This window comes from Miniopterus natalensis, chromosome 22 (genome assembly GCF_054644295.1).
Source record: "Miniopterus natalensis isolate mMinNat1 chromosome 22, mMinNat1.hap1, whole genome shotgun sequence".
NCBI lineage: Eukaryota > Metazoa > Chordata > Mammalia > Chiroptera > Miniopteridae > Miniopterus > Miniopterus natalensis.
This window is the reverse complement of record NC_142102.1, coordinates 12,133,689-12,270,810: the sequence shown is the minus strand read 5'-3', so window position 1 is coordinate 12,270,810 and position 137,122 is coordinate 12,133,689. Positions and strand designations below refer to the sequence as shown.

At 55.0% G+C, this 137,122-nt stretch overlaps 6 protein-coding genes and 1 long non-coding RNA gene across 12 annotated transcripts in view; 5 read left to right on the top strand and 2 right to left on the bottom strand.

The window, feature by feature from the left end:
- Nucleotides 1-12,364, top strand: part of IDH2 (isocitrate dehydrogenase (NADP(+)) 2) — a 12,698-nt gene extending 334 nt beyond the window's left edge. The window contains exons 2-11 of the mRNA XM_087829142.1: nucleotides 6,295-6,386; nucleotides 6,778-6,943; nucleotides 7,821-7,981; nucleotides 8,072-8,215; nucleotides 8,912-9,048; nucleotides 9,209-9,360; nucleotides 11,087-11,199; nucleotides 11,302-11,399; nucleotides 11,493-11,585; nucleotides 11,997-12,364. Of these exons, the coding sequence (XP_087685268.1) occupies nucleotides 6,295-6,386; nucleotides 6,778-6,943; nucleotides 7,821-7,981; nucleotides 8,072-8,215; nucleotides 8,912-9,048; nucleotides 9,209-9,360; nucleotides 11,087-11,199; nucleotides 11,302-11,399; nucleotides 11,493-11,585; nucleotides 11,997-12,084 (1,244 nt within the window). The 3' untranslated portion in view covers nucleotides 12,085-12,364. The remainder of the gene's footprint in view (nucleotides 1-6,294; nucleotides 6,387-6,777; nucleotides 6,944-7,820; nucleotides 7,982-8,071; nucleotides 8,216-8,911; nucleotides 9,049-9,208; nucleotides 9,361-11,086; nucleotides 11,200-11,301; nucleotides 11,400-11,492; nucleotides 11,586-11,996) is intronic.
- Nucleotides 12,365-15,785: 3,421 nt separating this feature from the next.
- Nucleotides 15,786-57,694, bottom strand: ZNF710 (zinc finger protein 710). 5 transcript variants are annotated; one of them, XM_087829138.1, is made up of 5 exons: nucleotides 55,980-56,526; nucleotides 21,938-23,420; nucleotides 19,707-19,898; nucleotides 18,582-18,756; nucleotides 15,786-16,223 (listed from the first exon to the last, which is right to left on the bottom strand). In XM_087829138.1, the coding sequence occupies exons 1-5, from the start codon at nucleotides 56,084-56,086 to the stop codon at nucleotides 16,054-16,056; spliced, it is 2,127 nt and encodes a 708-aa protein (XP_087685264.1). In that variant the 5' UTR covers nucleotides 56,087-56,526; the 3' UTR covers nucleotides 15,786-16,053. The 5 variants fall into 5 exon arrangements, with proteins under 5 accessions (XP_087685264.1, XP_087685267.1, XP_087685265.1 ...); XM_087829141.1 differs by lacking the exon at nucleotides 15,786-16,223 and adding an exon at nucleotides 57,655-57,694 and having other exon boundaries at nucleotides 18,157-18,756; nucleotides 55,980-56,065; XM_087829139.1 differs by lacking the exon at nucleotides 15,786-16,223 and having other exon boundaries at nucleotides 18,157-18,756; nucleotides 55,980-56,065; nucleotides 56,506-56,528.
- A 17,853-nt stretch (nucleotides 57,695-75,547) lies between these two features.
- On the top strand, nucleotides 75,548-82,574 carry ARPIN (actin related protein 2/3 complex inhibitor). The gene is made up of 6 exons (XM_087829195.1): nucleotides 75,548-75,667; nucleotides 77,315-77,390; nucleotides 78,669-78,801; nucleotides 79,638-79,844; nucleotides 80,260-80,423; nucleotides 81,510-82,574. Exons 1-6 carry the CDS (start codon nucleotides 75,576-75,578, stop codon nucleotides 81,516-81,518), a joined length of 681 nt encoding a protein of 226 aa, XP_087685321.1. The 5' UTR covers nucleotides 75,548-75,575; the 3' UTR covers nucleotides 81,519-82,574.
- Nucleotides 82,575-84,532: 1,958 nt separating this feature from the next.
- AP3S2 (adaptor related protein complex 3 subunit sigma 2) lies at nucleotides 84,533-101,091 on the top strand. The gene is made up of 6 exons (XM_016217168.2): nucleotides 84,533-84,614; nucleotides 86,697-86,788; nucleotides 87,190-87,301; nucleotides 88,059-88,130; nucleotides 97,244-97,351; nucleotides 98,946-101,091. The coding sequence occupies exons 1-6, from the start codon at nucleotides 84,546-84,548 to the stop codon at nucleotides 99,072-99,074; spliced, it is 582 nt and encodes a 193-aa protein (XP_016072654.1). The 5' UTR covers nucleotides 84,533-84,545; the 3' UTR covers nucleotides 99,075-101,091.
- Nucleotides 101,092-112,293: 11,202 nt separating this feature from the next.
- Nucleotides 112,294-124,763, top strand: ANPEP (alanyl aminopeptidase, membrane). The gene is made up of 20 exons (XM_016217165.2): nucleotides 112,294-113,033; nucleotides 113,762-113,904; nucleotides 114,023-114,159; nucleotides 114,575-114,701; nucleotides 114,792-114,946; nucleotides 115,278-115,391; nucleotides 115,483-115,626; nucleotides 115,771-115,836; nucleotides 115,989-116,054; nucleotides 117,923-118,098; nucleotides 118,302-118,381; nucleotides 118,909-119,039; nucleotides 119,129-119,184; nucleotides 119,856-120,003; nucleotides 121,154-121,245; nucleotides 121,557-121,667; nucleotides 121,783-121,950; nucleotides 122,869-123,009; nucleotides 123,266-123,347; nucleotides 124,180-124,763. Exons 1-20 carry the CDS (start codon nucleotides 112,411-112,413, stop codon nucleotides 124,327-124,329), a joined length of 2,910 nt encoding a protein of 969 aa, XP_016072651.2. The 5' UTR covers nucleotides 112,294-112,410; the 3' UTR covers nucleotides 124,330-124,763.
- Nucleotides 124,764-126,475: 1,712 nt separating this feature from the next.
- On the bottom strand, nucleotides 126,476-128,784 carry MESP2 (mesoderm posterior bHLH transcription factor 2). The gene is made up of 2 exons (XM_087829099.1): nucleotides 127,945-128,784; nucleotides 126,476-126,869 (listed from the first exon to the last, which is right to left on the bottom strand). The coding sequence occupies exons 1-2, from the start codon at nucleotides 128,782-128,784 to the stop codon at nucleotides 126,603-126,605; spliced, it is 1,107 nt and encodes a 368-aa protein (XP_087685225.1). The 3' UTR covers nucleotides 126,476-126,602.
- Nucleotides 128,650-136,620, top strand: LOC107540403 (uncharacterized). Of its 2 annotated transcripts, XR_015716352.1 has the most exons (6): nucleotides 128,650-128,735; nucleotides 132,538-132,698; nucleotides 133,024-133,231; nucleotides 133,358-133,598; nucleotides 134,584-135,127; nucleotides 136,390-136,620. It is a non-coding gene; the product is annotated as an uncharacterized LOC107540403 (long non-coding RNA). The 2 variants fall into 2 exon arrangements; XR_015716353.1 differs by lacking the exon at nucleotides 134,584-135,127 and having other exon boundaries at nucleotides 136,390-136,616.
- Nucleotides 136,621-137,122: the final 502 nt, after the last annotated feature.

Sequence of the window (137,122 nt, the reverse complement as noted above, 5' to 3'; positions counted from 1 at the left end):
CCAGCGTCCAGGCGCCGTGGTGGGGACTTGAAGGACTGTGGCAACTGGTGGCTCCGGGCGATGCCAGCCCTGCGGCCCTGTGCGCGCGCGCAGGAGGGGGGGCGCGCAGAGCCGGGGGGGTGGAAAGGGGGCGCTCCAGGCTGCCTCGCGCTCCGGATGAGGCCCTATGGGGTGCAGGGGGTGGTACCCCGCCCACCCTGGATGGAGACGAGCAGCCGAGCGGGGGCCGCGAGCTGTTTCTCGCTCAGACAAAGGCAAGGGGGGGGGGCGCATCCACTTCCCCTTCCTTTCCAGCCGTGCGCGCTGGAACCCCTCGTGGCTGCCAGGCCCCCGCCGGCTATTTTTGGAGCCTTTTACGCGACAGCTGGAGGAGCGTGCTGTTCGTCTTGCCCCCTTTGTTCCGACTGCCCCCTTTCTCCTTGCCGCCGCGCTTGAGGCTCCCTCCTGGGCCCTCTCCGTTGGCCCGCGCGCCGGCCCCTTGCGCTTTGTTCCCAGTGCCTGGGGGGGACCCTGAGCTCCTTAGCTCCTTAGCAGAGGTCGGGGTCCTGAGAAGCAGGGCGCAGCCGGGGCCTCCATGACCGATGTAGGCCGCTGGCCCTGCTGCTCTGCGGGCACTGCCTGCGCCCTGGCTCTCCATCGCCAGCCACGCGTGGCCGGGGAACCGTGTGGGTCCCTTGGCCCTGCCTGCCTGATGCCTGTTGTCACGGAAACCCCTCTCCTGACCTGGCCGGGAGCCCCTAGGGGTTGAGCCAGGAGAGTGAGGGGGGGCGGTGGGGCCCGGGTGGCCTGGCTTTCCTGCCAGTGTAGGTAATCTTTAACCCAGTGTGGGAGCAGCTGACTAGAGCTTGGGCCCCAGCACAGCACCCCCCCCCCCCACACACACACACACATCGCCCCCAACCTGCCAAGGAGAAAGGGCATTTCTGCTTTGGAACTTCTAGGATTTGTCTCTAAAGGGTCAGACCTGCGATCCCAAGGCTCCAAGTGCCCCCAGACTCCAAGTTTCCCAGAGGGCTCCCCCTTCAGCAACATAGGGGGCAAGTTAGATACAGTCTCCAATTCTCCCTTTTATTCTGCATGGATGATAAATAAAATTAAAGAAGGGCCCCGGCCTGCATGGGGCAGTTGGTCGGATGTCCCCCTGGCCTGGAAAGGTTGCAGGTTCGATTCCCGGTCAGGGCACATGCTCAGGTTGCTGGCTGGATCCCCAGTAGGGGGCGGGCCTGAGGCAGCCAGTTGGTGTTTCACTCTCACATTGATATTTCTCTCTCTCTCCCTCTCCTGTCTTCTCTCTCTAAAAATCAATAAAAAAAAATATTTTTAAAAAGGAAGAGACACCCCGCCCCTCCACACACACACACACACACACACACACACACACATATGCACACAAACAAGAAAACAAAAAGCGTTTGGGGGCCTGAATTTGGGTGACACATAAAAAGAGCAAGCAGTTGCAGGTCCTTCCGGGAGGCCTTCCGAGTACATTGGTTACTGATCAGAAGAATGCCTGCTGTTTGAGTTGGACGTGCAACTATTCAGTGGTGACATCTGCTGGCTTGGTACCTGGCCACGCTGCCAGGGAGCGACAGACTAGTTGGCATTCCCCTTGATGACAAGGAAAGAGTATTTTTGGGCTAAAACACCGTGTCTTTGCTGCCTGGTAATCCCCACGTGCGTCTCTTTGTAGTCATAAGCCTCCAGCGACTGCTCGTGTGGTTCTGATAAGCTGGAGTTTGGGGATGCGAGTGAGGGTGGGCTCTGCCTGCCACTCCGTGGGAGAGTTATTTATCTAGCCTTCCTTTGCTCCACTCCTGGCGTGGGAACTTCTTAATTTTCTCAGCTGCCCTTGAGTGCTTCAGATCCTGGTGACTTGCCCGCTGTCACAGGGCAAATTATTTAACGATTGTTCAAGGTTTTGCAAACCCACCGGTAGAGTTCTTACGTGTTCTCCACGGAGCCCTGTTTCAGCCACATCGGATAAGACCGCAGCGGCCGCTTCAGAGCTGTTTTGGGCGGTTGTGTTTAGGGACCAGGTTTTGAGGAAAGGCCTCTCTGGAAAACCTGGGATCCTGCCCCCAAATCCCGTCTGTGAGGTTGAGGCCTCGTGTGCTGATTGCTGATTCCGTTTAGGGTATGAGCCGGAAACCGCTCTCTGATTCCTGGACCCAGGCTCTGTGGCCTGCCCTGGACTTTATACTCCTGCAAACTCAGGTTTAAAATGCCAGCAGATGGGAAATATTAATACACTATAAATTGTGAATTTCTCCGGAGGATGGAGCCCATTGCCTGGCAGAGTGGCCACTGTGTACATTTTTTTGATGGTCTGGTGCAGTCTGACTGTGAGAAGTCACCGGCCACACAGGAGGTGAAGGCAGGGCAGCCGACGGAACTGACCATAAGTAAATTGACATTCATTCATGCCTTCAGCAAATATTGTGCTTCTCCGGTGTGCCAGGGACCGTGCAAGGTGCCAGGGGCAGAGCTGGGGATAAGAGGCACAGCTTTGTGCCCTTAATGGAGCTTAAATTCAGATAATAAATAAGGCAGAAGTCAGCTACTCTGATATAGGGTAACAGCAGAATGAACATGGAAAGGTGTGTGCGAAAGTTTGAGTTAGGGTGGCCAGAGGAGAAGGTACTGGAAGATGCCCTAAGGGAGCAGAAGAAACAGGCCGTTGAGTCCTCGAGGGAAGAGAGAAATGCAGGGGTCAGGGCCATGGTGGAGGGGCACGCAGGTGCAGAGAGGAAAGCTTGGGTGCGTGAGGCTCAGACTGCACCTCGGTGGGTGACAGATGGGCCAGGTCGTGGGGTCCATGGATGGGGGACTGGCAGGCCGATTTTGAGGACCTCGGCCCTTACTCCGAGTGAAAGGAGAGGCTTTCCAGGGTTTTGAGAGGAGTGTCATTCTGGCTTCGGGGACCTGGGAGGAGGCATCACCTGGCAAGAGGCTGGTGGCTGGGACCTCGGTGTGGCCCTGGGGGAGGGGAGAAGTGGTTGGATTCTGGATGTATTTCCCAGAAAGAGCTAGTAGAGGTATTTTTGTTTGTTTTTTTAATCTTTACCTGAGGATACTTTTTTGATTGCTTATCAGAGAGAGTGGAAGGGGGAGAGAGAGAAACATGGATGTGAGAGAGACACGTCGATTGGTCGCCTCCTGCATGCAGGGCTGGGGATCGAGCCTGCAACCTCTGGCTGGAATTGAACCCGGGACCCTTCAGTCCTTGGGCCAAGGCTCTGACCACTGAGCAAAACCGCCTAGGGCCGGTAGGATTTTTTTGATGATTTGGATGTGGGTGCGAGCGAAAGGGAGGGAAAATACTAGAATGTCTCTGGAATTAGGGCTCCACATTCTGCTGAGCTGTGCTGCCTGGAATGTGGCAGAAGCAGTTATCCTGGGTGCGGCTGGCTTTTGGGGCACCTTGAGCCTTAAGCTCGCAGCAGCAGGCAGATCCTGAAAACTGGGGGACAGGTTTGAGATCTTTACTGGGTGTTGGGCACTGGGAGCCCCGCACGGGGAGGACAGTTGGCCTAACGGGCCTCCTGCGACTGCTGTAACCGCATCCCACGCTCTGGCCCAGAGGACAGTGTTTGTGCAACGTCTCATCTGAAGATCTCAGGGTGTCCCTTGGAGGCTTTCGGGGAGGCCCTGCAGCTGTTCCTGGGATTTTAGGTTGCTTGTTACCACTTGTCTCCCAGTGGAGCAGACGATGGGAGTGTCTTTACCAAATATTGGCTGGACAACAGACAAGGTCTGAAACTCCGATCTGATGTCTTGGGGTGCTCTGCGGGCACGTGGCAGGCCTGGCATGAGGAGAGAGGCTGCTCAGCCCAGCCCCCCCATGCCATGAGCTCAGTATGAAAGCAATTAATTCTTCAAAAGAGGCTAGATTTTTTTTCTATTCTTTTAAAAAAATTATTATTATGTTTTTATTGATTTCAAAGAGAGGAAGGGAGAGGGAGAGAGAGAGAAACATCGATGATGAGAGTCACGGATCGGCTGCCTCCTGCACACCGCTTACTGGGGATCGAGCTCGCAACCCGGGCCTATGCCCTGACCGGGAATCGAACCGAGATCTCCGGGATCCTAGGTCAATGCTCAACCGCTGAGCCACGCCGGCCCGGCTTTTTTTTCTATTCTTAATTTTTGTGTATTTCATTTTACTTTTTTAAATTAAAATTTTTATTTTCACGTACAGTTTGCACTCAATATTATTTTATATTAATTTCAGGTGTACAACATAGTGGTTAGACAATCATACACTTTACAAAGTGTCCCCCCTGATATTTCCAGGCCCCACCCGGCACCATCCATAGTCATTACAATATTATTAACTATGTTCCCTGTGCTGTACTTTACGTCCCCGTGACTGTTCTGTAACCACCAGTCTGTCCTCAATCCCTTCACCAGAGAGGCTGGATTTTTTATGTACAACCTCCTGAGGGTGTTTTTTTTTCCCCACTGGTTTAATTTTATAAATTAATTTTTATTTCTTATGTTTTATTGTACAAAGGCATAACAGAAATTTCTATCTTATCCATTTTTAAGTCTGCAGTTCAGTGGTTTTCAGTATATTTACATTATGTGCAACCAACATCTGGAGCTTTTTCATCTTGCAAAACTGAAATCCTTATACCCATTAAACAACAATTCCCGGCTCCCCCCGCCCCCAGCCCCTGGCAACCACCATTCTGCTTTCTGTGTCTGTGACGTTGACCCCTCTGGGCACCTCATATAAGGAGAATCGTACAGTATATGTCTTTTTTTGGCGACTGGCTTGTTTCACTTAGTGTCCTTAAGGTTCATCCATGTTGTGGCATGAGACAAGATTTCCTTTTCAAGGCTGAGTAATAGCCCATTATATGTATATTCTGCCTGGCCAAGGGGGTGAATGGGGAAAACAAGAGGACATCTGTCATACTTTCAACAATAAATTAAAAATATATGAAGTTAAAATGTATCGACTTTCTAAGTACAGTGTAGGAATTGTAAAAAGCTTAGGGGATATAGTAAATAAATATACCTATTTAGCCCGGCCAGTGTGGCTTAGCAGTTGAGCTTTGTTGACCCACGAACCAGGAGGTCACGAGTTCGATTCCCCATCAGGGCACATGCCCAGGTTGGGGGCTCGATCCCCAATAGGGAGCGCGCAGGAGGCAGCCGATTGATGTTTCTCTCTCTCCCTTTCCCCTTCCTCTCTCTCTCAAATCAATAAAACAATATTTTTAAAAATCCTTGCATATTTAACACCGCTCCTAATTTATCACAGGAGTTACTTCCCCAAAATGTTAAAAATGTGAATCGCAGCTGGACTGGAAGAGTGTCTGGGAAATGTGGCACTCTTTTTGAGAGATGCCTCTCTGGCAGGACTGGCCGACCTGAGCCACTCAGACCGCTTTCGAGGTCCCTTCCCAGGTGCCCTCCTGCAAGGTACAAATCCTCAAACTGTCGCCGCCGGCAGGCGGCCGGGAACCTCAGCCTCCCCACGTTGAGCGTGGAGGTAACGATACTCCCTCGGGGAGGGGCTGGAGGGCTGAATGGAATCGTGTGAAGTGCGGGGTACACTGTCTAGCACCGAGGAGGTGTTAACACGCTCTCTCCTCAACGGCAACTTAGTCAGGTTCTCAGGTTGCAAGCAACAGACCGAGTGAGTGACTGGTCGGCTTTGAGAGGATGTTATTGGAAAAACACACAGGGGGGCCCGGCCGGCGTGGCTCAGTGGTCACAGTTCCATTCCCGCTCAGGGCACAGGCCTGGGTTGTGGGCTCGATCCCCAGCAGGGGGCGAGCAAGAGGCAGGCGACTGATGACTCTCATCATTGATGTTTCTCTCTCTCTCTCTCCCTCTATCTTCCCCTCTCTGAAATCAATAAAAACGTATTTAAAACAAAGCAAAACACAAGGTAGCTTCATAGAACTGCGTGGATCGGATTAGCGGGGATTCCGGGGAACCAGGTGGAGCAGCCCCTGGGGCGGCCTCCCTGGACTTGCTCCTGGACAAGGGGGCCCCAGCTGGCCCTGGTTCCCTGTGTTCTCTCCTCTGCCTTCAGAGTCCCAGGGAGGAGATCTCACTGGCCCAGGCTGGCATCCTCTTGACTGGCCATACCCAGTGGGGGGGCAGGTGGGATTCAGGTCCCCAAGGCATCCGAGAGCTGCCCCGGCAGAAGGGGAGTGACCGCTGGGCAGCTGGGCCCTGGCTGACCACTGCTCTCTCCTTGGCGGGTCCGGCGGGCAGGAGGGGGGCTCCCCCACCCTCCTCCCCAGGGGAGTCAGGCGCCCTCTGTGCCCCTTCTAGATGCCGACAAGAGGATCAAGGTGGCCAAGCCAGTGGTGGAGATGGATGGCGATGAGATGACCCGTATTATCTGGCAGTTCATCAAGGAAAAGGTAGTTTCCTCCAGAGGGGCCCGGCTTTCCACGCGGAGGTCCAGGCACTGGGCTCCTCTCCTGGGCCCCACCCAGCTCCCTGATGGACCTGTCCCCCGGTGGGCAGCCGCGGTCCTGTCCCCAGCTGTCTGTGTCTCATGCTGGTGATGACCCTGCGTCCTGCCCATCTTGACCCCCTCTGTGCCAGCCTGCCTCCCCGAGGGAGTGAAAGGGGCACAGGTCTGCCGGCCTCTCTCCAGAGCCCCGGCTCCAGCCAGCTGGGGGGCCCCTTGGAGGAATGGGTGCCCCTCCCTCGTCCCTGCCCTACCGAGTGTCCCCTGCCCCAGCCAGCACGTGCCCCTGAGTCGTAGTGATATGGGCTGATGCCTTGGCCCTGGCTGTCTGTCCCTAGCTCATCCTGCCCCATGTGGACGTCCAGCTCAAGTATTTCGACCTGGGGCTCCCGAACCGTGACAAGACGGACGACCAGGTCACCATCGACTCCGCACTGGCCACCCAGAAGTACAGCGTGGCTGTCAAATGTGCCACCATCACCCCCGACGAGGCCCGTGTGGAAGGTGCGGGGGCGTGGGAGGTGGGTGGGCTGGGAACCCCTGTAGATGGGGCTGGGGAGGGGCGCTTAAGGCGCTGGCCTCCGTTTCCACAGTCAGGCCATGATGGAGCTGAGACCAGAACCCATTCCCCTGCCCATTCGCCTCAGAGAGGTGCCCCCGCCAGGCTTGGACTGGCTGCTGGCCCCTGGTCCTGGGGGCTGCTCTTGAGGCTTCCATGAAATGGCACTGATGTGTGGATAGAGGGGCCAGGTTCAGAAGGTTCGAGAAAGCGTGGCGTAGGAGTTTGCGGAGTTCTATCCCCCTACAGTAGCAGGGACCCAGAGGAAGCATTTGAGACCCCCCCCCCCCACCTCCTCCTGTCTTTCGGGTTGTACTGACCTTAAGGTATTGGGATCATTTCGGTGCTAAGCTCTTCTCGCAAGTTTTCTTTTTTTTCCTCCTGAGCCCTGGGATGTATACACCCCCATTTTCCAGACAAGGAACATCGTGGACAGAGGTGGTAGAGCTGGACCCTGAAGCCAGGCAGTGTAATTCCGGAGCCCACTCGTTCGCGCTGTAGACCAGGGGCGGGGAACGTTCGGCCCGCAGGCTGTATAGGTCTGGTCCTGCCGAGGCACCTGCAGACAGGACTCAAAATTCAACAACTCTAGGAGCTATTTTCAAAGCTAATTTTTAAGTTGATAATTTTGTAAGGCCCTCGAATGACATCATAAATAATCCAAATGGCCCTTGGCAGAAAAAAGGTTCCCCACCCCTGTTCTAGACTCTTCCCCAGGGATCACTTTTTAGGACCCTCACCTGGCTGCGTTGTTGCTTGGGGTTCAAATTTTGGTTGGAAGACAAGGGCCCCAATGGGGCCGCTTCATCTCTGCCTGCCTAGAGTTCAAGCTAAAGAAAATGTGGAAGAGCCCCAACGGAACCATCCGGAACATCCTCGGCGGGACCGTCTTCAGGGAGCCCATTATCTGCAAAAACATCCCCCGCCTGGTCCCCGGCTGGACCAAGCCCATCACCATCGGCAGGCACGCCCACGGCGACCAGGTGGGCCCCGGCGGGAGTTGGGGTCTGCTGGCCTGGGACCCCCACCTGCGTGGAGCCCCTGGCCTGAGTCACCTTCTCATATCTCTGCAGTACAAGGCCACGGACTTTGTGGCGGACCGGGCCGGCACCTTCAAGATGGTGTTCACCCCAAAGGATGGCAGCGGTGCCAAGGAGTGGGAGGTGTTCAACTTCCCCGCCGGCGGCGTGGGCATGGGCATGTACAACACCGACGAGGTGAGGCCGGCGTGAGGTGAGGTGCATGGAGCCCGAGCTCCTGTCCCCCAGCCCGGGGTCCCTGACAGCTTGACTGTTTCTGCAAAAGTTCCAGCCTGAGTCACACGACTACCTCTGAGCCAGTCACCAAGGCCCCCAAGAGAGAGGAAGAGCTCTGATCGGATAAGCCAGACACACAGTCAGCTCTAGAGACAGGGCCCATCCTAGCCATGGGGTCTAAGAATTGCAGAGGGGACCCTGGCCGGTTTGGCTCAGTGGTCAGAGCAACAGCCCAGGGACTGAAGGGTCCCGGGTTTTTATTCTGGCCAAGGGCACGGATCTTGGTTGCAGACTCCATCCCCGGCCCTGGTCAGGGCTCGTGCAGGAGGCAGCCAATCGATGTGTCTCTCTCACGTCGATGTTTCTCCCTCTGTCTCTCTGAAAAGCAATGGAAAACATATCCTCGGGTGAATATTAAAGCAAAAAAAGAATTGCCGAGGGGGAAGTAGCTTCCCAAAGCAAAGCTGGGGGGCTGATTCTTCCCAGAAGCCAGGAGGGAGAGGCTGGGCCACTAGAAACAGCAGATGCTTGCTTAGGGTGGCTGGATTAACCCAGATTGCCAGAGAGGGTCGTGGGGAGGGGAGGGGTGCTGTTTTTGGGTGGAGCCTGGCTGGCCCCCGGGGGACGGTGCCAGGACCTCTCTCTCTCTCCCTGCAGTCCATCTCGGGTTTCGCGCACAGCTGCTTCCAGTATGCCATCCAGAAGAAGTGGCCCCTGTACATGAGCACCAAGAACACCATCTTGAAAGCCTACGACGGGCGCTTCAAGGACATCTTCCAGGACATCTTTGACAAGTAACAGCCTCTCCCTTTACGGGATGCCACAGCCCTCCCCCTTGTGTCCCCCACCCCCACACCCCCCAGCCTCATCCTACCCGGGAAGGTGGCTCAGGAGAGGGATCCCCAGCCCGCCGGCCTCCTGCCCTCCTCCCACACCAGGCCCCTCTGCTTCCAGGCATTATAAGACGGACTTCGACAAGAATAAAATCTGGTACGAGCACCGGCTCATTGATGACATGGTGGCTCAGGTCCTCAAGTCTTCAGGCGGCTTTGTGTGGGCCTGCAAGAACTATGATGGAGACGTGCAGTCAGACATCCTGGCCCAGGGTACGCCGGGAGCACCCTGCTCCCTGTCGGGGATGGGTTGCTCGGCTTCTCTGGCTGGGGGTCATTTTCAGACCCCTTTTGGTAGAAAACTCCAGTGTAGCAGCAGCGGCCTCGGGCTTGCCGGCTGATTGCAAAGCCCCCCCTGTGGACAGCAAGGGGCAGGAGCTCCCTGGTAGCCGAGTGAGCGTCACACATTAGTGTTTGGGCTGGTGCATTACTGAGGCCGCCCGTTGAAGCGAAAGGACACAGGAATTCAAGTTCTCAAGGGCTAGGTGTGTTGGCCTTGAGGTTCCTGTCCAGGAAGGGGACAAGCGACTGGGTAGGTTTGGCCCCAGATTTGAAGGACGTTTGGCTCCAGTGGAACCAAACATGGGATTGAGCACAACTGGGTGCCCTTTACATCGCAGAGAACTTAGGTTGCACGGCAAGCCTTTTAGGGGTAGGAAAATATCGGAGAAGGCAGAAAAGACCCCAGGCCCTCCAGTGTCCCGAAAAGTGAATCAGATTCCAGCGGAGAGCCTGGGCGGGCTGTTAGAGGGGAACGGTGAGAAATAGCCGAATTACGTGGGTAACGGGTGCAGGGAAGACGGTTGGAGAAGGCAGCTTGGAGCACAGAGGATGCAGGAGGAGCAAGGTTGTGTGAGGTGGGTGAGGCCCAGCCCCCGAGAAGGAGAAATGAGAAGCCCAGGCCAGGCTGCAGCAAGAAGGCAGAGGGTCTCGAAGCTTTATAAACCTTTGGTTTTATTTGGAAAAGTTCAGTGGTCCTCTTACTAGAGCAATCCCCATCTAGGCCGCAAAGACTGCAGACAAGAGAAAGGCATGACCATGGCCCCTAAACAGATAGGGAATTGGTGAGTTCAGGGAAGGTTCAGGGAACCGTGGAGAAGGGGCGCCCCGCTCCCTGCCCCAACGGCAAAAACTCGTAGACAGTTTTTCCAGAGGAGTTGTTCAGTTTTCCTTTTTTGGGACTTCACAGTTTTTTTTTTTTAATATTTCTTTATTGATTTCAGAGAGAGGAAGGGAGAGGGAGAGAGAGAGAGAAACATCAATGATGAGAGTCATTGATCACCTGCCCCCTGCACGCCCCCTACTGGGGATCGAGGGGATCGAGCCCACAACCCAGGCCTGGGCCCTGACCGGGAATCGAACCGAGATCTCCTGGCTCATAGGTCGACGCTCAACCGCTGAGCCACGCCGGCCAGGCGGGACTTGACAGTTCTTACTTTGGTGCTTCGGAAGCCCAGGAGACCTTGGCAACGGAAAAGGTTGACTTATGGATCTGGGAGAAATTGGAAATATATCGTGAAGCTTCTCCATAGCCGAAAAGAGCAGAGAATAAAGCGATTCCTGGGAAATGCTGGCAACAGGCTTTATTCTTTTTGCTCGAATGTGCCTCCTGGCCACGAGCCAGGCTGGGTGGGTGCACAGAACTCTGTGGGGTCCTGGGACCTGGGGGCCACGGGGCTCTGGGACACCCAGAGATAAAGCCACAGGTGTATGCTCACAGGCCAATAACAGTCATGTTCAGTGCTCCCCTGCCCTGTGCTGGACCCTGGAGACCCACGACCAGGGTGACAAACCAGAAACGGCTCCTGTCCTCCCAGGTACAGCTGGGGGTGGGTGAGTGGAGTTCTAAGTTGAGTGACAGCAGGAAGGCAGGTGGGCTCCATCCAGGTGGTCTGAGGAGAGGCACCGATGCTTAGAGGTGGGTCTTCCCACTCTTCAGGCTTTGGCTCCCTGGGCCTGATGACGTCTGTGCTGGTCTGCCCCGATGGAAAGACCATTGAGGCCGAGGCTGCTCATGGGACAGTCACCCGCCACTATCGGGAGCACCAGAAGGTGAGCGTGGGGGGCCTGCCCACACCATCTACCACCGGAGCCCAGAACCCACCAGCTTGCATCCCTTATTGGCTTATTGGCTCTTAATCCCCCTGCCCCCAGGGCCGGCCCACCAGCACCAACCCCATTGCCAGCATCTTTGCCTGGACGCGAGGCCTGGAGCACCGGGGAAAGCTGGACGGAAACCAGGACCTCATCAGGTGAGCGCAGAGGAAGGGCCTGAGCTGGCCCGGGGCAGGTTCGGGGCCAAGACCCTGCACAGCCGGGGTCTCACTCTGCCCCTCCCCCTGCAGGTTTTCCCAGACCCTGGAGAAGGTGTGTGTTCAGACGGTGGAGAGCGGAGCCATGACCAAGGACCTGGCGGGCTGCATCCATGGTCTCAGCAAGTGCGTGGCCTGGGTGGAGGGAGGGGTGGGACTGGCCTTCTGGGACCTCAGGGACAGGTGGGAAGAAGCCCAGGACACTTAGTAGAGGCCCCCTGCCGAGGCAGCCTTGCCTCCAGGAGCTGCCTGGGGCAGGACAGGTCCCCAGCCCTGAGGCTACAGCTCAGAGCCTTTCCACCCCATCCCCGAGCTTGTCCCAGGAGAGCTTGTACCCAGCCGCCCATTCACCTGCAAAAGAACAGGCCGACCTTCCCAGGCTCCTGCTGCGTCTGCTGCGGCCCTTTGGCGGTGGGCTGCAGGTGACCGGGGACCTGCAGGTAGCCTGGCCATGCCCCTCCCAGGACACAGGGCCCAAGAGCAACAGGGCCACCACTCGGGCATCTGCCCCTCACGCGCGTGCTGTTCTCTCGGCAGCGTGAAGCTAAACGAACACTTTCTGAACACCTCGGACTTCCTGGACACCATCAAGAGCAACCTGGACAAAGCCCTGGCCCAGAAGTAGTGGGACCGCGGGGCAGAGCGCGCACCCGGCCGCCCCGACGGACGCCCAGGCCACGCGGTGGAGGGTGAGCCTCAAGCCCTCTCCGGAGGCCTTTCTAGGGGACGTTCTTTTTTTTTTTATAAGCAAAATGTTTTTAAAAGTATCTGCGTTTCCCCTCGCGGTGACGTGAGGCAGGAACAGTGTGTTTTACCTCAGCCGTCAGTATGTTTTGCATACTGTAATTTATGTCGCCTTTGGAACACATCGTGCCATATTTAGCTACTAAAATCTCTTCACAAAACCGTCTGCTGTGTTTGTCCCTCGGGGGGGAAGGAGGCAGCTGGGGCCCGGAGGCCGAGGGACAGTCTGGAGCCTCAGGCCACATAGGTCTCTGTCCCAGGCTCCATCCAAGCGGGGCCACCGTGGTGGGAGGGACTGGGTAATACTCTATGGGAACCACCCGAGTGGCCTGGAGGTCCCCTAGAATTTCCTAGCACGGTTCCTTGATCATTTGGGGGTTATCATGTCTTGATAGATTCAGGTTATCAGTATTTTTTCTTTCTGTGTTGGTTTTCATCTTCTAAACATCTCCAGACCCCTTTCCTCTTTTCTCTGTACTAAAAACAGGCCCCGCTTGGCAGCTGACTCTGGTTCTCCGCTCACGGCTGCCTGGGGGGGGGGGGGGGGGTGGACAGAAGGTGGGTCTCAGCCTTGGGTTCATCTTCTCCATTCTTCAGCACAACCAGAAAAGTAATGAGGTTGCCCTAGACTTAAATAGATCCAATATACAAGGCTGTCCTTGTAGTATACACTTTAGGTGTTAAAATGTCCTGGGAAAGAACTGTGTCATAATCACTTGATAAATGGTTGGCAACTCTAAGTCCACTTCTCAAATTTTGGGGCACGAGGGGGCGGGGGCGACGCTCCCAGATCCTGAAACCCAGTGGCTGGGAACCTCAGTAGCTTTGAGATGGGCCCTAGCCGCCCACCACACTGGCGCCCCCTTCTGTTCGGAGGACCACTCTTCCTGGGTCATCACCCTGAGCCCCCAGGGTGGTGGGAAGAAAAGCTGGGGAGCTCCTTCTGCTAGGCCCAGCTCCTGGGAGGAAGCTCAAGGTTTCCAGCTCCTTCTTGCCCATCAGTAGCAAAGAGCTGGCAGCCCCCCAGAACGCACAGCCTCGGAAGCCCAGTCTGGCACGGTGAGCTGGCTTCTGTCCCAGGGCCATGTTGGTGGGAAAGGAGGGATAGCGGCTTTTCTCTGAAAGTGGTGGGAATTCTGGACGTTGGTCTGTCCCCCTCTCTTGGGCTTCGTGCAGCACAGCTCCCTGTAGGCGCCTGGCCCTGCGGGGGGGCCACTCGGTGCAAAGGATGGTCCGGGTCTCCTCCAGGCCCTTGGAGGGAGATGCCCCTGCTGGGTAGGGCTGCAAAGCTTCGTGTGGGAGTTCCTTCCAGGTCCCCCCAGAACCATGGAAAGAAGCACTCGCAGTCGCCTCACTAAAGAATATTCATTTATTTATAATTATTGCTAAGTAAACTTCTCTTTTAAACGGGAACATAAAAACACAGTAGGGCTCTGCACGAGTGGGATTTCTAAACAGTTGGTCTGTGTACACGTCAAAATAAGTTAGAATGGAATTCATCCAGGAGTTTCCAAGTCACCCGAGAGGCCACACAACACCTCTTTTGCAAAGGTTGGGGGCGAGGGGTGAGGACAGGAGCCTTGCCAAGACCACTCCCCCAGCCTCCCCCCTCCCCCCCAGCTCAAATCGTGAGTTGTGCTATCCCCTTCTCTTAGCTTCGCCCAGGTCCAAGGCACAGGGCAGGGGCGTTCAAGTATCGAATCTTGCGGAGGACCGGCGCTGATGGCGGGGCTGGGGGAGGGAAGGAGAGCCCCACCCCGGGGCCCAGACCTCCTCCCTTGGGTCCCCAAGACCAAGGCCACTGCGCTGGCAGGAGAGAGAAAGAGGAGGTTCAGGGTTCTTTTTGGTACCAGGGGAGAAAGACGTTGTGGGAAGAGGTAGTTTGCAGGGGGTGGTGCATCTGCTCAGCAGGAGAAAATGTCTTCTACAGTGACAAGGTCACTGCCACCTGAGGGTCATCATGGCGGGCACCTGGGCGGCTGGGGGCAGGGAGGGCCTCGGGTCTGGAGAGCCACACTTGGGGAGGGGCCCCCGTTGGCCCCAGCCCTCTCATTTGTTGCTTAGTGTGAGCTGCGGCCGAGAAGGGGCACCCGGCTGCCTGATCCCAAGGCCACCGTGTCCACCCCGTGGTCCTGATCGCAGCCACCCTGAGGCCTGGCTTGGTCCTTCACTGAGAATACAGCCTTGGAGGGGAGGGGGGAGCTGCATTTCAGAGTGGCCCCCCCACCCCCAGATGTTTTCCCCCCCAACCTGATTTCTGGGCTGAAGTTGGTGGCTTCACCTCCTTCTGTGCCTTTGGGGACAACCTTGCCTGCCCCTCCCCACTACTTAGGCCTCTGGAGGCTGGCGGGCAGGAGTCTGGGTGCCCTGGGTTCCTGAACGTGCTGTTTCCCTGCCCTGGGCCTGCAGCCTTAGGTTCCAGGGGCAGGAGCCGGGGTGGGGACAGGCGATGAGAGCGGGCTGGTGAGGGGCGAGCCGCTGGCTGAGCAGTCAGCGGCTCTGGCCTCTGGTGGGTGATGAAAGTCACTGGCGAGGGGCTGGGCAGGGGGTGGAGGGCCTGTCCCTCTGTCTGTCCTGCCTCTTACCCTCCTCCTGAGGCTTCCTGCCAGCAGCAGCCCCTCCAGGCCCAAGTCCTGCCGTGTCCCTCTGGGCCAGGCGGCTCCAGGTTGGGGGGTCACAAAGCGCACACAGCACGTAAGAAAGCTTCCGTTGGGAAAAAGGAAATGATCTCCGTTAGGAAAGGTAATAGGCGACACAGTTGGAAAGGAAAAAATAGTCATAAATTACCTTCCAAATTACCCCCATTTGCTTAAAAAAAAAAAAAAAAAATCATTTTTTCCCCTCTATGGTCTTCATTTCTTTTTTAAATGCTGCTCTTCCCGGGAGCCTGCTGACTCTTGGCCTGTCCCTGTCCTCAAAATGGATACTTGTTACGCCGTAAATAAGAAAAACGCTGTCCCCCCCTCCCCCACCCACAGGACAGCCCCCTTGGGTCCCCGGTGACCTCTTCACGGTGCCCTGGCTCCTCGCTCTAGGGGCGTCCATCTGTCTGTGTCAGTGTGGCTCACGTGGGGGACCCTGGAGTGGTGCCCCAGCTCAAGACAGAATTGAGTGGCGTTTGCTGTAAGATGGGGGCCTTCTGGGGGTTGGCTGGAGAAGGCGTTCGCTGGGGGGCTGGGCTGCACCCTGCTTTCCTGCCGGCCGGGTTGGGGGCCGCATGCACACTTGGCTCCAGGAGAGCTCGGGAGGCACCAGGAGGTAGAAGGCAGAGAGGCCCTGCCTGGCTGTCCGTGGACAGGGTGGGGAAGACGGCTCTGGGGCCTGGGCTTTTCCCAGCCCGGGGGCTAGTGGGTTGGGGTGGTTAAGTGCTGACCAGCACGGAGCTCCAACCTCCCTAGAGGCTGGCAGGGGAGATACAAGGCCTGGCTCCAGTGATCCCCGATTTCCAGTGTCAGGACCCCTGAGGGGCCATCAGCACGGCCCTGCCCACACTGGCTGCCCCAGCTCTGCCAGGCCTGGAGACACCTGAGAACCTGTGCCGTTGTGACCTGTCCCTAAATAGCCCCCACCAGCATTCCCCCCCCCCCACCCCCCTACAGGAGCAGGCCAAGGAGACGCAGACCTGGGCCTCCGCCTTCCCCTTCCTTCCCCCGCAATGCCCGGGGCCTGGGCCTGGTTCACAGCTGAGGCCAGTGGTACAGTCCATTTGGTCTAAAAGTCCCTAGTGGTGCAAATGACTCATTGGGGGAGGGGGGAGGGACAGTGGAGCAGTAGCTTGTTTCCCAGCTGCAGGAGCGGGTGTCACCCCCACGCCCAGGCCCCCTCCCCGGTGCCAGGTGGCCCAGCTTTGCTATAGCACGTTGTAGTAGGCCATCTCCTTCATGGCCTGCTCAGTGAGGACGCTCGCCTCGGCGCCGGTGTCTACGCCGGTGTAGGCGTAGGCGGTCTCCTCGAAGTCTTCCATCTCCTGCTGGCCGTCAAGCTCAGAGGGGTCGGTGCCCGTCAGCTCCATCATGGGGTCTGCAAGAGAGAGGGGGGCACGGTTAGCCCCAGATGCCACCCCTCCTGGGAGGAGTCCGTCAGCCCCACATAGGAACCTAATGAGCTTTCTGAAGAAAGAACTAACTGCCCGGCCGGTGTGGCTCAGTGGTTGAGCGTCAACCTATGGACCTGGAGGTCACAGTTCGATTCCCGGTCAGGGCACATGCCGGGGTTTCAGGCTCGATCCCCAGCAGGAGGCAGCCGATCCATGAATCTCATCATCGATGTTTCTGTCTCTCCCTCTCCCTTCCTCTGTCTGAAATCAATAAACATATTAAAAATAAAAATAAAGAACTAACTACCCAGTCATTGCTTCCACAGGATTCTCAGCTGCCTCTCAGGCTTCCCCCTCGGGAAGTCCCCAGGCCCTTGTGGCTGCTCTGATGGGTCAGCAGACCTGAGCCCTAGGGCTGTGCACGTGGGGGGAGGCTCGAAGGCCTGGCCTTGGCCTCTTCTTTGCGTCTTGCCTCTGTCGTCCCTCCTAAGTCACTCCACTTATTTCTTCTCTACAATGGCCACATGAAGCTTGCTGCACTGTTTCCTGTCCCTGCATCACCCCTCATTTAGCACCTACTGCATACGAGGCAATGCACAGACATCGGCCCCTGCATGCTCATAGCAACTCGGGAGATCACAGGGAGGTTCAGAGAGGCGCATCAGCTTGCCAAAAGGCACCCAGCAAGTGCTGCCAGTTTCATCCACTGTGCTGCTCTGCCTCCCCCGGCTGGGAGTTGCTGATCTCCTCTGACCTCCTGCAACATCCATGCTTTTTATTTTTTTACTTATTATATTGATTTGAGAGAGAAAAGAGATGTTGTTCCACTTATTGATGCAGTTCATTGGTTAATTCTTGTATGTGCCCTGACCTGGGATTGAACCCACAATCTTGGCATATCGGGACGACACTCTCACCAACTGAGCTACCCGGCCTGGGCCAGCATTTGTGCTTGAAGCCAGTTCTATCCAGGGGCCTCCCTGGGCTTTGCTCTCCAAGGACACACACACCCAAGAGAGATCAACACAGACGAGGCAAAAACTCTAAGAGGCCTCCTGTAACTTTGTCAGCCTGAAATCACCTTTTACACTCTTACGGTTGGGACAAGAGCCAGATAGAAAACTCCACACAGGAGGCCTGGGCTGCCTTCCAGTGAGACCCGGAGGGTGGGGATCCTGAGGGATGATCTGGGGACCCCGGGCCGATGGCCACCAGGGACTGGAGCTAGGCCTCAGTGTGCATCCTGCCCCTGTCCACCTAGGACATGGAATGTGTTTGGGGGAAGAAATGGATCCCAGACAGGGGGTGTAGCCCTGAGAAGTCTAAGGCAGGGCTTTCAACCCTGGCCCTTTTAACATTTGGGGCCATAATTATTTGTTGTGGGGACCATCCTGTGCATCGTAGGATGTTTAGCAGCATCCCCGGCCTCTCTCAGCTCGATGCCACTAGCATCACCCCAGCTGTAACAACCAAACATGTTTCTAGACACGGGACAAATGTCCCTTGGGGGTAAACTCACTATTCTGTTGAGAACCCCTAGTCTAATGGCAAATCCCACCCCTTGCCCGATGAGTGGCTCAGGAATAAGCATGGGACCCACTTCTGGCCGATGAGGAAAGGCTGCCTTGTGAATCCCTGGAATGTCCTTGTTGGTTTCCTAGAGCAAAGGGGGGCAGGCTCTTATGCTTCCACTGGGTGTGCATAAGGAAACACTGCCCTGAAGGCCACTGGCAGCCACTTTGTGACCATGAGGACAAATACTTTTTTTGCCTTGGCCACTGGGGAGCTCAGAGCTCCCCTCTGCGTGCCTTTCAGACCTCCCTCCCACGGTACATGTGCAGTTGTGACCTCACCTGGCTCTCCCTCACCTTTCCAATTGCCATTTTCCCATCTGATCCTTTCTTTCCCATTCATTTTATGTCATCTCTCGGGAATGAATAAAAAAGTTTCTTTCACTTGCTGTCTGTGTTGTGATTTGGCATGAGCTACCTAACTTCTCTGTCCTCGAGTTTCCGCATCCGCGAAACGGCGATAGTAACAGAGCCAACCTCACCATGAGGGTCATATGAGTTAATAAAGGCCTGGCACACAGTTAGCACTCAATACACGGTATTATTTTTATTATGTTCTTCACGTGAGCCCATTTAAATCCTTTGAAGAATACATAAACGCCCCATCGTCACCGTGATGGCCCTCCAGGGTGCCCCCTCTCCAGACCTGAGCCCACCCCAGTGAAGTCTGAGGCCTGGCCAGCCTCCCGCCTCCCCTAACTGGACAGGAGGCTCCAGCCTGTGCCAGGAGAGGACCGCTCCTGCTCCGTCCGCTGCGCGTGGCCCACCCACCTTGGCTGTCCAGGCCGATGTCCATGACGCCGTGCTTGACCTTCATGTGCCGGCTCAGGTTGCCCTTGAGGTTAAACTTGCTCGAGCAGTAGGGGCACTTGAAGGGCTTGCTGCCCGCGTGCAGGTGCATGTGGCCCAGCAGGTTGTACATGCGGTTGAAGGATTTCCCGCACACCTGGAACACATCGCCGGCACCATCAGCCCACAGCGAGCCCGCCTTCCAGAACCCCGGCCCCCTGCCCACCTCCCTGGCTGGGCTGCCGTCCCCCTCACTATGGATCCCACTCATTTCGTCCTTTCCTGTGTGACCCCAGAGAGAGGCCCAAGAGGCAGAGAATGAAGCCTCCTCGCTGGTCACTGTTCCTGGGGGTCTGCCCCACACTCTGAGCTGAAGTGGCCAGAGTATCACAGCTCAGATCTCTGGCTGCACCGAGTCCCCAGCCTGGGCTCTCTCCCTGTGGCTGCACCATGACCTTCACCCCCCTCCCCAACTCTCAGCCCGGCCGGCGTGGCTCAGCGGTTGAGCATCGACCTAGGATCCAGGAGATCTTGGTTCGATTCCTGATCAGGGCACACGCCTGAGTTTTGGGCTCGATCCCCAGTGGGGGGCGTGCAGGAGGCAGCCGATCAATGACTCTCTCATCATTGATGTTTCTCTCTCCCTCTCCCTTGCTCTCTCTGAAATCAATAAAGACATATTTATTTATTTATTTGTTAATTTATTTTTTAAAATATATCTTTATTGATTTCCGAGAGAGGAAAGGCGAGGGACAGAGGGAGACAGAAACATCAATGATGAGAGAGTCATTGATCGAGCCCACAACCCGGGCATGTGCCCTGACCGGGAATCGAACCCCAATCACCTGGATCCTAGGTCGATGTTCAACCGCTGAGCCACGCCCAGCCGGGCAATAAAGACATATTTAAAAAACAACTTCAGCAGCTTGTAGGATCTGAACCCCCAGTGCCCACTCCAACTCCCCCAAAGCCCAGGCTGTTTCACCCAGCCAGTGCCGACTGTGTGCACTGTCCAGGCCACCTCTCGGTGGGCTTCAGCTGCTGCAGTCCTGCTGACTCCGGGCCACCCGGGGGATGGCGCCGCTTTGGGGCCCAATGGCCTGGTACCTTGCACTTGAATGGCTTCACCGGCGAGTGTACAATCATGTGGGTCTTGAGAGTCTGCTTCTGCACGAAGGTCTTGAAGCAGATGTGGCACTGGTAGGGCCGGACGCTGGTGTGGATCAGCATGTGCCGCTTCATGTTCGCCTGCAGCGTGAACTCCCGGCCGCACACCTCGCACTTGAACTCCTTCACGCCCTGCGTGGGGGGGAGAGGGGGGGAAGCAGTGGTCAGGGCACAGCCTCTGTGCAGATCCTGGGAAATGACTTCCTGGGGGTGTTCCAAACAGGCACCACTTGTTTAAAAAAGCACAGGGAGATCCACTGGCCAGGTTGGCTCAGTGGTTAACGAGCGTTGGCCCTCGGACTGAAGGGTCCCAGGTTCGATTCCAGCCAAGGAATCAATCCCTGGCTCGATTCCTGGCCCCAGCTGGGGTGCTTGAGGGAGCCAACCAATCGATGTGTCTCTCTCACATCGATGTTTCTCTCTCCTTCACTCTCTCTGAAAAAGCAATGGAAAAAAAATATCCTCGAGTGAGAATTAAAAAATAATAAAAAGAAAACCCCGGGACAATGCTGGGACAGGGCCACTGACTCCAGGAAGCCTTCCAGTATTAGGCAGAGATTGGCTGGGCCTTACTGTTTCTACCTACACACCCGCTGTCTCCTGCTCACCAGGCAAATGTTTTAGTTCATTCATTCACAGATTTAGTTCATCGACTCATTGATTCATTCAGCAGCCATCACCAGGCACCTGCCACAAAGCAGCAGCATCACGCCAGGCACCCAGGGCCCAGGGCCTGCAGCCAAGAGGACCCAGCCGTAGCCTGGTGGCCGAGGATCACTTCCTCCGATCCAGGATGTGTTTTTGTCTTCAGTGCATCTCTCGGGGTCTTTTCCGTGCACAGGCCCCTTCGAGAATTACGACGAAAGCTATGGACACCTCAGGAAAAAATGACACTCGGGCCTGTGTAGAACTGAGACCCCCTCAAACTCTCAGAGCCCATCACTGCCTCACAAGAGAGAGTTTCCCAGCTGTCCCTGGTGATAAGGGCCGCATGGAATTCTTGGTGAACCAAAAGCCACACTCAGGCCGCTCCCTGGAGATTCCCACTCAGTGGGATTTTTGGTTTCAATAGATTCCTCAATGCAATTCCTATCACTGATGGGGTTTGGGACAGTCGGTGCCAAGAGACAAAGACTCCAGGGAAAACCCTCTGGTCTGGGCAGCCACCCACCATGCTTTGCCATGGTCTGGAGGTGGCCCCAGAGCAGGACAGGGTGCTGTGGGCACAGGGAGTCCCCTTCATTGTATGGGGAGAAATGTGAGGGCAAAAACTGGGGAGCCGACCTCTTTGCTAGAACCCCGGTAATTCAGTAGACTCCCAGCTGGACGGTCATGTCTCCGCGGTCACGGCTGCTATCCCAACTGCTGTTGGGGACGAAGTTTCGTCTAGTAATTTAATGGCTCCCGGGCCTGTTTCTCTGACCAAGCAGGCAGGGGCGTGTCTCGAGTCTCACGTGCCCGCTGGAGTCGGCAGGATGCGTGTGACCAGCAGGGGGCCCCGCCCTTTGGGAGCTCGCTCAGCTGAAATTGTACACATTTCAGCCGACGGGAGGGATGCTTTCCAATTGGATTAGCCTTTGATTTTTTTTTTTTTTTTTGCTCTCAGCTTTCTTCACCGTATTATTTATCCTTTAACACTCTGCAGGCAGGTGGGGGCTTTCAACAGAGGAGAAAGACGGCAAATATATGGCCCCTGAGCTTGTCGCTCCTCACGCCCCCCCCCCACCGACAGACCCTAATCATCAGACATCTGGTTTTTTTTTTTTACTTCGGGCACATTCCACGTTTACGGCTGAGCCCGGATTCAGCTTCAGGTTCCTTCTCACCGCGATGCTCTTGGCAGCTACGCCAGCACCAGTGCCCTGCACTGAAGCCTGCCAATCGTTTCCGCTCTAAGCGGAAAAACTTCCCGGGGCTGGGTTCCCGTCGCTGCAGCACCGCCCCCCCCCCGCCCGCCCCCCAACGGTCACATCCACCGTGAGAGATACGGACGCAAGCTTGACCTGGAGAAGTCTCCTAAGGGCACCACCACCAAGAGAGGACGCTCGGCCCGGCCGCTGTGGCTCAGCGGTTGAGGGTTAGCCTCTCAGGCCCGGGCAGAGCCCCAGGGGAAGGCAGAGGGAGGGACCCGGAGGGCTGAGGGAGACGCGGGCCCGGCGACGGACGGCTACCTTGTGGGTGAGCGAGTGCTGCTTGAGGTGGTGGACCTGGCTGAACTCCATGCCGCACTCGGTGCACACGAAGGGCCGCACGTTCTGGTGCTTGAGCATGTGGTTCTGCAGCTGGCTGCGGTAGTGGAAGGACTTGTCGCACTCGAGGCACTGGTAGAGGGTGGGGCCCTGGTGGGAGGCCAGGTGGCGCTTGAGCTGGGTCAGGGTGGAGAAGTCCAGGCCGCACTCGACGCACACGTGGCAGCGGCCGCTCTCGTGCTTCACCTCGTGGGCCTTGAGCTCGCTCGGGTAGGCGAAGCCGCGGCCGCAGAAGTGGCAGCTATAGGGCTTGACCTCCGAGTGCAGGAGCATGTGGCGCTTGAGGTGGCTGGTCTGCGTGAAGGCCTTGTGGCACACCTGGCACTTGTGGGGCCGCGTGCCCTGGTGCGTGAGCAGGTGCGTCTGCAGGTGGCTGGGCTGCTTGAAGAGCTTGCTGCAGTGGGGGCAGGAGTGGGGCTTGATGCCGTTGTGGCCCAGGATGTGCGTCACCAGGTTGTACTTGGACGTGTAGGACTTCTCGCACATGCGGCACTGCCAGCGTTTCTGCCGGTCGCCCGCCTCCACCAGGTAGGAGTCGTCGATCTGCACGTTGATGTCCAGCCGGTCCAGCTGGGCCTTCTTGTGACGCTCCGCCGTGGAGCCGCCCGCGTCCGCCTCGAACTCGCCCGCCTCCTGCCACGCGAGGCCCGTCTCCGGCTTCACGGGCTCCGGCGACTCCAAGGTGGGGGCCTCGGGGTCGCTCAGGGGGGCCAGGTGGGGCGTTTGGAAACCGCACTCGGCGGGCAAGGCCTCGGGCCCCGGCAGGGCCATGCTGGGCTCCGGGAAAGCATCGCGGGCCGGGAAGTGGGGGTCGTAGGGGGCCACGTCCAGCTCTGGCCGCGGGGCTCGGGGCAGGGGCCGCAGCGTCCGGGGCTTGCGGCTGAAGGCGCTCAGGTCGATCATCTTGACGGCGCTGCTCTGCACCAGGGCCTCGCAGCCGCCGCCGGCCGCCTGGGCCGGGGCCTCCGCCGGGCCTGCGCCCTTGTCGTCGTCGCCGGGCACGGACACCTCGTAGACCTCGCGTTCCTCCTCCTCCGCCTTCTCAAACTTGACCTTGGGCACCAGCCGCACCGGGGGCCGCGTCTTCCGCCGGGTGTGCTTCTCCAGGGCCGCCTCCACCTCCAGCACCTCTTCCTCCGCCGGCTCCTCCAGGGCGCGCCCGTTGCAGGCCAGCTGGTAGACGTCGGGGCCCGGGGGCCCGGGCTCCCCCATGGAAGCCCCCGACAGCTCGGGCCCCAGGTCCGGGTAGAAGGCTTCGGCGCTTATGGTGGCTCCAAAGAGCTCATTTTCCGAGACCAGGCCCAGCACGGCAGCCTGAGCCAAGGACAGCACCACCACGGCGTCCGTCTGTGTCCCTGAGTCCATGAAGCCCTCCATCCCTGGGCGGCTGGCTAGGAGGGCATCGCTGCGGGCAAGGGGGAGAAGGGAACATTAGTGCTGCGGGCTCGCTGGGCACAGAGACAGGCGACAGGCGGACACACAGTCAGCAAGGGGTGGCTCATTTGGGGTGCGTGGGGCCCTGACGTCTTCCTACTCCTGCCTTGGGAACAGGACACACATGATGACGGGGGGCAGCCACCCCCTCTGTGGATCTGCCCATCTCCTCCATCTCCCAGGGGGACCCTAGGTAAGCCCCGCCCCCCGCCCTCCTTTGCTGGCCTCAGTCTTCCCATCTGTAAAATGGGGAGGCTACATTTCCTCTGCGGTTCCCCAGCTACGTCCCGCATGCCCTTCCGAGCTCCTCCAAGATCTCCCTCGAAAACGGCAACCACCAAAGCGCCTTCTGTTTTTAAAAGTAGATTTTTTTTTTAGAAAAGCCCATCTTCTCAAAGGTATAGGGCAGCACTCCTCACTCCAACACATCCGCTGGCCCCACCGGCTTTGTTGCCAGGGTGATTAATTTTGCGCAGACCTTGAGACTACAGCGAGGTGCTAAACAACTGTCACCATTTGTAACGGCTTGTCCATATGAATGAGGTGTTTTGGTTCTGCCAAGAATACATATTGGGCAAAAACAAGGCAACGCACAAAAATAAATGAGGGGCCAAGGCCGACCTCAGACAGTGGCTCCCACCGGGCGCCCCTCGTGCTAAATGACGTATCCACCCCAGGTCGTGGGTCCTGATTAGCTATGTGTTACACATTTAAATAGCTAAATGTATACCGATTAAAACGATAGCTTATTTTTTTTCCATGTGTACCCTGGAATTCCTTGTAAGATCTGAGTTGAAAGAAGGGTTTGGGGAAGGCTGATGTGTTTGAAACAACTGTCTGGAACGAAGGCGCAGGCCCCCAGCGTCTCAGCCATACTCTGATTTACAGGCTCTTTAAAAAGCCGGCGTGGCCCCCAGACCCCGAATGCATGGGCCTCCTACCTTCCCAGGGGCACCAGCCCCAGCAGCGGGGCCTCCCACCCTCGGTGCCCTTTCCCCAAACCTGCCGAGCTCCTGGCTCCTCCCACGGGCCTCCCAAAATTCCACCTGTTCCTGGGGCTCCTCTGCCCCCCCCCCCCCGCCAGCCCGGTGCCCTCTCCAGGCCTCTCCACGCGTTTGGTGGCTCCGAGGGGGCAGTGCCCAGATGTGGGAGGGCCTCTACCCCGGCCTGAGCTGGACACTCATGAATTAAACCCCCGCTCCCAGCTCAGAGCCTTGCTCCTGGGAGGCGCACCATAGGGACAGAAGGGCATTGCTGGGGTGGCTCCTGCCTGCCTCGCCGGCACCCCTCCCAGGGCCACGGCTGGCAGGTTGGCGCAGGGCCCATCAGCGAGGGGCCCTTCCTCAGGAAACAGGCCCTGGTCTGGTGTCTCCCTCCCCCCACAGGCCAGTGGAACCTCCCCTTCCTGAAGCCGGCTAAAAATAAAATACCCCAGACAGGAATTCAGCCTCCTTGAAATGGACACTATAAGACTAAACTATTAAGCTTTAAAGTGGGGCTCTCGTGGACGCGGGGGGAGAGGGGGTTCAGAAGCAACAATCCTCTGGCTCGGGGCTCAGGGCCTACCTGAAACAGGCTGGAGGGGCTAAACGTGGTTCAGAGCCCACCCCCAGCCCCCTGTGGGAAAGTCAGGCAGCTTAGCCTCAAGTCCCAGCTGTGTCACTTACAAGTGACGAAGCAATGTCATTTCAAAGTCACTCCTGCGCCTCAGTGTCCCCATCTGAAAATGGGAATGAAGACCCTGCCCGTGGAAGGGCTGTGGGGACCCAGGTTGTAACTCAGGTGAAGGGGCTCAGCTTCTTGTAAAGCCCTCAGCAGATATCAAGAATCACTCTTGCCCTAGGCGGTCTTGCTCAGTGGTTAGAGCATCGGCCGAAGGGTCCCAGGTTCGATTCTAGCCAAGGGCACGTACCTCGGGGCACATACCTCAGTTGCAGGTTCGATTCCCGGCCCTGGTTGGGGTGCATGCCGGAGGCAAACAATTGATGTGTCTCTCTCACATCAATGTTTCTCTCTCTCTCTCTCTCCCCCTTCAACTTTCTGAAAAGCAATGGAAAAAAATATCCTTAGGCGAGAATTTAAAAAATAAAAATACAAAAATCACTCGGATTATCTGCCCAGATCTCTGGAAGGAGTCCTTTCTGAAAAAAAGCCACAGAGCTGAGAGACTTCTCCATTCTGGGGCCCAGAGTTCAGCTAAGGTTTGGGGTCACCCTGCGGACAACCTCGAGAAACGGAGTCGTCACTCGCCCATTCGGGCAACGAACACTATTTGCTGAGTCCCTGCTGGGGGTCAGGCCCTGTGCCTGGAGATGCAGGTGGAGAGGCGGGGGGGGGGAGGCCCGGGCGTCCTCACGGAGACCACAGAGAAGACCCCTGTGCCCACCACAGCCCCTCGATGGGGGCGCGTCACTGCCTCCGGTCACAGCGACCCGCATGACACAGCACCCGGCAGCACCCACCTGGGGCGGCCCTCATACCCGCTGTGGGTTTACGCAGACAACGAGCTCGGCATTTTTTTTTTTCAAGACTTCCCCCAGTGTCAAGGCCAGGGGGAGGGGAGGGGAGGCTCCTATGGTGGGGACTTGGCCCCGAGTTCTGAGTTCAAATCCAGACTCTGCCCTTTTGTAGCCGGGACACATCCCATCGCCGGGAGAGCTAGCTTTCCCCTATCAGGTGCTCGCCCTAGGTGAGCCATTTAATCATAAAGCAACCCCATGGGGCTGAGGGTTGGGGGGGGTGTACCCCATTTCACAACCCAGGGATCAGGGGCCTGCTCACGTGTTCACAGGGCCCTATTTTCTGCCGGCAGAGCGGGGTCTGCGCCAGGCCCGGCCCCGTCGGCCCCATCGGCTGTGTGACCTGGGAGGTCACACCCTGCTCCCCGCAGGTGCTGAGGGGTCAGCAGGCGGGCCCCCCCCCCCCCCGTGACGCCGCCCGGCTTGCTGGTGCAGCCAGGCAGGCCGTGTGCGTGCATGTGTGTGTGTGTGCGTGTGCGTGTGCGTGTGCAGGAAGGGCTGTTTGCTGAGACAGAGGCCAAGAGAAAGAAGGGGAATCTAATTTGCCTGCATTCCGCATGCGTGTTCTACCTGTCACGCATGGAAATGACTAGCGGGAAGCTGGGGGCCCTGCGGCCCTGACGTCCCTCTTCTCCCCCTTCCTCCCGGGCCATCCTTTTGGTCCCCCCCACGCCCCCCTCATCTGGCTCCTTCTCACAGGCTACAACCCTCCTGTTTCAGGCCCCGCAGAGCCTGCCAGGTTCTCACCACCCGTGTGCCAGGGCAGGGCCCCGGGTGTCCTCAGCCTGGGGGCCCCCTTGGGGCACCTCCCTTCTGGGGCCAGGCCTCCCCCCACTGCTGGTGCTGCAGATTCTGCCCCACGTCCAAGGGGGAGAGGGGCTCAGGCTGGAGAGGAGCTCAGGCTGCCCTTGGCTGTGAGACGAGGGGTGTCCATGGAGGGATGCCCATCGGACGCAGCTCGGCCCCCTACGGACGGTCCCCGGGGCGCACGGAAAGGAGACGGCAAAGGCAGGGAAACAGAGGAAACCGAATAGCTGCCTGATTATCGTTTAAAGACTTGTGCTGGGAGTGGGGGAAGGAAGGACACAGCAGAGGGAGAGGGAAGGGGGGGAGAGAGGAGAGAGCATGAGGAGGGAAGAGGGGAGCCAGAGGGATAGGGGAGGGAGGGAGGGAGCGAGGGAGAGAAACAAACAAAAGCAGAGGGGGAAGGGGAAGGAGAGGAGAGGAGAGGGGAGGAAATGGCGATGGGGTGACAGCAGAGGCCAGGCCCTGGGGAGGGACCGGAGTCTCGGGGCTGAGGCCCAGCAGGGACCCAGAGCTCTCACTGCTGCTCAGCTACTTCTATGACCACTGACACCCGCCTGCCAAGTGAACCAATGACTGACTGGCTGGGTGAGCCTGGACAATCCGTCGGAGCAGCCTCGGTTTCCTCATCTGTAAATGGGGCCCAAGGGGCCTCTGGGACCCCTGAGGGCGGGTTGCTGCCTGTCATGGGAGTCCCCTCCCCGGGAAGGGACAGCACCTCCTCTCACCCTGAGGATATTTTTTCCACTGCTTTTCAGAAAGAGTGGTGGGGGGTGGGTGGGGATAGAAACATCGATGTGAGAGAGACACATCGACTGGCTGCCTCCCACACATGCCCTTGGCCGAAATCGAACCCAGGACCCCTCAGTCCTCGGATCGACGCTCTAACCACCGAGCCAAACCGGCCAGGGCCCACCCCATGCTCTTTTTAAAAAGCTCCTGGTCTCGTCTCTGCAACCCTCCAGGCATCCCTGCTCTCACAGCAGGAGAGGGCCTCAGGGAACCTGGGCGTCCCCGGATCACAGACGGTGGGCGCCGAGCTCAGGTGTCCGCGCTCGAGGCCTGGTCTGATCGGGGCTGGCGAGACTAGGCCCACTTTTGAAGGAGGAACCCACAGGACCTGCCTGAATCGTAGACTAACTCCCACCACCAACATCTCAAAACCCAAGTGGCACTGAGGAGTGCTGGGGTCTGGCTCCAGCTGCCCTCTCTGCCCTGTCACCAGCTGCACCACCTGTCCTGTTGGCGTTGGGGGGGGTATGTCTGGGCCCTTTGTCCCCCAGCGGCCCCAGGCTCCCAGAGAAGGTGAACCTGCAGTGGGCAGGGAGTGGACACGGCTGTAAAAAAACCACTCGTGGGACTTCAACGGGTAGCGAAGCCCCTGTCTCCTCGCGGTCGACTTAATGGTGACAGGAGAGGAAGTGAAAGCGAAAGCTGACGGCCAAGCAAACCCCAGGCTCCTTGCTGCAGTCTCACTTCTGCAGCGGATGGGGGGGCCGTGGGGAGGGGGGCCTGGCTAAGTGTGGGAGTCTCTTCCTTAGAGGATTCTCTCTGCCTCAGCTAGCTTCCCCTTTTCTCTGCGGACGGATCTGCTGAGCCACCAAGGCAGGGCCACCCGCCCACAAACCACACGGGGGGCCTGGTGTTCGCTCTGCCGGCCACTTCTTTCTCTAGATAAGGCCACTGAGGCTCAGGGAAGGGAAGGGGACAGGTCCGAGGCCGCACAGTGACACGGAGAAGCAAAGGACTAGAATGCAGGGTGCTGGCCTGGTGCTGGCCTAGAAGCCCACCCTCGGCCACAGGTCCTATAGGGTGAAGTTCTCCAGCCTGTCTCTCCATGAAGCTTGCTGCCCCTCTCTGGCCATTTCCTACCTCAGGGCCTTTGCACAGGCTGATCCCTCTGCCAGGACCGCCCTTCTAGGCACTGGGTGAATATCCTCGTGGGGCAGGGCGGGGGCCTCTCCCACAGCCGGAGGACGGCAGGTTAATTTTATGTGTGACTCGGCTAGGCCGTGGTGCCCAGCTGTTTGGTCAAAGGCTAATGTCGGGGTCGCCGTGAGCTACTTGTCGGTGGGATTAGCGTCTACCCCCATCGACTTCAAGGAAAGCCGATTACCCTTCCTAACGTGGGCAGGTCTCACCCAATCCGCTGAAGCCTTCAGAGCAAAACTGAAGTTCCCAGACTAGGATTTCTGCCTCAAGACCACATCGCCATGGAAAACCCGACTGAGCTTCCAGCCGGCCCTGCAGGTTTTGGACTCGCCAGCCCCCACAATCGCGCGAGCCAATGCCTAAAAATAAACCTCTCTCTCTCTCTGTGTGTATATATATCCTACTGGTTCTGTTCTCTGGAGAACCCCGATACAATCACACCGATTCACAATCTTATCTGTTTACGGGTCACAGGGGAGCATACTGGGCCTAAGAGAAGGAGGGGGGCGGAATGCAGTCACCGAGGGGCCCTAGCATGAGTGAATGAATGAGACACGGGAAATCCTTGCCTGAGCGCTTTACAAATGTGCTCGCCTCCTTCCCAGACCTGCCTCCACCCCAGGGCACCCTCCAGGCTGCAGAGGAGAATTGCTCTGGCACATGCCCAGGGCTGGGCCTAGGAGCTCCGACTCTCCCCGCCAGGCACCCTCTGGACACCCTTCCCTTGAGCTTCGGAACCAGTGCCATCCCCAGGGGCAGGGGCGGGGGCAGGGACAGTGGGCCTCGTGTCTCAGGAAGGCCCGGCGCCTTTCCTTCAACCCCGCAAGCAAAACAGCGCATCCGTGTCCCGTGCAGGTTCACTACTCGGGACCCAAAGACCACCAGCTTGACCAGACAGGGACAGACAAACAAACCAAACCCGGCCTCTCAAGTTCACGGGACAGATATAAGCACCACCGGGAAGGAACCAACCCCAGGGGCGTTTATCGGGCTTGGATTTTTTGGCCCTGTGACGAGCGCACGCAATTTCTAGGCTTCCAGGGTGGGGAGCCCCACTTCCATTTCGCAGGTGTGGAAACTGAGGCTCAGAGGGAGGCCGTCCCTGCAGGCAGCTCCCTCCACCCTGCCAGGTCCAGGCGGGGATGAGTTTCCTGGGCCGTGTCCTTCTTCCCCTGCCAGCCTCAGTTTCCCCACACTGGGGCCTGATCCAGCCCTGGGAGCCCCTCATGGCTTCCCTTCCTGCTCAGCGAGTGGGCCTCGGCCCCTCCCGCGCTGAGCCCTCAGCCCCCTCCATCCCGCCTTCCTCTCCCTCCATCATTCCTCCCTCCTCCCGTTTCCCTGGCAACCCCACCCTCCCACCCTCCGCTCCGCCGCTCCGTGGTCCTGCCTCCCCATCTTTTCCCTCTCTCATCTCTTCCCTCGTCGCAGTGTATGGTCCGTCCCGGAGCCCCCCTGTCCTTTGCTTCTGGTCTCTGGCTCCCTTTTATCTCCTTCAGTGCTCTCTTGTCATCTCAGGGCGACATTTATTTATCTCTTGCTTAAAAAAAAAAAAAAGAGGGAGGAAGGAGGGAAAAGAAACCCCATTTCATCAACCCTGCTTCTATAGTTCAGTCCCAGGCTCCTTTCTCTCGGGTCATCTCTGAGGGTCAACTTGGAAGTCCCAGAATGGACCCCCTGCCTGGAACCGTGCAGGCTCGCTATTGATCTCACCCGCAGGGCGAGGGATCACTGGGGGAGACACCCTGGGGGGCTGGGCTGAGGATCCACTGCTGGAGACACCTCAGGATGAAGCCAGCGCAGGACCTAGATGGTAAATGAACGGGGCCCAGGCTCCATCCTCGGTGCTGACCCAGCAGGAACTCACAGCAGCCCAGGGAGGCCCACCCGGGGCCCCTCCAGGCCCCACCCGCCTGGTGGGAATGAGACACAGCAGCTGCTCAGGGTACCCAGTGCCTCGCACTCCAAACAGGATGGTGAGACTCATCCAGGCTTCACACTTCGCTCTCTACCGTCTACCCCAAAGTCCTGGGATCCAAAGGTCCCTCAGGATACAGCCGGGCCCAGGGTCCAGGCCTGCTGAGCCCATGGGTGGCCAACGGCTCACCAGCTCTTCCTCTCTCCTAAAAGGCTGGTTCAGCACCTCAGGGACCCCAGGAGCAGGACACAAGGAGGTAGAAACGGGAGGCAGAGATGGGGAAGGACAGCCCTCCATTCAAACCCCGCTCTGCCAGTTTGAGCTGAAGGGCCTCGGGCGAGTCCCTCAACCTCCCCGGGACTCAGTTTCCTTATCTGTGAGCCAGGGGTAGTGACATAAAAAGCGTCTACCAAGAATAGAGCTCGTCCTTCCGAGGAGACCATGGATATAAAGCGTGGGATCTTGAAAAACAAAAACCCGCTTTCCAGAGAAGGAAGGGAAACCGAGGCACAGAGGAGCTGTGACCTGCCCAAGGTCACAGACATACCAGAGGACAGGTGGGAGTTCTTGGATCTAACTTAAATGCGCTCTGACCGGGCTGGGGAATCCAACGTGCCACCCAGGTATGTGTGCCCTTGACCGGAAATCGAACCCATGACCCTTCGATGCTGGGGCCGGCGCTCTAACCACTGAGCAGCACCAGCCAGGGCTGAATGCTTTGCTTTTACTCTAAAAGAGATATCAAGGCTGGTGCATAGTGAGGACTCTGTTACTGGGCTGGGCTGGTGCCGGCTGCAGGTGAGACACAGAGAGATCTCCACCCCCAGAGACCTCGCAGTTTGCTTAGAGAGACAAGACTAAGAACCACGAAACAGCAGAGCAAAACACCAGACAGGAAGCGAGCGCTAAGCATGTGGGGGGCCACAAGTGGACGGCGTCCCGTCGCTTTTTTTTTTTTGCTTCTTTTTTTCTTTTTAAGCGTCAGGGGTCAGGAACATTGTCCCATGTGAACTGGCACTTAGGAGGCAGCAGAGGCTCAGAGCCCCACCCACCCCTGCCCATAGGCCTGTGTGCACCTGTCTCCCCCTCTGGGACATGGGATCACGGACCCCACTTCCCAGAGCCGCTGGGAGGGTCAACTGAGCCCATCAGCCCAGTGAGCATGGTCATCGGGGGTGCTTAGCACCCCAAAGTCGGGCGCAGGGGACCGGGAGGCCTAGCAATGGGAGAGCCTGGCTAGGACCCCCCTCCCTCAACATATGGAGGGGGAGCTGGAGGGGGCCTGCCCCAGCTGGAGGCACAGGAGAGCAGTAGGCAGAAGAGGTGCCAAGCGGAGCGGGCGAGGAGTGTGGCCTGGGCACGGAGCCCTCTCCCTGTCTCTCAGCCGCCAGCCTGCATGCATCCCGGGCCTCCATCCCAGCAGCGCCCCTGGCAGCCCCGCCTCCCGAAGCTGCCGTGGTGATCAACATTTATTTTACAGTCACCCACACGCCCGCCTCGAGTACGGATCTGTGCCAGGAGAGGAGTCAAGAATGCCTCTCTCATTCACGGAATGCCTCGGTGCATCTCCGGGGGGCGGGGGGAGGGACAGCTGGCGGAACGTTGGGGCTGACAGTGTACACATGCAGACACACACGCACACACACACACGCACGCACGCACGCATGCAGACATCACACACACACAGGCTGCAAGCCGCCACCAGCAGGAGGAGTGACGCGAAGCTCCATTTCTCAGTCGCCTAACAGGCGATACTTTCATGCAGTAAGTCCAGCGACAGGACGCACGGGAGGGGTGGAAGCCCTGTGTGCACACCTGTGTGGTGGCAGGGACAGGCGGGCAGTGTCCTGGGCGGCCCCGGAGCACTCGGGGCCAGATCTGGGTGCCAAAGAGCAGGATAAAACACAAGCTGTTCGGGGACTCAGAAAGGCAGGCCGGGCAGGGAAACAAGCAGGCCCATTCCCCGGGCACAGCCCTCTACAGTTTGCAAAGCCCTTTCCTGGCACGATGCCACTGAGTGGGTGGTGCTTTTGCTCCCGTTCCGCAGATCACCAAATCCCAACCCCAGGAGACCGGCCGGCCTGTGCCAACTCTAAGTTCATTATCCAATTTAGCACTGACCGACCACGGTGTGTGTGTGGCTGGTACTCACACAAATAAAGAAACGGAGGCACGGAAAGGTTAAGAACGCCTCTAGAGCAGGGCCCCCTGGGACTGCTTCCACGTGGACAAGGGCATCATTTAGAAACTTTTATAGCCATTTGACATCGCTGTGATGCCCGGGCAGGGTTGACAAAATATTGGTCTTCGAGGATTAGAGATACTAATTTAAGAAACAGGATGAGCCCGGCCAGCGTGGCTCAGTGGTTGAGCATTGACCCATGAACCAGGAGGTCACGGTTCGATTCCCGGTCAGGGCACAGGCCCGGGGTGCAGGCTCCTCGATCCCCAGCAGGGGGCGCGCAGGAGGCAGCCGATCAATGACTCATCATTGATGTTTCTCTCTCTCCCCCTCTCCCTTCCTCTCTCTGAAATCAATACAGACATATTTTTTTAAAAAAGAAACTTTTATAGCCATTTGACATGGCTGTGACATCCGGGCACAGCTGATAAGATATTGGTCAGCAAGGGTTAGAAACAGTAATTTAAGAAACAGGACTAGAAGCGGCGCTTTGGGGCCCAGACGCTGGAATCTGAAGGCCCGCGCTTCAGATCCCAACTCCGCTGCCTCGTAAGGGCGACTTCCTCTTCTTGCTGGGTCGGGCTGGTGCCAAGCGCGGCTGGCAAGGGCCTTACCAGTGAAAATATGCAAAGTGCTCACAGCAGAACCTGGCAGCATTGGTAACGTGCTCGGGGGCCACAAAGCTACTTACTAGAGGAGCCAGGCTTCGCGATGCCAGTTTTTGAAGGGGGATGGAGCCCCGGGGTCCTCTGCCACCCTGGACCCCCACCAGGAGGGGAGCTGCCCTTATGGGGAGGAGGCTTCCCTTTCATCTCGGGGCCAGGGCGGCTGTGGGTGCCTTAATGGGGTGTAAGGAGGTGGTTCTTGCCCAAACCGGAAAAACCTGACAGGCAGCCAGGCCGGCTCTGGCAGGCTCTGGGTCTGCCAGCAGGTGCCTGAGAAGCAGGTAGAGCCAGGAAGAGCCGCGGTGCCTCCCCACCCGGCTCAGGGAGGCTCAGCGAGGGTGGACCTGCCCCCCGCCATCTCCCCCTGCCCCCTGGAGTACAAATCCCCAGATAACCAGCCACACTCCCTACCCTACCTGTCCCACAGCTCACCTTGTCTCGGTCACCCAGAGGGAGGGCAGAGCCTCCTGCCCGGCCCTTGAGCCCCAGCTGTCCTCTGGAGAGAGGGTGTCATTCTCAAAACCGGCACCCAGTAAGGTGCCCAACAGGTGTCCCAAATAAACCACTCTTAATGGGGCTTCAGACTCACTCTCCTGACACTCCTCTCCTACCTTGTCCCCAGTCACCACCTATAATGGAGGTGCAAAGGGTCCCCCAGGCCTGCTGCCTGAGGCCCCTCCGTCCCTGAGAAGACTGGGCCCCCAGCCTGGGTCCCTCACTCATCCAGGCCTGCCCTGCTCTGTTCCACTCACGCCCCAGGGCCCCCCCCCGCTCAGTGCCTAATTTCTTGCCTTCTTTCTGCTCCCTGAATGGGGGGGGGGGGTCCAGTCCCCTGTCCACCGCCTCCTGGACCCCTGATCCCTACGCCCTCCACTGAGCTCAACTGTCCTCTCAAAGTCACAGAGGCTTAGGTTCCGGCCTCCTCCCTGACCCGGCAGCTGCCCTGCCCCCCTGTGCCCCTCCTCTGCCTACTTCATCCCAGAGGCCCCGGGGCTCAGGCCTTGGCCTCTGCTTTCGTGTCCTGTGGGTGCTCCCTGGAAGAAGCCCTCTCCCCTGAGAGGCTTCCTCTCACCTCTGAGCTGATGTCACCGGACCTACGTCGCTACCCAGGCCCTTCGATGTTTCCTAGATGCCAAACCGCCCATCAGTCATCACCCGTCTAAACTCCAAGCGCCACCCGCCTCCTTGGAGGCATCACCACTTCCAGCCGCCTCCTCTCTGCGGATCCGGCTTCCCTGCCCCCTCCCCAGGGCTCCAGGGCCTGCTGTCCCCACCGCAGGGCCCCCGCCAGACAAGCCCAGTGCTGTGTGTGACCCTGTCCTTCCCCTTGAGCTCAGCCCCTGCACGATGTTCCCACGGCCGAGAAGGCCCAGCTCCCACAGAGAAGGGAGCTTTGGGGGAACCTCATCCCCCTCTGATCCTTGCCCCTCACATCAAGACCCCCTGAGCCCAGGCAGAGAGGGAGGCCGACCCCAAGGCGATGCCTGAATCCTGCAGGCGGCTGCCCCAGGCCATTCGCCGACTGTCCTGGTGACCCGTTCGCGATTTCTCCACGAGACACCCCCTCACCTGTGATAAACAGGCCCCTCCTGTCCGGCCGAGGGAGACCCGTTCCTTTCCCTCTGGACGTGGGGGCCCAAAGGAAACCAGCGTCCCGCATGCTGGTCGTCCCCCCCCTTCTTAACACATTCAGAGCAATGGGGGAAACGCAAACATTCAATTCTCCCTTCCTCAAATAAACAACTTCTCTCCTGGCCCGGTCCCTTGAAAACAGAAGCACTATTCAAAAAGGGAAAGAAAAAAAGAAGTTAAAAAAAAAAAAAAAAAGGCAAGAAGAAGGGAGAAGAAAAAAATGAATTGAACAGAAGAAAAGGGGGGGAGGAGAGAGGAGGAGTGGTCCCCGAGGGAGATGGCGAGAGTGGAGGGAGAGAGAGCAGAGGCACAAAGGGGAGAGAGGGACAGGGGCCTGGAAGGAGCGAGCGAATGGGGGCGAGGAGAGCTCGAAAGGGAGCAGCCGGGGGCGCCGTGACCCCTCATTCACAGGAGATGCCAATCACGGCGACAATGCCGACCCTTTATTCCTTTCTCTAGCTCTCCTTTCGGCGGAGAGAGGGAGGGAGAGGCTGAGAACCGATGGCAAGTTAATTCCGAAAAGTACAGAAAATAAATGCAGTTCCACTCAAGCTTCCCCTGAAAGCCACTCCATGTCCACGCGAAGGGCTCCCCGCTCGGGGAGGAGGGGCACGGGCTGGTGGCCATCGGCTTTATGCCCTGGCCCCGGCCGCAGGGCTGTGGCCTCCTCACACAGGCCCTGGGTGAGCCCCGACGGGGACACTGTGGGTAAGGCCTGGTCCCCCCCAGGGCCTGGCTCTCTCGGGTGTGTTCTGGCTGCCAGCCCAGAGCCCAGGTAGGTGGGCACCGGAGAAGGGTCTGGGCCCAGCAGCTGTCCTGGCGACCACAGGCTGGCCCGGGCTACGTCCACGCAGCAATCCAGCTGCAGGGCCCCTGGGGGGGCACCGGGTACATGTGGAATGGATGGGATGGGCTGCCCACTCAGGCCAGGCCCTCAGGCCAGGATGGGGACAGGCTGGGTCGGTTCTTTTCACTGGCTGCCAACTGTCCCGTCATTGTCCTCACAAGGGAGGGGCCTCTGTGGACACTTCCCTGGGTTAGCTAAGACCCGACGCTGACAAGACACACAGGTGTCCCTGAGAAGCCCAAGTCCCTCTTTGAGAACAGGCCCGGCTCAGCCAAGAAAGAGAACGGGAACCGAGCGGATCCGGTTATGGGGACAGAAACTTCTTAGGGGAAGAACAGACACAATTCCAGAAAGAGAATGGAGGGAAAGTACCTCCGGGAGACGCCTGCAGGCTATTAGCATGTGGCTTTAACGGCAAAATCGGAAGCACCGGGGACCTTTCCCTGGGAGCCCAGGGGTGAGGGCTGCCCAGAGCTCTCACGCAGGGGCCCGGACCCTCGGCAATCCTAGGCGGGGGGGGCCTCTTAATACAGCCGGCCTGGCAAAAGGCAGGAGAGTGGAGGTCGGAGAGGGTCGGAGAGCACGGGCCTGAGCCCTGGGACCCCTGGAAGGAGGCAGAGGGGGAGGGAGGAGGGGTGCTGGAGGCTGTGACAGTTAGCTGACAGCTAGGGCACAGGATAAAAAATGACCCAGCCCGGCTGGTGTGGCTCAGTAGTTGAGCACCGACCTAGGAACCAGGAGGTTGCTGGTTCGATTCCCGGTCATGGCACATGCCGGGGGTGCGGGCTCCTCGATCCCCAGCAGGGGGCGCTCGGGAAGCAGCCCATCCATGACTCTCACCATTGATGTTTCTCTCTCTCTCCCCTCTCCCTTCCTCTCTCTGAGATCAGTTTTAAATAAATAGGCCAATGGCGGGCTGGGAGCACGCTGGGTGGGGCGAGCCATTCCAACACCTCGGTCCACAGTCCAGGGAGTAAACCCCTTAACCAGGAGGCAGAGCTGCCGAGACAGGTCAGATCACAGCCGAGAGAACATCCCACATTCTCCGCCTAGGGGGCCGCGGGTGGCGGGTCCAGGGCCGAGGTTCGGCGACACCACCCTGTAGCTTAGCACAAACACACCAAAGGAACCGATTCTGCCCCATCGCCCTGCAGAGGGTCAGAGGGACTGGGCTCTGGTCCTGTCTAACGCCATGGACCCGGGCCCTCGGCCTCTCAGAATCTCATCCCCTGGACGAAGCGGGCCAGCGGGCCTGGCTGCGGGTCAAGCAAAATAGTTCATCTGCCGGGACATTTTCAAACTACGATGTGACTGAAGTCACCTCTTTTCCTTGGTGGCTGGACAGGACATCCTCTGACTCACCCAGGGCTAGGGGACAGAGGAGATGCCTTCTGCCCGAGGACTTCTTCCGATACAGTGCAGCAGTTATCGGGGGAGGTTCAGAACCGTGCAAACTGGAAGGCACGGAAAGCCAGAGTCTATTCTGGAAGGCGGCTGGCCTGCTGGGCTGCACACACTCACCGATACACTCACACTCACACTCACGGAGCAGGGGGCTGCTCTGGGTCACAGGAAGCTAAGGAGCCCCGGCCGGTGTGGCTCAGTGGTTAATGAGCGTCAGCCCGAGGACTGAAGGGTCCCGGGTTCGATTCCACCCAAGGGCACGAACCTCGGTTACAGGCCCGATCCCCTGGGTTTATCTATGTGACCCCTTCGCGTCCCCCCCAGCCCCAGGTCTTCACGAGAGCCCCCGTCTTTGGGAACCAGGGCCAGGTCTGCCACCAGGACCCATGGAGTGTCACAAGGGAAAAATGAAGCCGGCTTTCTCTCTCTCCACGGTGGCCAGGAGGGCTGACAGCTGGAGGCGGGGAGTGACGAACGCCAACAATGAGAATTCAATCCAGGCTCCTACCGGACAGAGACCATCTGGACGGAGCCAGGGGCCACCGAAGGGGCGTCCCTCGTCCCTCGGTGGGTGGGGGAAGGTGCTCGCTCGATCCAAGGCGGGATGTGAAACTCGAACAGGACCAGACGAAGGGCTGAGAAATGTCACACAGCAAACCCGGGAAGGGGTTTCCTCCAGGAAACGCAATGGGAAGAGGGGGAGAGATGGGGTTGGGGGACGGGGGAGGGAGGAAGGAGGGAGGGGCGGGCTGGAGGCTTCCTGAGTTGTAGAGAGGGGGGACAGGGGACAGAAAGGCAAAGTAGAGAAGCTGCCGCAGTCACTCCGACCCTTGGCAAAGCTGCCCGTGGGACAGGGCACGTCCCGGGACTCGGCTGGTTTGGATGTCAAGTCCCTCTTCTACCAAAGAGAAGCCCAAATTTGCCACCGCGCAGGGTCTTCCCGGCATGGGACAGGCTGAGCCCAGGGTGCCGTCCCCCGTGATCTGGGGAGGACCCAAGCCAAGGAGGAGCCACCCGTGTCCTTGAAATTCTTGGGGCCTCATTTTCATTTCGCACCGGGCCCCGCGCCCATGGGAAGCAGCCGGCCCGGGCCGACTTTTTGCAGAGGGCCTTTTGCTAGAAAGGGGAGAGCGGGAAGGCAATGGGCTGGCTCCGCGGCTGCTCCCTGTTTGCTAACCAAACACCGTCCCCCCTGGTGTTGTTGACTCAGCCATTAGGGCTGAGCCAGCGCAGGGCCTTCCGTCCCACCCAGCTGGAGAGCCAGGCCTGGCTCGGAGGAAATGCGTGAGGAGCTGAGCGGGTGCTGGCCCTGGCCCTGTGTGCAAAAAGCATGGGTCCTGCTGAGGTCCAAGAGCCAGCCCAGGCCTGGGAGACCTGCAGGTGCCAGGGTCTAGCAGCACAGAGATGTCGCTTCTGTGGGAGCCGAGGGGTCTGAGCAGAGAGCCTCAGTTCATTGCTGATAACCCTGCAGTCACAGTGGGGGTGTTTGGGACCAAAACCACAGCTTCATGGCGGTGCCAAGCCCAGACCCCTCCCCTGGCAGTGCTCCCCTTCTCTGCTGGTCCTTCACTCCAGGGCCCTGGTGCAGGCCAGGGACCCCAAATCCCAACACTAGACTGGCTTCTCTAGCCACCAGAATCTTCCTTCTGAAAACCAAAGACAGGGGCCCTCCAGAATCCCCTTCCACCAGCAGGTAGATCTTGGGGTCTGCTGCCCCAGCTTGGGCCCCTTCCCCCCATCAGGCTTCCTCTGAAGGGGCAGAGGACCCTCACAGCATCGTGTCCAAGGGTTTACCCTTCAGATGATCAACACCTCTCAGGCCCAACTTGTGGGAGACTTGGAAGAGGCCCACGTCCTCATAGGTGCCAGGCGTGCAAAGGAAATTCCCACCCGCAGGCCTGCGAGGGTGTCCTGGAGCCCAGGACCTCGGGAGGGCGGGCGGGCCGGCCTCCTGGAAGGGGCCCTGAGAACAGGCCCGTGAGGCAGGAGGCCGGGCCTCCCTGGCTGCTGGGGAGGATCCTCCAGGAACTGAGTTAATCAGCAGGAAGTCAACGGCGGTTTCCTGACAACCCCACCACCAAGGGCGCGCGCACACACACACACACACAGGAATTCGGAAATGGGAGGGCACCGGGCAACTTCCTGGAGACCCACAATGTAATCCACTCTTTCAAATAACAGACAAAGCAACCTGAAGAGCCCTCCCTTTTCCCCGTGAGGATGTGCGCAGAACCCTTGAGCGTGTTATCTCACTCCCACCTCCCACGAGAGCCCTTCCCGGAGGGACTGTCATGCCCCGTTTCCTAAATTCTGAGGCAGGCCTGGCTGGCGTGGCTCAGTGGTTGGAGCTCAGTCTGTGTACCGAAGGGTCGTGGGTTCGATTTCCGGTCAAGGTTAAGTCGGAAGAAAAGGGCCATGGTAACAGCTCACGATTGGCCCAAGTTGGTCACAACAAGACTGACAGCCAGGGACCCCCGGAAGGCCTTCTAAGATGCTGAGTGTTGGGCTGTTGCCAAATCCCATGGGTTTGGAGCTGGACACAGGGAACTGCATTTTCATAATCCCTCCCCAGCAGGGAGTAACACATGGTGCGGCCACTAAAATGCCCCTGCTGTAGCCCAGCTGGCGTGGCTCAACGGTTGAGCATTGACCTAGGATCCAGGAGATTGCGGTTGGATTCCAAATCAGGGCACATGCCCGGGGTGCGGGCTCCTCCTCCCCCAGTAGGGGGCGTGCGGGAGGCAGCCGATCCATGACTCTCATCATTGATGTTTCTCTCTCTCTCCCTCTCCCTTCCTCTCTCTGAAATCAACTTTAAAAAATTTCTATTACAAAATTAATAAAACCATCCATTGCAACGAGTTTGAAAGAGAGAAAAGAATACTCCTTCCCGCCCTAACCCAACCACTTCTTGCGTGTTTCTTACTGGGTGTCTGCAAGCATGTGGTTTTTGCATGGTTTGGGTCACAGGGTGTACAATCTGGTGTCCTGCTGGATGACACGTGTAATCAATAATCCACGTCTTAATCAATAATCCACGTCCATAAACACAGCTCTTAGGAGTGTACAGAGTACTGTTTGCCTGCCCATCCTTGTGATTTAGAACATTCAGGTTGCGTCTCAGTTGTCCACCCTGCCCACGAAACGCCTCCATGCGCTGATGCCAAGAGGAGATCAAGGGAAGAGGCACACGTTGTGTAATTTGATGGTGTCAGGTGGCTTGAATAACGCCATTGTGAGAACCTGGGCAAGTGCCTTAACCTCTTTGAACTTCAGCTTCCCCCAAGCCGGGCATAAGGCTCCTTTCATACCACCGCAGAGAGGGTCAAACAGGAGACCGCTGGAAAACCACCCAGCACGAGGCCTGACACTCCATAAATGTAAACTTTCTTTTCTCTTACGTATCTGAAGGTCATGATCATGACTCCTGAATGCCTTCTCAAGGGCATGGACAATCTGCAGAGATACCCTGGGGCACAGGGCAGCAGCTTCTTAAAGCCTCTGCACAGATCGCTAAATTCTGGGAGGTCCAGGATTCTCAAGTTCAAGCATTTGGGGGGCAGAGTGGTGTGCTCTGCAGCCAACTTCAAAATGAGTCACCCCAAGAATATATGCATGCACCGATGGAAGCAGGTATGGCCAAATTTAGCCTCTGTTACAGCCAGTCATGGGTGTACGAGTATTTTCGGTAGCGTTCTTTCAACTTTCTAACGTATTTGAAAATTTCCAAAATGAAAGCTTGAGAAAACACCTCATGCCGATTTAAAAGGGAAAAAAAATTGGTGTCATACTCTAAGAACACACACTTCATTCATGTGTTTGACAAATATTAATTCAGGATAGTACCTGCTACGCGGTGAGCTGACCTAGTCTTAGACTTCGTGGAGCTTATCTTTGTCTTCAAGTTTAAGTCTTTTTTAAAAAAAATGTGTTTTTATTGATTTTTAGGAAGAGAGGAAGGAGAGGAAGAGAGAGAGAGAGAAACACTGATGTGAGAGAGACACATCTATTGGTTGTTCCTGCACATGGCCTGGGGATCGAGCTGGCAACCAAGGTGGTCCCCTTGTCTGGAATCGAACCTGGGACCCTTCAGTCTGGGAGCTGACACTCTAACCACTGAGCCACACCGGCCAGGGCGAATGGCTCTACTCTCTCACAGTTAATTACAACATTGACTACTGGTGTGAAATAGATATTCCTATCACGCTAAGAATGCACCCTTCTGTCCCTTTTCTTGGTGTATTGATTAGGTAGGAATAGTTGTTCGATTTTAATCAATTTCCCCCTTGCATATGTTGGAACCCATCGGTCTTGCTTCTTTAACCCATTAGTGATGACGTGGTTACTATATTAAGCTTTCCCAACATCGACAGTCCCCTGGCCCCCCCTCTCCCCGGTCACCCCACGGGGTTATGGTGGATGCCTTGTTTAATATAATATTGAATTCTATTTCCGAAGTAGCTTTCCATTCTTTAATATGGTCTCTTGGTCATGTTTAATATCAGGCCTATTTTGCTTTGTAGGATGAATTGGTGGCCTCTCCGTCTTTTGCTAAAGCCACAGAACAGCTCAGCGTTATTATTTCCAGTTGGATCATTAGTATTAGTATGATCCAACTGGAAATAATAGAGGGGGCAATGCTCTGATAACCATCGCAACTCTTTTCTCAACTGGCAACATATACATTTTCAGAGAAGCGTTCGTTTAACTGAGGTTTTTAAATTTGGGCCTACTGTGCATACATTTTTATTTTTAAAAATCTATTGCAGCCCTGGCTGGTGTGGCTCAGTTGGTTGAATGTCGTCCGGTGCACCAAGTGGTTGTGGGTTCGATTCCCAGTGAGGGCACATGCCCAGGTTGTGGGTTCTATACCCAGGGTTCTGCATATGGGAGGCAACTGATTGATGTTTCTCTCTCACACTGATGTTTCTCCCTCCCCTTCCTCTCTCTAAAATCAATAAAAACACATTTTTCAAAAAAAATCTATTGCAATGTCTCCTTCCTATTTCTTTCTATCTCTTTTCTCTTTTATTTCTCAAATAGATTTGCCAGAAGTTAGTCTACTTTATTGCTCGCTTAAAAACAGAACCAGCTCTTGGATATATTTGCTAATTTCACTGTTTCTGTTTCTTAATTCATTTATTTCTGCTTTTTTCTTTGCTATTTTTTGCTTCCTGTTTTCCTTAGGGGCTGTTTTTATTCTGTTTGGGTTTTTTATTTCCCTGCGATCTCAGGCTAAATGCATGATTTAGTCTCCTTTTCTCTCTCTCTGTTTAATAATAAAAGCATTTAAGGCCGAGACCAGTGCCAGATGTCTTCCACAGGTTTGGTTATGTGGCATTCTGGTTTTCAATGTTTTCTAAATATTTGTCCCTATATACATGTCTTCCTTCCCTGATCCAATAGCAATTTAGGAGAGTGTCTTAAATTTTTTTTTCAAGTGGTGGGGTTTTTGTTTTCAGTCTGTTTAAATTCACAATAGTTTGGTTTACTGCCTAACTGATCGAGGGACTCCCTGGTTGGCACCATTTCTGCTTTGGGTAGAAGGTACATCGCTGCACTTGGTGACCGGTGCCTAACAGAAACGTATGCAAACCATAAGCTCACTTGCAAAAACCCAAGTGCTTTTTCAAAGTATTTGCTTGCAATCATGTTATGGCAAATGAAAAAGTATATAAGCTCAAAGGGCTTGTAATTGTGTCTAAAATACAGTCTATTTACATATGAGCACTGAAATAGACTATGAGGAGATATATAAAGGTACTAAGCCGTGTTGGTCAATTCTAACTGGTGAAATTATGGGCAATTTTGACTTTCTTTACACTTCCCCATATTTTCAAATTTTCCATATAAGCATAAGATTCACTGCTTTAACGCTAAGGTTTCTTTAAATGTTTATTTGCCTAAGGTTTTGTAATCTTTGTCTTTGCAAAGGTTCTCCCTGGCCAGAAAGTGAAGGAAGTCACCAAGAACAACTTGAGAGAAATAATGAGATTTGGACCCAAAACGCATGGCCCGTATTTCCCCAAAGCTACCCGCCCGGTCAGGCAAGTGTTGTAGCTGCAGTTTTGATCTACAAGTCAAAACACGGCTCATGGGACCCACTTCAGCTTTCCTGTCTGGTACGTCCTAGGGACTGAGTCCTTTGGACTCACCCGGGTTCAAATCCCACCACCACCCCTCCCAGGGGCAAGGCCTTGGGAAAGTGGCCACCTTCCTGAACCTGTTTCCCCATCTCTAAAATGGGCCAGGAATGGGTTTTCCTGCGGGGTCACTGAATTAAGAGTCTAGCCAGTGTTTGGCCGGAGCAGGTGGCCAACAATCAGCAGCTCCCCTTCTCTTTCCAGGATTGAGGGGAGCCCAGACTGAAGACCTCTCACATTCATTCGACATTTCGAAAGACCTTCCAAAATTCTGAAGTTGACCCAGGAGCTATGCCTACGTACTCAGAACACACCCTGGGGGCCCTGGCCGGGTAGCTCAGTGGGTTGGAGCAATGTCCTGATAACGCCAAGGTTTGGGGTTCGATCCCTGGTCAAGACACATACAAGAACCAACCAATGATGCATCATTAAGTGGAGCAACAAATCAATGTTTCTCTCTCTCTCTCTCTCTCTCTCTCCCCCCCACCCTGGTGGAAACATTTCAGTTGGGGTTATTTCCTTGGGGAGTTTGAAGACACAGAATCAAGCACAGAAAACGTACTTTTGCAAATTATCTGTCAACAGCTGGTGCAGAGCAGACATTTCTGTTGAAATGGGAAGGAATTCAAGCAGAAGTGTTACACTTATTCCTCTCAAGGGTTTCTCAACTCTCAGATCCACATTTCCGAGGGGGTTTCTCCGCGTGGAGTCAACAACATAAGTCCCGAGGCCCCAGACTTATGCCGGAGCGATCTGTCCTGTCGCTTCTTTGCTGAGACCCACTGGCAGCTCCCGCAGGCAGGCCTCTGGATGAAGTCGAGGCCTCTGGACACATTCCCAGACCGGCCCCTACCGACCCTTCCAGCTCCGTCTTCTACCATCCTACCTACAAATCCTGCAAAACCACCGACTCTTCAAACGCGCCTCATCTTTCTGCCTTTGCTCCCCTTGGCTAAAACCACCTCCACCAGGCAGTCCTCCCTCCCTGCTCTCACCATGTTCCAAGAGCTCACTTCCTGGGCTCTTGTTAACACATCTGATATCCCCCTCTGGGGACAGAGACCATGTCATTCCCTATTAGGTCACAGAGTTGAGCACAAACTACGTGCTTGATGAATGTGTGCTGATTGAATAAAGAAATAAAGAAATGACTACAGGAGATTTGTAAAAAAAAAGAAAAAGATTCAGGCTGGCACAGGCCGCTCCCCTGACTGAGCAGGTGATAATGATAACCACGGATGACACGGCACAGAGCACAGCTTCGGAAAGCGGGTTCACGAACCCATTTCACAGGCCGTGAAACCGAGGCTCGGATGGGAGGGCTGCGGCTCATCTGGGCTAGGCGATGGAAAGCCAAGGTGGAAAGTCTTGGCTTAAAGTCCTGTGGCTTAAAATAAGATCCACCCTTTGCCTCTGGACCCACTTCTGCGGGGAGTAATCTTTTCTATCCAGACCTGCCTTTAAGGAAACGGGCAGCTCTGAGTTTCTGTGTTCAGAACAATTTCCATCCTACTGGAGTCCCCAAGGCCAAGTCCCCAGGTCAGAAGCCAGAACACACACAGGAGCAAAAACACTCAGCTCCACCTCAGGCCACCCAGACCCGATACCCTCACCCTAGAACCCAACACTTCCCACACTGCCAGGAGCAGGTGCCACGTCTCTCACAGGACATCCAAGTTGCCTACTACTTGTGCCCTTGGTGGGCCCAACGGCATTCAAAGTGGACCCCTGTTTTCCCCAAACTCTTAATGGCCTAGGGAACAAAGGGACAAGTTTCCGGGGGAATCTAAGGTTGCAGAATGGGACTGGTAACATCAAGTCACAAACGGAGGGGGAAGGGCGGGAGGGTAAGCGATGGGGACAGGCCACTCAAGGAACAGAGGCAGGACCCTGCAGATAGGAGATCGCATCCACCAGGCAGGTAACAGGGCTAAAATGACAAAGCAGCCAGAAGCCGTGGCTGGCGTGTTGAGAGAAAGGGAGAGCATATTAAATTTTAAACAAAGCCCACCCCAGGGGAACCGCCGGCCTCCCTCTCCCAACCAGCGCCTCCCGTTTCCAACACATGAGTCATCTGGCTCCTAGAAACCGAAACGACCCTCATCTCAAGGGGCTGGTTTTTGTGTTTTCGTTTTTTGTAACCCAACGGGCAGCAGCTGGCACGCTGGGTCCCTGGGGGGAGGCAGCTCGGGCCTCCGCGAGCCCACCGGGCCTGAGAAAGCTGCGCAGGCCGGACCGGGCCCCCTGGACAGGAGGGTGACAGGAGCTGGGAGCCAGAGCGGAGTGGGAGCAGGGAAAAGAGCAGCGACGCATGGGCACGGGCCAGGTCCAGAAGGGGGACACCGGCCTAGGTGTCACCAGGAGGGAAGAGATTAAAAAGGCAGCTAGGAAGTAGGGGGGCCCCTGGGAGGCCTCACCAACTCCCAGGAGGCACGTGTCAATAAGGGAGACAGGCTTAGCCTAAGCAAATGCTCCTGCCTCCGAAATGCCATCAAACCTCCCTCCTGTGTGTCCCCCCAGCACCTTAAGGTGACGAGTGAGGATCTGGGCTGCAAGGGATGAAGCTCTGGGCAGAGGCGCTGCCCTGGGAAGGCCTGGGGGACAGAGTCTGAGGTCTGCACAAGAAGCCCTCTGTCCCCACAGCAGTCCCTGCAAACACCAGCACAGCCAGGCAGAAGTCTCTGGGACTAAGGGTCCTTGTTTCATGAGCACCCTCTTCGAAGGAAGACCAGCCTGAGTTCCCCAAGAGACTCTGGAGTCCTTGGAGCCAGTTCTGCCCCAGACACCCTAAGGATGGCACTTCGAGGGTCCCCTGCCCAGCTACCTGCAGTCAGAGGAGGCCAGAAAGGCCAACTTGCCCTGCGAACAAAGGCAAAGCGCGGGAGGTTCTCTTTCCCAGGCCAGCTGGGTCCTGGGTCCCTTTCCCCGCCGGTCACTCTTAACTGACAGGGGTGAAACATTTGAAAAGTGACATCTTAAAAATGTACAACCAGCCCAGCCGGTGTGGCTCAGTGGTTGAGCATCGAGCTGTGAACCAGGAGGTCAGGGTTCGATTCCCAGTCAGGGCACAGGCCGGGTTGTGGGCTCCTCGATCCCCAGCAGGGGGCGAGCAGGAGGCAGCTGATCAATGACTCAGCATTGATGTTTCTCTCTCTCTCCCTCTCCCTTCCTCTCTCTGAAATCAATAAAGACATATTTGAAAACACACCAGGGCAACCCTCTACAGTAACTTGCCAGAGAATGTTTAACCCAATAGAATTTTTAATAACATTGTTAAGGGGGAAAAAAAAAGTAACGAAATGGTCCATCCGTTATGATCTGATTTTTTAAAATTAAAAAAATATACGCTAAAAGCATATACAGTGTATTAAAATATTCATAACGATAGGTGGTTTTTATTTTCTCCTGTTTGCTTGTTTCCTAAATTTTCTGCAACAACCATAAATCTCTTTGTAATGAGAGTGAGAGAGAAAAATCAATAAAAGCTTTTTTCTAAAAAAACAAAAGGAAGCGATCCAAGATCCAAGAGACTGTTCAATCCTCGGACATTCGAATCTGAACTCGCTCTGGAAAAAAAACAGCCCCAAACAGAACCGGACAGGGGTCTTCTTAAAACCACCTAAGACTACTTCAGGGACTAAGAGGCGGTTCCCAGGGGTGGGGAAGTGAGACCTGGAAGGGGGCCCAAGTCAGGGCAGGGAGGGTGCGAGGCCCCAGCTGGGGGGCCACATCCCCAGGAACCCAGCACCCAACTTTCTGCCCCTGAAGCAGGGAGGTGGGAGCCGGCAGAGGGGTCCAGATGTGAAAAAGCAAAATAAATGTCACTTGTGTCCTTGATCCACAGAAGGACAATGGCCATCTCTTCCGACAATGAGTTCAAAAGGGAGAAAAAAATTTTAAAAAGAGGCGAGTTCCTGAGTCCAGGTTGTTCATCTACCTGGAGACAGGGAATGAGTTTTTACAACTAAGGCCCCAAGGCCCCCAAATGGACGTTTGACAGAGAAATTCTGACAAGTTATCACGGAAGCAAAATAAACCAGCTGATAGGACTGGGAAGGTTTTCCGAGTAACGAGCTAGAACACAAGTTGATCACAGAGGGGACCATGCAGGACAAGAGTTAAGACGCTTTGAATGGCCCGGCCGGTGTGGCTCAGCGGAGATCGGGGTTCGAGTCCCAGTCAGGGCCCAGACCCGGGTTGCAGGCTCAATCCCCAGCAGGGAGCATGCGGGAGGCAGCTGATCCATGACTCTCATCATTGATGTTTCTCTCTCCCTCTCCCTTCCTCTCGCTGAAATCAATAAAAACAGTTATATTTTTAAAAAGACGCTCAGAGTGTACCATTTACGGGGGCCGGCCTGTGCGTGAGAGCGGGCCTGGCGCCCAAGGAAGGAAAAACTCCACTTAATTATTCAAGGGACAGGAAAACCGAGGAGCAACGGGAGCCGTCTGCACTTCTCTGGCTCTCTTTCCAATCAAAAGCTCTAAGGTCTATCTCACATATCAAAATTCACCCACCCGGCTCAGGGTTTTGGGGCGCCTCCTGTCCACTCCTGCACTCAGCCAAGAGCTGGATGCAAAGTTTACACGGTGCGGCTCCGTGAGCTTCAAGCACTCCCAGGTCCATCCGCCTGACAAATGAAAAGGGACAGGGAGGGTCATTAGGATGCATTTGTCCTCAAGGTGCCAGCAGCACAGGCCCTGGACAGGGTATTGGACGTGCTGGCTCAGGCCCATGGCTCCTGGGGTCTTCCTACCAGCACGAGCATTCCTACCTCAGCCTCCAAGGACCCTGCCTCTGTCTCTGTTTATTTAAAACCTCACTCAAGGATATGTTTTTATTGATTTTCAGAGAGAGAGAGAGAAACATGCATGTGAAAGGAACATCAATTGGCTGCTTCTCACACACGCCCTGACCGGGAATCGAACCTGCAACCTTCTGGTGTTCGGGGCGATGCTCCAACCAACCGAGCCACCCAGCTGACTCCAACTTAGAAAAGAAAATATGACCCCGCACATGAGGGCAGGCCATGCTGGAGGATTTTGTCTCTTAAATAAGACATCAGTCTTCCCCCTGGCTGAAGCTGTGCCCCGTAGGCTCCAGCCTGGTATTTTATAGGCCGACACCTTTAGCTTTGTTCTATAGCATTTTGATTCGGCAAAGAGGAAGCAGCCAGCACCCGACTTTGAAAACCACACAGGTGTTCCTGGGAGACAAAAAAGACAAAAACAAAATAACAACAGCAAAAAAACCCCCAAAAAACCAAGCCTCTCCCTCCCTTTAATTAAAGAGATGCCATCTGATCACAGCTGTGGACAGACAAATAGAAAAAGTCAGTCTTCCAGAACCTTCCAAGTACCAAGTGCCTTGGGTCCTGAAAAGGTCCCCACCACAAAACAAAGTGAAGGCACCAGCTCAGGCCCCGGGACGTGCTCCCCTCTGCACCTGGCGGCAGCTGGTACCTACCTGAGGCCAGTTCACAGACAGTAATAAAAGCTCCCTTGAAATAATGTTAAGGTTCAGATACTCGGATAAAAGCTGGGAGCTTCAAATGCAGGACTCAAAGCCCATCCCTAATCCTTCTCATTGTGTCTGATGTGGCTGCCGGGGTTCTGGGCTGGTTCCCCCACCTGCGGCCGCCTGAGCTTCGCCCTATAGGCACCAGCGAGCCAGCAAGCCAGCTGGTGGAGCCAGGTGAAACCTTACACTTGCTTCCTTGGGAGGGGTGGGCCTGGGCCAAGGTGTACAGCACAGCCATTGGTCCTTAACCTAGGAGATGTCAGCTAAAAATAAGAGGAAACAAGAAAATACTGATCTCCAATGCCAGGTGCCAGGTGCCAGGGCTCTCTCCAGGAGCCTGGCCAAGTTATTTCAGATCTTCAGTTGCTTGGTCAGTGAGCACTCGAAATAGCCTGGGCAAAAACGCAAAGGGGAGACCCTCCCTCCCACCTTTCCACCCTAACCCCCTTTTAAAATAAGCCCTGGCAGCTTTGGCTCAGTCGTTAGCGCCTAGGCCTGAGGACTGAAGGGTCCCAGGTTCGATTCCAGCCAAGGGCGTGTACCTCGGTTGCAGGCTTGATCCAAGGCCCTGGTCGGGGCTCATACAGGAGGCAACCAATGGATGGGCATTAAATTTGTTTCCTTTGCTTTTATAAGCAATGGTGCAATGAACTATCTTGAAAAATGTATCATGTCACATGTGTACAACAGTGTCTGTGAGAGGAATTCCCAGAATTCCTTAGGCACTTTTAATTTTAGTAAGTCCTGCCAACATCTCTCTGTGCAGGTTGTACCAATTGACGCTCTGTCAACAACCATAAGCATCTGTTCTTCTTGTCACCTCTTCAATGCAGAGCTAACTTGCATTTCTCTTATTACTAGCAGGCTGAGCACGGTCTTATATGGTTAAAAACCATCTACATTTCCCTTCCTGTAAACTGTCCAGGGGTCGATGGTCTTTTTCTTATTGATTTGTAGGAACTCTTTTCATATGAAGGACATGAGCTCTCTCTCTCTCTCTCTCCTATAGGTTGCAAAGATGCTTTCCGAGTTGTGAGAACTAGGAGACTCCTGGACTCTGGTTATGATTACTTTTGACTTGTATAGGGTCGATGATATTAATCTTTTCTTTTATGGCTTCTGGGATTTCAGCCATACTTAGTATTTTCCCGAGTTCAATTTTTTATTTATTTTTATATTTGCCATCTTTAATCCATCTGAAATTTATTTTGTGATAAACATGCTCGTTTTTTTTTTTTTTTAGACAGACATCAAGTTGTCTCAGGTTGCATATTTTTAAATGCCATCTTTATTTCATATTAATCTGCCTTTGAGTCCCTTCTCTTTCCTGTCTTCTAAATCATGCCCAGTTATCTCAGAATCATGCTCTTTCTCTCCACAGCCCCTCATCCCTTCATCCCAATTGGGACCCAAGAGTTGATCCGTGTCATCGTGACCAACTGTCACACAAGTTACGCCGAACCTCAGTATCTTAGAGCAACTGGAGATCTCAGAAGCACCCTGTCATTTTACAGCTAAGGATACAGAGGTCGAACAAGATGAACTGGACTTGTCCCAGATCATGGGGCAGGTTAGTGCTTATGATTTTTTAAAATTTTTATTACTATTCAAAAAGACGAGAGTATTGATTTTGGCATAAATTCTATTCAATCGATAGATATCTATTAAGCAACTACTCTGCCCAACAGTGAGCCAGGCACAGGGACTCCAGAAATAAATTACAAGGCTCTGAGTTTTTAAGGAGTTCAGGGTCCAGTGTGGGGTCTGAACACACATGCATCTACAGACTAAGAGGTAAGGCAATGGTGGGCCAGGAATGTTGGAAGGAGAGGCTAACTCTGCAATGAATGGCATGGGGAAAGAAGGCACAGGAGATACACAGTTTTTGTTTTTTTTTGTTTTAATCTTCACCTGAGGATATTTTTTCCATTGCTTTTCAGAGAGAGTGGAAGGAAGAGAGAGAGAAAAAACATCCATGTGAGAGACACATCGATGCGTTCACTCCCGCATGTGCCCCGACCAGGGCTGAGCTTGCATGCCTCCAAAGGGTACCTGATGCTTACCAAGGGGCCAGCTAGGATGCGGTCCTTGCGAGGACGTTCTCAAGAGGCGCACGAAACCACCATCAAAATCCGGCAACTGTTTTATACCCAACACATGCACCCGGAGCCCACTCCATTGACGCCGCCTGGGAATGAGACGGGGTCAGGGATGACATCCAGGCACCACCCGAAAGGAAAAACGCACCAACCGAGAGTCGTCCAGGAAGCTAGTTTCCTGTGTCAATCCGGAAGGTGGCCATCCCTGCTTCCCGAAGTGACCGTTTTTACCTGACTTTTATGGATCCCTGTTTATTACCTACCCAGGGGGTGGGGTGGGGGGGGCAGGAAAAGGAAGGCTGTCGGGCCACAATGCGATCCTTTATTCTCGGCTTCCGACTGCACTGAAAACCGTCACGTTTCCAATAGTTCTCCCCACACTCCCAAAATACACACACAATAGAGCATATATATTTAATATCAGAAACTCCTTTACGAGGACGGTGGCAGAAGACGAACCAACCCCCCCCCGCCCCCCGGCCAACCCTTAGAGGTCAACCCTCTTCTAACAGTCCTTTCACTCCCCTTACGAATATATAGATTTTAAAGATAATACGCTCTGATAAAAATTCAAATAGCACGGAAATGAATGAAAGAGAAGACAAAAGGCCTCTGTACTTGGGGTACAGCACCAGGGATGGGGGAAGGGTCAGGTCTGTGAGCTGCACACATTAATTAGCAGGTAATAAAAACCAGTTATTTTACCTTTTGAAGCGGCGGATTTGACATACATTTGCCCCTGCTCTGGCCTCTAACCTTTAATCCCCTCTTTCAGAATCTACACCAATTTCCTGCTATCACCTCCCCCTTATTTGACACTGAGAACCTTCCAGCACTTTTTTTTTATCCGATTCTAGAATTTTTAACTTAGCTTGCAGCACTGCACAAGTCTTGCCCCCCCCCTTTTATCTTTGCAAATAAGCATCGAGTTAGGCCCGACCATGACAGAGGCTCTCGTGGGCTAACCCGGCAACCCGGTGCTACTCACAACACGTTTCCTTGGGAAAATCCTTTCTGTTATCTGCAAAGCAGGGGCCTCTGTAATCTCAATTTCTGTTCCACCAACAAGAGCTTCCCCCCTAGTCCCACCTGCCTTGTTACTAAGGTAGGCCCTGGGAGCAGGGACTCTGGGGCCCCGGCTGCCTGGGTACCAACCTGGTTCTGACACTTACTAGGTGTGTGACTTCTGGAGAGTTATTCAACGAAAATGAGCGAATATATGGAAAGTGCTTAGAATGGTGCCTGGCCCACAGTAAGTGCACCGGCCCCTTGTTCTAGAAGGCGGCAGACAGGCCCCATTGAGGCCGGCGAAAGCTACGGGTCTTCTTAGAAAAGTGCACACACATGCAATTCTTTGCACAGCTGTAGGTGCAACCCCGGCCTACCCACAGACCGCAAGGCTCAAGGACCCGTGGTTCCAGCCCTCGGGTCCCCTCTACTGTGTTACAAAACTCCGTGGCAATTCTTAAAGTATCATGTTCACACGCACGACTGTTAAGCAGGTTCCTCCCACCCTCGTTCTGGGTTCCCCCTTTGGGCAGAAATGTTCTACTTTTCTTTCCCAAGGCCCTTTTGACCCTCGCCAGTTTTCCTCTCACTCCCTCCGTGGGCAACAAAGCTCCACACGCGTTTTGACAATGATTCTTTCCCTTCTCCAAAGCTCTAATGGTCTTCCCCTCTTCGTTTCCCAAAGTCAGACCAGAGCATGGAGGACAGCGGCCGTGCCCCCCACAAAAGGCACCTCAGAGGTGGGTGCTGTGCAAGCCCAGGTCCTCAAAAAACTCAGAGGCTGCACCAGCCAGCAAGAGCTGAAGATCAGAGGAGCCAGAAGGAACTTGTGAGTCGATCAGATTTCCTTGTTACCCAGAGAAGTGACTTGCCCGAGGTCACCCAACTCAGTCACGGCAAAGCCAAGAACCTCTCCGTTCAGTACTCTGGTTCCATCAGCATTTCTGAGGCTGTGCCCTGCACTCAAATCTTGTTAAAAATGCAGACTTGGCCCGTCTGCTGAGGGGCCTGAGATCCTGCATTTCCAGCAAGCTCCCAGGAGAAGGTGATGCTGCTGGTGCACAGACCACTAGGAGTAGTAAGGGTTTATGTCAAGGGCAATGGACTGCCCTGCCCTGCCCTGCCCTGCCCTGCCCTGGTTAAAGCCTCTCCACCCACCCTTCGCGTGGCTGCTTCAGTGCCCTTCCTTCTGCAATGCCTCCCTTCCCGATCTTCCCCGACTGTCAGCTCCCATGGCCTCTGTACTTTTGCCTCTGAAGCATTCATAACAACTTGTAATTAAAGAGTATTTGTGCAATTATTAGTTTAATGTCCGCCTCCCGGGGAAACTGCAAGCTCCACGTGGACAGGACCAGCTCAGCAACTAGGAAATCACGCGTGGTCAGTATATGGGTAGCTGTTGAGTCTGGAATAACTAGCACCCTGGAGGAGGAAGGTGTGGTTCACACACGTGGAAAACACCTTCTGCTGGCCTCAAGGAAAACAGCGACATATCTAGCTTCAAAATTCCCACCAGTTTCAAATACATAATTTAAGTTGAAAAGCATACTCCACCCCACCCCCACCCCCACTTTCCCCCCAAAAAGCGTCTCCTAGATCTTTACCAAGAGGAAAACAGTCCCAATCTGGTACTAGCCACTCTGCTTGGGGAACAGGTAAGCCCCCCAAATACACATCCCCTTATAGTCTTCTCTGGGTACACAGACCCTGGCAACCAAGGCAGGAGGCACGCTGCTCCCTGACCAGCCTCACTCCCCTGCAGACCAACAATGTCTTTTCTAGTTTTTCAGCTCCCATCCTTTCGAGGAGCCCCAAAGCTCTGAGCGCCCAGCTCCTTGGAGTGGACAGAGGTATCTGACCTCATCCTCATTCCAGGGAGGCAAAGTCTGAAGTCAGCCAGCCTGGGTTCAGATGCCTGCTGTGTGCCCTTGGATGAGTTACTTAACTCCCCTGGGCTCCAGTTTCCCAATCTGCCAAATGGGGATACAATGTCGTGGCTGGCGCCTGCCAGGAACTAAAACAGATGATATTCATAAAGAACGTAGCCAAGCCTGGCCCAAGATATATAATTACGCCTATTCTCCGATGCCCTGTCCAATATGAGGCCTCGCTATTGTTTTGCGCAGGCCTCCGCCCAGCGGCCCCACCCCATGCAGGGTTTACCTGCCTGGAGCTGGCGTGAAGCAATGACTCACTGCAAAACTCTGCAGCTCCCATCAATCACCTGCTGTCCCTGCCTCCTCATATCACTCACGGGCTGCTTCTGGGAGGGAAATCTTTTGTCTAATGTCCAGTACATTCATCCAACAAGCATTTATCGAGGGCCCTCAGTGTGCCAGGCCCTGTCCTAGGCACAGGGGCTTGGCAATGAACCAAAAAAGACCCCGATCCTCATGCAATGATGTTAAACGAGGAGCTCTAATCCACCAAGAGAGTTCAGGTCTCTGGCTCTTACATCACCACCCTCTCCCCAGACCAATCCTAAATAAATCGCAAAGAACCAAAGCACGAAGAAAGCATTCAGGGCCTAAAAGGAAGGGCTAAGTGTGGTTTGGGAACAGCACACTGAAAACTGGTGGACTCTGAGGATGTCCATGTTAAAATAGCCAGAAGCACCCGGTTGCCACTAGCAGCCACACGGGCCCATCGAATCCTCTAGGACAGTGTGTGTAATGCACGGGGGAAATGGGGCTCCATTTACCCGTCTCATGCGGGGAGAACAGGCCCGTGGTTTCACGTTCTCCGAGTCACGCTCTTTGGAAGGGCTCCCCAGCAGGGACAGAGGCAGTGGCTTTGTGGAAAGAGCACTGGAGATGAATTCTGGAAGCTCAGGGTCAGGCGCTGGCTCTGCCACTTACTGTGGGACCCCAGGCACGGAGCTTGTCTCATGCCTCAGTTTCTTTTAGACTTTGAGGTCCAAGGACTGGGATCAACCACCATCAACGTGAGACTCAGCAGATGCCCGGCTCCCTTCATTCAACAAAATGAGCTGCTTGCTCTGGGACTGGGGAGCCCAGATGGGGAGCCTGCGGAGGGCATCCCCTCAGATGCACCTGACTCCCAACTGAACTGACTGCCTCCCTGCTAACGTCAAACTCAGGCATCCCAGGAGCAACTCCGAAAGAAATGATCTCTGGGCCACAAGGCAAGTCTAAATAATAGAAGTTGTTGCGCAAAATCTCTGGTGGGCCCATTTATCTCCGTTCTTCCAACTGGAAAACCAGCCTAAAAACCAAGTCTCGCTGGGTGGAATGGAAGTGACCCAAGTACAGAACCAGTGACCAGCTGGCCACACACCACAGGACAAAGAGTCGCCCCGGAGGGGGGGGGTCTGTCCTGAGGATAAAAGGGAGATTCTGCCCCCACTTCAACTCATTGCATCTCCCTCCACCGCACAAGGGGGAGCCTGGAGGAAAGAAAAGGTGACCCGAATGTGCAACTCCCCCTACCCAAAAGAAAACAGCTCCGCATCACTGTCCCCACACAGGACAGCCAGGTCCTGCACGTTACTGGAGCACTAATTCAGCTGGAACTACAGGTGATCAATTAAGAGGTCCCTTTCCAAGACCCGGCAGGTGCCTGGCATAGGGTGACATGTGGCGGGAGGGCCACCTGACAAAACCACCAGAGAACAACATTCGCTTAAAAACAAACAAGAAAGGGACAGCCAGACCGAGTGTCCAAAATCAAAACCACACAGGCCCACGGCTTTGATCACCAACACGAGGGATACATTTTTTTTTTTTTTAATGTCTAATGACAGTTAGAGGTGGTTTTCCTTGCCCTCCCCACCTGGCCCAGCGGGTTCCTTTGAAGGCCTTCTACTTGGCAGACGTGAACGCTCGACTGTTTTTACTTACATGTACTCAAAGGCAGGGTGGAAAAGAGAAGCTTCAAAGTTGGCTGGGTGACCCCTCAAGGGTGTGCAAAGTCCTTCTCGGAACACCTGTGGGGAAATTTTGCACATTTCCCAGGAGCCCACTGGAACTGGTTCTGTCCCCTCCAGGTCGACGCCGGCTGGGGGTTCCCATTTTGCACAGAAATCAAGGCGCTCAAGGCGCCCGGCCTGCAACTCCAGGGAGGCCCAGGAGGACGGTCCCTCCCTGGAAGGTCCAGCACCTGGTCGGAGTGTCCCCAAGAAAACGCACTGAGGCTAAGGCTGCGCCTCGCCGGAACCATCGCGGAGCTTAGACTCACATTAATGACCGTTTTGGGTTCCTTAAAACCCACGCAAGCACCTCCCTGGCCTCTTAAATCTTCCCCAAACTACTGCTCAGGCTGGAGGCAAGCAGGGGCAGGGACCATAAAAGTCATGTTAAAAGGCAAGTTGGAAGGAAAAAACAATCAAACAAACAAAAAAAAAGCACAAAACACCCCGATACGCACTAGTTAGCAAGTCCGCGGATGGGGGGGGGGGGGGGCGGCAGAGAGCCGGGTCTGCGGGATCTGCGCGCCCCGGGGTGGAGACGCAGGGTGGCCCCAACGGTCCCCGGGCCCCCGCGCCCACCCGGCAGCCTCGAGGCTCCCCACCCCCCCACCCCCCGATCTGACGCCGACGATCACACCCCCCAGTTCTGTCCAATTAGCAAAATGACCGCCGAGGGGACGCTGAGAGTGGGCGCCCTGGAACAGGGGGACTGAGACTCGGGAGGCTCCGGACAGGCCGTGGGGACCGAGCCGGCCGGCGAGCGTCTTCAACAGGTCTCCCCGGGGGCTGGGGCGCGGGGACGCAGACCCTGCGGGGGTCCCCGCGGCGCGCAGCCGGCCTCAGGGGGGGTGGGGATGACGACTGGGACACCGCCGACCCCCCCCACCCCGGGGAGGCGCGCTCCCAGCTGCGCCCGCCTTTCCTCCCCCACCCCCTCCAAACCCCCACCCTGGGTGCCGGGGACGCGCGGCCACCCCACCCGCTCGGAGAATAAAGTTTGTGGGCAGCCGAGGGGCGGGGCAGCGCGGCGAGGGGGCGAAACTTTTGAGTCCCGGGCGCGCGGCGGGGGGAGCGCACCGGCGCCGGGACACCCACGTGCGGGCCCCGGGAGTCGCCAGCGCCTCCGCCGCCGCCGCCGCCAGCGCCCGGGCCTCCCGCGCAGCCACCGCCACCGCCACCGCCGCCACCACGGCGCTTCCCTTTCATTTCAGCTTCTCTCTCTCTCTCTCTCTCTCTCGGTCTCTCTTCCTCCCTGCACCGTCCTCTCCTTCGCGCGCGCTCTCCCCGCCCTCCCTTCTTCCCCTCCCCCCCGCACCCCAGACGCCATCTCTCCGTCTCTTCTTCCCCCCCCCCACCCCCCACCCCCCAGCTCTCCTCCTTCCAGCTCGCCGGCACGAGGGAATGTGGAAGCGAAAGGGGAAGACGACATGTTTGCGGCGCGGCGCGGGCCTGCGCGCACCCGTCCCCGGGGAGAGGCGGGGGGCGGGCCGGCCGCGGCTGCGGCGACCCACCCCCGCGCGCCCCCCCTCTCCCCCGCCCCCTCCTCCCCCTGGCGCCCCAGCCAGCCCTCCCGCCCGCCCGCCCGCCCGGGGCTGCGGGACACTCACCCCGGTCCGGGCGCGGCTCCTGCGCTGGGGGCCTGGGCGGGCCGGGGGCTGCGCGCCCGCCGCCGCCTCCACGCGCGCCCGCCCTCCGCTCCCCTTTCTCTCTCCCTCGCTCTCCTCCTCTCTCTCCCTCTCTCTCCCCCTCTCTCCTCCTCTCCGCTCGCGCCCTCCCTGGAAGAAGGGAATGAGGCAGGGCTGACGCGGAGGGATGCAAAACAGCTCCTCCCGAGCCGGCGCGCGGAGGAAGAGACGCAGAAAAGCTGCCCTTGTATCTCTCTTTTGTTTTCTCACTTCCTTCCACCGCCCCCCCCACCCCCTCCTGTCAGCCCAAGTTTTCTTTTTCTTTCCACCGCAGACAGGATTTTTTTTTTTTTCTTTTTTCCTCTCTCCCTCGGTTCCTCGAGCCTTTCGGTTCAACTCTCCCCCTCGAATGGAAAGCCTGCGGGCTTCGCGCTCCCCTCCCCTCCCCGCCGCCGCCGCCCCCCCACCCCTCCTCCCCGCCGCCTCTTTTTTTTTTTTTTTTTTTTTTTCTTCCTCTCTCCCCCTTCCCTCTTTTTTCTTTCTTCCTTCCTCCTTTCTTATTTCTCTAAAAGGGTTTTGTTGGCTGTGGGAGTTTCGTTTGAAAATCAAGTCACGCCTGTTTTTCTTCCTTCCCTCCCTCCCTCCCTCCCTCTCTCTCTCTCTCTCTCTGTGTCTCTGTCTCTTTTTTTTTTTTTTCTCTCCCGTCCTCAGAAAAGGGGAACAAAGATGAAGTGAAACGGGGAAGAGGGGCAGCGGCAGCGCCTCGCCTGGAAATGGGGGGGAGGCAGGACGCGGGGGGGGGGGCGCCCGGCCGGGCCCCGGCACAAAGGGGTCCGGGGACTGCGCGCGCCCCGGCCCCGGGGAAGCCTGGGGCGTCCTCGGGAAGGGGAGCCGGGCGCGGGGTGGAGAGCGGGGCGCAGGAGGGGGGTGTGTGTGCGCGCGTGTGTGCCCGTGTGCGCCCGGCTCCGGGTGCGGCCCAGCCGCCCCTCCCCGGCCTGAGAGGCGAGGCCGGGTGTGTTCCCGACTCCGGTATTTTCTAAAGTAGGCAGATGGGCTTGGAACAGACGTCCCCGCGCCGCGCTGAACTGTAAAAGAGCCTCCAAACAGCTGTTGGCAGGGCCCTGGACAGCCGGGCTCCGTGCGCGCGCGCGCGCGCCCCAGGCCCACGCGGGGCAGGGCAGGGGCAGGGGCTACGGCAGGAGGCGCGCAGGGGCCGGGGGGCGGCCCCTCGTGGGCTCTCCAATCCCAGGGCCCCAGGCCTCCCTCCGCCCCGCTTTGCACTGCTGGGGGCGCCGAGGCGTGGCCGTGCGCAACGCGGGGTCAGGCCTCCGCGCCTCCCCGCGTAGGGCTTGGCACCGCCCGGCCCCCCTCCCTCACCCGTCCCCAGCTCCCATGCTGGCCGGACCCTCGGCCTCCAGCCTCCAGGGAGCCCGCCCCTTGGAGAGCCGCGTCTCCACTCCGGCGCTGTCCTCGGGCAGAACGGCCGCGGAGGGTCAATTATTCATGGGGCGCCTGGGCGTGCTCCCAAGACCTGCCCTGGCCTCGGCTTCTCTGGGCCAAGTGGGGAGAAGACAGGGGAAAAGTTGCCAGCGTAAAAGTTGGCCACATTTGCGCATGGCCCCAAGGAAGTATTGAGCACCTGCTGGATGCCTGGTACTTGGACTGGGGCTGCTGCCAAAGGGCTAGGGGGGGTGAGGGTGGGGGACGTGAGGTCTTCTCCGTGCCCCCCCACTCCACCCTCACCCCCACCCCTGAAGTTTCCGCAGGAAACAATGCCCGAGGAGGCTGCCTGCAGCTCCAGGCCAGGTCAGGGAGAGGAAGGAGAGCCTGGATCCTTGGGCCCCCCGCCTGTCTCTCTTCCTTCCTCCGGGCTGCATCTCCTTCCAAGGCTCCTCCCCTCCTCATCAATTCCTCCCACACTTCCCTGCTCTCCCCGGCTTTTCACTGGAGGGTCCCTTCTCCCAGCGAGGAGCAGATGCTGAGCCCCATTGTCTCTCCCCCAGTGACTGCGGCCTCCCTGGACCGACCTGCTGACTCCTCACCCCTCCCCCCAGCCAAGAGGCCTGGGCCTTTAGAGACTGGAGCCCCCAAGGCCACTGCCCCTCACCCCACCCTGAACCAGCTCCTGATGGGAGCGATGACTCCAGTCACTCAGAACATGATTTGTTTCTGACTGGGAGAGAGAAAACAGGCCTGAGACTCGGCCTGAGCAAGGAGGACACCATGGTTTTCATCTCAGCCCACGGAGCACCCCCTCCCACCCCACCCCGGAGTGACCCCAGAGCCTTCGCCCAGTAGGTCCCCTTCATAGGATTTACAGGAAACCACGTTTCTGTCATCTTCCCGCTTATATCGTGCCCCTAAAGCTGTGGAATCCTTCAAACAAAGCAGAACGCAGTCCTGATAGTTGAGCATTCATTTAACAGATGCTTACTGGGCACCTCCTGGGTGCCTGCTGTTGTGCTGGGTGCTAAGCTAAGGCCCGTCCTCGGTGAGGCCTTGCGGACGGGTAGGGGAAGACAGGCAACCACAGTGCCAGGCGATGCGTGCAAAGACGAGCCAAGGAAGCCGCTAAGAGGGCATTCCGACTAGGGTGGTCAGAGAGGGCTTCCCGGAGGAGGTTACACCTGGATGAATAGGCCCGTGCCAAGCAAATGCATGGGAAGGCACAGCCTGTCCAAAGCCCCCGGGCAAGAGAGCACATTCTCACAATATTCTTGGAACAGCAGGAAGTATTTGCTGCCATGCGGAGGGCATGTGGGGGAGTGGGAAGTGAGCACAGTGTCAGGGCCCGGGTGAGGGAGGGGAGAGCGTGGCCTGTGACAGGGCGTAAGGGAAGGAGGGCAGCGGGCGTTAGGGAGATTTTCAGATTTGTAGCCTCTCCCACTTGCTCACTTCATGAAGTAGGGTGCATAGCAGCCTCTGTGAATAACTTAGACTCAGTTTCCCCACTTTTAAAGTGGGGGTGAGAAGATCTGTGGGCTGCAGAGAGAGCGAGTGTCTTACGATTAAGGGCCTGGGTTTATTTGTTGCACATCCCTGGGCAAGTTGACTTCTCTGAGTCTCTGTCTTCTCATCTGTAAAATGGGAATGAAAACACCCATCTCCCAGGGTGACTGTGAGGCTTAAATGAGCCCATTGCATAGCATGCCACCGGGTACATACCAATAATACACGGGAGCTCTTATGCATTCGTGTTTCTACATCGGGGAGTGACGAGGTGGTGCCCTTAGCACCTAAAGATGAGATTCTGCTCCGAATGACTCACCCGCCACGCCAGGAACTCGATGAACTGGCTGTGTGGGAAGCAGTCATTGAAAGGTGCCTTGTGTCCCAACAGGTGGCCTGGATTGGGAACACCTGCTGTCTCATCAAGGTGGCCAAGGCGCTATCTCAGGAGCGTGACTGGAATGTGAAGCCCGATTCCAAGGGCCTGGCCTGGTCGGCGGAGCTGTATCCCCCCTGAAGAACCCGTAGGAGTCCGGAGAGAGTGGGCCCCTGGGAGCAGGTACCTGGCTGAGTTTGCTCAGTGGAGAGGGGTGCACGCAGAGGGTCACACTTCGGGGGAGCCAGGGGGAGAAGGGATGGCGAGTCCCGCCTGAATCTTAGTCCTTTGCTTGAGTGCCTCACTCCCTAAGCAACAAGCAGAGGAACTGGGCACCAGCCAGATGCCCCCTGGGCCCAGGCGCACCAGCGTTCCAGTTCCAGCATTTGAAACATTTAACACTCCTATTATTTCTTTGTGACACAAGTTCTCAGCGAAAGAGTTTGAAAATCAGCTGAGCAACACTGAAAAGGAACCCCCCATAGAGACATTACAGTTTGGGGTATATTGGACGTTTTATATCCACGTATTTATGTGGAAATGCCCATAATAATAAAACTAGACGAGGTAAATAGTGTTAAACAAACGAATGACTATACCTGTAAATATGTTATTTTTTTAATCCTTACCGGAGGATATTTTTTCCATTGCTTTTCAGAGAGAGTGGAAGGAAGAGAGAGAGGGAGAGAGAGAGAGAGAGAAATATCAATGTGTGCTTGCCTCCCTCACGGGTCGAGCCTGCAACTGAGATACGTGCCCTTGGCCGGAATCAAACCCGGGACCCTTCAGTCCTCAGGCTGACGCTGACCCTCTAGCCACTGAGCCAAACCGGCTAGGGCTAAATATGTAATTTTTACAAAATTAACCAAAATAGCATAACCCTATACCTGCTGACTTGCGGCCACTTTCGCCCAGCGATATGTCACAAATCTCTTTCCCTCTCTATAAACATCTGCCCTGTTGTTCTTAACGAATGATATCACCCCACGGCATGCACGCGACGTCATTTGTTTAAATAAATTGTTGGACTGGTGGAATGTTTCCAGTTTTTCACTTTCATGGGCCCACGACGGTATGGACTCTCCTTTGCACCAGGTAGATGTCATATTCTAATCGTTTTAGAGATCGAGGAGACTGAGGCATAGAAATCTGAAAGACTTCCCAAGGTCACAGCTAGGTCGTGACCCAGCCAGAGTTTGCAGCCGGTTTCCAGTCAGGAGTTCCTTCCAGCATCTGTTTTATTCTTTCCTTTAGAAAAGGAAAGAATGGGCCCCCTCTGCCCCTAATTCTCTTACAGATTGGCCCCTGGGGGGAACCTGTCCGGGCAGGTGACCCACCTCCCGCTCTCACATCTTTCTAACTTCACTCGCATTTGCTCACCTCCTGCGATTGGGGGGAATGAGGCAGGTAACGGGACATACAGTACGTGAGAGTGTATTTCATAAATTGTGAAATCTGTGTGAACGTCAGGCCTGAAGTCACGGTCAGACAGCACCACGGTTTAGCCAAAGGCCCCGACCTGCCCAAACCCAGGGAGGAAGCCTCGGGGTTCACACTAGAGAGAAAGAAATAGGGTGGCCAACGGAGGCCTCCCCTGGGCAGGCCGGAGGCCCCACAGCTGCCCCCTTTAGAGCTGATACGGGAAGGAAGGTTGGTTATTATAAGGTTTTTGAGTCCTCAGGATTTCCCCGGGGGGGGAGAATGCATTCATGCCACAGACTTTCCAGAATGTTCATATCCATCTCTGGAAATCTGGGGAGTCTTGTAAGCTGAGATGAGAGATGAAACACGGCCCTTCAGCGTTTCGATTGATGTGTTCACCGGAGTAACTGCTGGGAGATTAGCAGGTGATTATTAAGGTCTGTTTCTCTCATCGACGGAACCAGCCAGACATTTTAAAAAGCATCGGTGTCTTTGCAGTTTTTAATGCTCGAGGTTTTTCGTGCTAAACTTCCCAACTGGAATCGGCCGGTGGAAAAGTCTAGGGCCCCAGGATTGAATCAGGAAGGGCTGCAGAGAGATATTTCACGAATATCTATCCCTCTCTAGGAACAGTCGCATGATCCTTCTTAAACAGAGGTGGACCTGGGGCTCACTAGAGGTGGCCGGGGGGGACCTGGAACGGTAGAGAGTCACCGAGAGCTGAGGTGATGGCCAGAGTCCCACCGGTGTGTTGGGCCGCACCTGAGAATTCTCAGAAGTACAGAAAAATTTAGGAATCACCCAGATTTTGGAGGGGAAAGCAAAAATCTGTGACAGGGGGGCATCGGACATTTGTGAATTATTTTTCCAGGAGTAATGCCAGGGAGCATCCAATTGTCTATCTCTAAAGACCCCATGAGACCAGGGGTGTATATTTGTATTGCTTTACTCCCAGGAACTTCACCGGCCGTATTTGCATAAATATAAGACTAAAAATACGCCCCAAGAAACGTAGGCATCGACCGTAAACAGGAAACTGCCAACTTCACCCGTTCGAAACCAATAAATACATAAAAGACACATGATGACGCCTATTGCTGTGGCCACCCAGCTCATGGGCATAAAGCCTGGGATGGGATTTCATATGAACCATCAAGAGAAGTTTAAAAGTGTATACGCCCTTTGGTTCTGTAACTTTATTCTAGAAATCTATTTGGAAACATCAGTGATGTGGACCACGGTGCATGTGAAGGATGTTTACCGAAGTATTGTTTATGTTGGCCAAAAGTACAAATGAAAAAAGGGAAAGAAAAGGGAACCAAGAAAAAAAACACGAAGTATTCACAGTGAGGAAATAGTTAAAGAAGTGTGGGTGTTTGATGTAATATTGTATAGCCATTAAAAAAAACATGTTTTTGAAGACTATTTAATGAATTGGGAAGTGTTTGCAATATACTGAGTTACAAAATTTCATATGCATCAGAATGATGCTATGTTTTTATTTATTTTTAAATATGTTTTTATTGTTTTTTTTTAGAGAGGGAGGAAGTGAGAGGGAGAGAGAGAGAGAGACAGAGATATCGATTGGTTGTCTCCTGCACGCACCCTGACTGGGGATGGAGCTTGCTTCGGGTGGGACTCGAACCGGCGACCCTTTGGTGCATGGGACAAAACGCTCAACCAGCTGAGCCACACAGGCCAGAGCTGTTTTTGTTTGATTTTGTATATGCTTGTATATTTATCCCGAAAAATACATATAAAATACGTAGAAGGAAATACAGAGACGTTAAAAAGTTATTGCTGATTTCTGGAATTATAGATGATTTTTGTTTTCTCCTTTCTTAGCTTATTTGCCAAATTCCTATAACAAATATATTATTTTTAAGCAATGACATATAGTCAGAGAACAGGACCTAGGCTGCTTCTTCACTCCACGGTCAAAGGCCCAGGTCAGGCCTTCAAGGAGCTTATAGTCCCAAACAGCCGAGCAAACAGGAAGCTATGCTGCAGAATTATCTCTGCAGTTATTTCTCCCGCCCTGGCGATGCTTGAAGACTTAGGAGGAAAGAGGAACCAGTGTTTTGGTTGCTGATGATCTGGGCTCTGGGATGAATAGTCTCTCTATTGTGAAAGTGTATTGTGCAAAAAAAAAAAAGAGAGAGAGAGAGAGAATGGTGTTTTTTGTGAAGGGAGATAAAGGGTTGTGGGGTGGGAACTGGGAGGCCTGGATGCCGTGGGTGGATCGTGGGCAGGGCTGCCCTGAAGGTCTCTCCGGGGTGCCCTCTCCAGCCTACACCTGGGCTGCTGTGTCCAGGGCCAGCCCAGTACCGGGGTGGGGGTGGGGGGTGGGGCTCAGTAAATGTGTATTGTTCATAAGAATAGATGAATGAATCAGCATGTAACCTCAGGGATCACTCTCATGAATTTCTTTTAAGGCATTAATTAAACATGTCTGGAGAGGAAAAAGACACCATTGTGAAGCTGTGAGGATGGAAGGAGCAAGGTAGGTGTGTGTGTGTGTGTGTGTGTGTATCAGCTTTGACGTCAGTAGGGTCCCAGGTTCAAGTCTGAATGTGGCAATGGCTGGAGTCTAAGGAGCTCTTGGCTGTTTCGACTCCCCAGCTGTGGACGTTGGTCAGACTCAGTCTCTGAGCGCTTCACTCCCTAGAGATTGGGGTCGGGGCCGCCTGTGTTGTCGAGGAGATCAAATGATAATGCATGTAGGACAATGCCGTGTAGACTGAAAATGGAATGAGCTATTGACGTTTCTGAGATTACCTGCAAACCCCCAGGTATCACCTGCCTGGCAGAGGTGGAGGTGGGGTGCCATCAGGTGATGGCTTTGCTGTGTTGAATTTTTAGACAGGGGTTCTCTTTGTGGTCTCCTCCCTTTCTTCTTCACGTCATCACCACACATTTATCGAGGACCCTTAATATGCCCAGGTCACCCTCAAGGGTCCCCCAGGCAACCAAGGGTGACAATGTAAGACTAGCGATGGCTTATACAAGAACAGAAGAGGGATGCCCAGCTCTTACCTTTGGGAAGCCTTCTTAGAAAAGGTGATATTTAAAATGGATTGTCTTTTTTTTTAATTTAAAAAAAAATTTTTTTAAATACGTTTTTATTGATTTCAGAGAGAGGAAGGGGAGAAGGAGAGAGGGAGAGAAACATCAATGATGAGAGAGTCATTGATCAGCTGCCTCCCACACACCCCCTACTGGAGATCCAACCCGAAACCCGGGCATGTGCCCTGACCGGGAATTGAACTGGTGACCTTTCTGGTTCATAGGTTAACACTCAACCACTGAGCCACACTGGCCAGACTAAAACAGGTCTTGAAAGAAAAGTGGGAACCTGCTCAGCCATCAAGGGGGCCAGGGCTCTGAGCAGGGGACAGAGTTCGGGAAGTTAACCCCCCTGAGCCCTGGTTTCCTGCTCCAATGACCCCTATCTGACTTCTGAATTAGATAACACATGTCAAGTGTCTAGCATGGGGCCCGGCCTTGAGTGGGGACTGAAAAACCAGTTCATCGCCCCTCTGCATCAAAATCACTTCCTCTTTGACACTTACTTCCTGTTCACATTTTGTTCGCCCCCCCCCCCCCTTCTGTCCCTGGGACACAGTGACTGTTAGCTCGGGCTGTGAGGTCCTCAGCCTACCTTCCGGGATCCTCAACATAATTTTAAAAAAATGGATCCTCTTTTCTGCCATAAAGAAAAATCCCAATACATTTGGAATGCAGATGTTACGGGGGCCGCATTCTTTGTTCACGATATGCTAACACGAGAAACTCGTATTAGAAACCGACAATTGAAAATGCTCCTAAATAGCCCCGGCCTGTGCGGCTCAGTAGGTTGAGGGGGGGTGGGGTGCAAAGTGATGGGATCAGATTTGTGTTTCAGGCAAAGAGGCTAAGACAGTCTGTGGCCGGGTGGCCAGCCTGGGGAGAGGCACAGGAGAAGGAGAGGGAGGCATGTATACAGCAGGCTTGGTTTAGGGAGAGGGAAGCAGGACATGTGCATTCAGACCATTGCCTTCAGCGGCCAGCAGAGGGAGCCTCAGCCTCCGCTTAGCTTGGTTACTGTCCCCACACTTCAGACGGTCTGAGAGGGGTCCCAGTGCACCTGGCGGCTGCTATAAATGGGGAGAGAATGGTGGCAGCTCTCATGGACTCCCTCCAGCAGGTAATTTCCTCTGCAGGTCCTGCCTCTCACATTCACTGTAGGCAGATTTTCCTCCATCCCAGCCCCACTCCTGCCCCTCCCCTGCCACCTCTTGCTCAGGGGCTGAGGGACCGTCTCCTGCTCTCCTCTCTTTCCCTCGTGGGTCAAGGTGGAATTGCAAAGACTCGCGTCTTGTACATTTGTAAAAAGGAGATGTAAGAGGGGTGTTCTCCTTGATACACCTATATCAAGAAAGAAGAAAACCATAGCCTGGGAAAGGAAATTCACATCACTGAGAGCCCCACTGTAACCCCCTGAGATGCTCAGAGGCCCCCTTCCGCTCTCCACTGGCACCTCCCTCTGATTCTCACTAGTTAAACTTGCTTTTTTTCTCGAGCATCCGCACTCTTAACAAATGCAGACAAGGTTTCAGATCCAAAATCTTTTTTTTATTTATCACCCACGGTTGTAAGTTTTCCTGTATTTTCCATGGCAGACATCCAAGCATTTCCACTATATCATGGGTGAAATAAAAAATTACAGCTAGCTCGGGAACTTCACAATCAAAAACCCCTCCCCTCCCCGCTCCCTCCATGGAATCCCGGGCTCTGCAGCTGCTTCAGTGCCAGGAAGGCCCAGTAGGAAGGGTCCCAAGGGTTTGTTGCTCAAAGAGGTTTGCAAACCCCAAAGCTCAATGCATGAATCCATTATGAATCCATTCCTGGTGGGAGCGAGGCTGAGGCCCTTCTTAGAAGAATCCCATAACAGTGGACTCCACTACATTTCTTTACCGGGGCAGGAATCTGTGTCCAGCTTTTAGATCGTATTTCTAGAATTTTCCATTCTTAAGGAGCAGCTTCCAGAATAATCGGGAGCTCCAGGGCTCTACCTGATGGGCCATCCTGAGGATGGACTCGAGGTGGGGGGTGGGGGAGATGAAGGCTCATGTTGAGCAACAGAAGGGGGATGGAGTCCAGAATCTTTCAGAAGTCAGTCCTTTTGCGGGGAGGGGGGACTCCTGGGCACCAGACGCCTCTGGGATAGAGAGCTCTGTCCTCTGTGAAACCTTAGGGTGTTATACAACAGGCTGTAATTAATATCACCCAGGCTCAGAAAGACAACCCATCATTCTAATGGAAAATGAAAGCCAACTGGGCCCAGTGCCCAGAGGCTGCAGACATTGGCCAGGCCAGGGGCTCCAGCAGAGGGCGCTCACAGGGACCTGAGGTGCCCCCCGGCCAACCAATGCCCATGGTGCCAGCCACCTGCAGGGGGATGCAGCCCTGGACCATCTGGTCCCGTTCAGCCAGAGCAGGGCGGGTCCCAGGAGTCCTGCTGCCCCAGGGGATATGGATCATTTATTCAGAGGGGAGGCCTGGGAGTGTCGGGGGCAGAGGGAGATGCTTCCACCCTGGTGCAGAGCAGGGAGGCTCAGCCGGGACTTCCCCCACCTCACACAGTTGCTGTTGTGGGGATTCAGTGAGAGAACACATAGGAGAACATGTATGAACCACATGCCCAACACATGATAGGCACTTTTAAAAAAATATATGTTTTTATTGATTTCAAGGAGAGGGAGAGAGAGAGAAACATCAATGATGAGAGTCATTGATCAACTGCCTCCTGCTCGCCCCCTGCTGGGGATCGAGGAGCCTGCAACCCGGGCCTGTGCCCTGACGGGGAATTGAACCGCGATCTCCTGGATCCTGGGTCGATGCTCAACCACTGAGACACGCCAGCTGGGCGGATATATATTTTTTAATTTCCTTTTTTCCCTTCCTTGCGTGCTCTACATTACATTCCCCAGATTTTCTGTTTCTTCGTCTTCCATTCTGGGTAGGTGTGTATTTCTAGGACTTACTCATTTCTTCTAGGTTATCCAATTTGTGTACAATCCTTCCCAATATCCTCTAATAATCTTTTTTTATGTCTGTAAAGTCAGTCGTAATGCCTCCTCTTTCACTTCTAATTTTAGTTATTTGAGGGTTTGTCAATTTTGTTGCTCTTTTAAAAAAAACGAATTCTTTATTTCATTGATTTTTTTTCTTACTGTTTTTCTATGCTCTGATTTATTATCTTTGCTTTAATCTTTATTATTTCCTTCCTCTGCTGCTCAGGTTTCGTTTGCTCTGGTTTTGTTTTGTGTGTTTTCTTTTTAGTTGTTTGAGGTATGAAGTTAGGTTGTTGATTTGAGACCTTTTATAATGTGAGCATCTAATAACTATAAGCTTCCCCCCAGCACTGCTTTCGCTGCGTCTCATAAGGTTTGGAATGTTGTGTTTTTCTTTTCATTGGTCTCGAGGTATTTTCTGATTTCCCTTGTGATTTAGGCCTTGACCCGTTGGTTGTTTAAAAGCGTGTCGTTTAACTTCCATGAATTTGTGGATTTTTTTTCTAGTCTTCCCTCTGCTACCGATCTCTAGCTTCATTCCATTCTCACTGGGAAAAAAATACTTGCTATGATTTCAATTTTTTTTTTTTTTAATTCTCACCTGAGGATATGTTCTTATTGATTTGAGAGAGAGAAACATCAATTGGTTGCACCCCAACAGGGGTGTTTGAGATGATGCTCCAACCCACTGAGCCACCCAGCCAGGGCTATCTTGCCTTTGTAAATGTTCTCATTTTACCTTCTATCTTTTCAAACCTTTTTGTTAGCTTTCTGGTTTCCTTTCTTAGCCTCTCTTTAATTATCTGTTTTTATTGTTATAGTTCCCTTCAACTTAAAAAAAAAAAATCGTATTTTTCCGACTAGAAAAGTGTAATGAATTTTTATTACTAAATCTTTGGGGAATATCGGAAAGGGTATAAAGAATAAAATTAAAATATCCCATTAAGTCTCCTCTAGGAATAACCACTGTTGCTGTTTTATTTTCTTTCACTACGTTTTTCTGTTCATAAACACTTAGAGATATTGCTTTAACCCTTTGTCTGACTTAAGTGTTGTAAATATTTCCCTATGATGTGATATTTGTTGGGAAAAAATCTTTTCTTTCTTTTTAACAGCCGATGTTGCATATGGCTGCTGGGAAAACCTAAACAACACTAAGGAGCCTACAGCAAACAGTGAAAGTGCCCCATCCCCAGTCCCCCACGCCTGCCCCTGGGAAAACCAGCCTGAGGTAACCACCGTGCCCCTTCCTAATACATCCCCGTAGACTTCGAAAGTGCATTTTTACCGTGTTTTCAACAGCAAAAGCATTAAACATGCTGTTCCTCCTTTAAAAAAGTAAAAGAGGCCCAGCTGGGCATGACTCAGCAGTTAGCATTGACCTAGGATTCATGAGGTCACTGGGTCAATTCCCGGTCAGGGCACAGGCCCGGGGTGCAGGCTCCTCGATCCCCAGCAGGGGGCGATCATCGACTCTCATCATTGATGTTTCTCTCTCTCTCCCTCTCCCTTCCTCTCTAAAATCAATAAAAATATATTAAAATAAAAAATAAAAAAAAGTAAAAGGGTAACATTTAAACACTGACAGCAAAAGACTTTTTTAATTGTTCTTTATTTATTGCTTGATTCCCACGTGTGCCCTGACTGGGGATCGAACCAGTAACCTTGGCTTATCAGGACAACACTCTAACCAACTGAGCTACCCGGCCAGGGAACAAAAAACTTTTGAAAGACTCATCCCTCAGTCAGGGTGCACTTGTCTGTCGATGGTCTCAGGGCCATGAACTGGACCTGCCCAGTTATAAAGGGACCCTGTGTCCCTTGGAATAAGCAGTACCTTTGGGGGGGGTGCAGAGTAGAATTTGGAAAAAATAAAACTGGGCAGATTTTGTGCAGAAACCTGATTCAGACGGCCAGATGCTTTGTCCCTCGGGGGCGACAAAAAGCTGGAACTCTCGGCCCACAGAGTCAGGAGACGCCTCTTTGGTACCCTGTGGATATTTAGGGACTGTAACTATAGCCACGGATCTATCGAACACACTCTTCCTTGTGTTTTCGAATGCGCTAAAAGCTTTTGTTTGCATGTATCGATTCTATTTGAACGTGACTATATTCCCAAGACTCTTCTTATTTGTTTTTAAATTTTTTATTATTTTTTAATCCTTACCTGAGGCTATTTTTTCCATTGCTTTTCAGAGAGGGCGGGAGGGGGAGAGAGAGGGGGGCGGACATCGATTTGTTCTCTCCCGGACGTGCCCAGACCCAGGCCGGGGATCGAGCCTGCAACCGAGGTACCTGCCCTTGCCTGGAATCGAACCCAGGACCCATCAGGCCACAGGCTGATGCTCTAACCACTGAGCCAAACCGATTAGGGCTCCCAAGACTCTTAAATCACCCCATGGGGGAAACAGAACATCCCTTAAAACAATGCACAAATGCATTCGCTATATGTGTGTTTTCGTGAGTGCAAATGTGGAACAAATAAGCCCCCAAATACATAAAATAATTACATGTAGGAGAGAAAGGAGACATTAAAAGGGACAGGGGTAGAAGTCATACTCCCCTGCAGGCACCTGGTGGTGCAGATTTGACTCTGGAATTATGGGAACATCTAACAGAGACTAAAACAAACTTAAATCCAAACGTATTGGCAACCTGCGCCTCCCTTCTTTTTTTTTCCTTCGCTGGTCTATTTAAGGTCGATCAATTTTATTGACCTTTTCAGAGAACCAGCTTTCGGCCTCATTGATTTTTCTCTAATGTTTGCCCGTTTCCTATTTTATCGATTTCCGCTCTTATCTTATTTCTTTCTCTCCACTTACGTTGCGTTTAATCTGCTCTCCTTTCTCTAGTGACTTCGGGAGGAATTTAAAAATTCCTTCTTTCCTAATACAAATATTTGCACCGCTATAGACTTCTTCCTAAGAATGTTGCTTGCGTGTGCATGTGTGTGTGTGTGTGTTTGTGAAGATTTTGTGCTTTTATTTTTTTAAATTTTTTTAATCTTTACCCAAGGATATTTTTTCCATTGCTTTGCAGAGAGAGTGGGAGGGGGAGAGAGAGAGAGAGAAACATCGATGTGAGAGAGACACATCCGTTGGTTGCCTCCCACATGGGCCCAGACCAGGGCCAAGGATCGGGCCTGCAACCGAGGTACATGCCCTTGGCGGGAATCGAACCTGGGACCCTTCAGTCCGTGGGGCCCACTTTCTAACCACTGAGCCATACTGGCCAGGGCTGAAGATTTTTGCTTTTACATTACAAATCCTTTACAAATCCAATTTCCTGACTAGATGCAGGCCTGTCAGATTGCCTGTTTCTCCTTGCGCCAGCTTTGGCCAATTGTGTTTTTCAAGGCCTTCCCAAGGAATGCGTTGGGTGCTACACCCCTAATTTGCAAGCTCTCTGCTCTGGCGTCACCCTTGACGGTCCCCCCTTTTGTGCAGTGGGCTGTGTGCTCTTAGTGTCAGCCTCCAATCACTGGGTGAGTCTTTTGTTAAGAAAAGTAACATCTCCACCTCCCCCCCTCATTTCCTTCTCCCCAGCGGAAACCACTTTTATTCCTGTAGCCGATCGTGGCCCTATTGACTCCTTTATCTCTCCCCCGTATGCACGTATCGCTCCTTCTTGGGTTTTTCAGTTTTAGTCACTTATCTGTTGACTTTCCACTGGACAGGATGAAGATTGAACTCTCGCTGCCAGAGTGCGTGAGCAAACACACACACACACACACACACACTCATGCACACACCCCAACCTCCTGAGCTGGTAGGAGGGAGGACAATGAATGAATGAATGAATGAATGAATGAATGAATACACTTTAATGTGTTCAGAAAACACGATGCCATACAGCTGTGAAAATGAAAGCATTAGACTCAGGCAACAACCACCTCCAATCCGGACGGTATGAAAGGATGAGTGAAGAAATGCATGTCTCAGATGACCCCACGGGGACATCTTTTTTTTAAAATTTTTGTATTGATTTTAAAGAGAAGAGAGAGAGAGAGAAACATCGATTTGTTTTTCCATTTCTTTATACAGTCATTGATGATTCTTGTATGTGCCCTCACTGGGGATTGAACCTGCAACCTTGGTGTGTCGGGATGTATTTAGTTCCGAATATAATGATAAATTGGGGTGGGGGCATCTGGGGAGCTCTTATAGATGAACAAGAATTAGCTCCTATTTGATAACTGTGGACTCCATGCCTTACATACACGCTCATTTGCATGAATAAAACATACGGACGGTACAGGAATTCATTTTCTCGTATCTCATCGACTGTGAGCTTTATTAGTTTTTAAGCCCTTCCTAAAAAATGTTATTTCCACGATGTTTTCATTTGCATCTCTCTGATTACAACTGAGATTTAATATTAAGCTGTTTCCATTAGTTTAAAAAATTAACTAGTTTTTAATTGAAAAAGTAATTCATGTGCATGGGGAAAATATCAAAGAGCATAAAAAGATACACTATGAAACATATGCCTGCTTCCCACCCTGGAGCCCCGGTCCCCGAGGTGGCCACCGCCATCCGCTTGTTTCTCCTTCCAGAAATTATGCTAGGTACACAAACAAGCACGGTTCCCAAAGAGAAATGCATTTATGTATATCTGTACTTTTTTTTTTTTTACATAACGAAGACATGTTTTTTAATTTAATTTAATTTTATTATTATTTTTCAATGTTTTTATTCATTTCAGAGAGAGGAAGGGAGAGGGGGAGAGAGAGAAACACCAATGATGAGAGTCATGGATTGGCTGCCTCCTGCTCGCCCCCTGCTGGGGATCCAGGAGCCTGCACCCCGGCCTGTGCCCTGACCAGGAATCGAACCGTGACCTCCTGGTTCATAGGTCAATGTTCAACCACTGAGCCACGCCGGCCAGGTGAAAACATGTTTTTAAAGTAAAATACAAATTCTAAGCCCTGCCTACCACTGCAGTGTCATCTGTACTGCTCCTTCCGCTGGCCACCCCCCCAGCTGGCCGGGCTATCATGTGGCCCTTGGTGCACTAAGCTCTTTCCTGCCTCTGGTCGTTTTTTCCCGCACCCTGATGCCTCAACTCCAACGGCACCTTGAGAGAAGCCTTCCCCGACCCCCTGGTCTCAAGCACACTCACTGCATCATCCACTGAGTCACTGTCGCCTGTCTGTGGTCTCATTTCTGGGTGGTTTTGTGTGGTCACCGCCCCAGCGCTCCTCCACCAGGAGGTAGGCTTCCTGGCAGCTTGATTCTGAGCGGTTTTGTTTGCCTCTGTTCCTCCAGGACCTAGGACAGTTCCCAGCATAAAGGAAATGCTCAATTAATTCAGTCATCCCCTGGGTGTCCGAGGGCGACTGGTTGCAAGACTCCCCCGAGGATACCAAAATCTGAGGGTGCTCAGTTCCCTTATATAAAATGGCATAGAGCCCGGCCAGTGTGGCTCAGTGCTTGAGAATTGACTCATGAACCAGGAGGTCACGGTTCAATTCCCGGTCAGGGCACAGGCCCGGATTTCGGGCTCGATCCCCAGTCCAGGACATGCAGGAGGCAGCTGATCCATGACTCTCTCATCATTGACATTTCTCTCTCTCTCTCTCTCTCCCTCTCTCTCCCTCTCTCACCCCCTCCCCCTCTCCCTTCCTATCTTTGAAATCAATAAAAAAATAAAAATAAAAACATATTAAGAGATATCTGATCCAAAGGCATGCCAGAGATTTTCTTTTCAAACAAGGCTTGCCCTAGCTGCATTTACGGACGCCACGTGATGGATAGGTTTAGTTTTTATTCTGGCATCTTATTTTAAATTATATAGCCTTGTCTCCTGAGTGCTTCCTTTGTTTTGTGTCTTTTGCTCGTGTGCGCGTGTGTTTTCTTCAGGTAATTTCACTGCATTTGTAGCAATTTGGAACCGCCAGACTTTGTCAGGACAGAACGTGGTAGATATGCCAAGGTGTGATCTAATGCATAAAACCTAAGACGCCAGCCCTGGCCCCGGGGGTGACTCCCTTGGTGGAATCATCGGTGCACCCTAGAAGGGGGACATATTTGGACAAAGGGCAGTAAGGACCTGGGCAGGGGCCCAAGAATTGCGAGGGAGAGCAGAGAGGGGTGTGCCTGAGCGAGTTCATTCCTCTACAGGCCCTCTGATACGAACCCCACTTTACAGAGGAAGCGTCACGGGCTCAGAGGGATTGGGGGACTTGTCCCAGGTCACGCGCACAGCTGGGGCTCCAAACCACGGTGAGTCCCTGAGCTGACACCCAAGCCTAGGCTCCTCTGTGGCAGATCCCTGGAACCTCAGCCCCTGTGGGGCCTCGGGCCAGGCTCCCCTAAGGGCTTTCCACTTTTCCCCCATTTCTGTTCCCTGGAAACCTGTTCTTTCAGAGCTGGTCCTATTGAGGATCCCTGGGCCTCAATTTCCCCTTTGTGCTTATGTGAGGGCCTGGGGGTGTCTGTCTATCTATCTATATTATCTATCTATCATCTATATCTGTCTATTATCTATCTATATCATCTATCTACCTATCTATCATCTACCTATATATCAATATCTATCATCTATCATCTCTCTATCATCTATCTATCTATCTATCTATCTATCTATCTATCTAATCTATTATCTATCATCTATCTATATCTATCTATTTATCTATCTATCATCTATCTATATCTGTCTATTATCTATCTATATCATCTATCTATCTATCTATCATCTACCTATATATCAATATCTATTATCTATCTATCATCTATCTATCATCTATCTATCTATCCATCTATCTATCTATATTATCTATCTATCATCTATATCTATCTATCTATCTATCTATCTATCTATCTATCTATCTATCATCTATCTATCTATCATCATCATCTATCATCTCTCTCGCAATAGGAAAAGGGACAGAAAGGGGAAGGAAGTGTCAAGGCCCCAGCCAAGGGTCTCCCCGCAGGCCCCCGCCCCCCGCGCGCGCCCGGCGCCCTGGCCGCGGCTCAGCCCCTGCAAGTCCCGCCCAGGAACTCCGGGGCCACCACGCCCTTCCCGGATCCGCCGCCGGGAATCGCGGGGCTCCGCCGTCTTCCTGGGGCTCCAGGGTCCCCCGCGGCCCGAGGAAGATGAGCCGCATCTACCAGGACAGCGCGCTCCGGACCCGGGCGGTGCGCAGCGCGCGGCTGCCCGGGGCCTGGGAGCCCTCCGCGCACCAGGGGTAACCCCGCCGCCCCGCCCCGCCCCGCCGCGCGCCTCGCTGGGAACCGGGACTCGAGGATCCGGGATCGGGGAGGGGTCCCCCGGGTGGGTGGGGGGCCGGGGCAGGGAAAGGCAGGCTCCACCCGGCGCGCCCTGCGCCCGGAGCGCGCGCCCCGAGACGCCCCATCGGCGTCAGACGCGCCTGCTCTTTCCAGGCCCGTGGGGGAGGGTCGGGTCTCGATCCCCAAACGCCCTCCGAAAGCCGGAGCTCGGTTCTCGCGACCTTTGCCCCGCCCCGCCCTCGCCAGGCGGCCCGCCTCTCCTCCGGGCTTGGCACGCGCCGCGCCCCCTCCGGAGCCCCGCTGTCGGAGCCGCCAGCGGGGGGCAGGGCTGAGACGTGGGGGGCCAGGCCCGCGGTCGGGGATCGGGGACCCAGAGGTTGTTAGGAGCGGACCGTGGAGGGTTGAGGGGGGCTGGGTGGGTAGGGGCGGATAGGCACAGCCGGTTGGCACGTTTGGCACCCCCCACCCCCACTCCTCCCTCTCCCGTGTCTGTGGCTCCAAAACAGGAAGCCCACGGGGTCAGCTTTCAGTGAAAACTGGAACCAGGAAGTGGGGTCCAGCTCCTCTCAGGGGGGACCCTAAGATCTTGGGCTGGGGGGGCTCCTCCACCCCCAAGTGGCTCTGAGAACAGGAATGTGAGAGCTTTAAGACAGGTGAAAGGAAAGATATTTTTATTTTTTTAATGTTTTGATTGATTAATTTGAGAGAGAGAGAGAGAAACGTGGATCTGTTGTTCTGTTTACTTCTGCATGCGTTGGTTGAATCTTTGATGTGCTCCCACTGGGGACTGAACCAGCAACCTTGGCGCATCCGGACAACAAACCAACTGAGCTACCCAGCCAGGGGGCAGGAAAGATCCTTTTAGCAACTTAGACATCCCTCCTAATTTGGTTAAATAAAAAAGTAAAATCACCCTGGCCGGTTTGGCTCAGTGGTTAGAGCATCGGCCTAAGGGGACTGAAGGATCTCGGGTTCGGTTTCCAATCAAGGGCCCGTCCCTGGGTTGCAGGTTTGATCCCAGGCCCCGGTCGGGGTGCAGCCGATGGAGGGGTCTCTCTCCCATCCATGTTTCTCTCTCTCTCTCCCTTCCACTCTCTCTGGAAATCGATGGAGCAAATGTCCTCCAGTGAGAATTAAAAAAAAAAAAAAAGTAAAATCTTTTATACTTATTAAACCCCGATCAGTTTACCAAACACCTTCACGGTACATGATCTTACAGAATTCTATGATTCTCAGCGTAGAATTAGAGTGAGAGGGCTGTTACGCTCCCATTTTATAGATGAGACGACTGAGGCTTGGTTACTGTACTCCCTGCAGGAGGGGCCACAGCGTGGCCTTGCAGCTTGACAAGGTTCCCTCCAACCCTTTGAGCAGCACCCCAGCTTTTGGGACCCTCAAAGGAATGGAGGCCCCACGTGGGAAGCACAAGAGAAGGGGGCTGCTCTGTACCAGGCCTGCTCAGGGGCCAGGTGACCAGGAGATACATGTAGGAGCTGCTTCTGTCCCAGGGCAGGCTCTGACCTGGGCCACGGAGCTGTGGCTCTTGCCTGAGGCCTGGCAGAAGCAGCTGATCCGATCCCTCCTCCGTTTCCTCCCCTCCCCAGGGGAAACGGCGTCCTGCTGGAGGGAGAACTGGTCGATGTGTCTCGGCACAACATCTCGGACGCCCGTGGCAGGAAGGTGAGGATGTTGGGGGCCCCCGCAGGGACACACACTGGCCTCACGGTCCTCACCCACCAAGGCCTCTCCCTGTGCTTGGCTCTGCCAGTGCCAAGTCTTGGGGTCTAGCTCTTTCCTTGAGGGGCTCAGGTGGGAGGGTCTTTCTAAGAAGACAGACCAGGCCCTGAACCCGAGTGGTGTGTGTGTTTGGGGTGGAGATTGAGAGGGTTCAGAGCAGGAGGGGGTGAGGTGAGCGGTTTGGAAATAAGGCTGTGGGTGCAGAGGGGCCTGGAAGGCCCTCGGAAGAGGTCCTTTGGCCTTCTGATGGTGCAGATTTAGTGAGCCTGGTGCCTTCCTGGTTTCTCTGCCTTCAAGGCCTCGCCTTCCCTGTTTCTCCTGGGAGGGGGTCTCCTCTCCTCCCATCCCTGGGAGCATTTCGCCACCTGCTCGGATTAGAACAGCTGGCAACCGGCGTTACAGCGCCCTTGGTGCCTCCTGCTCTGCTCCTTTGCAGAGCCCTGACGACCTGGGGGCATCACTTTGTCCCCGTGAGACAGGGGAAACTGAGGCTAGGATTCGCCCCAAGCCCCAGGTCTGTTGGAGGAGGCACAGCGGCTGCCCTCACTCAGAATCCCCTGCCAGCACCTCTCCAGGGCACCTTGGCCGCTTCCATGGCTGCAAGTTAGGGTTGTCCCTGTACTTTCTCTTTAATTCTCTCCCAAGGACATTTTTTCTATTGCTTTTCAGAGAGAGTTGAAGGGAGACAGACAGACAGACAGAGAGGGAGAGAGAGAGAAACGTCAACATGAGGGAGACACATCAATTGATTGCCTCCTACACGAGGCTGGGGCAGGGGGATCGCGCCTCCCACCAAGGCACATGCCCTTGGCCAGAATCAGACCAAGGACCCTTCAGTCCACAGGCTGGCGCTCCAACCACTGAGCCAGACTGGCCAGGGCATGTATATACTTTCTATCTTGGCTGTGGGGGGCGATCTTGGGGTGAAGCCGTGGGCCCACCCTCTCACGGACGTCTAGCATGGTTCACAGTGTATGGCGATGCTCTATTAAACACTGGATGAGTGGGTGGATGGATGGATGGATGGATGGATGGATGGATGGATGGATGCTGGAGTGGGGATCTGGGCGAGTTGAATATCTTTGGAGCTGAGGGTGAGGCTCTGGGGTAGAGAGTGAGCTTGGCAAGGGCTGCATGGAGCCCTGTGGGAATTATGTGTGTGTGTGTTAGAGGGTGGGGGGCAGGGGAGCAGCCCCCTCACTCCCTCTGCCTGCCCCCCAGGAGCGCTACTATGTGCTGTATGTCCGGCCCAGTCGCATCCATCGCCGTCAGTTCGACCCCAAGGGGAATGAAATCGAGCCCAACTTCAGCGCCACCAAGAAGGTGAACACGGGCTTCCTCATGTCCTCCTACAGTAGGTACCTCTGCCCTTCCTCCCTCCCGCCCTCCTGCACCTTGGCCTTCATCTCCAGGGGTGTCTTTTATTTATTTACTTATTTTAAATATGTTTTTATTGATTTGAGGGAGAGGAAGGGAGAGGGAGAGAGAGAGAGAAACATCAATGATGAGTCATTGATCAGCTGCCTCTTGCTCGCCCCCTGCTGGGGAATCCAGGAGCCTGCAACCCAGGCTTGAGCCCTGACTGGGAATGGAACCGTGACCTCCTGGTTCATGGGTCGACTCTCAACCATTGAGCCACACCAGCCGGGCTCCAGGGGTCTCTTGGCCCCTAGAAAGTGTCTTCTCAGCATGGTTGGCTTTAAGGTCCATGTCTGGCTTGAGGGCCCCCTGGCTGGACTCCTTCCTGTACCCCATTCACTCGGACCCCAGTGCCCCACCTCAGTCTGGCAGAATCGCCCATGAACCTGGCTCTGGGCTCTAACTGCCTTTGTGGGGAGCCCAGGCCAGGGTCCCCGTGGCCTCCACTTTCCTGCCAGAATCCTCAGTTGGTTCGTGGGCCCTTTCTGCCATCTGCCCCCGTGTGGGAAGGTTTTGAGGTTGAGGGGGAATGCATGTGTCCCTCTGCCACTGCATTCATTCATGCTTTCTGGGGCTCATTAATTCTCTAAACATTTAATGAGCATCTAGCATGAGCCAGGCCCAGAGCCCATGCCCGAACCTCCTCTGCTGTGAGCTCCCTGATGAGTCCTGGAAGGGTGGGCGCTCAGCCCTCCCCTGGCTGCTATGGCCGGCTCTCCCTCAGTGCTCCTGTCACAGAGGGAACCATCCTCTTGTGCTGTGTGCCTGCAGAGGTGGAGGCCAAGGGGGACACGGACAGACTCACGCCTGAGGCACTGAAGGAGCTGGTAAATAAGCCGGAGCTGCTCGCCCTGACCGAGAGCCTCACGCCCGAGCAGACCGTGGCGTTCTGGATGCCCGAGTCAGAGATGGAGGCCCTGGAGCTGGAGCTGGGGGCCGGGGTACGGCTGAAAACTCGAGGTGACGGCCCCTTTCTGGGTGAGCAGTTCAGCCCTCACTGGGGCCTCATGTTCCCATTTGGCCTATGAGGGCTCCTGGCCTCCTGCTTGGGGCTCCCTCACCCCACCTGCTTAGAGCTCATGGGAGCAGCCAGGTCTGGCCTCCCTGAGGATGTGACCCCTTGAGATTTATTCCTAAGTCCCTAGACAAGTGCCCTGAGGCCAATAGCCTGGATCCTGGATCCTGGGGTGCTGCCCAATCCCATGGTGCCTGGAGGTGGCCTCTCCTATCTGATGCCTTGGGGGTCCCATCCTGGGTTTCCCTGAGGTCCACACCCAAGGCCTGAATAGAGCAATGACTTAACTCCAGGCTGCAGGGACCCCAGCGGAATGAGCCAGCCCCCACTCCATTTCCGCCACAGAGAGACGCCACTCAATTCCTTTCCTTCTTTCAGATTCTTTAGCCAAACTTGAGGCTGGAACAGTGACCAAGTGTAATTTCGCTGGCGATGCAAAGACGGGGGCATCGTGGACAGACAATATCATGGCCCGGAAGGCTTCCGAGGGGGCCGCGGCGGAGACCCGGGAGCAGGGGGACGGAGCAGAGGACGCGGAGTGGGTAGGTCAGCAGGTCAAGGGCGATGGCCATGGACCTGGCATTGATGTGGTTTACCTCTTGGCAGGGGTCTTGTACCTGCCATTGGTGGTGGTGTGTAGGACAAAGAAACAGCCATGTAGACTTGACCCTCCAGCCTTGGTGGGATTCCGTGGCGTTCCTGAGGGTGTGTTAGCATCAGGAAAATCCCTTCAAGGTGTGGAGGTGACCGTCTGGGACCTTTATTTCTTTTTTAAAATATTTTTTTATTGATTTCAGAGAGGAAGGGAGAGGGAGAGAGAGAGAAACATCAATGATGAGAGTCATTGATCAGCTGCCTCCTGCTCGCCCCCTGCTGGGGATCGAGGAGCCTGCACCCCGGGCCTGTGCCCTGACCGGGAATCGAACTGCAACCTCCTGGTTCATTAGTCGAAGCTCAACTTCTGAGCCATGCAGGTGGGGCTGGGACCTTTCTTTTCTGCTCCCCAGAGATTTTAAAAGCAAGGGACGGGAAGAATGGACAGCAGAGGTGACCAACGTGGCTTCATATCAAGTCTCTAAACACTGTCACATCAAGCGACTGCGTGTTAGCCATGCTGAGACATTGAGCAAATGAATGAGCTTTTTTTTTTCTTTGTTCTGAGCTCTGTGCCCACAATGGCTGGGAAATGGCTGACTTGGTCCATAGTAGGTTTTTGGGGCGTTTTTTTTGCCAAGAGTCAGCCCCCTAGTTGACTTCAGCCTACTCACAGTTGATTTGTGTTTCTGAAGTGTATCTCACCTCAAGATGTGAATGGATGTCAGAAGGCCCCAAATTGAACCTTTAAAAAGAAAGTCACAGGAAAATGGGCTATTTAAAGATGATGACCTTTGCTGGAGAAAGCAGGGGGTTCTATTAAGGGAGTTGTCTTAATAAAGTGAGTCTTGGACTAAAAAAAACACCTGGAGACGCCAAGCTGGCTCCGTGGGCCACCTCTAAGGAGGTGAGGCTGAGTCAGGTGCCCGAGGGCCCCACTGGCACTGGCACCACTCAGTCAAGCCCTTGTTGTCTGATGACTTGAAGACTTTTATGAAATGTGCTCTATTAACATCTCTTTCCTTTATCCCCAGGACGACTGAGGTTTCTGGGAGATGCAGTGTCCCCGGGGCCCACCAGCACTGTTGAGAATTTCTTCTGTGGACTTCCACTCTAGAGTTCAGGGAAGCCATCCACGCAGCCTTACCTGGTTCTTCCCCACGGCGCCACAGAAGACACTTCGAACAAGCCCTGCTAAGATCAAATCCACGACCACGCCATTAGTGGGGCCCAGGACCATGGATCACGGAGGGCCCCTCTCTGAATGTGACAGTAGCCTTCCTAGACAGTTTCATGCCAACCCTGCCCTGATGGCAGCTTTGTTCCTGGAGGCAGGTGGTGAGCAGGTGCCCCAGGGCTGTCAGAGGAACTGGGCTTGGGCTTGGGCTTGGTGCAGAATTAGGGAACATCCCTCATCTACATGCAAAACAGCTCAGAAGAGAAGCTATTGGGCTCCTTCCTCTGCCTTGTATTTCCCGATTTCCTGCCACACCTGCCCCTCCTTGGTGCTCTGTGCCCTGGTTTCTGCTCTCCTGCTCAGTCCTCCTTGTCTCCTGCACCTTTTTCTTTCCCCTAAAGCTGCCAGTTCTTTATAAACCTCCTCTGGTTCTCTGCCACCTTGGGGGTTCCTGCCTCCTGGCCTCCCTGGCTGCTTTCCTGGGGATGCTGTGCTCAGGTGTAGCCAGCTGGTCCCCATCTCTCAGACGTACTCTGCCAGGCCACTTTTTTTGATAACATCTTTTTTTGTTGTTGTTTTGTACCTGGAGACCTTTTTTATAAGTGAGTAAATCTTCAAAAAATGATAAGGTGAGAATACTTTAAAGTTAATACTTTACTTAGCCTTTTCCCCATTAATAGTGAGCTTGAACTGTTTTTCCTGTTCATTGCCCAGCTGTATTTCTTCTCTTACTCAGTTTCTTTCTTTGCCCATTAATCTACCGAGGGGGTGGGTCTTTTGGGTTCATCACAGTCGTTTATATTTTTAAATATAACCATTTGCCATATTTTAATAACTTCTTTTCCATTTTTATTTGTTCATGTTTATTTTTTCCCACTTTTAAAAACTGGTTTTACAGATATATAAAGTCTATATAGATAGAGCTGTTGGCTTTTTGTGATTTTTATTGCTTCTGAGATAGTCTCTTTTCAGACGTTATTCAACTTCATTTTCTTCCATTTTGGTTATTATCTGGTTTTATATTTACCTCTTTCATCCACTCTGCCTTTAATTTGCAGAAGCATATGAAATGAGATCACTAAATTGCTTAATTTCAAATTGCTAACCAGTTATCCCAACATATTTATTGAATATATTCATACTGGCAAGCTATGCTGTCTCCTACATCGCATATTAAATTATTTTATACTTATATTATCCACTATAATTCAGTAGGTCCCCCTACAAGGACAATGCGAACGATCATAGTAGGTTTTGATAGTTGGTCGAGCCTGGTCCCCCATTCTGCTTTAGAATTATCTTTGGAACTCCTCTCAACATGTAAAACATTTTGTCAAGTTTCAGTGCCTATTTACTGCCTTTGGATATTTTTAAATTAAAAAAACTTGGCTACAAGAGTAATACATATTTATTTTAGAGGAAAAAAAAATTGTATTGATTGGTTTTGAGAGAGAGAAAAGAGAGAGGCATCGCTTTGTTGTTCCACTCATTGGTTGATTCTTGTATGCGCCCTGACCTGGGATCCAATCTGCAGCTGCGGCATATTGAGACAATGCTCCAACCAGCTGGGCTATTCTAGAAAAATTAAAAAAAAATAGAAATAGAATTCCACCACCTCTTTTTCAAAATCATTTAGGTCGTACTCCGTTATATGCCATGTACTTCGCTTGGAGTACTTGCAACTCCTTTTGGGGTCATACAACTGGCTGAATGGATTTTTTTCCAAGTAGAAAACCCCCAGGTGTACAGTGAAGGAAACTGATATTCAGATGAAGACACTCACCCCAGGTGCCCGGGTGTCAGCAGAGCCAGGGCTCAGGCACTGTGGCTCCGGTCACCTCTAACAGACACAAACATTCACATCCAACAAATTTTTACAACGTGGGGTGTCCCTGTACATACTTGTGTAACCTTCCCACTTACAAATATGCCTTGAACGTTTCCCTATACCATAAATCTTTCCCTTTTTAATACGTATTATAACATTTCTCAGATGCACGTGGATCAATGCGTTTAACCAATTCCTCCTTTTGGAAATAATTCGTCTGCTTCCCATTTTCCCCCTGTAATAATAACAACACTCCTGTTTTCACACATCCACAGTCGTTTTTATTATCAATTCTGAAACTGGGCATTCTGGGCCTAATCAATATTCTATATATTTTGATGGCGTTTGATACATGTTGCCAGTCATCTGGGTCAGATTCCAGTCTGCAGCTTGAGCTGCAATATAGGGACGTGCTCCACCTCACCCCCATTAAGTCATGAAACGGAAAAAAATTTTTAAAAATTTAAATAAATTGTAGCAATGCGGGGTCGCCTTAGAGATCTCTGGATCCCACCACTCACTACCTACCATGGGTGGGACGCAGGAGCATGAAAATGACCTTAATGCGCCCCAAATGGGGAAAGGCTAAGCGAGCTGGCACCTCCCAGCGGGAAGGCAGCACGTGATGTGTTGATAGAGAGCGTGAGAAAGGGGGGGCCCGGCCGCCCCTTTGCAGGGGCGCGGCTGCAGCCAGGACCTGCCCCCCGCTCCGCCCCACGTGCTGGGCTTTGCGGGTGGATCTGGGCGAAGAACACAGCTCCGGGCTCGCGTCCTGGCCTGGCCGCGACCAGCCAGCCAACGCTGCCCGAGGTGACGGTCCTCCGCAGCCTCGATGTCCTGGGGTCCCCACCAGCCCTCCCGCGCCCCACGCTCTGCAGCCGGGGAGCCGGACTCTTCGCGATCCGGCCCTATGGACGCCGGGGACAGGCAAGCGGGCGGGGACGGGAGGGTGTTGCGTTTCCGCCGGACCCTTTCAGCGACTCACCCACCGGAAGTGCCCGTGTTGTGGGCGGAAGTTGATGTCGTCTGGACGCCGCGGGGCCCAGAGGAGCGTGGCGGGCGAAGATGATCCAGGCGATTCTGGTTTTCAACAACCACGGGAAGCCGCGGCTCGTCCGCTTCTACCAGCGTTTCGTGAGTGCGGCCGAGCTTCCTTCACGCCCCGCCAGGGTCCCTTCAGGCCCCCGCGTCCCCTCCCCTCCCTGAGGCCCCGACGGCGCCCGCGGACCTCCCCTCGCGCCTCGGGCTCCGGCCCCGCGCGGGCCCCTCACGCCCCAGAGCCTCCCTCCCGGCCCGGGCCGGTGCCCGGCCTCCTACCCCGCGCCCCGGCTCTCACGGACCCGGCGTTTCTGGGCCATTTTTTATGACGCTTCTTCTTCCTCGGGGCTCAGGGGCCTGTGAGGGGCGCGGCGGGGGCGCCTCGCGGGGGAAACGACAGATTTAAGTCACTTTCATTCTCCTTTAAACTCAGTTTCCCCAGGAGGAAGGCATATGCAGCCTCTGAAAGTTATTATTATTATTTTTATTTATTTTTTTTGCTTTAAGCCAGAGAGTCAGGAGAAGGGCTCCCTTGGAGGCGTGTCGTGTCCGTGTTGACGGGGACGGTTCAGGGGCCCGGGGAAGTCGGTTTCCAAGTGGGGAACGAGAGCTGGCTGCTCGGTCAGTGAGAATGGGAGCTTGGTTTTTTTCCAAAAGCGTTTCTCTGAAAAAAACAAAAATAAAAACAACACCCCCCCCCACACACACAAACACTGGCTTCATCCTTCGCCTCCTGCCGCGAAACGCCCCGTAATGTTATCATGTGACATAGTGATGGGCGTGGACCCATGAAGTCCGAGAAGGGAAAGAGGAAATCTATGTTCAAGCCTTAACTCCACCCCCCTTTTTTTCTCTCTTTTTTTTTTTAACAAAACCTTTGTGTCGGTGGACAGTCTCACAACCCTCTTTCATTTTTCATTTTTTTATTTCCTCTTCTGCCAAGTAGAAGTGAAAGACATAACTATCGTTTTCATAGGACTTTTTTAAGCTAGATTATACTTTCTTAAACAGTTATGTCGAGGCAAAAACATATTAGCGTTTGGTATATCCGCTCAGCCTGTGTTGGCATTTTTGTGTGTGTGTGAATTTTTCCCTCAGTTGTTTGTGTTTTTTTGTTTGTTTTTTTAAATATATCTTTATTGATTTCAGCAAAAGGGAGAGAGAGAAAGAGAAACATCAATGATAAGAGAGTCACTAGTCATTGATCGGCTGCCTCTCGCACCCTCTGACCAGGAATCGAACCTGCAGCCGGGCATGTGCCCTGACCGGGAATTGAACCTCGATCTCCTGGATCCAAGGTCGTTGCTGAACCGCTGAGCCACGCCCGGCCGGGCTCTCTCAGTTTTTTTAAAGTGTTATTAAGCTATGTCACCTACCGTACAGTTCACCTATTTAAAAATGTACAATTCCGTGGTTTCTTAGTAGAGTCACAAAGTTATGCAACCATCCCCACAATTTTAGAACATTGTCATTACCCCAAAAAGGAACCCCTACCCATTAGCGATTATTCTGTATTTTCCCCTCATGTGCCCCAGCCCTAGGCAACCACTAATCTACTTTGTCTCTCTACATTTGCCTATTCTGGGAATTTGATATAAATGGACTCATATAATACATGGTCTTTTGTGACTGGCTTCTTTCACTTAGCACAGTATGTTTCCAGGGTTTATCCATGCGGTAGTATGTATCAGTCCTTCAACCGTTTTTGTTGCCAAATTATATTCCACCGTAGGGATATACCACGTTTGGATTGGCATTGTTAGACCTATTGATGTTATTTACCCTGCTGTAGATGTTTTCTACGGGAGGACAGACTTCCAGGACCAGGCCTTCCAGATTTCCTTTTACCTTGCTTGAGAGTTGTCAGTTCTCCTGTTTTTCGTTATTAACTGTGAAGAAATATCAGCTTACCTCTCAGAGTGATAATGGCTACTGACCAGACACAGCCAGGAGAATAGGGCCTTAATTCCTATAACAGAGCCTTGGTCCATTTTTTTCAGAGGTTCCCCTTTTATTTTTATTTTTTTTCTAACTCATAATTTTTATCTTTTCTGGAAACTGGTGCCAAGTGTTCAGGTCATTCCCAGCTTGGAAGCGCATCTCTCCCTGTCCATCTCCATCGGTGGGATGTATTTTCAGTCGTCCCCACTGATTCGCCTTATTTCTTTTATTCTGTAGCCAGAAGAAATTCAACAGCAGATTGTTCGTGAGACCTTCCATCTAGTCCTCAAAAGGGATGACAACATCTGTAACTTCCTGGAGGGTGGAAGGTAAATGATCAGCTTTATTTTTCTCCGCATATACCCACTTTTGGGTGGCCGTCGTCATTGCTTCCTGGGACAGTACTCAAGTGTCAGGAGGGTACCCAATGCACCTGGAGCTGACCTTGGCACTGTCGGCTGAGGGAGAGACCCGATTTTGTTTGGAAGTTGTTAGACAGTTGTGTTTCAGATATTACTCACTTAGGGGTCTGGTTCCTGGGAGAATGGGCAGAGGTAAAGTGGCTTTAGGCACCACTGCCAAATTTGGTTGTGTTCACCTCGTAGAACCGCCCTGTCCTCTGGCCTGTCCTCCTCTTTTTTGTTGGGTCGTTCTCATTCCCTGGGACAGAGTTTCTCTTTGATGTGTTCAGCTGAGATACAGGCATTTAGACGTTTCCCGTCCCCCACAGTTTGATTGGTGGCCCTGACTACAAGCTGATCTATCGGCACTACGCTACCCTCTACTTTGTATTTTGCGTGGATTCGTCGGAGAGTGAGCTCGGGATCTTGGACCTCATCCAGGTATGTGTAGTCAGCTGATGGTGGCAGGCACTTTAGTTTGCACTGGGTTTTTGAGTAGCCACTAGGCAGATCCTTTTGTCCGTCTCTTTAGTGATCTTGGTAAAAGTTGCCAGATGTCCACCAGGTGGTGCCATGAGACTGAGCTTCTCGATTTCCAAGCACTTCCTGTTCCAAGTCTAGTCACTTTTCTTGATCAACATACCCATTCATTTTTTAAATTTGACATTTTGGTCTTTGTTTTCAGAATTCAATTGATCCCATACTTGAGCAGGCTTGGATTTGTTTTTCTGTTTCTTGCCTTGCCGAAGCTCTCTCCCGACTCCTTCAGTTTCACTATCTTGAATAATGGTGTTTTGAGGCTCTAGGAAAAACAGATACATATGACTGCTCTTTTTTTTTTTTTTTTAAAAAAAACAAAACCCTTTCTCTTTTTTTTAATGTTCTTTATTGAATTTTTTTTAGAGAAAGGAAAGGAGAGAGAGAAACAACCCCTTATCTTTAAACCATAGAGTAATAAAAGAAGACAAACACTGGCTGCTAAACAAACAAGGAACACAAACAAAATGATCTCTTAGAAATTAAAAACTTGAGAGGAAAGTGGGAGAGAAAAGATAGGAAAACCAAGAGGTTTTGTTTTGTTTGAGATTTACCATAAGGTAAATAATATGAGGACAATCCCTTTTACTTTCAGATATGATATTTATGAAGATAGGAGTATTCCCCATTTCTCTTCCTTACCTCTCTTTATGTTTCCTAGGTTTTCGTGGAGACCCTGGATAAATGTTTCGAAAACGTTTGTGAATTGGATTTGATCTTCCATATGGATAAGGTACCTTCTCTCCCAGACCAGAGTTTGTAGAAAACTAAGAGCCTCGAACATTTCTAGCCTCCTCTCTGCCTTCATGTTCTTTGTTTTGTTTTTGTTTTTTGTTTGTTTGTTTAGTCTGGGGACTTTCCTAAAAACCTGTTTTTATTTAATAACTTAGGTGTGATAGTTTTGGGGTATTTTGCTAAGATCTGTTACCAGTTTCCACACACAAAGATTACTACTGGGCCTGTATCATGGTTCATCTTTTCAGACAGACTTTCTGACATTCGGCAGTGACATCCCTAGAACTACTGGCTGTCAGGCCAAAAGTGAGATGAATCGTTTTATGCTGATTGTAAAATGAGTTTCCCCGGCAACAGTCCAGTGAGAGTGAAGCTTCGGAATAATCAGGACCCAGAACTTTGACTTAGCTGGTGAAATTTATATTTTTCCTGAACAGTAATACACTAAGACATCAGTAGTGTATTCTAAAGTCAGGTGACGCTCTGTGGGGAAGCTTCCAGGCAGAATTGAAGTGGTTCAGAGTTCGTGTCCTCAGGCATGGCCTCTGTCCTCAGGCGCCAGATTAGATGTGGGCGGCAGCCAGCAAGGGCAGAGCACCTGCCAGTTTATTTTATCCCACTGGGCACATGCCCCACCCAGTGCCGTCCGCTGGTGGAGGCAGGTGCATCTCAGGTTTTCGCAGTCCTGGTTTTTCCTCAGCTGATTGTTGTCACTGTGACCCTTGGCCCTTGGCAGGAGGTGGTGGTTTTTAGGAGACTACATGCTCATTGCTAAGCCATGATCCTTTATTAGTCTGTTTCCATCATGATGAGGCAGGTGTTTTTAGATGCACCATTGCCAGCATTGCTGCCTAGGCGACTTTCAGTCCCAGTGAACTCTCAGGGTTCTCAGGTGGCACTTTGCAGGCTAACTCTCAGGGTTGGCTGCAGAGGTGCGGTGAGGTTCCTCTCAGCATCTAGCTTGACTCTGCTGCTCCACGAGGAGCCTGGCACCGGGGATCACAGAACCCTATTCTTTCTGGTCCCCGGATAAGGCCCTTTGGTTCATTGTTGTTGCGTTATCACATTGATGAGACAGTGTGGGAACTTTTGTTTATAGCAGTGAGCCCGTGGCAGAGTTGGTTCCATTATACATCATTTCACCTGAAGCTGCAGCACCTACGTGGACATTGGATGAGGACTGGCTGTCCCTGGCCTGGGGCTCCCTGAGCTCGTGAGGCTGCTGGCGCTCACTAGCCTTTTCGACACGCTCATGCTCCCTTTCCATGGGAAAGGGTCTTAGAAACCTCAGAGACCTCGGGCCCCCCTGTGCCAGCACTTAGAGTGTCTCAGGCGTGCCAGCTGTTAGAGTTGCTGCTGTCTTGCCATTCCTGTCAGGGAGAGCCCTAGTTCTAATCTAGTTCCCTTCCGTACTGCAGCAGTAAGGGAAAAAGGTTATGGCTCAAGAAACTTCAGTTAATTTAAAGAGATTCAGTGTAAGAGTAAAGGTTAAGATAAAGAGACTACAGAGCAAATGGAGGAATGTGTTCTATAAAGGTCTTACTGTTTTTATTTTAACCGCTGAGCCACGCCCGGCCAGGCTATTTTAAAACAATTTTTTAAAACTGTGGACTACAAGGTGAACTTTGGGGTTCACCACCTGGTTTCAGAGCCGATTCCTTCCTAGAGGCCGCCTGTTGCTTACAAGTCCAGAGATGAATTCACATCTCAAAGGGTGGATTCAGGGGTAAGTTTACTAGAGAAAGGGGAACTTCCCAAGCAAGGGGGGAGAGGGCACAAGTCCCCAATCCTGCCGTTGTCCCCACAGAGAGGTGTGGCTCTTTCTCATCATTGATGTTTTTCTCTCCCCCTCTCCCTTTCTCTCTAAAAATCTTTTTTTTTTTTTTAAAGAGCTTTTTCTCTTATCTTCTGAGATAATTGTGAGTTTCTGCCTTATCGCTCTAATGTTGTTTGTTACATATTTGTGGGGATGCCTGCTAGAGCAGTAAAGTAATTCCAGGTCCCAGTGCTTGACTGGACATGGCTTTAAAAGGAAATAAAAGACCATAAAAATGTTGTAAGTTCCACGCAGTGTTTCGAGGCCGCTGCAGATTCCTTTTACAGTTCATAGAGCAGTAATTACACCAGGAAACCACTCTCCCTGTGTCCTGGGGTTTCTGAAAAGGGATGGTGCAAGGAGTTGGACTCTCACTCTGCTCACTTTTACAATGTCTAAAGGTGTTTTCTGGCAGGTGACTTTCTCTTAGTGAGATTTCTAGCTTATCTTTGCCCTCATGTAGGGCTGTTTCTAATTCAGGCACCATTCTACTCCCTAACAAAGAATTGCTGCCATAGCTGGGAGGGAGGTACCAGCTGCCTCCCTCCCTATAGAGCTTGTTCTCAAGTTGTCTGTTCTGACCTTGGCAGAGAGCTCATGTCTGCTGAGAGTGTTTTTGTCTTTTTTTCTCTGATAATCAGAGAAACAATAAGCATTTATTAATGAGGAGGACACTGTGTTAGATACAGAGATACAAAGATGGAAAGGAAACCCGTCCTACACTCAGGAAGCTCCTCGCCCAGCTGGCAAGATGGGTCCCAGGGAGAAGTTCCCTGGTCTGGGAGTAGCTGCATTTCAGGAAGGACCCCACAAGTTGAGTGCAGATTTCCAGCGGCATGGCAGTCCTTGAGGGCACTCTGTCTTCCTTTCTCTTGCAGGTTTCATCACAAGCACTGAGTTTAGTCAAATATATATAGTTTATCTGCGCATTGCACTTCATAAAACTGTGTCTAAGTATTTATACAGAACGATACACTCTCTACTCATGGGCTCTTTCGTTTAAGGATATTTGATCAGAGGTAGAGAGGGAAGAATGGGACTGAAGAAACAGTTTCTGAGGCTGGTCTCTGAAGTGCAGGGGGCGGGGTAGACGGGGGCCCTCGGCAGCTTTTGGCTGAGAGTCTGGGTTCCTTGGTGTGGGAGCATGTTATGCAGCACTGATGGCCCTTGTGTGCTGTGTGTGTCCCAACCTAAGCAAGCTGGGTGAGTACAAAGGTGTGACGACAATTTGAGATGATCGGTGCTAAGGGAGGAGAGCAAGGAGGGTTGTATAAATTCCTGAGTGGAGCCGTCATCAAGGGCAGGGGAGCCAGGTGATCTGCCAAGTGCCAGCCCTGTGCTGGGTACTGTATGTCCAATAGTCTTACTAAAGTGGGTGAGCATCGACCTATGAACCAGGTCTCAGTTCAATTCCGGGATGATCGCCAGTAGGGGGCGAGCAGGAGGCAGATGTTCAATGAGTCTCATCATTGATGTTTCTGTCTTTCTCCCTCTCCCTTCCTCTCTCTGAAATCAATAAAAACATTTAAATAAAATAAAGTGAGTGATAATATCACCAAGTGACAGATCAGCAAGATGCTCAGCCAGCCGAGCCGCACAGAGGGGCATGTCCTCATTCTTAAAGCAGCCTTGGTTCCTCACCCCACAGTGTACGTACGTAGTGTTTCATCTGTGTTTCTGGCTGCTCCACCTGGCCTTTCCTGCTTCTTAAATGGTCTCTCTTGTCTTCCTTTTTCAGGTGTTTTCTTAGAAAATCTACGATACCATAAGTGTTCCCGTCTCTAGGGAGGGGGCTGGGCAAATGTGGGAACTGACTCAGAGATGTTGTACGTGCCACATGCATCTGTTGCGTGCTTACCACCTTGGGTCCTCTAGGCCCACTGACTGCAGAGTGCAGAAAGTCCCCTCTCCCTAAGCTTTATTGCCTAGAACAGTAAACAGAGTAAATCTCCCTGCTGCTCCAAGGCAAAGTCTGAGCTGGAAGCCAGATATGTTGATAGGTTGTCTGCATGTCATCCCTCCACCCTGGCCCAGGAGTTGCATTAACTCCCAGAGTCTCATGGCGGGCCGCTGCACAGCACTGGTAATGACCTGGAGCCTGCCTCTGGGTACTATTAGGAGTCTGGAAGCAGATGGGTCTATTAGTTGGGGAAAACACACTGCATTAGGTCTCCGTAGTCGATAAATCTTGGCAGCATATCTGCCTGTGACCTTGAGGTCAGATTCGCATTCTGTAGAGAAGTTGCCTAGCCTGTTTCTGAAGCCAGCAGGGTCTGCACCATGAGACACTGTCAGGAGACACTGTCAGCAGCTACCTCAGAGGGATGCCCAGGCCCCTGACCCCGTGATTTAACTGCTGGCAGCCCTGAAGGGAAGTCACGTCTTAGCCTGGAGCTGAGCACTTTCTGGGTTTCCCCCCCAGTCACTAAACAAGTACGTCCCTTTAGGTTTTCAGAATCAGTGCACCTGAATTTACCCACAAGGGTTATGTGTAATGCTGGTTGTGGAAACCTCAGGGAAGGAGGGGAAGATGCCCTGCTGATGGGGCCTGACCCCTGGGCTTCTAGCCCACTGCTCCTTTTCCGACCCAAAGCGGGGACACTTTCACCAGCTCTCTCCCCAGCACCGAGCCTCTCTGTACACCCCCCACCTCTCGCTCACCACTTGATATCCCCTGCCTTGGACTTTGTGCTGCAGAAACACTGAACTATTTATAGTCTGCAAGGAGGGCACAGCTTTGTAAGGTTTCGATTCCTCAAGTGAAGGGCTAGAGAGGGCGGGGTGGGCCCCAGGCTTTTCCAAGAAGCATGGAATGGAGATTATCTCTTCAGAAACAGCTTTATGGCATTTGGAAATTTTTTTTGATGGCCAAATGAATTGTGCTTCACCTCCCTGACTGCCTGCCCTGTGGTCAGATTAGGGTGAGTGATGGCATCCCGGGATGTAGATCACAGGATGGCGGGTAGGGAGGGCACAGGCCTGGCCAGGGATGGACATGGCTCCGTGCACATTGCAGCTCAGTAGAAAGCTTCCCGATGGTCACTGCTGCTGCTCAGTAGACCAGGCAGCTCGGGAACAGCATGAGCTCTCTACACCGAGGTGAAGGAGCCAAAGGATAAGTCCCTGCGTTGGGAAGGAGGCTGGTCCAGAAGACTGATTGCAGTCACTCCATCAACTAGTAGCCATCAGGTACTTAAGTGTCAGGCACATAATAGCTGCACCATCCTGTTTTAGTTTTAGAACTGGCATTGGGTAGGGACTCAAGTCTCCCCATTGTATAGATGAAGAAACTGAGGTTTAGAGCCAGGACGCTTGCTTCTCTAAGGCCACACACTAGTAAGTAGCAGGGACAGAATTCAGACGCAGGGCTCCATGCCTGTGCGGGGCCCCGGGTGTCCTCTCCTGCCTTTGCATCCTCAGTGTAGAAAGAGATGGCTGGGACCATGTGTTGTTAGTGCACAGGCAGCCAGAGAGAGGATGGGTTCAGGAGAACAGGGCCTGGGTCGCGTTCCTTACCCGGCGCTGTGCTTGGCGTTTGGGACCAGCACGGCAAACAGGCAGGAAGCAAGGGCGGGTGGAACACTAGACGAGAAAAAAAAGTCCTGCTTCAGGGAACTCGGGCTCCTAATAGGAATTCATTCATTTGTTTGTTTTTTAAGAAGGAAGGAATGCTATGCAGCGAGTGCACTTGGCTACAGTCAGCTGTCCTTATGCAGAGGGGAGGAGTAAGTGGCCTTTTATCAATAAAGTTGTTACCAGGGCCCAGGAATAGTTAGTTAATGAGTTGCTGGGAAACCGGTCACTCCCTCCTCCATGGACCATTAGGCTGAGGCCCACCCTTCTCTGGACTTTTGCAGCATTCTGTCCTTGGGCCACGGCACATATCACAGCCTTCCTTTTATTACCGCTAATGCCCCGCAGGCTTTATGTCCTGTACTTGAGTGTAAGCCCTGGGAGGACAAGGTCCACCTCTTATCTCCACATCCTTCCAGCCCTTACCACCCTGCCACGCGAAGCACACTTCACAGTAGACGTTGTTGCATGTCACACTCTCTCGGTGAAAGTGAGTGGAAGCCTGGGTCCTGACCCACTCTCTTGTGTCTGGTGGGTCCAGTGGGCTCACGTGTATGATTTCACTCGTGCAGATTCAGCTCAAGTCACTCGGCAAGAAGAGAGAGTCTAAAAATTCTAAATATAGAGTGATTCTGCCCACAGCTCTACTCATTCAGCATGGGCCTGAGTGAGACGGGAGGTTTGAATGGGCTCTTCGCCTCTGCTCTCCCATGCCTGTCACTTGCCTGTCACTTGCCTGTCGTGAGCATGACACTGTGCCTGCAATGTTAGTGCTTAAAGGTACAAGGCATGTTTTCCATCTGTGTGGTCCCCGGACAAACCACTCGCTCCGTCTAGTGCTCAGCTGGAGAAGAGAAGCAGTTTCCTTGATGGAGGGAAAATGAGCCGCTGGGACCATGTGGGTGACATAAGGGCTCCTGGCTGATTTCTTCTCACTTGGTGACTTTAAAACCCAATTGTATGTGAGACGGCTCCACTAGATTCGTGTGCGCTGCACTGAAAGAATGTACAACCTCGTGAGCGACAGAGAGGAAAGAATATCAGGAGCTGGGGATGGAGTCTTAGGGATTTCATGGCAAGAAGGCATCTGGAGAAGATGGTGGAGGTGTCCAGCCTGAAGACCAGGGGAGGTCATAAACGTAGTTCAGGAGACACTGACAGCAGGAAAAAGAAAAGATGGAGCTTTGCACACACAGCACACTGTTTTCTCTGCTTTGGCAGAGCTGCTGGGGGCCAGACAGCCCCGCATGCTCGAGTTCCCCAGGGCATCTCAGCGTGTCACTCGTCCCTGGCTAGAAAGTCAACCTCTCGGGACCAGGTGTGCTGGGCGCTGCTCTCTGCACCCGTTTTGTTCATGGTAATTGGGCCTGCAGAGACTCGGCCGACGGGGCCTGAATCTCATTCCACATCTTCATGTGAGATAAAGGGCGACACGTGGGGACAGGCAGTCCTCAGCATGACTTGAAACACTGATAAGACATTGGACTTTGGAACGAGAGTGAGAGTGTAGGGGAGGCTTCTCTACCTGGTCTCTGGAGGCGTCTCAATGCTCTTCTTCTTCCATTTCTTTCAAAAACAGATAATGTGGGAACTAGAGACCGACTCTGAGCCAAGATGATTCATATAATTTCCTCTTCCCCTGCCACTGTTCCCTCTTAAAGGGTCCCCGGTGCCCTTGGATTATTAACAAACCACCACAGCCTCTAGCAAGGACTAGGAGGTGGTTTGTACTCCCCTACCACAAATTCCCCCCCTTACTCTCAGGAGCCCCTTCCTAGGAATTAATAAAACTCACCGAGCCAGTAGGGGATAGAAACATTGTCCACACTTGGCTGTTTATATGGGAGACTGGATCTTCTATTAGTGGTCGCCGGCTCTTTGTTAAACTTGAGATCTGCCCTCCAAGAAAACCAAGGTGGCAGAGAAGAGACAGGTGAAAATAGAGCAGTGCCCTGGGTTGAGTGCCGCGTGGAGATGATCACAGGCACAGCAGCGTCGCTGAGAGGAGGGCAGTCGTCTCAGCCTGTCCTCAGCCATTCTTGACTTTGCTTGGCCCAGGCCTTGGGTGCTTAGCACCTCATCCTGGAATGAGGTCTCTGATTTTTGCAGAACTGCTCAGTAAGATCCCCTTGACGAGTGGTAGGAGGTGTGAGGGTTAGGATTGGCCCTGGCGGCGGAGTCAGCCGCACTACTGGCCCTGCTCCAGTTTGCAGAGGTGCGCTCTTTCCATTGGGAAGTTCCAGCAGGTTACCTGGTCACATAACTCTCCTCCAGTGGCTCCCAGTGTGGTCCTTCTCTTCCATGTGCGTGAGCTCACAGTGCACCTGCTGTTTGATTCAGCTCCTCCAAATAGGTGAGGCACACCCTGCAGGAGCCCCACTGGGCCTGAGCACCATCAGCTCCTCGGCATGCACCACGCTCGCTCCCTGTTTCCTCTGTGCCTACAACAGAGCCCAGGGCTCCAGCTCGTAGGTCCCCTTCTTGGTCAGAACATTCATGTTGCCTCCAGGGGGTGAGGCGGGGAAGGGCTCAAGCAGTTGCCTTCTGTTGACAGGAAAGAGGAGTGGGGCCAAGGTGGATGCCCGGTAGACCCGATTATAGAAGCGGGTACCTTTGAGACGGAGACGACGGGACAGCTCCCTGGAAAAGAAGCACGAAGGACACCAGTTGCCCAGACGCGTGGGGAGGAGGGGATAGAGGCTTGAACAGGTTAGATTGCCTGCAGTGGGGTAGACGTTTCGACTCTAGCAATCATTCCTACTTTTGAAGGGTTTTAAGAGAAAAATTTTATTAGGACAGAATTATAAACTCCCACTTTCAGTCATGAAGTGTGGCTGTAAATGTATGTACTTTGGGCTTGTAAAACATAGTTTCCACCCAGCATTTCCCCTGTTGAGATTTCAGCTTTGTCACCGAGAGCATTTTCCCCATTGCCTTCGCCTCCCATCAAGGTGACCTGCAGTTTATTGGGATTATCTCATCTTTATGTTCAAATGAAGCTGTTCCTGGTTGTGATTATTCCTGGACCGAATCTCCAGTGCATTTGCCAGGAACTCTGGAGTGTGTAGCTCCTCTGTTCTCTGGACACTTGAACGAGTTTTGCTGGTGTCGCGGTTTTAGGTGCTTGCTGGAATAGCAAATGTTGTGAATTATTATTGCTCAGCAGTTTGTACTTGCTCAGTGTGCACTGTTTTGGGCTGGGGTTAGGGCTTCTGAGGACCTTTACCTAGTGGCTTTCTTCCACTTGTGTGGTTTTTATTGCCACCCACCCGACTCGGATTTCAGGTTTCATTTTCCCCTGCCTCCCTTTTTCACATTGGTCCTTTAACTCGGGGCTCTCTGAGGTGTATACCCACATTCCTCTTGACCCGTCAAGATCACCCATCCATCAGCAGCTGTCACTGAACAAGACCATCCTTATGATCTGGCTGCATCTCCAGTTTGTTAGGGACACAGTTTACTGTTGATTCTTGGCTGCCCTCTCCCCACACCTGCGCTTGGTACCCCCAACTTTTCTTAGGTCCCCTCTGTCTCCACTCAAAGAAATGATGCCCGCCTGTCACCACGTGAGAGGTGGATGATCCAGGGGCCTGGATGTCCGTTGTGGATTGGGAGCTGTGTCAGGTCCCACGCCCTGCTGCTGTGGGAGCACTCGCAAGGTACCCTATGGGCCGCACGCACTGCCACAGTGCTCTGACCTTTCCTATTTTGCTTCCCTTTAGGTGCACTACATCCTGCAGGAGGTGGTGATGGGTGGGATGGTGCTGGAGACAAACATGAATGAGATCGTGGCTCAGATTGAGGCTCAGAACAGGCTGGAGAAGTCGGAGGTGAGTGCACAGCTGTACTCGGCCCTGGCTGGTGCAGGAGCAGCTGGGCAGGAGGGGGCGTGGGTAGGTACAGGGCTGGTTTGTGCTGCTGTGGAGCCTTAGGGATGTTTCACACTCACCTTCTTTCCTCCCTGAGTCCCTCAGAGCTCACAGATTTAAAGGCCAGGTAGGAATGAGGCTGAAAGTGTGCATGGGAAAGCCAGATGGTGGGGAAGACAAGCAGCTCGGGGAGGGGGGCGGGACACAACACATGGCCGTGTTTTGTGGCTTGTAATTCTTCCTCTCCACGCCACACAAAGGGCCCAGTGCCCTTCTCTGATTGTAGGGTGGTTTCCATTTCATGTGCTAGACAAGCCTGATCTCCCAGCAGCCACTCCTGTGGCGTCTTTCATACCTCGGAGTTGCCAATTTCCTGTTTCCAGTTAGCCTCATAAAAAGCCACTGTGGAGTTTGGGCTGGGTCTGACAATAACACCCCCCGCCACTCCCACATAGTGCAGGAGCTCCCAGTGAATCCATCCTGTCCCCCCCGGGGTCTCCGTCACCTCATCAGCCTCGCTGGCGAGGAGAGGTTACAGGGGTCGGCCACCTTCCCATGCTGCGAAAGTCGCAGAACAAGTTGCCGCTTTAACTTTCCAGTGCCTTGAACAGCTTCCCTGCTCTGCAACGGAACTTGGTCTTGCGAAAGCAGGGGTGCTTGTTTCTGTGAGTGAGGACTGGCAGTCCTGCTGAAGAGCTCTTCCAGACCACAGCTATTGTGGCAACTGCAGTTCCAGAAACGCGGGCTGGGAGGCTTCCAGAAATAGTCAGTGACTCAGGCGAGAGGGCTGGAAACCAGAAGAAATGGAGACTTGCTGGGTGAGGGCTGGATCGGGCTCAGGATCCAGAAGGTGGACAGAGAGGAGGGAAGGATTTTGAGGGTCCTTGTCAACATTTCCCCCTCTGTGCACAGCATCTCCCCCTCTGCACAGCGGCAAGAGCCTAGAGGGTGCGGGCTGGCTGTAGACGCCTCGACCGTCTGAGTCTGTTACCAGTCCCTGCAGGTCTGGGTCCACCCAGCCTCCTGCTGGTCCTTCCTCCCACCTTGTTGCCACATGACATTTAGACCGTCTGTCCTTTTCCATCTCACACTATTAGTTGGCCAGCAGGTGCCCTGAGCCGTGACATTCGTTTTCCTTGTAAAAATCTCCCCGTGACTGCGCTTGTTTATAAGATCCCTCAGTCTCGAGGAAAGGGTTTTGCTTTGTTTTGTAATCTTAAAAGTGCCTGATACTGAGTGTAGCTTGGTTATTAAACTGTCTCGTATTATTTTCACAAGCATTTGTTGAGCACCGGCTGTGGGCTGGGCGCTGGGAGGAACTGGGCCAATAAAGCAGCGTAAGCCATGACCTTCAGGAGCTGGGGTCTAGTCCGTGTTACACCAGCCCCACCTCACCTGAAGATGGAGTTGTTGGCTTATGAGAGAGGAGGGAGGCAGAGCTGGCCTTGTGCATGCTCAGGTTGGACTTTCTTGAGGCCTCCGTTGCTGGTGTTTCTGAGCATTAAGTTGGTGACACTGGGGGTTCATCTCACGCCTACCTCTCATTTCTCCTCAGGGTGGCCTCTCAGCGGCCCCTGCCCGGGCTGTGTCTGCCGTGAAAAACATCAACCTGCCAGAGATTCCGCGGAACATCAACATCGGCGACCTCAACATCAAGGTCCCCAATTTGTCCCAGTTTGTCTGAGGCTTGAAGACTGGGCTGAACTGGACTCCGTGAAACAAGCAGATCCATGCCACCCCTGCAGCTGAACCCACTCTGAGCCCTGGGAGAGAAGCCTGGGACCTGACCCGCGCTGTCTGGGGGCCCAGACGGGGAGTCCTGTGTCCCTGCTGGCAAGGGCTCATTTCCCACATGTGCCACCGGGCCAGTCTCTGACAAGTTACCACTGCAGATGTGAGGGGGCCCTGGCTTCCCTAGTGGGGGGTCAATGTGTCCAAGCCACTTGCCCTCTCTCCCTCCCGCATGAAGCTGTTCCAAGGATTGGGGGCCTATGGAGAGGCCCCCTTGCTTCCCAGGACCCCACTAGACCTTGTCCACCTGAGGTCCTATAGCATTTACTCCTGCAGGTGATGGATAAGGGCTGGCCCTTCAGACCTGGCTCTGCCAGGTTGTCATCCCCAGAATCCTTTCGTGTGGCCAAGCCTTCCGAGTACCACTCCTGCAGAGTACATCTCCCAGCGCTCTTGCCCCAGCTCTGCCCTCACGGGTACTAGGTGCAGGAAGCAATCCCGATCACAGGCCTGGTGCACGCCCACCACATTGCTGCTGATCAGGAGAGCACCCCACAGCCATCTCTCCAGCACAGCCAGGCCTCAGGGACGGCATCGAGCTGCTGTGAGAATAGGGAGCTTGCTGCCTGGAGACTAGGCTGTGTTCTCAGGCCTCCCGATGCTGCTGTGGAGCCCTGTGAGATGATCACCAGCAGGGCCACCTGTCCAGACCACCTCTCCTCCCTCTTTGTTTATTTTCTAATTTTTTCAATTAGCTGATTTTTGGGAAGAGCAAGGTAGAGGGAAACATCAGGTTGCTGTTCTACCCATTCATGCATCATTGGTTGATTCCTATGTGTGCCCTGACCAGGGATCGAACCCGCAACTTTGTGTTGGGACCACACTCCAACCCCCTGAGCCACGTGGCTGGGGCCTCTTCTCTCTTTGGGTGGCGCTTCTTTTTTAAAACACTCATTGAAATGGGGAAGAGTTGAAACAGTCTTTTGGAAAAGGTTAATCATTTTCATGGAACTACTTCCTTGAAAGGGGTCCTGTTTGCAGGCTGTGATCAGGGCCAAGGTGTGGGCCACAAGGACAGCACTCGGCGCCTGTGAGCACTGACCACACGCCGGTGGACATTCAGTTACAATGACCATGAGGAGATGGGGACCCCCTTGGCAGAAGATTGGAGGGCTTGGGAGGCTGAAGACCAGGACATCTGCTAGGAGCCGACATCCCCTGGGTCTCAAGTGGTTCATCTTTCACTTGGGGCACTGGTCACAGCTACATCCTATTTGCAAAGCCATGGACAGGTGGCCACACTAAGGAAAAACCCCACCAAAGCCTGGTGCACAAGACAGGGTTCAGCCAGCAGCCGGGTCTCAGTCACAGTTCCCTGGTTTCGTTTCTGGTGAAGCCAGGGCAATGGAGGGGGGGAGGGGAGTGGGGCTGGGTCTTAATGTGGCAGAGGCCTGGTTAATAGGAACTTGAGACATGCAGTGCCGACTTCCTCCTCATTGTGACAAGCACAGGGCCGTGACCAGGCCCAGCAGAGATGTGGGTAATTAGTTCGCGTAGTTCAAAAATTAAGGATAAAGACTGTTCAGTGAGACTCCCCCTGCTCCTCTAAGCCACTGAGCCCCCTCCCCTGTTCCTGGTAGAAACAAGTGTTTTCAGTTCAGAGGATTTAAGAAGTTCCTGCGTTTTGTTACTAAAGCTACCTTCCACTAGGGAGCGGGGGCCTCCCAGACCACCCGTGTGGACGAAGTGGCACCCCCACCTCGTGCAGCGCCCCTGCCCTTCCTGGCTCCGCCTCCCTTTCCGCAGATGCTCACACCTGGCTGTTGGGCTTGCAGTTACTGTCTGTCCCCTGCTAGCACGCGGGCCCCTCGGGGTGGGGGTGGGGGCGTCTCCTGTCGGTGCCGTGTCCTAGCTGCCGTGAGCAGTGCCTGGGACTCGGCACTCAATAAACAATTGCTGAATGAATGGACCGCTGAGGCTGTGCTCACAGATCTGTGGGTCCTCCGTCCGCTGGGAACCTGGGAGTGGGCGGGAGGGGAAAGGAGCATCGTCCCAGAGACGGTGGGAGCCAGGGGGCTGAGCGCTGTGACCAAGGGTTGAGGCGAGGGTTGGCCCAGCCCGTGGACAGGGAAGTGAGAGGCGAGTCTAGACGGTGGAGGGATCTCGAGTCCAGGGAGGAGTTTCCATGTTTGGACGCCCCTGCTGGGGCCAAGGGCCCGGAGCTAAGGAGACATGGCCTGGGCTTGCAGTTGCCCCCACCAGGCCCTCCAACTGAGGCGGTGAAAGGAAGGGACGTGGAGGGGTTGTCTGGCCCAGTGGGGGTCGTGGAAGGGGGCGTCACCCTCCAGCTCTGGGACAGCCTCTGCGACTCCTGCCTCGAGGATTAACTGGGAGAGTGGGTGTGGACCACGGAGGGCTCCATCCATACTGGCTGCTGGGGGGGGCGGTGCAGGAGGAAGGGGAGTCGGTGTAGATGCAGTGCCCTGGGAGAAGATTGGTACGTGGATCTCAAGTCCTGGGGGTGGGGACCGGGTGGGCCTCAAAGCCTAGGTCTGCAGAGGGATGGTGGGGACAGTGACTGCTGGCCCGGCCCGCCCGTGGGGTCCCAGGCCCGTTATGGAGGCCACCCCTGGGTAAAGCTTTAGGGGGGTGGTAGAGTCTGGAAGCTTCCCTGACGAAGAGGAGTTTGAAGACGAGCAGGCCTGTGGCGGGTGGGCACAGCCTGACCCGTCTCCAAGCCGCCGAGTGGCTCCCCAGTGGTCACAGGCCACCTGAATCTCGCCCTGTCTGGCGTGAAGAGGGCAACTCGTGTGACCCGGCCAGGGTGCCGTCCTTGCTCTCCAGGGAGGTGCCTGTGTAACATGCAGGCTGGGGTGCCAGCTGCCACCTGCTAAACGTTTCTGGAACTTCGTTCGTTAGTGTGGCCGGACCCGCTCCCTCAGCACCGGCCCTCCGAGGCCGTGGCTCCCTCGCAGATGCTGCTGGACTCAGCCCCTTGGGGCGTTTTCTGAAATTCCCGCCATGGGGTCCCCAGCCACCGCCTGCCTCCTCTCCACCAGCTGGGCCCCGGCGAGTGCCAGGCGGCCGGTCAGCTGTTTAAAGTTCACGCTGATTGGAGGGAAATCTCTGGGTCCAAACTGCCAAACGGGCGGGTGTCTATCTGGGTGACAACGCCTGGCCTTGAGCTGTGAGCTGCGCGGGGACCGGGAGGACAGCTGAGCGGGCGTTCCCGGCAGGCCCCTCCCTGAGCCACAGTGCCCCGGGTCACGCCCTGCCAGCACCCCGACACCCAGCCCAGGCCCAGCCCTGCTCCAGGCTGCCCTGGCTCTCGCGGGTCCTCACGGGTGCTTTCGCTCTGGGCCCCACCAAGTCCCCAGCTTCGCCCAAGTGGCAGCACCGGGGTACTGGCCTCCCTCCCTCCCTCCCTCCCTCCTCGCCTTCCACTCTCTCTGAAAAGCAATGGAAAAAACATCCTCGGGTAAGGATTTAAAATAAAAATAAAGCTGCTTTGCGGGGGTGTTTTTTTCCCTTCAAAAAAAATGTTATTAATTAATTTCATAACACCCAAACTGAAGTCTTGAAAACAACAGCAATAAGAGATTAAAAATAAAACCTCCGCTCCGGGAAGCGCAGGCTGGGGCACTGTCCTCTCCACCCACAGCTGCAGCGCCGGCCCCCCTCCCGCCCCCAGGGCCTGGTCTCTTTATTTAAAAAAAAAAAAAAAAATAGTATCGTAATGTTTTTGGTGCTGGTGCTGGTTACTACAAAAATAGTATATGTTTGTTCTAACAATTCAAAAAATTCCCAGGTACGAGGCAGCTCAGTTCACCACTGGGCACAAGCTTGGGCTCACCCCAACCCCGGTGACACCGCACAAGTGCCCCGGCGGCGGGCGTTCCTGCGACGACAGGGCCATAGTCAGTCAGTGTGTTACTTTGGCACTTGCTGTGAGACAGCGATGGGCTACGGACACCACCCCAACGCAGTAGGGACAGAATTAACTCGTCCCAACTGGCGCGTAGCTTTTCCTGTGGGCCGACATTCGGTTCTGGTCGGGTTCCCCTGGGATCGGGGTGAATTCCCCCAAAGCTGGGGGGGCCCCTGGGTCAAAAGGTCGAGGCACTTAAATTCTTAACCGTCTTTGCCGAGGGCTCTGAGCAATTCTCGAGCGGTCCAGGGGCCCCTGGACGTGCCGGTGGCCCACACCCTGGCCAAACGCTGGGTGTGACCAGCCAGCTAAACCCTTGCCAGTGTCAAGGGCCAACGCTGACATCTCGCTGTTTTTGCGATTGTTTCCTGAATATGACTAAGGTCAAACATCTTTTCATGTGTTGACTGGCCTTTTTTTTTTTTCTTTTTCTTTTTTCAAATTTCCTCTCCCGTGAGATTTTAAATCTAATCCTCTGCCCAGTTTTCAACTGTGGCGTCTTTTATTTGTTTAAGTGGCCTTGTAGGACCTTGCTGAATGTTGTTGGTATTAATCCTTTGTTTTGTGTGTTGCAAATATTATAAGTCCAGTGTGATAGTTGTCTTTTGCCATAGAGAAGCTTGTATATACCTAAATTATTTTTTAATATGTCTTTATTGATTTCAGAGAGCGGAAGGGAGAGGGGGAGAGAGAGAAACATCAATGATGAGAGTCATTGATCGGCCGCCTCCTGCTCGCCCCCTGCTGGGGACCGAGGAGCCTGCACCCCGGGCCTGTGCCCCGACCGGGAATCGAACCACCACCTCCTGGATCCCAGGTCGACACTCAACCGCTGAGCCACACCGGCCGGGCTATACTTAAAATTATTGTTAGCTCTTCATTACAGAAATTTGAAAATATGCTCGAAACTAATAAGAGCAGCATAATGAATTCACACCGTCCCCACCTCGGAGCCCTAGCAGTGACCAGGAAAAGGCATGTGTCCCCACCCCTCCCCAGTAGGAAGTTCTCCTTTTGCTATTGTTTGTGGTGGGGTTTTGCAATGCAAATTTTTACTTTTGTGTAGTCAGATCCCTCAATCTTTCTTTTTGTGGTTGCTGGGCTTCTTGTAATGCTTAGAAAGGTCTTATTAAATACTTAATGAAATCGGATTCTCCTAGTGCTTGTAAAACATGATTTACATGATCCCCAGTGACTGAGCCATAAGGTGGTTTCTGATGTTCCCCTATTTTATTTATGTTTTATTTTTTTAATTGACTTTTAGAGAGAGGAAGAAAGAGAGAGAGAGAAACATCAATTAGTTGTTCCACTCTATGTATGCATTCACTGGTAGCTCCTTGGGGATTGAACCCTCAACCTTGGCATATTGGGACGACACTCCAACCAACCAACTGAGCTACCTGGCCAGGGCCTGATTTTCCCCTATATATATATATTTTTAAATCCTCACCTGAGGATATTTTTTCATTGCTTTTCGAGAGAGCAGGAGGGAGGGAGAGAGAGAGAGAAACATGGATGTGAGAGAGACACATCGATTGGCTGCCTCCATCACCCGCCCCAACCAGGGCCTGAGATCGAGCCTGCAACTGAGGTGCGTGCCCTTGGCCGGAATCGAACCCGGGACCCCTCAGTCCGACGACCAAGGAGCCAAACGGGCCAGGGCTCCCCTAATTGAAATCGTGCTGGATTGAGCAGCCAGCCCTGACTTCCCCACCTCACCTGGATTATTTCAAAGCAAACCCCAGGCGATGAAATCGTTTCATCCATAAACATAAAAGCTTTTAAACTCTTAATGTTGTAAAAATCCGTGACTCCTCTGACCTTTCTGTTTTACACTTTTAATTGTATTTATATTTTGTATTCACATTGTGTTCACATTCAAAAGCATGAAAGGATACAATGAATCTGTTCCCCACCCAGTTCTCTGAGGGCCCAGTCCCCCCCCCCCCCCCCCCCCCCGGGACACTGGTGTCCTATCCGTTTCTGCTGTGTCTAAAGTTTAGTCATGCCCGGCCGGGCGTGGCTCAGCGGTTAAGCGTCGACCTGGGATCCAGGCGATCAGTGGTTCGATTCCCGGTCAGGGCACAGGCCCGGGTTGCGGGTTCGATCAATGACTCATCATGGATGTTTCTATCTCTTTCTCTCCCTCTCCTTTCCTCTCTCTGAAATCAATAAAGATATATTTTTTAAAAATAATAATAAAGTTTAGTCATTCTAGACAGAGTGGGGCAAATGTAGGTTTACAAGTTGCTCGTATGGAAAATTAACACAACAATTAACACAGGATAACACGAGAATAAAGTCTGTGCCTCGCATCCTCACAGCTGTAAACCTCCTTTTTCCAGGCCCCCGGGTGCCATGGGCTGTGGGGCAGGAGGGGGATTAAAGTCGCGGGTGGCATTAGAATTGTCATCTGCCCGCCTGAAAATCGAGAGGTTATCTGGGACCCTCCGAGCGGAGGCGGTGTAATCACCAGGATCCTCAAAAACAGAAGCAGGGGGCAGGAGAGGAGCTGGGGCCAGAGCGATGCGATGTCAGGAAGACTGGACGGGCCGCTGGCTGGCTTTGGAAACGGCGGGGGCCGCAGGCCAAGGAATGCGGGGGGCCGCCTCCAGGAGCTGGAAAAGGGCAAGAAAAGAGAAACCCAGGTGCTCCGCGGGTGGCGGAAAGAAAGCCCTACGGACGCCCTTGAGTGTAGCCCCTGAGACCCACTTTGGGCTGGACTTACAGAACCATCAGCTAAGAAATGCGGGTTTTTTTGTTTCTTTTTGAATATATGTCTTTATTGATGTGAGAGAGAGGAAGGGAGAGAGAGAGAGAGAGAAACATCAATGATGAGGGTCATTGATCGGCCGCCTCCTGAGCGCCCCCTGCTGGGGATCGAGCCCACAACCCAGGCCTGAGCCCCGACTGGGAATCGGACCTCGATCTCCTGGATCCTAGGTTGACACTCAACCGCTGAGCCACACCAGCCGGCCAGATGTGTTTTGAGTTTGGGTTAATTTGTTACAGCGACCGCAGGAAGCAAATACGGATACGATCGGGTAGTGCCCAGTTAAAAGATGCTCAGAGAAGAAGAGGCCCCTGCCCCTGGCCTGCCCGCACCCCGTCTGCAAGCAGAATCTGGGGTGAGAAGCACGTCCCCTGGCTCCAGCCACTTTATTTGCTCAGTCCGGCTTCCGCTCTCCCTGCCTTCTTTCTGATGACCGCTCCCCGCCGCCCCCCTTTCCCCCGGGAGTCATGAAAGTCAGTTTAACATCCTGGCAAGACTCAGTTGTCTGGAACACCCATCTTCGGGGCGGGTGGGATGCTCGGGTTCTTTTGCTGGATGCCTGGGGCTCCCCCCACCCCAGCTGGAAAGGCTGGGCTCTGTGCCCCTCCCCCAGTGTCAGATGCTGTCCAGATGTAGAGGGGCCGGGCCCTGGGCTGCGGCCACAGGGGGACTCAGTATTGGGGTGGGGGGGGAGCAGGAGGCCAGGAACCCAGGAGCCAGGAGCCATTCGGGGCCCCATGGGAGGCAGTCAGGGAGCCGCAGGCGGGCAGGCGGGTCCAGACAGGCAAATCCGGGCGCCATCTGTGGGCAGGGGGCCTGAAAGGGTTAACCTGGGAGGAGTAGTGGTCGGGTCAGGTTACTTCCCTTTAAAAAGCCTAAGACAGGAGGAGTCAGGCCCTCGTGGGGCGTGCGGGTGGCTGGTCGCACATCCTCAGAGAGGAGGCTCCGGGGACCTAGGCAAGTGGGGCGCCGTGGAGCGGGCACGGGGTGCTGGGGAGCCACAGCGGGCGTGAGTGGGGACCAGGCGCGCGCGCGTGTGCAGGGAGCCCCGCGTCTGCTGCCCACGCCCCCTTCTCGGGCGGGCACACTGAGGCCTGGGGAGAGCCAAAGATTCCGCTGCCCCCTCTTGTGGGCCCAGTTGGGGCAGGCGACCTGCCCCTGGAGAGGTGGCCCAGGGTGGGGGCTGCTGGAGCCTCTGGGGGAGTGAAGGTGGGGAGCCCGGGCTGGCAGGGGGGACTGCGCCCTGCTGGGGTCTGCGGCTGGGACGAGAGGTGACCGGCACTGAGGCTGGGCTCTCTGTCCCCAGGGAGCGGGAGAGGGAGCGGGAGAGGGAGGAGTCCCTGGGGACCTGGACAGCCGCCAGGGGAGATGGCCCCGGGGGACTCTTCAAGAATCTTTGAAATCCTGTCTCTGTCCAAAGCCCTTCCCTGGCCCCGGGCGAGGAGAGACACTCACTCCCGTTGTTAAGCACCCATTTCACAGCCCTGGTCTCCCTCCACCCTTCCGAGCACCCCACGGGGGGGGGGTTCCCCGAGCAGACGGAGGCTCCGGGATTGCGGGGCACTCGCTGGGGAGACAGATCAAAGCCCCCGCAGTGCCCGCCCTTGTCCTGGGAAGGGGTCCTCCAAATGGGGCCCGTGGGGTCCTGACCCTGCACCTCCAGACCCCCAGCCGCGCAGCGGGCAGGGGGCCCAGGTGAGCCAGCCCTTCCTTGGGTTCTGTGACTTGGGCCCTCTCTTCCCGCCACCCCAGCCCCGGGGCCACCACGCCCGCCAGGCAGCATCCCCGGGTGGGCAGAGCTCTAGTCCCAGTCGGTCCTGAGATCTGACCGCGGCTTAGTGTCTAATGGCCTGGGCCCCCTGGGCCTCAGTATATTCACCTGTGAAAGGGGAGTCGGACTGGATGGGCCCTGAGGTCATCTGTTGTTTTTTGAGGTGGGGCAGTGGACACGTGGGGCTCCGGTGGGAAGATAGGAGGGCGTGGCCAAGAGGAAGCGGGGACGGGTCTCCAGTGTTGTGACACTGAAAGGCCTGTGACCGCCTCCTGTGGTCTCTAGACCTCAAAGGCGCTGCACAGTAGAAACGAGGGGGGGGGGATAGGAAGATGCTCTGGGGAGCGTGTGTAGTTAAGCCTACAGAGCCCGCCACTAACTAGCTGTGCACCTTGGACAAACCACTTAACCTCTCTGTGCCTGGCTTTCTTCCGCTGCCAACTGGTGGTGGTTGTTCCTGGTAGGGCACATAGTAGGCGCTTAGTGAAACAGATGGGAGCGGCCAGGCAGGATCGACAGCCCAGAATGGCTCCTCCATGGCTGGCGCGCCCCCCACCCCCATTCCACGAGGCTCCCTCTGCTCCTTCCCTCCTGAGCACCCCGCATTGGGCCTCGGAGGCTGAGACAGGAGCTGGCTTCCCGTCAGGGGCCCTCCGAGGTTCTCACGGGGTGGACAGTGTCCAGGCTCCCAGAGGAAGCACCCTGGGGGCTGGCCCAGGCCCAGCCTCCTACAGCTGTGGGTGGAGGCCTCAGAAGCCTGGAGAAGGTCAGAGGCCAGAGGGGCCAGAGTGTACCCTGTGCTGGGGCCCCAGGCTCGTCCTTTTGATTTTTTTTAATATGTTTTTATTGATTTCAGGGCGAGAAAGGGAGAGGGAGAGAGAGAGAGAAAGATCAATGATGAGAGTCATTGATCGGCTGCCTCCTGCTCGCCCCCTGCTGGGGGTCAAGGAGCCTGCAACCCAGGCCTGTGCCCTGACCGGGAATCGAACCGATGACCTCCTGGTTCCTAGGTCGATGCTCAACCCCTGAGCCACGCCAGCCAGGCCCAGTCTAGTCTTTGCCTCCCTAACTCGCTGCTCCTTCAGAGCAGACAGATGGGCCTCAAGTTGTCCCCGTGCTCCCAGCTCACCTAACCCTGCAGCTGAGAGGCTGGGAGGCCGGGCGGAGGCTGAGTGAGCGTGATTAGCTCACCCAGGGCCGCAGTAGGTCCGTGAGAGAGCCTGTGTCTCACCGTCATTTGCCTGATTGCTGGGCCTCCCCCTGTCGCCCCTTCCAGGCTCCTGGCATTTTTCGGAAGGCAACCTGCCCCCCTACCTGAGATGAACTGCCTTTTCCCTTCCCTTGATGTCTTCTGCAGGTGTGGCTCTGCCTTAAACACTCTCTCACATGACCATTGTTGACCTTAATATATATATATATATTTTAATTTAGAGGAACTTTTGTCTCCAAAGACAGATGCTTCCCCGCCCCCCCCCCCCCCCCAGCATCATGCGGGATGGAGCAGTGATTCCCAGAGTGCGTGTAGCCAGGCAGGACTATTTTAGGGGCTACCCAGTTGAATGTTTTTAAAGTCAGGGGTCTTGAACTGAAATGTGTATCGGAAAGAAATGCAATTTAACACACACAGCCATCAATTCATGGTCAGTACTGCTCAGGAGGAGAGTGAGTCCTGAGTTGATTTAAAGAAAACTATTAGGTCATGTACAGGAGACTCACAGATAAGGCAAAACTCAGAAAGGTAGTTTGTGTGGATAGTCTGGGACCCCAAGGAGAGTGGGAGATGGAAGGGAAACCTGCCGCTGGGACCAAGGGGTTGAATTACCCTGAATCCCATCCATCTTTAACCACTGTCTCTTATTGTCTGCTTGAAGCATCGGTTCCATAAGCACAAGTTACCCACCGTTTGGGTGCTAGGTGCTTGCCTGGGGTGGAAGATACTATCCTCCTTGCGCTCAGAGTCTCGGGGGCCCTCGGGGGTGCCTCACTGAAGTGAGCCTCCCAGACGAGAGGGTGGCAGTGACGTCTGAGCTGGGTTTTGAAGGATGAGTAGGAGTTTGACAGGAGAGAGAGAAAAGACATCCCTGGCAGTGGAAACAGGATGAGCAAAGGCGCAAGGATGTGAAAACTCCCAGAGGGTTCGGCAGCTGGGGCCACAGCGGGCATTGGAAATAGAGGCCAGGGGGTCAAGTTCACAGAAGGGCTTAAGGCTCAAGCCAGAGTGGAGGTTTCGTTCTGCAGGCAGTGAGGAGCCGGAGACCGGGCTCGAGCAGGAGAGGAAGATTTCTGTGCCAAGGTTTGTCTTGTGGGGTGTGGAGATGGCCAGGCCTGGCCACAGCAGGGACTGAAGGGGGGGGGGTCCCTTTTCAGTATTACAGAAGAGGGGCTGTGGAACTTGCCCCTCTCTGCGCCCCCCAGCTGGGCTGGCCTGGTGCCCAGATCAGGGGCCTCTCATTGCAGGTCAGCGGGCTGCCTGCTGGGCCACCTTTGAAGACCAGACACTCTTTCCCAGAGACGAGAGATCCGGCCAGCTGGGCCCATGGTCCGCTTCCAAAGCAAACAGGAAAACCTATGGTGGGCCAGGCTGTGCCTCTTTCTTTGTTTGGAGAACGGGTTAGGACAACTGGATCTGTGACTTTTTCTGCTGCAGAGGTGGGAGGGGGCTGCAGGCCCCGTCGGGGCCGTGGTGAGACGCAGTTCCCGGGGCTGCACGGGTCCCGGGTGCCAGCCCTTAGGGACACCATACAGATGGCCTTCCTTGGCCAATTCTAGCCCTGATGGAGGGGACTGGGAGCACGTGCTACGTCACCCTTGGGCGTCACCATGCCCGAGTTGCGGCCCTGCCCTGGACACTTGGCTTCCCACTAGTGTCCCTTGGCCATCGGCCCAGGCCTGATGGGGGTGGCTGCCCCTCACTGCAGTGGGAAGCCCACGCCGCCCGGAGCAGCCAGGGTCCTGGGGCCAGGTCTCTAGAGAAAAAGAGGGAAATGTTGAGGGCTTGGAGCACCTTCCCTCTGACAAATGGGCACCCAGGATTGCCCTGAAGATCCAGCACTCAGGCCCTGGCCTCCTCTGGCCGGGTGATGGGTGGCAGCTGCTCACTCTGGCAGTTGTGCCTGGATGAATTCATGTCCGTGTGGGTGACTACACTGACCCAGCCCTCGCACGGGCTCAGGGAGTGGCGGATGAATGGAGTCCTCGAGGAGCTGACAGATGTGAGTCCTGAGGCCTGTTTGGCCCCTGCAAGTGTCCTGCCTGACAGCCAGGAGCGGAGGTGGGCTCACAGAAGGGCAGGCAGTTCTCCCAGGGAAAGAGTAGGGGCAAAGCCCGGCTGCTGTGGCTCAGCGGTTGAGCATCGACCTAGGATCCAGGAGATCAAGGTTCGAATCCCTGCTAGGGCACATGCCCGGGCTGTGGGCTCCATCCCCATCGGGGGGCATGCAGGAGGCCCCCCATCAATGATTCTTTCATTATCATTGATGTTTCTATCTCTCTTTCCCTCTCCCTTCCTCTCTCTCTGTAAAGATATATTTAAAAAAAAAAAAAGAATAGGGGCAGAGACACCAGTGGAGATGGGCCAGAAAGACTTCGATAAGGCGACTCCCGAATTGACCCATTCATTTGTTCATTCGCCCGTGTGTGCATTCACTGAACAAGTCCGTGCTGAGCACCTACTATGGGCCAGGCATGCGCCAAGTGCTGGTCGGCAGAAGCAGCCCAACGGGCCCTGCTCTCACGGGGCCTCCAGCCTGGGGGGGAAATCATAGGCAGGGCCCAAATCATCAACCACAGGGATCAGATGGAAAACTCACTGAGTTACAGGGCTTTGAGGAGGAGGTTTGTGGTGCTGACGGAGCTGATAGGGGCTTGACCCGGTCAGGGCATAGGCCCGGGGTGCAGGCTCCTCGATCCCCAGCAGGGGGCGCACAGGAGGCGGCCCATCAATGACTCTCCCCATCGATGTTTCTCTCTCTCTCCCTCTCCCTTCCTCTCTCTGAAATAAAAATAAAAGAAAGGAGGGGATGACTTTCAGCTTCTGCCGCCTGGCGTTTCCTATCTTTCCTCCCTAAATCTGTCCAGCGAAGGAGAGCGGTGAACGCCATCGTGATGGGGATGGAGGTCTCAGGAAGCTAAAGCTACCTACCCAAGGTCACGGCCGCTCGAGAGGTTAAGCCTCCCCCAGCTTCCTCTCTTAAAAAGGCAAAAACGACTTATTATTTCATTCTACTCAGCGAGCTGAGAATTGAGGAAAATGGACAGAGAGGAGGGGCCTCTGCCTGCCCCAGAGGAATGCAGGGAGGCTGGGAGCCAGGCACCGAGGAGCCGGGCATCCCTCCAGCCCCCGGCCGTAGGGCAGACCCCGTGTGTCCCAGGCCCTGAAAGGGCCTCTCCCCTTCTCTGCCTCTCCCACCTCCCGCTCCTGGGAAGTCCTTCCCGCACTCTAACCTCCACCCCACTTCTGTCCCCATCATCTCAGCTGGCACCTAGATAGCGCTGCTCCCCTGCCCGCTGGCCTGAGGCCTGCCCGCTACCCTTCACCAGCGGTCAGGCGGGCCAGACGGCGGGCTCTGGGGTGGCCAGCAGCCTGTAACCGGATACTCTTTGCCTCCAGCAGGTGCACAGTTCCTGGATCTCCTCTCCAGAGCCTGGGCAGAGCACCCCCCTGCCCAGCCTAGTGACCTTCGGCAGCCTGAGCCCTGGTTAATTTTTGCCCAGTCTGCAGGCTGCGGGGCTCCTCCCCTCTGGGATATAAGCCTCGCCCCAGGCTGCCCTGTTCTCTGCCTACCCTGAGCCTCCGGAGCTCCCTCCCCACCCTCACCATGGCCAAGGGCTTCTACATTTCCAAGGGCCTAGGCATCCTGGGCATCGTCCTGGGGGTGGCGGCCGTGTGCACCATCGTCGCCCTGTCCGTGGTGTATGCCCAAGAGAAAAACAAGAATGCCGAGGTCTCCGCCGGGAGCCCCACCACCGCCGCCCCCTCTGGCACCACCACGGCCACCACCACGGCCCCCACCACCTTGGACCAGAGCAAGCCGTGGAACCGATACCGTCTCCCCAAGTCCCTGGTGCCCGACTCCTACCAGGTGAAGCTGAGGCCCCACCTCACCCCCAATGGGCAAGGCCTGTACATCTTCGAGGGCTGGAGCACTGTCCACTTCATGTGCCAGGAGCCCACCAGCACGATCATCATCCACAGCAAGAAGCTCAACTACACCAACACCCCCCAGGGGCACAAGGTGACCCTGAAAGCCTTGGGGGGCACCACAGCCCCTGAAATCGATAAGACTGAGCTGGTGGAGGTCACCGAGTACCTGGTGGTGCACCTGAAGGGCCCGCTGCAGAAGGGCACCATGTACGAGATGAACAGCACGTTCCAGGGAGAGCTGGCCGATGACCTGGCCGGTTTCTACCGCAGCGAGTACATGGACGGAACCATCAAAAAGTAAGTTGGGCCCGGCCGGTGCGGCTCAGCGGTGGAGCCTCGGCCTATGATGGGAGGGGGGGCTCAATCCCCGGCAGGGGGCGTGCAGGAGGCAGCCGATCCATGACTCTCTCATCATGGGTGTTTCTCTCTCTCCCTTCCTCTCTCTGAAATCAATAATGACATATTTAAATTTTTTTTTTTTTTTAATATATTTTTATTGACTTCAGAGAGAGAACAGGAGAGGGCGGGAAGAGAGACAGAAACATCAATGATAAGAGAGTCATTGATCGAGCCCACAACCCGGGCCTGTGCCCTGACCGGGAATCGAACCCTGATCGCCTGGATCCTAGGTCGATGCTCAACTGCTGAGCCACGCCCGGCGGGGCCATATTTTAAATTTTAAAAAGTAACCGGGAGCTGCGTCTGCCGAGAGAGCGAACCCTTTCCGGGTGGCCTCCCTACCCCACTTCAGGGAGTCAGGGGTGACTGATGAAAGTGCCCCTTGTGTAGACAGGAAAACTGAGACTCAGAGGAGAGAAATCTGGCCTCCCAGCTAATAGAGGGATGGAGCCTGCTAGGACTTTGACCCTGAGTCCAGGGGGAGCTCTGATCTCCCACTCAGCCCACCTATCGGGGCCCGGAGGCTGCCTGGATGAGGCCCGACCAGCCTTCCGTGCACCCTTTCTGTCCCCCCCACGGGGACAGGCGTGCCACCGGCAAGCCCTCTCACGCCTTGTTTTGGGCAGGGTGCTGGCCACGACACAGATGCAGTCTGCAGATGCCCGGAAATCCTTCCCCTGTTTTGACGAGCCAGCTATGAAAGCCAGGTTCAACATCACCCTCATTCACCCCAATAACCTCACGGCCCTGTCCAACATGCTGCCCAAAGGTGAGCAGGCCCGTCCTGGGGTCACACAGCCTTGGGGAGCCGGCGGCAGCCCCCGGCTGGGGTGCGGGGCGGGAGAGAGGGGGCGCGTGGCCCACACGCCTGAATGCTCCACGCCCAGGCGAGAGTGTCCCATTTAACGGAGACCCTGCCTGGAATGTCACCGAGTTCCAAACCACACCTGTGATGTCCACCTACCTGCTGGCCTACATCGTGAGCGAATTCACCTACGTGCAGACGAACGAGAAGGATGTTTTGGTAAGCAGCTGGGCCCCCCTGTCCTTACCGGGGTGGGCCCCCCTGAGGGACAGCCCTGTGTGTGTCCATCCGTGTCCCAGCCCCTGAGTTGTCCGAGCCGCGTTTGAATCCCAGCTCCGAATCGTCTTCGGGGACTTCCCTAACCCTCAGTCTCTGCATCTGAAAAATGGGTCCTTCCTGGTGAAGGGAGTTCCCAACCCACAGGTGCCAGACAGACAGACAGACCGTGGCTGTGACTATTGCCACCCTCCCCCTAAGGCTCCTCCTTAGGACTCAAAGCCCCTCAGAGACACTCTGCCCCTCCGGCCTTCTCTTCTGCTGACCAGGCTCCTAGTTTAACCAGGTCCAAACCCTGGGACTCGGCCTTCACCAGGACCCAAGAGGGGCCCCTGACCTACCTCCATCTTCTTTGCAGATCCGGATCTGGGCTCGGCCGAGTGCAACTGAGGCGGGTCATGGCCAGTATGCCCTGAACGTGACAGGCCTCATCCTAAGCTTCTTTGCCGAACATTACAACACACCCTACCCACTCAAAAAATCTGGTGAGTGAGGGGTTTCTCGGTGGGGGGGATGGGGCAGCGGAGGGGCCTCAGCATCCAGAGGCCATCCTGCCAACCTCCTGGCCTCCCCAGACCAGATCGGCTTGCCTGACTTCAACGCTGGCGCCATGGAGAACTGGGGGCTGGTGACCTACCGGGAGAACTCCCTGCTGTTCGACCCGAAGTCTTCCTCCAGCAGCAACAAGGAGAGGGTGGTCACCGTGATCGCGCATGAGCTCGCCCACCAGGTAGCCTGCCCAGCATGGGGAGTGCAGAGAAAGAAAGGGGGGCTCTGGGAGGCAACCGACAGCACAGGTCCTGGCTCTGCCCTCGGCAGCTAAGGGAGGAGGGTAGCTGAGGGGGGTCATCATAATGTCAGAAGAGTCGTCAGCACCCGGTGGGCGTGGCTCAGCGGTCGAGCATCGACCTAAGATCCAAGAGATCTGGGTTCGATTCCTGGTCAGGGCACAGGCCCCAGTTGTGGGCTCGATCCCTTCGATCCCCAGCAGGGGGCGAGCAGGAGGCAGCCGATCGATGACTCATCATTGATGTTTCTCTCTCTCTCTCTCTCCCCCTCAGTGGTTCGGGAACCTGGTCACTGTGGCCTGGTGGAACGACCTGTGGCTGAACGAGGGTTTCGCCTCCTACGTGGAATACCTGGGTGCCGACCGCGCCGAGCCCAGCTGGAACCTGGTGAAGCCCTGGGGCCTGGGGGTGGGGCTGGGGGAGGCCCTGGGTCACCCCTCCCAGGGCAGTGTAACTAATGGCCGTCGGGGATTTGCAGAAAGACATCATAGTGCAGAACGAGGTTTACCGCGTGATGGCCGTGGACGCCCTGGCCTCCTCCCACCCGCTGTCCACCCCCGCTGAGGAGGTCAACACACCCGCCCAGATCAGCGAGATGTTCGACGCCATCTCCTACAGCAAGGTGCTGCCCCAGCCTCCCTGCTAGGCCCCAGACAGGGCCCCCATGGCAGCCGGGGCCCTGGGAGCACTTGTCCCAGCCCTAAGGGGTCACAGGGTCCCCCTGCTGGCTCAGCACAGCTCTCTGAGCCCCCATTCTCTCCCCCAGGGAGCCTCTGTCCTCAGGATGCTGTCCAGCTTCCTGTCCGAGGACGTGTTCAAGAAGGGCCTGGCGGTGAGTGGGCCTGGCCAGCCTTTGGGGGTGCGGGTGGGGAGGTTTCCCTCCAGCCCCTGCCCCTTGTCTCCAAGCCCAGCCAACCACGGAGCTGGAGTGGCAGAGCCTGGGGGACAGCAGCTCTGCCCTCACTGTGGCCTGTCTTTCCACAGTCCTATCTCACAACCTTTGCCTACAACAGCACCACCTACAAGGACCTGTGGGAGCACCTACAGAAGGTGGGTAACAGCCCCCCCGCCCCCGAGCCATCTTGTTGGGGGTCCTGAGATGCTGGACGTCCCTGGGGGTAGTGCCTGCCTAAGGGAATGTAGCCGGCCCCATTGCTCGCCAGCCCAGCCAGGACATTTGGAGCCTGGGCTGGTCATCGGTAAAATGGGCCCTGTGATGGTCCCTTGAAGGAGGTGGTGTGAGGAACCATGAGTCAGGCCCAAGGCAGTGTGGCTCAGTGGTCAGAGCGCCGGCCTGCGGGCTGAAGGGTCCCGGGTTTGAATCCGGCCACGGGCACGTACCTCGGTTGCCCTGTAGTGAGCTCTACGGTGGGAGCCCAAGAAGCCGCTCATCTTAGTGTTGAGGAAACGGGCCCCTTCCGGTTCCCACGCCCAAGCCCCCCTCTGCCGGGAACTTTGGAGCCAGTCGTTCAACCTACTCAGCAGTCTTGGCTGCCCTGTGCCCTCCCGGCCCCTCCCCGGCACGACTTTGCACCCCAGCACCCTCAGCAGGAACCGGGGACCCTCCCACCTGGCCCCACCTTGCATTCCTGTCTGCTCAGGCCCGGAGCGGCCCCTGTGTGTAGGGCAAACCCTCTGAGAGCCCCCAACCCTCCCGCCTCCCCTCCCTGCCTCTCCTCGCCTGGAGTCTGCCCGCTTTCCTTCCTTCCCCATCTCTTCCTGCCCCTCCCAGCTGCCCCAGCCCTTCCCTGAGGCCCTCCTCAACCCCAAGGGCCCCTCCAGAACCCCGCGCCCCAGGCTTCCCGGCCAGCTGCTCCCCACTGTCATCCCTCCAGCCCCCCAGCCCCCAGGTGCCCAAGGCTGGTCTGGTCTGAGGGCTTGGGGGGGGGACCCAGGGCTTTATCACAGAGTTCACAGCTGGGCTCCAGTGTCCCCTTGGCCAACCTCCAGCCCACGTTCCACCTGCCATGAGCCTGGTCCGCCTCCCCCTCCACCCCCCCTGGCTCAGTCCCTCCCCTCCACTTCCACTGTCTTCCTTGCCCTGCCTCAGTTTCCCACTCCTGCTGCCCTGCAAAGGTGAGCCCTCCTCCATGACGGCTGCCCCGCCAACTCCTTCTTTCTCTGAGCCCCTTCTTTCTCAGCCCCACCCTCTCACATGCTCTTCTGGCTGCTTTCTTGTGCAGGTTTTTGTTTTTTTTTTAAATATTTCTATTGATTTCAGAGAGAGGAAGGGAGAGCGGGGGAGAGAGAAAAAAAAATCAATGATGAGTCATTGATCGGCTGCCTCCCGCGCGCCCCCTGCTGGGGATCGAGGAGCCTGCACCCCGGGCCTGTGCCCTGACCGGGAATCGAACCGCGACCTCCTGGATCCTAGGTCGATGCTCAACCCCTGAGCCACGCCGGCCGGGCTCTTGCCCTGTTCTTGTTTCTATTTTCTCAGTCATTAACGGATGTCGTCGGGGTTTTGTTGTTATTACAAAAAGCAATGCATTTGGCTCTGGCCAGTTTGGCTCAGTGGTTAGAGTGTCGGCCTCCGGACTGAAGGGTCCCGGGTTCGATTCCAGCCAAGGGCACGTACCTCGGTTGCAGGCTCCATCCCGGGCCCCTCTCAGGGCGCGTGTGGGAGGCAACCAATCCATGTGTCTCTCTCACATCGGAGTTTCTCCCTCTCTGTCTCTCTCTCCCTCTCTCTCCCTTCCACTCTCTCTGAAAAGCAATGGAAACAATATCCCGGGGGGAAGATTAAACGAAAAAAAAAAAAAAAAGTAATGTATTTGCGTGGAAAAAGATAAAAAAGACCTAGGAGTATAGTGACGACCACCTTAAGCTTGTCCCCAGGCCCCCCTGTGCGTGTCCCCGGCTCTCGCCCGGCTCTGACTGTGACACTGGTTTCCCCTGGCCTCTGTGTCCTGGTGCAGGCCGTGGACAGTGAGACACAGGTCCAGCTGCCTCAGCCTGTGAGTGCCATCATGGACCGCTGGATCCTGCAGATGGGCTTCCCCGTCGTCACCGTGGACACCAAGACAGGCAACATCTCTCAGAAACACTTCCTCCTTGACCCCGAGTCCAACGTCACCCGCCCCTCAGCCTTCCAGTGAGCAGACGGTGGGGTCCCAGGGCAGGTGTCCCAGCGAGGGTTCCCAGGGGCCTGGCCTGCTGTGGTCCCAGCCCCAGTGGCTGTCGACAGGCTCCCCTTCGTGGGCCAGGAGGATGGGCCACTTGGTGCCAGGAGCAGGCAGAAGGGGGGAGCCTCGACCTGCCGCCTCTCACCCCCCGACCTCGGGTCTCTCGTGGCAGGTACCTGTGGATCGTTCCCGTCTCATCTCTGAAAAACGGCTCTAGCCAGAATCACATGTGGCTGGAGAGTGCCACCAAAAGTAATTCAGCCCCGTCCTTGTGGACAGCAGGCCCTCCCCTCGACCCCCCCCCCCAGCTCCCGGCCCATGTCCTGGGGGTTGTGGCAACCTCGGCAGGGGCTCCCTTCATCATTTCACTCCCCAAATGGAGCTGGCTTCTTGGGCCCTAACCTCTCCTCTGCTGCGGCTGCCCAGCTGTGTGACCCTGGGCAAGTTACCACCCCTCCCTGGTCTCCATTTCCTCGCCTCTAAAATGGGGCTGAGTGCAGTATCTCCCCCATTTGAATTGTGTGAGCATTAAAGGGGACCGTGCACTTGAAATGTTTGAAACAGTGCCAGGCACTGAGGTCCCCAGGCAGCCAGAGGCAGAGATCGGCTGGGCAGCCTTCTGGAAGCCCCTTCTCCTCGGCATCTCCCCAGAGGCTCCCGGGCCAGCTGTTGCCAGGCTGCAGGAGGCTGCTCTTGCCGAGGCCTGGAGACAGGAGGGCCAAGGGCCTCCCCTAGGCTCTCCCAGGCAACCCCACCCCAGCTCTGGTCTCTCCCCACAGTCGAGCCTATGTTCAAAACCTCCCCCAACGAGTGGGTCCTACTGAACGTCAATGTGACCGGCTATTACCAGGTCAACTATGATGAGGAAAACTGGAGGAAGATTCAGAATCAGCTGCAGACAGACCTGTCGGTGGGTGCCTGCCACCCCCACCCTGTCCCCTGCCCCAGCCCTAGCCTAAGGCCGCACCCTGAGGTCACACCCTCTGTTGCCCCTTGTAGGTCATCCCGGTCCTCAATCGGGCCCAGGTTATCCACGACGCCTTTGACCTGGCCAGGTGAGTGTCCCCTTACATCCTCGGGCCCAGACTGGCTCTGCCGGGGAGGCCTCGTGACTTGAGCAAGTGGGTTTCCATAGTGAGAACCAGCTGTCCTCACGGTGAGCCAGGCACACAGCGCAAGGGAGGTGGGCTCCGTGCACCCCTCCCGTGGTCCCCACCCTTCTGGAGACCACGCTTTTCCTGGTCTCCACAGAGCCGGGCTGCTGTGCTAGGTGCTAGAACAATCTGGGAAGGACAAGGCAGGTGACACAGAACATGGGTAAACAAACAGGGACCGCCTACGGCGCTAAGCTCTTTGACAGACATGGACATTTATGAACCGGATGTGCTCACACAACCTGAGGAGGAGGTGGGAGGGAGAAAGGCCCAGGTGGCCAAGACAATCAGACAAGAGGTCGGCCAAGGAAAGAACTGTGTGGCCTTGGGCAAGTCCCTTCACCTCTCTGGGCCTCCGTTTCCGCATCTTTAAAATGGTGGTAATAAGCAAAGGATTGTGACTGGCAATGGGTGAGGGCAAGGCCTGGGCCGGCCTTGTTTGTGGAAGCACCCAGCACCCACATTCGCCACCCTGGTGAATGCTGGAGCTGGCTCAGCTGGGGCTCCGGGGCCTTAGGCTCCGGGGAGGACTGGCTGGGGCTGCTAACTTGAACCCCTCTGTTTGTCCCCAGTGCCCGCATGGTTCCCGTCACCCTGGCGCTGAACAACACCCTCTTCCTGGGCAAAGAGACAGAATACCTGCCCTGGCAGGCGGCCCTGAGCAGCCTGAACTACTTCAAGCTCATGTTCGACAGCTCCGAGGTCTACAGCCCCATGCAGGTACCGAGGGGCCAGGCCGACTGCAGGGCTCATGTGCTCGGCCACCCGGCCACCCGGCCCTGCTGCCAGCTGGCGATGGCCCCTGGGAGACAGAGCTCTGTGGGCTCTCTGTTCTTTTTTGAAATGTAAATATATCTTTATTGATCTCAGAGAGAGGAAGGGAGAGGGAGAGAGAGAAACATCCATGATGAGAGAGTCATTGATCAGCTGCCTCCTGCGCGCCCCCTGCTGGGCATCGAGGGGATTGTGCCCTGACCTGGAACCAAATGGTGACATCCTCGGTCTGGACGCCTCTCCCACTGTCCTTTCCTCTCCTGTCCTCTTTGTTCTTCGGGATTTATTCCTTTACGTTTGGCTGTGGGTTCCGGTTGACAAGCCTGACAGACGAGAGACCATGTCAAACCAGAGTCCGCAGAGGACTTTAATACCGTGGGGCGGGGCTCACATGACAATGCCACGTAGAAGGTGTGGCCTGCAGAGGTGTAGACCTGCTAGGTAGGAGGGGAAAAAGGGAGGCGCCAATTTGGAAATTGTAGTTTTGGTGAGCTCCTGGGTGGCTTGTGTTTCCTGCATGTTTTTCTGTTTTTTAAATGCCCCACAATAAACACAGGACATTTCTAATCAGGCGGCAGGGTGTGGGGGTGGGGGTGGGACCCAACCTTATATTAAAAAAATGGTGACGCCAGGCCGGTGTGGCTCAGCGGTTGGTTGAGCATCCACCTAGGATCCAGGAGATCTCGGTTCGATTCCCAGTCAGGGCACATACCCGGGGTTGCGGGCTCTTCGATCCCCAGCAGGGGGCGTGCAGGAGGCAGCCGATCAATGACTCTCATCATGGATGTTTCTCTCTCTCTCCCTCTCTCTGAAATCAATAAATATTTTTTAAAAATAAAAAAGGATGATACTTAGAGTGTTAGAACTTCTGAGGCTTTCAGGAGGAGGAACCTCAGATCAGTCATCTGAAACAGGTTAGCGTGGGCCCCTTTGAGCACCGCCTGGCATTGGGGGAGGCCCTGAGCCTCTGGTAGCTTTGTCTCCGAGGTCATTAGCCTTTGTGACACCTGCCCACCCACATCACGGGCTCCTTGGGGCTCTAGGCAGGCAGGTTGGAGTCTACCCTTTGAAGCTATTCATGTTTTCTTTCCCTCAGAAATACCTGAGGAAACAGGTCACGCCCCTCTTTCTTCACTTTAAAAACATCACCAAGAACTGGACTACGCGCCCAGAAAAACTGATGGACCAGTGAGTGTAACCTCTTCTGGGTTTGGAGGTTGTGGGGGACACAGGGACCCTGACTGGGGAGTCCAGAGCAACACCCGGGCTGTGTTCCCCCCTGGACCTCTCGACTCTTGGCCCGAGTAGGACCACCAGGCAGGGAGTGACCCCCTCCTAGGAGCAGGAGGCCCTGCCAGAGTCTCTGCGGCCTGTGGGCCCATCTGGCCTTTGTACAAAAATGAAACTCAGAAGTCCCCTCGCCAGCACGGTCATTGAGATTCTTAGATGTGGAAACTGGGGCTGGATCCTGTGCTGACCAAGTGTCACCCTGGCCGCAGGTACAACGAGGTTAACGCCATCAGCACCGCCTGCTCCAGTGGGCTCCCTGAGTGCAAGACTCTGGTGTCCGACCTTTTCTCAGAGTGGATGCGTAACCCCAGCGATAATAAGTGAGTGTCCCCTGCTCTTCTCCAGTCCCCATAGCCCTGTCTTTATCAGACCCTTGTCCCACCCTCCCTGCGGCTGCTCCCCCGCTGACTCCCCCCCACCCCCACCCCGCACCAGGATCGACCCCAACCTGCGGTCCACTGTCTACTGCAACGCCATCGCCCAGGGTGGCGAGGAGGAGTGGGATTTCGCCTGGAGCCAGTTCCAAAAAGCCACGCTGGTAAATGAAGCTGACAAGCTCCGAGCGGCCCTGGCCTGCAGCAAGGAGGTCTGGATCCTGCAGAGGTGAGGACCCGTGGGTGGGGCTGGAGGAGTTCCCCTCCCTCCCGGGATCCCCGGCCCACGGGGGAGAGGAAGGGCCAGCCTCAGGGGGGCCTCCGCACTCTCCCTCCTGGGGCAGGATGTTCCCATTTTACAGATGAAGACGCTGAGGCTCGGAGAAGCAAGGCAGCTTGCCCAAGGTCCGGGAACCTGAATGAGCGATAGAGCCAAGATTCAAACCCGGGTCTGGGCTCATGTCCTGTGCTTTCGACTTCTGCAGCCTCTCAGTCTCTTTTTTTTTTTTGAGGATATTTTTTCCATTGCTTTTCAGAGAGAGCGAAAGGGAGAGAGAGAGAGACATCGCTGTGAGACACATCAGTTGGTTGCTTCCTGCCCTTGAGCTGGGGATGGAGCCTGCACCTGAGGTACAGAGCTACTGCTCTTGGCCAGAACCGAACCTGGGACCCTTCAGTCTGTGGGCCAACGCTCTAACCACTGAGCCAAACCAGCTAGGACACCCCCCAAGCCTTTGATGAGGGCTCCTGGCTCCCACTGCGTGCCTCAGATGCCAGCTCCTGTACTCCAGTAAAGAAGGGCCACCCTTAGTGTCAAAGGCAGGAGTGGCCCCTCCCTGGCCCAGGCCTCGCATCTCTAGACCCCCCCCCTTCCTTCATCCACTCTCAGATACTTGTCAGGTACCAGGTCCACGTCAGGCATGACACCCGGACTAGCCAATGACCCTGTGTAGGGACCTCAGTGTCCCATCCACAAGAGGGAGGCAGGACCCAGGGGCCTCCAGCCCTTGGCGAGCCGAGGGGATGGCCACGGATGCAGGAGACGTGTGGGGGAGGGCGGGGCCCTTTGCCCGGCCCCGGTTCTCTGTGGAATCATCTGGAAGCAGCCCTGGGAAGGGGTCGCTCACCCAGCTCCCTGCCCTCACAGGTACCTGAGCTACACCCTAAACCCTGACCTCATCCGGAAGCAGGATGCCACCTCCACCATCAGCAGCATCGCCAGCAACGTCATCGGGCAACCCCTGGCCTGGGAGTTTGTCCAGAGCAACTGGAAGAAACTCTTCAACGAGTAAGTCGGGCAGGGGAGCCCTGAGGGTGGGGCTCTGTGCCGGGAGCACAGCCGGGTTGGGAGAGGGGGGCACTGCCTAGAAGCGGGGGCACCGTAGGGACCCTGTGTTCAAGTCTCCTTGGGCGAGTCATTTCATCTCATCTGCAAAACGGGCCCATCACAGGGCAGCTGGGAGAGTACAGAGGCGCCTGTCTGTCCCCCGGGGTTAACTCCCGCCCTCCTGACGGTTCATTCCCCCCCCACCCCCAACCTGCAGCTACGGTGGCGGCTCCTTCTCCTTCTCCAACCTCATCCAGGCAGTGACTCGACGATTCTCCACCGAGCTCCAGCTGCAGCAGGTAAGAGGCCCTGGACCCTGGGGCCCATCCCAGTCCGGGGGGGGGGGGGAGGCGGCCACCGTTCAGCTCCCAGGGGAAGCTGGGCGTCCAGACTATGCAAAGGGTGACAATTCCATCAAAGAAGCACACTTGGAATTCTTGTGCAGGCAAATGGGAAAGAGTAAGACCGTGAACCTCCATGTACCCATTACCCAGATTGGACACTTACCAACCTTTTCCCAACACTTTTTTGGGGGTGGGCAGTTTTCAAGCAGATCACTGATATTATATAATTTTGCCACTAAATACTTTAGTCCCATCGGAAACAAAGGGATTTTTAAAACACAATCTCACTGTTATTAGCAAACCCAAGAAAATTAATAATCATCTTATACCCGGGCTGTTTTCAAATTTTTAAAAAATTATTTTTGCCCTTGGTATGTTGGAATTAGAAGCCAAACAAAGTTAAGTCACTGCATTAGGTCAATTTGTCTTTTTTTTTTTTTTAATATGTTTTTATTGATTTCAGAGAGAGGAAGAGAGAGAGAGAGAAACATCAATGATGAGTCATTGATCGGCTGCCTCCTGCTCGCCCCCTGCTGGGGATCGAGGAGCCTGCACCCCAGGCAGCTGCCCTGACCGGGAATCGAACCACAATCTCCTGGATCCTAGGTTGATACTCAACCGCTGAGCCACACTGGCTTGGGGGGGCTGTCATTTTTTTAGCTCTGCCCTAGATAAGGACTTGGCCCCAGGGGAGGGGACCCAGGGGCCCTTCCTGTCCCCGAGAACCGGAGTGGGAAGACCCTGCTAGAGACCCAGCCTGGGCTGAGACCCTCCCTTTTCCTGGCAGCTGGAGCAGTTTAAGAGAAACAATATGGACACGGGCTTCGGCTCCGCCACCCGGGCCCTGGAGCAAGCCCTGGAGAAGACCAAAGCCAACATCAAGTGGGTGAAAGAAAACAAAGAGTTGGTGCACAAGTGGTTCATCCAAAACAGCTAGTAGTCCGTGCAGTCACCTGGCCCCCGCGTGAGGTGCCCACCGTGGCCCACGCAGGGCCCCCATTCCTGGAGCCTGAGGCACCAGCGTCCTTCCCTCAGGGACCGAGTCCTACCCCACATCCCCGTGGGGCCAAGCCAGCTCCTGGCGGCCGGACTGATCAAGCACATCCCAGCCCCCGCCCCTCGTGCCAATCGCACCCCAGGCCTGGCGTGGCTCCTGTCGCCCAGGGCCCTGGGGCTGATCTCAGGGAAACCCAGCTCTAGGGGCCAGTGGAGCGAAGCCCTGGGTGGCCCGTGGACGGCCCTGGGGAGCTGCCTTGCGCCCTCTCTCACCTTCCTATGAAGACCCTGAACCCGGAGACTCAACAGGACACCAGATCTGTATATTTGTTTTTTTTTGCTAAGGGAAAATATAGATAAAAGATTTCTAGGTGAGCTTCCAGACTCGTGACTAAACTGGGACGGGAGTGGGCCTGCACACAGCTGGGAGACCGGCTGGAAGGAAGCTGGGTGGATGGGGGACACTGGGGGGCCTGGGACCCGCGGGGAGCATGGGAGGGGGGCGCCTGGCTGCCAGTCCTTCCTGCGGATGCCGGCCTGCATGCTCCTTTCAGCCGTGTTCCCGTGGCAGGCCTGAGACACGGGGTGCTCGGGAAACACGGGGGGCGAGGGCAGGCCTGGGGTGCAGTGTTCCCATGGCAAGTGGGGAAAGGGGGGCTGGTGCTCGGCCAGAGGGGGTCCTGACAGTGCCCTCAGCCAGCACACCTGGGACAGTAAGGGAACCGGGCTTGCCCCGAGGGCGGCAAACCCTGGGTCCAGGCCAGGTGGGACCAATTGCTGCCTCCTGTCCTGGTGGGTGCGATGTCAATTTGTAACCTGGTTGTTTTCAAGAGTAGGGTGCTAAAAGAAGGCAGGTGCCCGCCTGAGGAGAAGGCCTGGGACCCATGGGCTCCACAGCCCACCGTGGACTTACTGGGGACTTCTTGGCAAACAGAGCTAAGGGGTAGGATGCTCCCCGTGGCCTCAGCCCGACAAGGTCCTGCTGAGCATCGGTGGCTGGTAGGAGGGAGACAGGGAGGCCACACGCTGAAGGCCTGCAGGGCTCCCACTGGGGCCTTGGAGTCCAGAGGTCCGGTTTCAGATGCATCAGCCGCTGTTTCTTGGACAAGTGACTGAAACCTGGGCTTTGGTTTCCTCATCTGCTCGATAAAGATTGATCCCAGGGTCGGTGTGTGGATGGAAGGAATCGGTGTACTCACCGCTTGGCCTGGCGGCTAAGAGGAGCCAGCTATTATCATGGTCCTCAGCTCTGTCTCTGGGGTCAAGGCCCTCTCCCCTCACAGGCTCACCCCTCCCCCTGCTCCACTGGTGTCTGCACATCAAAGGGTAGGGCCGGGCCAGCCAGGGTTGGGTGGGTCTGTCCAGCAACCGGGTCCCCTCTGGGCCAGCCTTTCCTGTCGCCAGCGCCCAGCAGCAGCGGCTAGCACTTGACCTTCTGGGAACCAGAGCGCTGGGCCCCACTGGGGGAGGGGTCAGCCCCACCATCTAGTGTCCCTGGGGGAGAGCTGGCCTCCAGGGGGAAGAGTCAGCAAGGATCCTAGTCCCTGTGCGTGGCGCTGAGCTGAGCTCAGTGTTTACATGTATCATCTCATTTGGTTCTTAACAGTCCCTAGAGGTAAGGACAGTCTTTATCTAGGTTTTGCTGATAAGGAAACAGGCTCTGGGAGGTTAAGTCAAAACTCAGTAGAGCTGGAAGGAGATCTGCATCGGGCCACCTGACAGCTCACAGGGCTGGCATTCACAGGGCCCTGTGTGGCTGGAGGAAACCAGCTCCCAAGCTGTAGCAAGGACAAGCAGAGCGAAACCTGCTTCCAGAAACTTACTCAAGGTCACACACAGAGCCGGAGCCCACTGGAACCCAGGCTGCTCACTCCCTGTCTAGCACTCAAGGCCATCGGGGAAGGCAAGATCTGGGGATCAGCAAGCAGCAGCCTGGGTACAGTGACCTCTCCCACCTCCCCAGAGGCCACAAAAACTTAAGTTGATAGAAGAAAAACAGACCGAAGCAAATTTGTGTTGTGTTTTTTTTTGTTTTTTAAACACAAAGCATATAGGGGTCTTCCCACGCCCCACCCCACTCCCCAAGTCCATCCCCCCGTCAGTCTCAGCCCTGCCAGCTTGGTGGTCGAGCAGCCACTGTCTTGCTGCAGCTCAGCCTGTGCTCTTCAGGGCACTGGTCATTTTGAGGGTATCTAGGAGCACAGGGTACTGCCCCTAGAAGATGCTCAGGTGGCCCCCCTCTAAATCTTCTTGCCAGAGTTCAGGGCAGCCACCGAGCTGCAGGCCTGAGCTCTGGAGAGGGCCTTCATCATTGAAATGGAAGGTGGGGCCTGGTCCCTGGTCCTCTGAGCTGGGGAGCACCTCTGCACTGTGGTTCCAGTATCCCCACTGGGTCTGAGGCTGGAGTCTCTGGCATGCTGGGCCGGGCAGGAGGGGTGGGGTTTCTGGCAACAGATAGGACTCCGGAGACACAGAGATACCCTGCAAGAGAGACGAGATCAGCTGGTTAGTGGGCTACTGCCTGATGCCCTGAGATCTCGAACCTGGATGCTCCCCAGAGTGTGGCTGGCAGCCTCCAAGCAGCCCTGGCATCCTGAATGCAGTGAAGCAAAGGGGTTGTGTCCACTCTGGCCCTAGCAGGTTTGGATCAGTAGTTAGAGCGTTGGCCTGTAGACTGTAGAGTCTTGGGTTCAGTTCTGGTTAAGGGCACATCCCTCAGTTGCAGGCTCCATCCCCGGCCCAGGTCTGGGCTTGCGCAAGAGGCAACCAATCGATGTGTCTCTCTCACATCCATGTTCCTCTCTCTCCCTTCCACTCTCTCTAAAAAGCAATGGAAAAAATATCCTCGAGTGAGGATTAAAAAAAAAAAAAAATTTAAAAATGTGTCCACTCTGCAGACCCACGGCCAGGGTTCAAATCCCAGCTCCGCTATTCACCGCTCCCAGGACACACAGAACCTCTTTCAGTCTCAGCTTTCCCCTCTGCAAAATTGGGGTGACAAAATTGGGGTGACAGTCATACCGACTTCGCAGGGTCGCTGGAGGGCAGAATGACTCAGCTCACCCAAGGACCAAGAATGGTGTTGGGGGGGGGATGCAGCATTCTATACATTTTGGTTATTAACTAATATACGCTATTTTGAGGACCATGACTCATGGGCCTCGTGAATGAATGAATGAAGCTTGAAGCAAACAGAAAAGTCACTATTCTCAAAGCCCATCCATCAGGAAGCCCCTAAGCCTGGGGCCACGTGGCCTCCCCCTGTCCTCCCCGCCCTTATTGGGGCGCTTGCCTCCCCCCCAGGCCTCTTTGCCACCTCCAGAGGCCAGGGTGGAAGGAGCAAGGCTGAGGCTTCCTCCCTCTTGCACAGGGTTGAGGGCTTCCCGGAGGCGGCGGCCTTAGCTCCGCAGGGCCCGCCTCTTCCCCCAGGGAGGTGAGCGCCGCTCCATCCCCCTAGGCAGGCGGGATTCGGCCATCGGGACCCACAAAGCTCGGGATCGGAGCAGACTAGGGCCCCCCCACCCAGCCCAGGTCCGATGCACCCGGGGCACCGGACCTGGTAGGCGGCAGCGGGCTCCGGGGCGGCGGGGGGCGGCGCCCAGGGCGCGGCCGGGGTCCGGGGCGGCGGCGGCGTCTGCGTTCCGGAACCCGCTTGGGGCGGCGTCCAAAGCGCCGCGTCGGGGGCCCTTTCTTGGGACACTGGCGGAAGCGACGGCATCCTAGGACAGGAAGGGGGTGAGCCCCAAAGCCCCACGTCGGGGATTCTGTTTCCCAAGCGCTCGGGCGCCGCTAGGGCTCCGGGACCGGCAGGAGGGGCCCCCCAGGTGCCCCAGGAGCCCGCGGCGGCGGCTGAGCCGAGACCCGGGCCGCGCGCCTGCGCGGGGCCGCCGTCGGGGCAGAGCGGGCAGCCCCGAGGGGACGGCGGCGCGTCGCCGCGGGCTGGGCGCTGGCGCCGGCGCTGCGGGCTGCCCTCGCCGAGGCCCAGCGCGGCCGACAGGTGGGCGATGTAGCGCGCGGCCAGGCGCAGCGTCTCGATCTTGGTGAGGCTCTGCCCGGCGGGCGCCACCGACGGCGGCAGGAAGCGGCGCAGCTCGTGCAGCGCGCGGGCCAGCGTGCGCATGCGCAGCTTCTCGCGCTCGCTGGCGCTTTGCCGCTGCCCCGCGGCGGGGGCGCTGCGCGCTCGGCCCGGCGCCGTCGGGGCGGCCTCGGGGGCGCGGGCGCCGCGGGCCGGGGGCGCGGGCCGCGGAGGGCCGCGCGCGCCGTCGCAGGGGCACGAGCCGGACGAGTCGGAGCAGGAGGAGGCCGGCGACGTGGAGTCACCGTGGCCGGCCCAGCCCCAACCCTGGGGTAAGATCCAGGGCTCGACGGTGGTCTGCAGCGGAGGGGACCGGGCCATGGCCGGGGCCGCGGGAGGCTGGACCGCCGGCCCCTCCGGGCCTGAGCTTTTTATCGGGACGGGAGGTGCGAGGTGGCCGCTCCCCCAGCCCCCCGCCAGGTTGCAGGGAGGTGTCAAAACCCACAGAGCCCGGGGAAGGTCTGCGCAGGGGGGGCCCTGGGAAAGCGGGGCCCATTTGCGGAGGTGTGGATTCTGACCCCTCAGGGGCTCTAATGGAGGCCCCTGCAGCCCGGGAAGTGTGGGAGGGACAATTCGCATCTGGATGGAGCTGCTAAGCTTCTCACCGGGCTCCCCCCCACCCCACCCCGCCCCGCCCCGTCCCGTCCAGTCCGCTGGGCAGGGTGAGAGCCCGGGAGCCCGACCACCGTGGGCAGGTGGGCAATGCCATCGTCTCCGGCCGCCCAAGCTGCCCCTCCAGCGAGGCCTGGACCCCCGCCAAGAGTGGCCGCCTCTCTCATCACCAGTCCGCAGGGGGGCGCTGTGCCCAGTAACTTACTCTCGGCGCCTACAAAGTGTGCCTGTAAGACAGGCCCCGAGGGACCTGCGACAGGGATGGGGGATGGAGGGGTGAGGGGGGGCCGCGCAGGTGGACCCTTTTTGGGTTCTCTGCAACCTGCACTTGCTGATTTGCAGAGGGACACCCAAGAAAGTCATCTCACTGCCCACAGTTTTGTTCCAGAAATTAGAACAGAGCAGCCTGGGAAGCATGAATGGGGTGTGGTGGATGGGAGATGGGGAAGGGTAGGCCCCCCTCCCCGGCCTGCCCCAGTCAGATCCTCTTTATTTGCTATGTGACTACTTTGGGCAAATGACTTAACTCCTCTGAGGCTCAAGTTTCCTCATCATCAGCAGGAATTACAAAAATACCAGCTGGACGGTTGCTGGCCCTAAGTGGAACCATCCACAGAAACACTTAGTGCCCACCGGCCAAGTGGGCTGAATGTTTGGTGCTGTCGTTTTATCAAGAAGGTACTTACATGTCAAGATGCTCGTTGGCATTATTAATTTCATTTGTATTTATTTAGCGGCTGGTAAGTGTCAGGCACACCACGGGTGAACAAGCCACTTGTGTTCTCCACTCCCATGAGATTTCTGTTTTGTTCGGAGAGACGAGCGAACAGGCCATTATAAGTAGGCCCACCACTAACTGGCTGTGTGCCCTTGAGCAGGGCCCTTAAGGTGCCTGAGCCTTCTCTGTAAAACAGGAATAATAATTACATATCTACCCACAGTCTCACAGTATAAACTTGGACATAGTAAAGTTTATAAAGTAAAAACTCTCATCCCTCAGCAATAATTACAGTTTAAAGGAGGCATCAATGTCCTTTGTGATTTTTTCGAAAGAGGGCTGACTTGGAGCTCTGGCCACAGAGGGGGAGAGGTCACAGCCGGGGCCTTGAACCATGCGTGGGACCAGGGTAGGGAGAGAGGCCGATAGAGAGCATTCTGGATGTGGGCCCAGCACAAGCAAAGGCCTGGCAGTGGGACTTGCCAAGGTGCTCCCTAGGTGTCAGGAATGGATGAGCCCCCGTACCAGCCTGAAGTGGTAAATGGCCTGGTGTTTTTATGGCTGTTTTTAAAAATTAACTTTTAGTTACACAAATTACGTAACGAGTACATTTTCTTTGTAAGAATTGGAAACATTAATAGCGATGAAGCGGAAGCCCTGTAAATACCCCCCCAAAGGTAATAGCTGTCGTTAAGGTTTTGTCAGGTGACCTTCTAGACCTGGTCCTTGCTTCCACATCAGTCAACATGCACACATAGTACAAAGGAGGTGACATTGTGGCATGTTGCACATACCTGCCTGTAGCTTGTTCTTTTTTCATTCAATAGCATATATAGGGTATCCCCCCAAAAATGTATACCCCCAATATCTGTAGATTCTATTACATTTTGAAAATGAAATGTATTTTAATAAACACTGCCTTTACAATTATTCAAAGTGTGTCCACATTTTTGGGAGGATACCCTGTATTAGAACATTTTATCTCCGTACGTATGTAGCTGGCTCAGTTGGTCATAGTTGGTTTCAGTGTTCATCCATTTCAGTCATAGAGGATAATTTTATTTTATTTATTCTAAAGTTTTTTTCTATTGCTTTTTAAGAGAGAGGAAAGGAGAGAGAAAAACAATGTGAGAGTGAAACATTGGTTAGTTGCCTCCTGCACGCCCCCTACCGGAGATCCAGCCTGCAACCTGGGCATGTGCCCTGACCGGGAATGGAACTGGTGACCTCTTGGTTCCTGGGTTGATGCTGAGCCACACCCGCCAGGGCCGTAGAGGATAATTGTAACTGGGTGGAAGAAAGTGGCAGGACGTCCAGAAAGACCTTCAATGATGAAATTACATCACTTTCTTCCCAGAACTTATTTTAAAATCTACTGGAGAAAAGATGCTCATGTTACCGCTGTAACGTTATGATGAGGTATTAATTGACCCCGGAGTAGGTCAGGGCAGCTGTTGTTTGGTTTATTGTAGCTGCTATGAATGAGGAGAGGAAGCTTTAATTTATCCCTAACACAAAAAGTAGATGGAATCGGTTAGCCATGCCTGATTTCAAATAGGCTTTCTTTGGAAAGGAGCTGTTAGTTATGCAACATTTCATGGCTTAAAAGGGTTTAAACCAAGGTTAAGAAAATACCAAACTACTTTTTCCTGAGGGCAGAATGGACTTAGAAAACATTCAGTCCCATGCTTCTTTTTTTTTTTTTACTCTTCACCGGAGAATATGTTTGTATTGATTTTTAGAGAGAGAGGAAGACAGAGAAGTTGAGAGAGAAACATCGATCTGTTGTCTCCCCTATGTGCCACGACCGGGGATCAAACCAGCAACCTGGGCATGTGCCCTGACTGGGAATCGAACCAAGATCTCCTGGATCATAGGTCAATGCACAACCGCTGAGCCACACTGGCGGGGCAGCCTAGCCTTCTGTCTTGGTTTGGACTAGCCCCAGGCCTCCCCATTTGTTCTGCACCTGCTCTTCTCCCCAGCGAGCCGTACAGGGCCCCCCGGAGCAGGTCCAAGGCTTGAGCTGGGTTATGGCCTGGCCTCTGCCCCATAGGTCTTCTTTCCCCTCCAGGCCCCGGGGGTGGACAAGCTGTGGGAACATGGGAGGGAAAGAGGGAGGCAGCCCTTGCGGGGCTGCAGGGGCCCATGTGGTATTCTCATTACCAGCCAGCGGTGAGGGCCAGCCCAGCCAACCCCTTGGCCACTGTGGCTGCCTTCACACCTCCACGCTGCCTGTTGACACAAGGCTGCCTCCCTCAGGGCACAAGGTGTCGACTTGGGAACGAGGGTGTGCAGGGGCCTCCAAAACAGCCGGGCAGCAGGCCCCCTTAGAAACCCTGGAATGCACTTCTGGGGTGAGGGTGGGAGGCTGCAGGTCCCCACTCTGGGGGGCCCGGGGGGAAAGGCAGATCCTAGGTCCCTGGGATGGCAAGGGAGGTCGGGGGGCCTGGTTGGGCCCCTCACTCCAGAAGCCCTGAGTCAACCTGCCCAGATACCGTCCTTCCACGGCCCAGGTGCTGGTGGTAACTCTGGGCACAGCCAGGGTAGCCCAATGGCTAGGCCGTGTACCTTTAATCTTTTCTAATCGGGATGAATCCCCATCAGGGGGGCCACTGAGACTGGTCTGGAGCCTCTGGCCAGCCCCTGGGGCCCCAGAGGTGGGGACTCCACCTAGTTTTGGGCTGCCAGTGGCTTGTGCCAGCACACCTGGGGTGCCTCACTAGTGTGCCCACCCTTTCCAGGTGCTGAGTGTGCGTGCCCAGGGCCTGGGCTGCGGCATCACCTCCAAGGGTGAAGAAAGCGTCCTCGGCTCAGGCGAGGGCTGCATCCAGGGTTGCGTTCGCTGGGAGGCCCCCCAGAGCTGAGGACAGCTCATCCTGTCCTCCGGTTGATTCATCATCTGGTCAGTTTAAGCTCTGGGCACTTCCTCCAGATAGATGTTCCCCACTTGGCCCAGGGATGCCCCTGTCCAGAGGCTCCTCACTACCCCAGGCCCTGCCCAGGCATTCCTGCTCAGCCTAGGAGCCCCCACTGCTTTTTGTTGAGTCTAAATTGAGGTACCCGTGGGGTGGTGGAGTGGGTGCCCTCCTTACCCTGCCCTTGGGAAGGAGGGCCTGGAGCCGGCTGAGGGCCCTAGACACCCAGCGACTTGGTGTGGGAGCCCAGGCTAGGGTTTCTAGCCCTGTGGCCCGGGCTGGCCCTGAGTGCGCACCTCCCCCTCCTGCCAGGACTAATGGCTATTCTGGCACCTCTCAGCCAGGGCTGGGCTTGGCTCGGAGGAACCCGAAACCTGTACATCCTGCCTGGAGAGAGCTGCTCCTGTGCTTTCTGGAGAGGCTGGATGTGCCCCAAGTTGGCAGCCGAGCTGGGCCTGCAAATCCTCACCAGGGCGCTGGCAAGGGCACAGAGCCCGAGGTGTCCCCGTCTGGAGTTTGGGTCAGTTTGTGGTTTGACTGTTTTCAACCTTTGTTCAGGGCTGTGTGTAGGGAAGAGGGGTGGGGGGACCTGAGCCTTGCTTGTCCCCAGCCCCCCTGAGCCAGTTCCCCTTCTCCCGTTCTCTAGGCTCCGTCTTGTTCTGCCTCTGCACACAGATGTGTTTTTCCCAGTTGGACAGATGAGCAAAATGAGTCGGGAAAAGCAAATGGCCTGTAGGGGTCCCGGAGACCATCACACCAGCGCTGAACCAGCTTCACCCACGTCTTAAGTGACCCCAACACCTCTGACACATCCACTTAGCGCCTGGTGCCCACCGCTGCACCCTGCCCGGACCCTGGCTCCAGGAAAAGGCCTCTGCTGGTTAGAGGTAGGTCTGCCCTTTACAGATCCCAAGATCCCAGGCGGCTGGGCAGCGCCCTCTGCTGGCACGGCTGGGACTGCAAGGACAGTGTGTCCTGTACACCTGTCCATCCACTGTACCCGTGGGGCTGACACTGTGGCCTGAGACGCAGAGCTCCCAGGACATCTTGGCAGGCAGGCGGGAGTCCCTGCTCCCATGTTACAGCCGGGGAAACGGTATTTATGCCTGTTTCCCGCCTTCCACTATAAAGCCCTGACCTCCCTCCAGGTACCCAGATGAAAAGCAGCAGCATGTAACTCCCCTAAGGACAGACTCGGTCCACTGCCCTGCTTTCCCCACCTGGCCCCCAGGACCGGAGATTTCTGTGCTTCTCTGGATCCTTCCCTGCAATCTGCCAAATCTCTCCCCTTCTTCCCACCCCCTCCCTCCTCGTCACCCCTCTGCCTCCTGTGACTTCCACTGGCTGCATATCCAGCTGATCCATGGCCAAGATAATCAGATTATCGTGGTTCCAGAATAATCTATTCCATATGGCTTGCCAACTCAGTGGCTCCGGGAGCCAGAGGTGTGAGGAGAGGGGGTGATCCCAGTTGGAAGGGGCTCCCTAGGAGGGAGCCTTGGGCTGGAGCTGGGAGGCCGCTGGGGAAGGAGGGAGGAGTTCGAGGATTTGGGAGCCTCCGTGCTGGGACCTCTGGCTGCTCTGGGCTCCAGGCAGCCTCAGCCCTGTCTCCAGCCCTAGCACGTTCTCACTCATCTGAGACCCAGAGGATGCTTCGGATCCATGGTGGGTGGGGGGGAGACTGCACTCCCAGGGCCTTTTCTACTCTCTGCATTGGGGGGTTCACGAGAGCCACGGTTTCTCAGAAGTGTCCAGGTCTCCTAATCCTGGGGAGATTTTACTTTTCAGACCCAGACCCCCTGGCTCCATCCTTAGGGACTGTGGTTTGGCACATCCAGTGTGGGTCTGAAAACCTTTTTTTCATCTCCACAGGTCTCTTGGCATGGAGCAAGGTTTCGCAGGGGCTTTAGGAGTCCAGGACCTCACCCCCAGCCTGGCACTCTCACTCTCAGGGCAGCCCTCCTGGACAAGAGGAGCCCCCAAACCTCCCCAGACTCAGAGTGGCAGGGGGCAACACCCGCTGTGGCCTCAGACAGAGCCAAACAGACCCCAACTCTGCCCTTTGTAGCCAGGTGACATGGGACAGTCTCTCACCACTCTGTTCCCTCATCTACAATATGAGTCAGTAACACCCGCCTCACAGCACAGTTGTGAGTGGAGACCCGGCCAAGGCCCAGCACAGCCCCAGGCCCCAAGTGTCGGTCGTGAGTGTACACATGGGTGCTGCAGGGAGCAGGTCTGTGGGATGTGACTGTATCCTCCCCACATCAGCACAGCTGGTGTCACTCACCCCGAGGCACAGAGGCAGATGCTGGGGCCCAGAGGTGGACACTGAGTGACACAGGTAGGACACGCCAGGACAAGGATTCCAATCCACACTGGCCACACGCCAGAGGGCTGTCCAGGCTGTCTGAAGGTGAGGGCTTCATAAATAACAATTGCTCCCCTGAAAGGGCTTGCTTCTCAGGCTGGTTGGGGGGGACCCCCAAATTAGGAGCTTCCCAGGGGTTGCGTCTGCTGACGCTAAGCAGGCTGGCAGGTACAAGGGCTGCTTCCTTCCCCTGGGGGCTGCGGCTCCAGCGGAACAGGGATTAAGGGCTGCAAGGGGCATGTTGACATAGCACCTTTGATTCGCACTCCTGTGTCAGAGGGTCTGCCCGGGAAATGAGGGCACCGGGGCTGGGAGGTTGGGGGGGAAGCGCTAGGACCCAGGCTTGGCCTGAGGAGACCCACCGGTTCCTAGCAGGAAGGCTAAGGCCTGTTCCCCAGTCTATGGGGGTGCTGCCCTGTCTGGCTTGCCCCCCACCCCGGCTGAGGACCCCATTGAACTCTCACCTCTGCCCAGCAGGGCTGCCCCCAGGCCTCATTTCCCAGCCTTACACTTTGGCAGGCAGGGCAAGCAAGGGGGGGGGGGCAGCAGCCACTGGCTCAGGCACTTGTCAAAACACAGGCCCCTGAGGTGTGAAGTCCTCACCCCAGCAGGAGAGCGTGTGGGCCCTGCTGCCCGGAGAACTCATTAACTCGGGCAGCTCCCAAATGAACCCACCAGAGCCGCTGGTGATAAGGAGATCAAAGGTGGCAGAGGCATGGGGAAAGGGAAGAGGGAGGCTGGCTGGCAGGAGGTGGCAGAACCCAGGCTCCAGGTTGGGGTCCCTTCTCTGCCCCTACTTGGCTCCATCAGGCCCACTGACCAGAGCTTTGCACAGTCTGGGCCCAGAGACCCCAGGGGTGACAGGAGAGGGAGGGACTGCCATGTGGCGCCTCTAATTTGTTAGCCTTTAGGACTGAAGACCTTGCCTCTTCCCTGCCATGTTTGTGGGCTCTTTGTCTCCACACTCACCCCTGGACCCTTTTAACCGTCCCTCAGTCCTGACACCAGAGACCCCTTGTCACACACACCACTTATGGTGCCCTCTCCTGCTCCAGATCTCAGTGGCTCCCGTGTAAGAGCCCAGTGAATGTTAACAGGGTCCTACGCTGTGCACCCAGGGTAGGTTGGCACTGCCTCTCCTGGGTGTCAGTGGGCATAAGCATTTCTGGGACAGACAGAGGAGGGGGTATAGAAGATGTTAGAGGAGATCAAGTGCACAGAAGATAAGAGAGACAAGGGGAGGGGTGGTGGTGGGCAGAGATGCCCGGGGAGAAGGTACCAAGCTGCTTTGCTTTCTCTCCTACCAGCTCTCACAAGGCCTGAAACTATGGAGGATGCAAAACAGACCTGACACTTCTCTAGACCAGGAAGCCAGGTGCCAGGTACCGCACAGTCCAGCTGGAGACATGGTGCAGGAAGTAGCTGTGATGACGGGGTGCACACTCCAGCCCGAGGGGTCAGGGAGGCGATGTGAATTCCCTGCGAGATTTCCTGTGTGCCAATCATGTTGTCTGTAAATAGAGACAATTTAATTCTTTCCAATCCGTATGTATGCCTTTTGTTTTTTCTTACCGCACAAGCTAGACTCCCCAGGACAATGCTGGATAGGTGTGGGAAGGAGCAGACATTCTTGCCCTTTTCTCAGTATTGGGAGGAAAGCTTTCAGTCTTTCACTATTTGGTATGATATCAACTATATGTTCTTTGTAGATTCCTTTTATCAGATTGAGAAAGTTCCCCTCTGTTCCTAGTTCGCTGAGAATTTTTATCTTGAAGGGGTGCTGAATTTTGTCAAACGCTTTCTCTGTGTCATTTCCACTCATTTCATTGGCAAAGCCTGTCACACCTGCCCCAGAGTGACAGGACCCCAGCTAGAGGATAGGGGTGGCCACAGGCCCAGCCCTGATGCTGCCAGGCTCAGGGTGTCCTGGAGGGCCTCGGGCTCACCCATCCCTCCGCTCAGATGTCCAGCAACCCGACCAGATTTGGCCAGCTTGTTTGGGGTGCCTGGGACAGCTTCCCACTAGTGGTTCCCCAGCTC

What these genes read in the sequence shown, in the direction of transcription:
- ZNF710 (XM_087829137.1), bottom strand. Translation starts at nt 56,086, where the DNA reads ATGTGCAAAATTTCCCCACAGGTGTTCCGAGAAGGACTTTGCACACCC. An exon ending in CACCCTGCCTTTGAGTACAT is followed by an intron (nt 23,421 to 55,979) that starts GTAAGTAAAAAC and finishes CCTTGCCCGCAG; the next exon opens with CGATGCCCTCCTAGCCAGCC. An exon ending in AGCACTCGCTCACCCACAAG is followed by an intron (nt 19,899 to 21,937) that starts GTAGCCGTCCGT and finishes CCCCCCACGCAG; the next exon opens with GGCGTGAAGGAGTTCAAGTG.
- ARPIN (XM_087829195.1), top strand. Translation starts at nt 75,576, where the DNA reads ATGAGCCGCATCTACCAGGACAGCGCGCTCCGGACCCGGGCGGTGCGC. An exon ending in CTTCCTCATGTCCTCCTACA is followed by an intron (nt 78,802 to 79,637) that starts GTAGGTACCTCT and finishes GTGTGCCTGCAG; the next exon opens with AGGTGGAGGCCAAGGGGGAC. An exon ending in AGGTGACGGCCCCTTTCTGG is followed by an intron (nt 79,845 to 80,259) that starts GTGAGCAGTTCA and finishes TCCTTCTTTCAG; the next exon opens with ATTCTTTAGCCAAACTTGAG.
- AP3S2 (XM_016217168.2), top strand. Translation starts at nt 84,546, where the DNA reads ATGATCCAGGCGATTCTGGTTTTCAACAACCACGGGAAGCCGCGGCTC. An exon ending in TCCGCTTCTACCAGCGTTTC is followed by an intron (nt 84,615 to 86,696) that starts GTGAGTGCGGCC and finishes TTTATTCTGTAG; the next exon opens with CCAGAAGAAATTCAACAGCA. An exon ending in AACTTCCTGGAGGGTGGAAG is followed by an intron (nt 86,789 to 87,189) that starts GTAAATGATCAG and finishes CGTCCCCCACAG; the next exon opens with TTTGATTGGTGGCCCTGACT.
- ANPEP (XM_016217165.2), top strand. Translation starts at nt 112,411, where the DNA reads ATGGCCAAGGGCTTCTACATTTCCAAGGGCCTAGGCATCCTGGGCATC. An exon ending in CGAACGAGAAGGATGTTTTG is followed by an intron (nt 114,160 to 114,574) that starts GTAAGCAGCTGG and finishes TCTTCTTTGCAG; the next exon opens with ATCCGGATCTGGGCTCGGCC. An exon ending in CCGAGCTCCAGCTGCAGCAG is followed by an intron (nt 123,348 to 124,179) that starts GTAAGAGGCCCT and finishes TTTTCCTGGCAG; the next exon opens with CTGGAGCAGTTTAAGAGAAA.
- MESP2 (XM_087829099.1), bottom strand. Translation starts at nt 128,784, where the DNA reads ATGGCCCGGTCCCCTCCGCTGCAGACCACCGTCGAGCCCTGGATCTTA. An exon ending in AGCCCGCTGCCGCCTACCAG is followed by an intron (nt 126,870 to 127,944) that starts GTCCGGTGCCCC and finishes TCTCTCTTGCAG; the next exon opens with GGTATCTCTGTGTCTCCGGA.